The sequence below is a fragment of the Dendrobates tinctorius genome, unplaced genomic scaffold, assembly GCF_039654945.1.
Source record: "Dendrobates tinctorius isolate UK_male_01 unplaced genomic scaffold, ASM3965494v1 ptg000015l, whole genome shotgun sequence".
NCBI classification, from domain to species: Eukaryota; Metazoa; Chordata; class Amphibia; order Anura; family Dendrobatidae; genus Dendrobates; species Dendrobates tinctorius.
Window position 1 is genome coordinate 41,725,302 of NW_027361683.1, and position 144,179 is coordinate 41,869,480.

A 144,179-nucleotide genomic window follows, 5' to 3' on the forward strand; every position below is an offset into this window, starting at 1 on the left:
CCCTCTGGTGCTAATTAAAGGAAATGCATCCTCATCACTGTATGCTTCTGTCATGAATTCAAGTTAATTTTAATCAATATATCTGGGAATAGCTTAGTTACTCACCGATAACGGTGTTTCTCAGAACCCATGACAGCACCACGGAGAGAGGGGGTCCGCCCATCAAGGACAGGAACCTACAGATAAAAAGGCGGCACCTCTCCTCCGCCCCCAGTTGGTTACAAAGCATCAGAGGGTCTCCCGGTTAGTTAACAACAAAAGTATATACATTATAATATTGCATATTATGGAGAAACCCCGTGTCTTAAAAAAAAAAAACACTTTACACACATTAACTCGTGCTCACCGCACACGTGAAAGGGGGGGGGGGGAATAGGCGGGTGCTGTCATGGGTTCCGAGAAACACCGCTATCGGTGAGTAACTAAGCTATTCTCTCTCACCCATGACAGCACCACGGAGAGAATTTCAGAGATTGGTAGCTTAGGGAGGGACCACCGCCTCAAGGACCCTTCTCCCGAAGGTCAGGTCAAACAGAGGCTAGATCTAAACGATAGCGCCTGAAAAAGGTAGAAGGTGTTGACCAGGTGACCGCCTTACAGATCTGCTCTATTGATACCTCTGATCTTTCTGCCCATGAGGTCGCCATTGCCCTTGTAGAGTGAGCTTTTAGACCCTCCGTGATGGTATTCCCACTGGATGAATACGCCAGGGCAATCGCATCCCTTATCCACCTTGCTAGGGTACTCTCGGATGCCTTGAGTCCCTTCCGAGGTCCCTAGAAACACACAAAGAGAGACCCTTCCTTCCTACACTCCTTGGTGGCCTCTAAGTACTGAACTAGGCAACTCTTCACATCTAGGGTGTGAAATTTTTCCTCTCCCCTATTCCTAGGGTTTGGGCAGAAGGAAGGACTACTTCTTGTGACCTATGGAAGTGTGTTGACACCTTAGGTAGGTATGCTAGGTCAGGTTTTAATATGACTCTATCGTCCAAGATTTTAGTGAACGGGGGTATCGCTGACAAGGCTTGAATATCGCTCACTCTGCGAGCGGATGTTAGGGCCACTAAGAGTAGTCTTTATTGACAAGGTTTTCAGGGGTGCTGACTGGATGGGCTCGAATGGGGGCCCTGTTAGGGCAGATAACACTAGGTTTAGATCCCATGATGGTAATTTCTGGGAGGTTATTGGTCTAGATCTGGCTGCGGCCCTCATAAACCGTGCTACCCAAGGGTTGCCCGCCACATCCTGGTTATAAAGGGCGCCTAGAGCCGCTACCTGTACCTTCAACGTATTAGTCGCCAGCCCCTGTTCTAACCCTTTTTGCAAGAATTCGAGAATTTTGTCGATTTGTACTCCATCCTGAACCCTTACCCCGGAGCTGGATAGAAATTTCTTCCAAGTTTCTACCAAGTTGTGATCGGTTTTCTACTCTTTTATAGCGTGGAAACCAGGTTCTCCGAGAACCCCTTCCCCCTCAGCAGTGCCCTTTCAAATTCCATCCTGTTAAATGGAGGTTCACTGCCCGAGGGTTTAACACGGGACCTTGGGACAGAAGGTTCGGGGAGATCTGGTAGAACCCAGGGGTCGGTTATTGACAAAATCCTCAGCCAGGAAAACCAAGTTCTTTTTGGCCAAAACGGGGCTATCAATATCATTCGTGCCCTGTCTGACTTTCCTTATTACTGCCGGGATGAGAATGGGTGGCAGGAAGGCCCTGTGTCCACGGAAGCATAAACACATCCAGGGTCTGGGAATTCCCCCTGGGGTCTAGGGAACAAAATGCTTCCACTTTTTTGGTTTTGTGGTCGGCAAACAAATACACTCACTGGCCACTTTATTAGGTACACCTGTCCAACTGTGTGTTAAGACTTAATTTCTAATCAGCCAATCACATGGCGGCAACTCAGTGCATTTAGGCATGTAGACATGGTCAAGACAATCTCCTGCAGTTCAAACCGAGCATCAGTATGGGGAAGAAAGGTGATTTGAGTGCCTTTGAACGTGGCATGATTGTTGGTGCCAGAAGGGCTGGTCTGAGTATTTCAGAAACTGCTGATCTACTGGGATTTTCACGCACAACCATCTCTAGGGTTTACAGAGAATGGTCCGAAAAAGAAAAAAAATCCAGTGAGCGGCAGTTCTGTGGCCGGAAATGCCATGTTGATGCCAGAGGTCAGAGGAGAATGGGCAGACTGGTTCGAGCTGATAGAAAGGCAACAGTGACTCAAATTGCCACCCGTTACAACCAAGGTAGGCAGAAGAGCATCTCTGAACGCACAGTGCGTCGAACTTTGAGGCAGATGGGCTACAGCAGCAGAAGACCACACTGGGTACCACTCCTCTCAGCTAAGAACAGGAAACTGAGGCTACAATTTGCACAAGCTCATCGAAATTGGACAGTAGAAGATTGGAAAAACGTTGCCTGGTCTGATGAGTCTCGATTTCTGCTGCGACATTCGGATGGTAGGGTCAGAATTTGGCGTAAACAACATGAAAGCATGGATCCATCCTGCCTTGTATCAACGGTTCAGGCTGGTGGTGGTGGTGTCATGGTGTGGGGAATTTTTTCTGGGCACTCTTTGGGCCCCTTGGTACCAATTGAGCATCGTTGCAACGCCACAGCCTACCTGAGTATTGTTGCTGACCATGTCCATCCCTTTATGACCACAATATACCCAACATCTGATGGCTACTTTCAGCAGGATAATGCGCCATGTCATAAAGCTCGAATCATCTCAGATTGGTTTCTTGAACATGACAATGAGTTTACTGTACTCAAATGGCCTCCTCAGTCACCAGATCTCAATCCAATAGAGCATCTTTGGGATGTGGTGGAACGGGAGATTCGCATCAGGGATGTGCAGCCGACAAATCTGCGCCAACTGTGTGATGCCATCATGTCAATATGGTCCAAAATCTCTGAGGAATGCTTCCAGCACCTTGTTGAATCTCTGCCACGAAGAATTGAGGCAGTTCTGAAGGCAAAAGGGGGTCCAACCCCTTACTAGCATGGTGTACCTAATAAAGTGGCCAGTGAGTGTATATGTCTGGGGTCCCCCACATTTTTACGATCTTCCAAAAAATGGACTGTTTTAGAACTCACTCCCCTTGATGTAGCTGGGTGCGACTTAGAAAGTCTGCTGTCTGGTTCTCTACTCCCCGTATGTGTAGTGCAGATAGGGATAGGTTTTCCTCGGCTAGCGTGAATATTTCGGAGGATGTGTTCATTAGTATTTGGGATCTGGTTCCCCCCTGATGATTTATGTAGGCCACCATCACCCGATTCTCCGAAAATATTTGGACAGGATGGCCCCTTAATATCGGTAGATAGTGTTTTAAGGCGTAGCCTACTGCCAACAGTTCCTTTTGGTTCGAGGAGGCTTTTAGTTCCTGACCTCCCCATTCCCCCTGAGCCACCCAGTTGCTCATGTGTGCTCCCCATCCCTTGGGACTGGCGTCCGTGGTGATTATGTGTGTGATATTTATCACCCAGGGAATCCCTTTGGACAGGTTGTCTCTGTTCCCCCACCAAGCTAGGGAACGAATAGTTTTGGAGTTTAGTGTGACGTGACCTTCCTAGTGACCTCCTAATGCTAACTGGTTGGCCAATACATCCCATTGGAGATCTCTCGTATGTAGCTAGGCCCACTGGACCGCAGGCAGGCGGAGAGGGACCCTAATAGAGACATTGCTTTTCTTAGCATCATGGAAGGGTTCTGTGTCGCTCTTGCTACCATCTGAGCGATCCTCTCTTTTTTGTGATCTGGTAGGTATCACTCCTGGGTGTTTGAGTCCAGAGTCAGGCCTAGGAATTCCTGGACTTTTCTGGGCTCCAGCCTTGATTTTTTTCAGGTTCAGGAGCCAGCCGAGGTTTTGTAGAGTGGACATCACTCTGTCCCTCTGTTCCCTGCATCTTTGGGCCGAGTTGCTCGCTATTAAAAAGTCATCCAGATAAGGAACTATTAGAACATCTTGTTCTCTTAGGTAAGCCATCATCTCTGCTACCAGTTTCGTGAAGATTCGCGGAGCTATCGAAATCCCAAATGGCAAGGCTCTGTACTGAAACTCCCTTACTTTACCTCCTATGGAGACCGCCAGTCTGAGGTATTCTCGGGAGTCTTGGTGGATGGGGACGTGATAGTACGCGCCGCTGAGGTCTAATACTACCATGAAGCAATGTGGAAAGAGAATTTAGATGGTCGACTTGATCGACTCCATTTTGAATTTCTCGTTTTTGACATAGTCGTTTAGCCTCTTTAGATTTATAATTGTCCGGAAGGTACCGTCCGGTTTGGCTACCAGAAAGAGAGGCAAGTAGAACCCTCTGCCTTTCTCCCATGGGGGAACCTCCTGGAGGACCCTTTTGCTCAATAGGCTTATGACCTCCTTTTCGAGGGCTTCCTGTTCCGACGCTGATGATCTTAGTGGGGTCACTATATATTTTTGAGGTGGGAGAGAGAGTATTCTTAACCCCGATCCTATCAGATTTAGTAACCACGGGTTGTTCGATATTTTCCTCCAGGCTGGGAGAAAAAAGCTTAGCCTCCCTCCCACCCTGGGCAAACAGTCACTTGGAGGGTTTCTTGTCTCGGGACGAGTTACCAAAGAAGAACCCCCTGCCTCTCCCCTTCTGTCGTCCCATTTCTGTTCGCTTGGGGGTCTCCTCTGAAAAAATTTTTTGTTCCGAAAGGACCTTTTAAAGTCTGTGGGGCCTAAATTTGGGAATCCCTTCTTTCTGTCCCCCGCCTTTTCGAGGATGTCATCCAAAGTCTCTCCAAAAAGGAATTTTCCTTCACAAGGGATGGCACAGTTTCATCTTGGTTTGTAAATCCCCAGACCAACATTTAAGCCACAGCTTTCTTCGGGCTGCGTTTGATAGGGCTGCCGTTTTGGATGACCTTACCGAATCAGCTGATGAGTCGGCTAAGAAGGCCGCCGCTCCCCTTATCACTGGAATGGATTCCAGGATCTTTTCCCTGGGTGTACCTTCCCTTAGCTGTTTCTCTAATCAGTCCACCCACACCATGAGGACTCTGGAGGTACAAGTTGCCGCTATTGCTGGCCTAAGATTTACTTCTGCTGATTCCCAAGTGCCCTTGAGGAAAGTATCAGCTTTTTTGTCTAATGGGTCCCTTAACTACCCATATCCTCGAAAGGGAGCGCAAATTTTTTGGAGGCTTTGGCGACCGCCACGTCTAACTTCGGGGCTCTTTCCCAAGATGTGGACACCTCCTCATCGAATGGGTATTTTCTTTTAAGAGAGGGAACCGTGGAGTTCTTCCTATCTGGTCTCTCCCATTCTTTTTTTTATCAGGCCCTGTACATTTTCGTTCAGGGGAAATACTCTGCGCCTCTTTTGGCCTAGTCCCCCGAACATTATGTCCTGGACTGATCTATCTGGCCGAGGGTCTGCTACTCCCATGGTAGACCTTACTGCCTTTACTAGCATGTCTACCTCATCCAGAGGAAAGTAATGCCGACCTTGTTTCCTCATCTGAGGATGACGCGTCGGTGTCTGAGGAATGTGATTTGACTTACCCTGACGTCGAGGCCTCGGACTGGGAGACTACTATTGTGTCCCTTTTTCTTCACCTTCCTTTGTGTTTTAGGGAAGAAAGGGCACTTTGAAACTCCGAACGGATTACCGCTCTTAGATCCGAGGCGTAATCCGGGGTTTCCTCGCAAAGAACTTCCTGTATGCAGGAATCGCAGAGCTTTTTATCCCAAGCTGGTGGTAGCGGTCTGCTACAGGTGGGGCATTCCCGTTTTTGTTTTTTCTTTCTTCTTTCCCTAAGGGAAAGAAGTCTATTTAAAAGGGGGGACATTCACGTAGATCACTTACCCCGTTGTGCGCGGATGCAGGTACCGGTTCGGGAGGTGGATTCGGATCCCTCACGGGCTGATCCACGGAAGGTGACTTGCTCCTCGCAGACGACTTGCTCCGCTGCGTGGAGTGGCTACCGGACCGATCCTTGGCGTCCTTTTCTCGGCGATGGTGGTGTTGCCTGTGCTGCTGCATTGGCTGCTCCTCGTGCTGGTCGCTGTCCTTCATACTTACAGGACGCTTCCAGCAAGGAGTAATTGCAGCGCTCTTTTAAATTTTCCCGGCCGTGACGTCACTTCCTCTCCCAGCCTGCACCACTCTGTGCCCCGGGGAGCGCGCAATGCGCATGCGCCGACCTCAGGGACCCAGAAGTCATCTCCATTTCCGGGGGCAGCGCCATATTGGTACACCTCTGTACCGCGCGCTGCCCCCGTGTGTACCAGCGTCCCAACCAGCCCCATCTCCTCTCCGGAGAGGCGGCTCGGTCCTCCCCACCCGCTCACTCTGTACAGCCCCTCGGCTACAGCGGTGGCGGCTTCAGGCACCGACTTCGCCGCGGCAGGGGCCTCCCCGCTGCCGGTGTACCGGACGAGTCGGCCCTGGACTCCTCTTCCCAGGTAAGCCGCTGCCGCTGGTTCCTCGGGTCACACGTCAAGGACAGGAACTCAACTGGGGGCGGAGGAGAGGTGCCGCATTATCTGTAGGTTCCTGTCCTTGATGGGCGGACCCCCTCTCTCCGTGGTGCTGTCATAGGTGAGAGAGAATAATAACTTCTACAATTGGATGTGGTTAAAAAAATGCTCCTGTGCTGAGAATCTTATAAATGTGCCCCTGCTGTGTAATGCCTGTGTCTTACCGTGCTGGGACAGCAAAAGAGTATACAGACATTACAGCTGATTCTTTTAGTGAGGTAAAACATTTCCCTGCCTGTTTTTAAGCAATGGTTTACCTCAAAGAAGGAATCAGCTGTGATCAGCTGCTGTCCTCTGTATCCTCTCTTTTGTGTCCTCCCCTGCCCAGGAGCTGTGGTATGATCAGACCATGTTCCTGTACAGTCAGACACAGCCATTACACAGTACACAGCAGGGGCACATTTATAAGATTATCTCAGCACACATCCAATTGTGTAAGTTATTTATTATTCCAAGATGTATTTATTAAAATGTACTTTGTTTATGGGAAAACCCCTTGAAAGGGAATCTGTCACGCGGCATATATTACCCAAACTGCCAGCAGCACTGGGAAGATCTTTGGGAAAGACCTTTAAGGTATATTTTCTCTGGGCAGAATGAGCTGCTTGACAAGTTCCCTTTAAGCTCAGGAAACTGCAAAAGAGCGAGATTATTAGAAAGATGGAAACACAAGTGCAGCAAGCATGACGATGTCGAGTAGAAATGTGTGGACTGATCCAAGGAGGATCGACTTAAAGGTAATCTGTCACCACATTTTAGCCCTATAAGCTGCGGCCACCTCCATCAGGGGCTAATCTGCAGCATTCTGTAATGCGGTAGATAAGACCCCGATGTATCCTGAAAGATAAATAAAATACGATAGATTATACTCACCGGGGGGTGGAGTTGGGTGTCGCGGTCCGGCGCCTCCAATCTTCATTGCTTTTCCCTCGGCTCCTGTGCAGGCATACTTTATCTGCTTGATCAGTGATATACTACAGCAACAGAACCTTAACCCCTTAATGACCAGGCCAAATTTTTTAAATCTGACCAGTGTCACTTTATGTGGTAATAACTCTGGAACACTTCTTTGTGACATATTGTACTACTGTGCAGGCGCTGCCTACTTGGTGGAGACAAATTTTCTTTTTCCTCTAGCAAAACGGCGCATGCTCAGTAGCATCTATCGGATCGCCTGAATGCCATTTCTCATTGGAAGTATTTGCTATTATTACCGTATATACTCGTGTATAATCTGAGATTTTCAGCACATTTTTTATGCTGAAAAAGCCCCTCCCCGCTTATACACGAGTCATTGCCGGCGGAGGAGCAGAAGACATCCTACTCACCCTCCTGGCGTCATCGCTGCATATCACTCCCTGCATCTCAGTCTGGGCGATGGCATCTCTCTCCCTTGTCTTCCTTCCAGTCTTGAACAGTCACGTGGCACTGCTCATTAAAGCAATGAATATGCACTCGTCTCCACTCCCATAGGCGTGGAGCGCATATTCATTACTTTAATGAGCGGTAACACATGACCGCTCAGCATTGGAAGGAAGACAGATGTCAGCATCAGAGTTCTCAGTGTCCCTCAGGTGTATTGAGGGTTGTCTTCCACTCATCCTCCTTAATTTGAATGAGATTATATGCACCCCTGAGATCCAATTTAGAAAACCATTTTGCTTCTACAATCTGGTTAAAGAGGTCCGGGAAGAAAAGGAGAGGATATGGATCTCAGTCCGTGATCCAATTAAGTTCACCAAAATCAATTTTCTTGACAAAAAAAACCCCAATGCAACAGGAGACGAAGAAGGTCTGATAGAGCCCTTTGCCAGACTTTTAGCGATATACCATATATACTCGAGTATAAGCCGAGGTTTTCAGCCCATTTTTTAGGCTGAAAGTGCCCCTCTCGGCTTATACTCGAGTCATTGTCCCAGGGGGTAGGTGAGGGAGGGGGAGCGCAGGAGTTGGTGGCAGTCAGATCATACTCACCCCCTCCTGGTGCGGTAACTCACCCCCTCCTGGTGCAGTCTCTGCACTTACCTGCTTCTCAGATGGTCTCCGGAACCGCAGCTCTTACTGTGTTCAGCGGTCACGTCTACCACTCATTAAAGTAATGAATAAGCACGCGTCTCCACTCCCATAGACATGGAGCACATATTCATTACTTTAATGAGCAGTACCACGTGACCGCTCAGCACTGGAAGGAAGACAGGAAGAGAGATGCCGTCGCCCGAGATGTAGGGACTGATATGCAGCGCCAGGAGGGTGAGTAGGACTGGGGAGGATGAGCCATGCAATATTCACCTGTCCCCGTTCCACTGCTGCACTGTCTTCCGCGTCCTCTGGCTGTGACGTTCAGGTCAGAGGGCGCGATGACGTGTTTAGTGCGTGCCCTCTGCCTTAACAGTCACTGCAGAGAGACGGAAGACACAGCGGCGCACGGCGGTTGAACGGGGACAGGTGAATATCGCAAGTGCCGGGGGCCTGAGCCAGCGGCGACAATGGCATCTGGCCTCCATAGCGCGCCAGTGTTCCCGCCTGCTCAGGACACCAACACCTGGTCCCCAGCGATGAGAGGGGAGTATGTGATTTTTTTTTTTTTAGTCGCAGCAGCATTATATGGGGCATATTTTAATATGGAGCATCTTATGGGGCCATCAACCTTTATGGAGCATTATGGGCATATTTTAATATGTAGCATCTTATGAGGCCCATCATGAACTTTATGGAGCATTATATGGGGCGTATTTTGTATGGCACATTTTATAGGGCCCATCATGAACTGTATGGAGCTTTATATGGGGCTCCTGATTCAATACGGATATTCAAAAAATTTAACCTACTGATGTCTCAATTAATTTTACTTTTATTGGTATCTATTTTTATTTTTGAAATTTACCAGCAGCTGCTGCATTTCCCACCCTAGGGTTATACTAGAGTCAAAAAGTTTGCCCAGTTTTTTGTGGCAAAATTAGGGTCCTCGGCTTATACTCGATTATATACAGTACTATTATTTTTACACCTACTACAATAAAAGTTCTAAAATAATTCTTGGAATGGTTTTTTTACATGACAAAAACAGCATATTAACAGGGGTGTTTAGACTTTTTATATCCATTGTATATATAGCTACCTCAGTGTCTACTACATGATTGTTATATACAGCAGCCTCAATGTCTGAGGCTATACAGCAACTTCAGTATCTCTTATGTGATGTAGACAGCAGCTTCAGTGTCTCCTATGTTGTTATATGTTTATGGCACCGTCAGTACAACCTGTGATATATATACGGCACCCTCAGTGTCTCCTTTGTGATGTAAATACACAGCAGACTGTGTGTGTGTGTATAAATATATATACAGTGCACAGTACCACATCTCCCTTCGTGTTCAAGGAAAGGCGGCAATGGACATGGTGAGGGTCAGTATTGGTGTTTATTATGTTCTATGTCTGCAAACCTATGGGCAAATAAAAGTAAATCCTTGATAACCTCCTTAATGGGGTCATCTAAAGTTTTGGCATTATCTTCCATTCATGGGATAGGGAATAACTTCCCTATTGCTGAGGGTCTGACTGCCGGCACCCACACAAATTCCGACAACTGTTGTGAATAGAGCTGTGGTTGATTGTATATATACACACATATCAAATCTCTGCAAATCTCTTCACTGGCTTCCATTCCCTCAGCATATCCAGTTCAAATACTAATACTGACCTACAAGGCCATTTATAACCTGTCTCCTCCATATGTCTCTGAACTAATCTCCCGATACCTTCCCTCACGTAATCTCTGGTCATCCCAAGACCTCCTTCTCTCCTCCACTTATTCGTTCCTCACCTAACCGCCTCCAAGACTTCTCCCGAATAGCCCCCATCCTCTGGAATTCGTTGCCCCAACATGTCCGACTATCAACCACATTCGGATCCTTCAGACGGAACCTGAAAACCCACCTCTTCAAGAAAGCCTACAGCCTGCAATGACCCCGCTGCCTCCTCATCACTACCGGAGAGATCACCTCAACCAACACCGAAACTGCTGCAACCCATCAACCTACTGTCTCCTTCCCCACCATCCTGTAGCATGTAAGCCTGAAAGGGCAGGGTCCTCTCCCCTCTGTATCAGTCTGTCATTGTAAGTTTGTCGACTGTGATATCTGTAATTTGTATGTAACCCCTTATGTACAGCACCATGGAATCAATGGTGGAATATAAATAAATAATTAATGGGGCAGCTCTCATCACCGTTTTTTTCCTCAGCCGTATTCTACGTGCAAGTGAAACCGCAGCATTCTGCGATTGTCACCGACACATAGAGTCTCGGCTCACTCGCACCCAGATAAGCCTATGGGTGCAAGTGAGAAAATGCACATCACTCGGATATCATCCGAGTGATGTGTGATATACTCCGGCCCCGGCAATGGAGGAGCTAGAGAAATTAGTTTCTCCACCTTCTCTGCAGCTGTGCTCCGAACCTTTCTGTGCGAGAGGCTCGGAGCACAGACGCATGGCACTCGGCTCCTGCTCGCAGCAGAGCAGGAGCCGAGAGTCACTAGCATATCGCATCCAATTCTCTCGTTTCAGATGCCATACGCTAGTCTGACGCCAGCGCTAGCAAGGAAAAAGACATTGGCAAAGTACTGATAGACTCACACCAACAAAAATAAGCCCTCCAAGTGAGATGGTAGACTTGCAATGAAGATTGCTTCTGGGCTCTAATCATAGTTTGGAGGAGTGATTTAGACAGTCCTGCCACCCTCAAAATCACAGCTTAAACACTCATGCCGTTAGTCTGAGCAACTATAAATTTGAATGGAAGAATAGACGCTGGGACAGAAGGTACAAGCAGTCTGGAATAGTCCATGGAACATCCGCCAGGAGAGTGATAACCTCAGAATATTAGGCACTTTGAGGCCAGCCTAGAGCAAAAAAATGACTGGAACACACTCTGCCCAATTTTCTTGGAAAAGTCTGGGTAGAAGCGGTAGAGGTGGAAAGAGCCAAGGAAGTGGTCCCCAACATTTTTGAGCTTGAGCGCCACATTCAGTTTGAGAGAGGATTGCAAGCCACATTTAGGTATGAGTCACAAGCCGCACCCAGCTCCCGCCAGGCCGCCACCCAGCTTTTCCGCAGAAATCACACTGAGGCAGTAAACAAAGATCCAAAGGTTTCCACAATACAGTATTCTGACATCAATCACTCCCACATCACTGTTGCATCCAGTTTCAAGCATCTCCTCTGATAGTAACTATCATCCGGTCTCCATCTTACTATACTTAAGTTTTCTCCAAACCTCCAAAGTCAGAATATGTAGTCAGATGTGCCCTTTTGTGCTGGGCTACTCACAAAATTCACCATCTGGAGACCTGCTGTTCATAGTTGTTCGCTAAACCCGATGCTAATGCATCAAGCTGGAAGGCAGCTTCAAGTCACACATCATGGGCCCTCGAGCCACAGGCTGAGGTAAGGCACAGAGTACTGGGACCAAAGCATTTGCAGGGAGTCAACTGTGATTGCCTGAGGGTCTCGGCACCTTTGTAGTTTAGATTGAATAGCAATAGATCGAGATACGGTGCACCCAACCACCGACAATCCTGTCCGAACACCTTCAGGTGAAGAACCCACTCTCCTGCAGGTAGTTGTTGGCGACTTAAAGAGTCTGCCTTCGCCTCACTTCTTCTATCTATTAAGGTCCCTCCCAATTATGGTACCAGCCAGAATGTTTACTCATTTACACTCTATGATGTCCAAGTTTCTTTGGCTAGGAAAATAACCCAGAATTGCGCAGTAACTTATGTTCCGTCATAGAAAAGACGGGGATTTATCCCTCCGTAATTTTACACTTTATTACAAGTCGGCACAGATTGCTCAGTTAATAAGTACATGTTCATATCCCAATAGTCCGAGATGGGTTATTCTGGAATCATTTCTCTCTAAAACAATTTTCTTTATCAGGCCTAAGGTGGACCACAGACTGACTTCCACAGGGGTTAATGAATGTGGCTCCTTTTACAGTCCACTCGTTGCTTCTTTGGAGGAAAGTCCGGTTTAAATATAACTTACAATCAAGCCCTTCTCCCCTGACAGCTATGTTACAAAACCCCATGTTCCCGCCAGGCTTTGAGTCACAATTTTTTTCTTGGTGGAAGCCAAAAGGTATTCATATACTTAAACATTTGTGTTCCACATTTAATATCTTACTTGACAGACAGGAATTTGTTAAAAAATTTGAACCTCCAGTTAGGGAGGTAATGCGATTGAACCAGATCTTCCACTTTGCAAAGCAGATCCTCCAGAGTAGTACTACTATCAGCGCAATGAGTTTTGAAAAAAGTCTAAATGACCCTTTGGGCAGGGGAACGATCTCATTGATCTACTATGCTATAAATTCTCCACAAGATGATAAAAAATTGAAGTATATGTTACAATGGGAGGAGGATCTGGGGTTTGAACAGTCAATTGATGAATGGTATCATAGCTGTGACACCCTATCGAAAGGTAGTCACCAGACACTAGCTTCTTCCGGGGGCGAGCTAATGCGAAACGCGTGTTGGGGTGGAGGAGGTCACGCCATTTGGAGTCACCGCGGTCCTGCCTATTGAGGTATTCCAGCGTTCAGGTCCCCTGTATATTTATTTACCCCCTGTATACCGTTTCAAGATTCTTATTTCACATATATGGTTACATATACTTTATTGTGGGTATATAGAGAGGGATTTATATGTTTTCTATATATGGGGCGCATGTATAAATGATACTAACACAATATGATTGGATGATTTTCCCCTTTTTGTGGCATAATACTTTTACTGTTATTTGGAGGGACTGATTGGCAGCCTCAATAAGTGTATTATTTCAAAAGGACCTTATATACCAAGTTTTGATGACGGTGTATATTATGGTATTGTCTACCTCCTGCTGGGCATTTTTGTTATTTTAAATTTATATTTAAATTATATTAATAAATATTGTTTTTAAGGGAATTATGCTGGATCTCTTCTCTCGGTCACTTGATGATGTAAATCCGTAGCCTGCTGCTGTAGTTACATTGGAGAAAGTAGCACCTCCCTACACAATGGTCCGAATATCAGCCATCAATGAAGAGGAGCACTACCATCACCCAAAAGACCGGAGTCACACTTGAAACCAGGAAAGACAGCATTCGAGAAGTATTTCAATACATTTGCAGTGTTTCTCATAAATAATTAAGACAATGTACACACGTGGTCAAAATTGTTGGTACCCCTCGTTTAATGACAGAAAAACCCACAATGGTCACTGAAATAACTTGAATCTGACAAAAGTAATAATAAATCAAAAATCTATGAAAATGAACAAATGAAAGTCAGACATTGCTTTTCAACCATGCTTCCACAGAATTTTTTTAAAAAAAGTAAAACTCATGAAATAGGCCTGGACAGAAATGACAGTACCCCTGAAAATAATGTGACAAAAGGGACATGTTAAATCAAGATAAGTCTACTAATTAGCATCACAGGTGTCTACAAACTTGGAATCAGTGAGTGGGCCTGTATAGAGGGCTACAGATACTCGCTGTGCTGTTTGGTGACATTGTGTATTTCACACTAAACATGAACCAGAGGAAGCGAAGGAAAGGGTTGTCTCAGGAGATTAAAAAGAAAACCACCATGGTTACTTACCGGTAGCCGGTTTTTCCGGAACCCATGACAGCACCACCTGAAAGAGAGATCCGCCCCGCCAGGACAGGAACCTACTGAGATATAAGGGGTGGTACCTCTCCCCCGCTTCAGTTGGGTTACAGAGCATTGAGAGGACTTCCCAGTTAAGTTACATGTTAATCCAACACCACATCATATAAAGCACCCTGCTAATTGTGCACACCCATACGGTGAAAAAGGGGGGGAATATACTGGTGCTGTCATGGGTTCCGGAAAAATCGGCTACCAGTAAGTAACCAGGGTGGTTTTCCCTTCACCCATGACAGCACCACCTGAGAGACTTTTGGAGACTTCGAAACCCCTAGGGAGGGACCACCGCTTGCAGCACCCTTCTACCAAAGGTTAAGTCAGCAGAGGAGGATAGATTTAATCTATAGTGCTTAAAGAAGGTTGAAGGTGAGGCTCAGGTAGCGGCCTTACAAATCTGTTCAATCGATACCTCTGCCTTTTCAGCCCAGGAGGTTGCCACGGTTCTGGTGGAATGAGCCTTGATGCCGTCAGGAATCGGGATACCACTAGCTGAGCAGGCTACACTAATGGCCTCCCTAATCCATATAGCAATAGTCCCTTTTGAAACCCCATAGCCTTTCCTGGCACCCTGAAAAGCTATGAATAGGGACTGGGACCTCCTCCACTGGCTGGTGACATATGTATTCTAGCAGGGCTCTCTTAACGTCCAAACTATGGAACTTTTCTTCCCCTGGATTCTTTGGATCACAGAAGGATGGGAGAATAATCTCTTGACCTCGATGGAAATCTGACGCTACCTTAGGCAGATAAGCGGGGGTCTGTCCTTAACACCACCCCGTCTTGAAAAACTTGTGTATAGGGTGGATTTACTGAGAGAGCCTGCAGGTTGCTTATTCTACGGGCTGAAGTAGTCTCTTGCTAGGGCCGCTTTACATATGGCGCAGTCCCTATTATTTTTCTTGCTTCCTGCTTTTTTGGGCCTTTCCTACGGGGTCAAACATAGACAGAGAAACCCTATTAACAAAATGCTAGCATTCACGAAGATCACTCACAACCCAAAATCAAGGTTACCGGACTCGGAGGCTGCGTCGGAGCACGTGACCTGTGCTCTTTGGACCTTGAGGAGTCCCCCGACCTGCGGCCGTGGCGACTGCTGCTTGAACGGCTTCCATGTTTTCTGCCAGAGGGCTGTGAGGGAGGCAGGGACACTGAACACTCCTGTTCTGACTCCATCTTGCACCGCTCGTTCTGCCGCTGCTTCCTCCTTTTAAATGACGCGTCTCCGTCCTGGTGAGCGTCTCCCCCTCCCCCTGCGACCGCCGGCCGGCGTCACACCCGGCGCCATTATACCGTCGCCTTTTGCTGACGTCAGCCGGCGCACCCAGAATCCCTAGCGCCGCTGACGTCAGCGGCCGGAAGAAGCCAGCGTCTCTCCCCTGCCACGGGGATTGAGATGCGGCGTGCGCGAGGGAAGGGCGGCGCGAGGGAAGGGCGGCGAGGTGGGGGCTCCCCGGAGCCACCGAGGATCCCACCTGCGCCCACACGAACCCGGAACCCTGGAGGGCCTGGGGACTGTGCCTCCAGCACCCGACGGCCGGCGCTACAGGTAAGATACCTGTTCTTCCCACGCCGGGACGGGGTTCTTTTTTTTATTCCTTTGCCCATGACAGGCACGGCCGACCGTGGGGTTCCTTCCAGGACAGGAACCCAAAGTGAAGCGGGGGAGAGGTGCCGCCCCTTATATCTCAGTAGGTTCCTGTCCTGGCGGGGTGGATCCCCTCTCTCAGGTTGTGCTGTCATGGGTGAAGGGAAAATTATAGACAAACATTTTAAAGGTAAAAGTTATAAGACTATCTCCAAGCAGCTTGATGTTCCTGTGACTACAGTTGCACATATTATTCAGAAATTTAAGCTCCATGGGACTGTAGCCAAGTTCCCTGGACGTGGCCGCAGGAGGAAAATTGATGACAAATCAAAGAGAAAGATAATACGAATGGTAACGAAATAGCACAGAATTTTAGATAACTAGAGGAGGAAGACCTGTGAGGACTCAGACGTCAAGGTTAGATTTCAGAAAGGCAGATTTTAAGGGATTCAGAAAGAGAATTGGAGGGATCCAATGGCTGGATATCCTTAAAGACAAAAATGTCCAGGAAGGATGGGAAATCTTGAAAAATGAAATTCTCAAAGCACAATTGTTAACAATTCCGAAAAGAGGGAAGAATAGGAAGCATTTAAGGAAGCCAGGATGGATGAACACAGAACTTAAGCACATGCTAAAAAGGAAGAAAAAAATGTTTATAAAATGGAAAGAGGGAGGCATATCTAAAGAAGAATATAATGCTGTCTGCAGAACCTGCAGGGCACAAATCAGATTAGCTAAAGCTGACAATGAATTGAGGCTTGCAAGAGATGTCAAAAGCAATAATAAAGGATTTTGGGGATATATCAAAAGTAAAAGAAAAGTCAAAGATGCTATAGGATTTTTACAGGATGAAAATGATGAAATGGTAAGACAGGATGTTGAGAAGGCCGAACTTTTAAATTCCTATTTTGCATCTGTTTTCTCTCAGAAAGGAAATGTAACATCAACTGTTCTTCACTGTCCTATTAAGGGAATAGAAGAATCCAGGATATCTATAAACAGAAAGATAGTAAGGAAACACTTAGCTAACCTAAATGAATTCAAGTCTCCAGGTCCAGATGAATTACACCCAAGAGTACTGAAGGAGATAGCTGAAGAAATTTTTGAACCCCTCTCCAAAATCTTTGAAAATTCTTGGAGAACAGAAGTCCCAGAAGACTGGAGAAGAGCAAATGTTGTTCCTATCTTCAAAAAGGGGAAGAAGGTGGACCCAGGCAACTATAGGCCGGTGAGTCTGACTTCTATACCAGGAAAGATCTTTGAACAAATTATTAAACATGTATGTCAGTACCTGGATAAGAATGAAGTGATTAAACAGTCAGCATGGGTTTGTATCTAATAAGTCATGTCAGACTAACTTAATTTCCTTCTATGACGGAATCACTGATTGGGTGGATCAAGGAAATGCTGTAGATATAGTATATCTTGACTTCAGCAAAGCATTTGACAAAGTATCTCATACAATCCTTATTGAAAAAATGACTAAGTATGGAATGGACAAGGCAACTGTTAGGTGGATTCATAACTGGCTTAGTGATCGGACCCAAAGAGTGGTCGTAAATGGCTGCACATCCAGTTGGAAGAATGTCTCAAGTGGGGTACCACAGGGCTCTGTCCTGGGCCCTGTATTGTTCAACATCTTTATCAACGATTTAGATGAAGGAATTGAGGGTAAACAGATTAAATTTGCTGATGACACAAAGCTAGGGGGGATAGCTAATACTAGAGAAGAGAGAGAGGATTCAAAAAAATATAAATAAACTGGAGAAGTGGGCAGCAACTAACAGAATGGTTTTAAATGCAAAGTACTACATCTGGGCAATAAAAATGAAAAAAGCATATACAGAATGGGAGAAATAGGCCTAAGCAACAGCACATGTGAAAAAGACTTGGGTATACTAATAGATCATAGACTGAATATGAGTCAACAGTGTGATGCAGCAGCAAAAAAGGCAAATGCAATTCTAGGATGTATTAACAGAAGCATACAGTCTAGATCACGTGAAGTCATTATTGCCCTCTACTCCTCTTTGGTCAGACCTCATCTGGAATATTGTGTCCAGTTTTGGGCACCACATTTAAAAAAAGACATCAACAAACTGGAGCAAGTTCAGAAAAGAGCAACCAGAATGGTGACCGGTCTGCAAACCCTGTCTTATGAGGAAAGATTGCAGTATTTGGGATTGTTTAGTTTGCAAAAGAGAAGACTGAGAGGAGACTTAATAGCTGTCTACAAATATCTAAAGGGCTGTCACATTGTAGAAGGATCAACTTTATTCTCATTTGCACAAGGAAAGACTAGAAGCAATGGGATGAAACTGAATGGGAGGAGACACAGATATTAGAAAAATCTTTTTGACAGTTAGAGTGATCAATGAGTGGAACAAGCTGCCACGAGAAGTGGTTAGTTCTCCTTCAATGGAAGTCTTCAAACAGAGGCTGGACAGACATCTGACTGGGATGATTTAGCGAATCCTGCTTTGAGCAGGGGGTTGGACCAGATGGCCCAGGAGGTCCCTTCCAACTCTACGATTCTATGATTTTATCTAAACAGATAAAAGGTGAACTTCAATCTTAAGGAACATAGTGTCAGTTTGCACCATCCATCGTTGTAACAGCCAAAGTATACTTCATCAGAGACGACCAAAGAGGACACCATTGTTTAAAAAAAATCATAAAAAAGCCAGAATGGAACTTGCCAAACTACATGTTGACAAGCCACAAAGCTTCTGGGAGAATGTCCTATGGACAGATGAGATAAAAATGGAACTTTTTGCAAGGCACATCAGCTCTCTATGTTCACAGATGAAAAAATGATGCCTATCAAGAAAAGAACACTGTCCCTACTGTGAAACATGGAGGAGGCTCTGTTAGGTTCTGGGACTGCTTTTGCTGCATCTGGCACAGGGTGTCTAGAATCTGTGCAGGGTACAATGAAATCTCAAGACTATCAAGGGATTCTAGAGAGAAATGTGCTGCCCAGTGTCAAAGCTTGGTCTCAGTCGCAGGCCATGGATCTTGCAACAGGCTAATGATTCAAAACATACAGCTATAAACAACCAAGAATGACTAAGAGGAAAATATTGGACTATTCTGAAGTGGCCTTCTTTGAGCCCTGACCTAAATAATAATAATAATAATAATAAATTTTATTTTTATAGCGCCGACATATTCCGCAGCACTTTACATTTCAGAGGGGATTTGTACAGACAATAGACATTATAGCATAACAATAATCACATACAGTAGATTATAACAAATAACAAGAGGAAAGAGGGCCCTGCTCGCAAGCTTACAGTCTATGAGGAAAGAGGTAGACACGAAAGGTGGGTGGTAACAGTTGCCCTGATTGTATGGACCAGCCATAATGTTAGGTGTGTGACAGTACAGACACAGAGGGCTAATGGATGCATAAAGCATGTGGGAGAATGATGCGGGGAACCTGGTTATGGTAAAACTTTTGGCTCTGCCACACAGGGATAGATTAGGTTAATGTGTTGAGGTGGTAGGCCAGTCTGAATAAATGCGTTTTCAGGACACGCTTAAAATTGTGGGGATTGGGGACTAATCGTATTGACCTGGGAAGTGCATTCCAAAGAATTGGCGCGGCACGTGTAAAGTCTTGGAGACGGGAGTGGGAGGTTCTGACTATTGAGGATGCTAACCTCAGGTCATCAGCAGAACGGAGGGCGCGGGTAGGGTGGTATACTGAAACAAGGGAGGAGATGTAGGGTGGTGCTGAGCCATGGAGGGCTTTGTGAGTGAGGGTAATAAGTTTATACTGAATTCTGGAGTTGATGGGTAGCCAGTGGAATGACTGGCACAAGGTAGAGGCATCGGTGTAACGATTGGTGAGGAATATGATCCTGGCTGCAGCATTCAAGACAGATTGGAGAGGGGAGAGTTTGGTAAGAGGGAGACCGATTAGAAGAGAGTTACAATAGTCGAGACGAGAATGAATAAGAGAAACAGTAAGAGTTTTTGCAGAGTCAAAGGTAAGAAAAGTTCGAATTCTAGAAATGTTTTTGAGGTGCAGATGACAAGAGCGAGCCAGTGATCGAATGTGGGGGGCAAAGGAAAGCTCGGAATCAAGTATGACCCCAAGACAGCGGGCCTGTTGCTGGGGAGTAATAGTGGAACCACACACAGAAATGGCAATGTCGGGTATAGGTACATTATATTACAATCCTATTGAGCATCTTTGGAAAGAGCTGAAACATGCGGTTTGGAAAAGGCATCCTTCAAACAACTGGGGCAATTTGCTTTTGTGAAATGGGCCAAAATACCTGTCGAGAGGTGCAGAAGTCTCATTGACAGTTACAGGAATCATTTGATTGAAGTTATTGCCTCAAAAGGTTGTACAACAAAATATTAAGCTAAGGGTACTATCACGTCTGTCCAGGTCTATTTCATGAGTTTTATTTTTTTTAAATTATGTGGAAGCATGGTTGAAAAGCAATTTCTGACTTTCATTTGTTCATTTTCATAGATTTCTGATTACTTTTGTCAGATTCAAGCTACTTCTGTCACCATTGGGGGTTTTCTGTCATTAAACGAGGGGTACCAACAATTTTGACCATGTGTGTAGGATAAAAAAAAATTGCTGAGACTTCTTCTGTAACCAGTTTATGACCGTAAAATTCCCCAACCTTCCTGGCCAGGCACACATCCGAGTTTTATCGTACATGCTTTTTCACAGTTTCTAAGAAAAAAAAAAAATTCTCGTTCGGTTATTCAAATTATTTTTGCCCTTCTTTTTTGCAATACATGGGTCTTAATTTGTGTCCTTTTTTATATTCCTTTCTTTTGGTGATATAGGGGAAAAAAGTAAAGCAAAAAAGGAAAATTTATTTTTTACTCACTTATACAGCAACATTAATTCCACAGTGCTATATATCACAGTATGTCTCTGCAAGTGTCTATTTTTTTTTTTTTAACTAAATAGGATTGCTAATTTTTTTTTTTTTACTTTTATTACTCTTTTTGTATAAGTTATTTCTATATACTGGACATATTTTTTTTAGTAGGGTGGGGCTAGAAATAATTATTCAGACTGGCATAGGCGCTTTTTTTTAAATTTGTGCTTCTTTTTCTATTTTATTTTTTAAACTTATTTTTTCATGTATATTACAGACTGTGACCCCTTTCCCCATGAGGTCTAAAAAGACCTTTGGGGGCATTTTACCATATTCCTTTTATTACTTATTTCTCTTAACTGGGGCTGGGAGAATAGTCTCAGTTAAAGCCCCGTCACACATAGCAACGCACCAGCGATCCCGACAACGATATTACCTTGTCAGGATTGCTGGTGTGTCGCTACATGATCGCTGGTGAGCTGCCAAACAGGCAGCTTCACCAGCGATGCGCACCAGCGACACGTGGGTAACAAGCGACGCACGTTGCTTAGTTACCCACTGTGTACCTTAGTTACCAGCAAGCTGATGCAGGGAGCTGGTAACCAAGGTACACATCGGGTTTCTAAGCGGCGCGCGGCACTTAGAAACCCGATGTGTACCTTGGTCACCAGCTCCCTGCACCAGCACGCTGGTTACTAAGGTACACATCGGGTTTCTAAGCGCTGCGCACTACTTAGAAACCCGATGTTTACCTTAGTTACCAGCGGCAGCTCGCTGATCTCCCCGCAGCGATGCGTGCTGGCCAGCGGGAGACAAGTGATCAAAATGTCCTGGCCATTCCAGGATGATCAGCGATACCCGGCAGGGGGGCCGGTCACTGATAGGTGTCACACACAGCGATCTCGGTGGTGAGATCGCTGTTGCGTCACAAAACTTGTGACTCAGCAGCAAGCGAGATCGCTATGTGTGACGGGGGCTTTACATGGGAATTTCAGCCTCCTGCCTGCGTAATAGAGCCGATTTGTTTTCCTTGGATCCAGCAGTTCCTGCTCCATCCCTACACCCAATAATCACTTGTTCACTGGCACCCTTGAAATTGTTCCAGAAAATGAAGTATTTCTCCCAGAAAATTATTGCAATTACACATTTTGTTATACATAGGATTATTTCCTGTGTGTATTGGAACAAAAACTATAAAACAGAGGAAAAAAAGCAAATTGGACATAAAAAAAAAAAAATGGGCCGGACATATTTGTTGGTATCTTTCCAAAACTGTGGGTAAACAATTTTGTTTCAAGCAAGTGATGCTCGTTCAAACTCACCTGTGGCAAGTAACATGTTCTCAGCAATTGGAAAATCAAACTAGTGTGCCACACTATGCTTGGAGAACAGAAAGAGAAGAGAATTGTCTTAGGACCGGAGAATCAAAATTGTTGAAGATTTAGGGTAAGTGCACATGTAGTTTTTAGGTTGTGCGGAATTTGTTGGAAAATCCGCAGGTAAATCTGCAGGACAAAAGTCCTGCGGTTTATCTGCGGATTAGCCTGCGGTTTCACACCTCATAATGATAAGGTGTGAAACCGCAGCGGAAACCACACAAAGAATTGACATGCTGCGGATTGTAACCCGCGGAAAAATCCGCAGTATGTGCACTGTGGTTTTTTTTCCCATAGGAAATAAAGGTACTGTACAACGCAGCAGAATCTGCTGCGGACCGGCAGAGCCAAAACCACTGCGGATCCGCAGCAGAATCTGCAGAGTGTGCACATACCCTAACAATCTCAAGGTTACAAGTCCATCTGCAGAGATAATGGTGTTCCTTTGTCCACGGTGCACAACATAATCAAGAAGTTAACAATCCATGGCACTGTGGATAATTTACCTGGTTGACAGAGGAAAAATTGATAAAAACGCAGGATAGTCCAGATGGTTGATAGGCAGCTCCAAAAAAAAGTTACAAATATGTTCAAGGTGTCTGCAGGCTCAGGGTGCATCAGTGTCAGCGTGATTGGTCAACATTTGAATGAAATGCTATGACAGAAAACCCAGAAGGACCTCACTGCTGATACAGAGACTGTAGAAAGCTAGACTGCAGTTTGCCAAAATGTAAGTGAGTAAGCCAAAATCCTTCTGGGAAAGCACCTTGTTGACAGATGAAACCAAGACAGAGCTATTTGGTAAAGCACATCATTCTACCATTTACTGAAAATAAAATACAAAGAAAAAAAAAAAACAGTACCTGCAGTCCAATATATTGGAGATTCAAATATGTTTTGGAGTTATGCTGCCTCTGGCACTGGGTGCCTTGATCGTGTGCAACCAAATATTAAGTTGAGGGTGCCAACAAATTCGTTCGGCCCATTTTTGGATTTTGCATGAAATTATGTCGAATCTGCCTTTATTTTCCCAGTTTTTTTGTGTTGTTTCAATAAACACAAAGGAAATAAACATCTATAACAAAACACGTGTAATTGCAGTAATTTTCTGGGAGAAATACTTTTTCTGGAAAAATTTCAAGGGTGCAAACGTTTTCTGCCATGACTAATATAAAAATACAGTGAAGGAAATAATTATTTGATCCCTTGCTGATTTTGTAAGTTTGCCCCATACCAAAGACCTGAACAGTCTATAATTTTAAGGTTAGGTTAATTTTAACATTGAGCGATAGAATATCAAAAGTAAAATCCAGAAAATCACATTGTACAAATTATATAAATTTGCATTTTGCAGTGAGAAAGAAGTATTTGATCCCCCACCAACCATAAAGAGTTGTGGCTCCTACAGTACCAGTTCGATGCGCCTAATCAATTGGTTACCTGCATTAAAGACAGCTGTTTTACATAGTTACCTTTATAAAAGACTCCTGTCCACAGACTCTAACCTCTACAACATGGGCAAAATCAAAGAGCTTTCTAAGGATGTCAGGGACAAGATCATAGACCTGCACAAAGCTGGAACAGGCTACAAAACCATACGTACAACACTGGGTGAGAAGGAGACAACTGTTGGTGCAATAGTAAGAAAATGGAAGAAATACAAAATGACTGTCAATCAACATCAATCTGGGGCACTATGCAAAATCTCACCTCGTGGGGTATCCTTGATCATGAGGAAGGTGAGAGATGAGCCTAAAACTACATGGTGGAAGTTAATGAACTCAAGGCAGCTGGGACCACAGTCACCAAGAAAACCATTGGTAACACATTACGTCGTAATGGTTTAAAATCCCGCAGTGCCCGCAAGGTCCTACTGCTCGAGAAGGCACATGTGCAAGCTCGTCTGAAGTTTGCAAATGAACCCCTGGATGATTCTGTGAGTGATTGAGAGAAGGTGCTCTGGTTAGATGAGCCAAAAATTGAGCTCTTTGACATTAACTCAACTCGCTATGTTTGGAGGAAGAGAAATGCTATGACTGAAAGAACACAGTCCCCACTGTTAAGCATGGAGGTGGAAACATTATGTTTTGGGCGTGTTTCTCTGCTAAGGGCACAGGACTACTTCACCGCATCAATGGGAGAATGGATGGAGCCATGTACCGTAAAAGCCTGAGTGACAACCTCCTTCCCTCTGCCAGGACTTTAAAAATGGGTCGTGGCTGGCTCTTCCCGCAAGACAATGACCCAAAACATATAGCCAAGGCAACAAAAGAGTGGCTCAAAAAGAAGCACATTAAGGTCATGGCGTGGCCTAGCCTGTCTCCAGACCTTAATCCCACAGAAAACTTATGGAGGGAGTTGAAGCTCCGAGTTGCCAAGTAACAGCCTCAAAATCTTAATGATTTAGAGATGATCTGCAAAGAGGAGTGGACCAAAATTCCTCCTGACATGTGTGCAAAACTCATCATCAACTACAAAAACCGTCTGACTGCTGTGCTTGCCAACAAGAGTTTTGTCACCAAGTATTAAGTCTTGTTTGCCAGAAGGATCAAATACTTATTTCTCCCTGCAAAAGGCAAATAAATTTATATAATTTATACAAATGTGATTTTCTGGATTTTATTTTTTATAGTCTCTCTCTCAATGTCAAAATTAACCTACCCTTAAAATTATAGACTGTTCATGTCTGTCAGTGGGCAAACTTACAAAATCAGAAAGGGATTAATTTCCTTCACTGTATATATATATACATACATACATACATACATACACACACACACACACACACACATACATACATTACATATATATATATATATATATATATATATATATACACATATATACACACACACACAGCTTTAGAGCTGTGGATATAGAGGTCGAGAAGTAAACTGTCCAAATAAACCAAGTTTATCTCCTCTCTGGGAAGTCTGGCAACCTCGGACAGCCGGCTTCCCACCCCCACAGCTGCATAACTTTGTGCAAGCTGGTTACAATGCACTGATTTCAGAACATCAGTGCAGAGTAATGTGTGGACTGAGGGGATGTTTATGGTCTATAGGCAGTTATAAGTAGTTGACCATACATGAAGTATGTATATTTTTATTATGTGTCTCAAATATTACAAATTAGTGATATACTAGAATACACTAAGACACAAAATTTAGTGCTGCTAACCAATCTGATATTCTAGTCTGTTAAATGAGAAAAAAAATTGAAAAGATACAGTTAAACAATACAATGTAAGAAGTTAAACTATAAAATAAACAGGCTTAATGAAGAAAACATGTACATAGGTCATGATATATGGAGAATTCATTGTTAAATATAGTGTAAAGGTTTATTTCATACATAGGACAACTCCAAATTCTACAAATAAATGTTCAATCTCTGGTTCAAGACCATATAACCCCCCCAAAAAACCACACAAAACACATTACAGTAGTTTTACAGAGTTCTTATTAAACAGTATACAAGTGAATATAATTTGATATGTATAAAAGCAGGTTATAAAGAGAAGGACATGGAAGTACAAAGGATGATGACATTTTTTTCTTTTGGCACAGAGTCTGCATGTCACTTCTATTAAGGCACTTAAGATCTCCATATCATCAGGCAACGCAGTAGTTTGCTGCTTCTTGAGTGTTATCTACAGTATGTACTTGAGGTGCAGAAATTGAATACACAGTTTATAGGCATATATTTTGCATAGACTAAGATTTAAAGAATAGATTAAGTTGTTCTCTAGATACATTATAATAACAAAATTACACATAATTATTAGGTTTAGATTTTCTCTGATTATCTCAGGTTGTTCTCCAGTGACCCAGACAGTTTATCACAATAAACTACTCATAAGGGCATATATTCCCCACCGAGTCTGATACAAACACAAAAATACAATAACAAACCGTATAAGATATATATAGTATATATGCATAGAATAGTACCCCGCCTGCCCTAACACTAAATATAGCAGGTTACATGGAAATCCTTGACACCTTCATCTGCATTGTAAAACAGGTTTTTCATTTTAACTGCACTAAGCTTTCAGAATTTCACACATTATGGCAATCATATTAGGAGAAATCTAGCAATATTTGATCATAAATTCACTTCCACAAATGGCCATTTCTTAACTGTTAAAAGGTTACTTAAGATTAAATTGAAGGCACAGATTTATCAAAATTCATCTAAAAATCTTAACATTTTGCCATCAAGTACAAATATGCATTCAAACTAAGGAATGTTCACACGTGAAGGACTGAATACCGGTACCCTACTCACTGTCCAGATGTGGCCCAAAAAAAAAAAAAAATAAGATTGTCATAAGCAGACATGAAAATACTCCTATTTCACCAAAACCTAATTTCTGTAGCCCAAAATAAAGCTGGAGCATTATCTTTATGAGAAACTAGCAATTGTTAACACTGTAGATGAAGATTAGATTTTTTATTTCTTATTTAAAGAAAAAATCTCATCAAAAGTTTTATTCCATAATCTGTCCTAATTACGTAATAGTGTGTGAGGATATTAATTACTTACCGACTTCCACATGACCCCTTTGCAAGCTCACACATAGTCTTCTGTGTGCGGTGGTGCTGCTTCTTCAGCAGCATACGTGTATGAGACTAGGAAAGAGGATCCATACATTGAACTAGCTCCTCAGTGAGCCAGCTAGCCAGCCAGATTTCAGCTATGAGGGCCAGAGTGGTGCTGGAAATCAGGGAAGTCAGCAATTGGTAAGCATTTTAATACACTTACCATTACATAGATAATTAGAAGGGATTACAGAATAAAGCAGACTCCACACGAGTGTACAAAAAAAAAAAAAAAATATCCGATTTTCATCCAGAAAAATAAGCATGATTTTTCTTCTGTATTTTCATCCATATATGACATCCTTATACAATCCATATAGCATGTTATGTTATATCAGCAGTGAAGAAAATTTACAAGACCAAATACCATTTCCTATGGTAAGAAGTGCAACGTATTCATAAAAACTGCATGCTATACAGTTGATAAGTATGAGATTTGATTTTTTTTGTTTTTGCTCGCCTGTAGACTTGACTAGGCGTTTCAGTCGAAATACAGAAGAGATTAGTGCATGCTGCGATTTTCTGTGTGGCCATTCAGTCCACATAAAAAGACGACATCTGGGCTGCTCAACTGATTAACATTGGTCCTAGTGCTGTCTATTTTATCAATGGACAACACTCATAGAAAATACGCTTGTGTGAATGTAGCCCAAGTGTAAGAGCCATACGTTTTGGCAAAGTAACAGATTAACTCTGTAGATTAGGAAAAAAGTCACACAATCCAAAATATTGTTCCAAAGAATGCCCATAGGTAAGATTAATGTTAAGTGTTCTCTTACATGTAAGAACATCATATTGATACCTGCCTTTTGACACACTGCAGAAAGATCTCTTGGCAGTGAAAAATCTCCATAACACTGATCCCACAAACCTATTCCCACCAATTTTGGCACTTTTAGTCAGACCAATCATCTTCATCAAATTCTGAAGAGTCATCTTCCGAGTCACTGTACTCCACTGCTATACGACGAGACAAGATGGTAGCCACGTCATTACCACCAACATCTCGCTTCTCATGCTCCAGCTGTTCCTCCACCTTGCGGAGCTGGAATCCTGAAGAAAAGAAAAAGAACGAAAAAAAAAAGTCAAAACTAGTTTAAAACCAGAATCTTTAAACCAGATTTGACAGTAGACTTTTATTTCTACTTTGTACTTTATTGGTTATCAAGTGAAATCCCGGAGCCTCTGCAAACCTAAGCCAGTAGTCATAATCCTCTTGTGGGACACAGCTCTTAGATATTAACATTCACGAGACATAAAAATATATGTAAATTTTAAGCTTAACCATCCACCCTCTCCCGCAGAAAAAAACCCAAAACCCATAAACCTAAAAATAAAAATACATGGCAATAATGCAAAAGGGTACCTTTACAATAGAACTGAATAATTCAACATGTCTTAATTGTTTATTTGATGGTGTATTGGGAACTGGTAAAACTCTTCATACAATGCAAAACAGCAAGAGATAATGAATGCAAGAAAATAAATAATGAGGTGAACAAATACCTTGACGAATTGCAGACAGGAGATCGCTCCGAACATCGCTCACTGGTGGCAGGGAAGATTTGGGCTTGGAGGGCTGAATCAGAGAATCTCCATCTTGAGGAGAAAAGAATAGAGGTGGAGGAGGGCCAAGAGGTGGTGGGCCTGGCGGAGGGGGAGGTGGCGGGGGAGGAGGGGGACCTCCTGCAGGAGGAGCGGGAGGAGGAACAGGAGAGACAGCTGTATAATCTGGAGGAGGGGGAGGAGCAGGAAAGCCAGGAGCAGGAGGGCATGCTGGAGGCGAGGGGGGTGGAAGGTAAGTGGTTTCTGGGAATATACTAGCTGGTGGTGGTGGTGGTGGTGGAGGCGAAAAACTGGGTCGTCCTCCATTAGGAGGGCCAGATGGAGATGTTAGGGGTGGGTGGACTGGGCTAATAAGACTTGACCGATTGGAGTTTCCAGGTGAACTAAACAAGAAAATGGAAGAAGAAAAAAAACAACAAAACTTATCATTAGTGTTTTTCAGCAATCTTCCTAACTACATGAAACTGCCTGATTTCTGATGAGCTGGGGGAATGAAGGGTTCGGTTGCCAGTGGGTTTTCATTTTTCCACGACATTGAAGGAAATACGATGCAGTATGTAAACGAGACAGGCCTCTAAAAGGAAGAGCGCAGTTTGTACTATCCACAGCAGTATTTACCACTATAGACATTGTTATGAAAAAGGTGAAAGGGAATAATGCAAATGGTGAAATTCACACTGACATCCGCAACATAAATGCATTGGAACGTACCCTATAAGTAAGGCTGTGTCTCATTTACTATAAAAATAATACCAGTAGAACTTACCCACAATAACCGTTTTTTTCCACTACTGCAACTGTTGGCATATCAATCATAATATTATGACATAATTTGTTATTTGGTGGGCATCCAACTACTGGGACCCTCCATGATCATCAGAATAAATTACCTAGACCTAGTTAAATGCTATATCTCCTTTACAAATTTCCCCCTAAAAATCACTGCTCCAGTCCATAACTTTGCTACATACTACATTCCAGCCTAATTAATTTGGCAACCATTGATTTCCACATCAATTGGGCTGTAGGGCTATACAAAGTGATCAAACACTCTACTGCTATGAAAAGATTTACTTTACTAGAAATCTTCAATCACAAATTTCTTGTGATGAATGGTCTAAATTTTGTACATTGGCAATACGGTCATTTTCTAACATGCCTCAAAGATATACCAGAAAATTACTTTTAGCTTTTATGTAAATAGCCCTGAGACACATCCAAGATTACCATTATAGAATACAACACACATCTATCCTTCATTCACTTTCAAATTTTATGTTATTGATCTTTTCACCTAATTTCCATGGGAGGAGGAGGCAAAGCGTCACCAGAAGGTAGAGTTGGGCTAGGCATGTCATCACTTGGTGGTGGAGGAGGGTAATGGTTTATTTCTCCCATATCCACAGGGCTAACAGAACCATTGTGAGTTACTTGGACCCTTAAAAATACAAAAACAGTATGTTTTATGCAAGTTTTGGATCACTATTGCATTGCACAGTCTATGAAGATAATTCCAGTCTGCAAACTTAAATCTTGCTTTCTATACTTCTAAATCAAGATAACCATACCCAGAAAGTTGACTTTTTACATCCACAAATTCTTGACCCATCTTTAATTTATCCCACTCATCTTTCCGTGTGCGAATCTTTCGCGGATTAACATTGCCGCGGTTGGGATTATCTTTCTTTTCTTTCTAAAAAAAATAAAAAAAATAAAAAATGACCGAGCCAATTTTGACCTTAATGACCATGCAAACATTTTTAAATCAGTGTTACTTGGTTACAACTCTGGAACGCTTCAACTGATCCCACGGATTCTGAGATTTTTTTGTGACATATTGTACTTCATGATAGTGGTAACATTTCTTCGATATGACTTGCGTTTACTTGTGAAAATATCGGAAATTTGGCGAAATTTTGAAAATTTCCCAATTTTCAAACTTTTAATTTTAAGCCCTTAAATCAGAGTTATGTCACACAAAATAGTTAATAAATAACATTTCCCACATGTCTACTTTACATAAGTATAATTTTTTAAACATTTTTTTTTGGTAGGACGTTATAAGACTTAAAAGCTGATCAGCAATTTCTGATTTTTCCAACAACCTTTACAAAACCATTTTTTTGGGGGACCACACCACATTTGAAGTGACTTTGAGGCGCCTATATAATGGAAAATACTCAAAAGTGACACCATTCTAAAAACTGCTCCCCTCAAAACCACATTCAAGAAGTTTATTAACCATTACGGTTCTTCACAGTAACTAAAGCAATGTGGAAGGAAAAAATGAACATTTAACTTTTTTTCACAAAATTTTTACTTTAATGTCAAACTTTTTTATTTTCACAAGGGCAACCGAGAAAATGGACCCCATAATTTGTTGTACATTTCCTACTTAGTACGCCGCTATCCCATATGCAGGGGAATACTACTATTTGGGCGCACGGCAGGGCTCGGAAGGGAAGGAGCACCGTTTGTGACTTTTTGAATGCAAAACAGTCTGGAATCAAGAGCGGACGCCATGTCGCGTTTGGAAAGCCCCCGATGTGCCTAAACAGTGGAAACCCCCTACAAGTGATGACATTTTGGAAACTAGACCCCTTCAAGGAACTTATCTAGATGTGTGTTGAGCACCTTGAACGCCCAGGTGCTTCACAAATCTGTAAAAAAAAAAAAAAAAAAAAAAAAAAATTTTACCCACAAAAATGTACTTTTAGCCCCAATTTTTTTTATTTTCACAAGGGTAACAGGAGGAAATGGACCCTAAAATTAGCTGTACATTTTCTACCGAGTACGCAGATATCCCAAATGTGGGGGAATACTACTATTGGAGTGCACGGTAGATCTCGGAAAGGAGGGCGTGACATTTTGGAACACATACTTTGACGGAATGGTCTGTGGGCGTCATGTCGCGTTTGCAGAGCCAATGATGTGCATAAACAGTAAAATCACAACAAAAGTGACCCCATTTTCAAAAATACACTCATCAAGGATTTTATCCAGTGGTATAGTGAGCATTTTATACTCACAAGTACTACACAGAATTTGATAACATTAGGTCGTCATATTGAAAATATTCATTTTTTCAGGAAAATGTTTTAGCCCCAAATTTGTAATTTTCACAATGGGTAATAGGAGAAAACAGACACCATAATTTGTTGCGAAATTTGTCCCGAACGCGACCATACCCAATATGTGGTCAAAAACGTCTGCTTGGGTACATGGCAGGGCTAGGAAAGGATAGAGCGCTATTTGCTTGGGATAGATTGCAAATGCCATGTCGCATTTGAAGAGCCTCTAACATGTGAAAACACCAGAAACCCCCCACAAGTGACCCCAATTTGAAAATTAGACCCCCTCAAGGAATTCATCTAGGGGTGGAATGAGTATTTTGAACCTATAGATGCCTCACAGAATTTTATAAAATTGAGACGTGGAAATATGACATTTTAGTGGTAAAAATGTAATCTTTGTATTTGCTGCAAATTTGTCAGATACATAAGGATTAATAGGTGAAACCAGACCCCACAATTTATTGAGGAATTTCTGTCGAACGCGATGCTGCCCCATATGTGGTCAGAAATTACTGGAAGGCCACACGTCAGGGCTGAGAAGGAAGGAGCGCTATTTGGCTTGTGGAGCACAGATTTTTCTAGAATAGTTTATGGGCGACCTTTGCGGAGGCCTGAAAGTGCCAGAACAGCAGGAAAACCCCAAAAGTGACCCCATTATAGAAACTGCATCTCTAAATGAATTCTACGGCTGCAATGACTATTTTGTAATGTCCATGCCAGGCTTTTTTCTGGAGAATTTCAAATCTGGCAGTGTAATGGTCATACATTGTGTCCCCATATTGTGTAGAGCCCCCATTTATTGTGGGACCCCCATACATTGTGCCCAGCTTGTGCTTCTGGCGATACGCACCCGTAAATTAACCCCTTCATGACCCAGCCTATTTTGACCTTAATGACCTGGCCATTTTTTGCAATTCTGACCAATGTCCCTTTATGAGGTAATAACTCAGGAACGCTTCAACGCATCCTAGCGATTCCGAGATTGTTTTTTCGTGACATATTGGGCTTCGTGATAGTGGTATATTTAGGTCAATAATTTTTGCGTTTATTTGTGAAAAAAATGGAAATTTGGCAAAAATTTTGAAAATTTTGCAATTTTCAAATTTTGAATTTTTATTCTGTTAAACCAGAGAGTTATGTGACACAAAATAGTTAATAAATAACATTTCCCACATGTCTACTTTACATCAGCACAATTTTGGAAACAACATTTTTTTTCGTTAGGAAGTTATAAGGGTTAAAAGTTGACCAGCAATTTCTCATTTTTACAACAAAATTTACAAAACCATTTTTTTTAGGGACCACCTCACATTTGAAGTCACTTTGAGGGGTCTATATGGCAGAAAATACCCAAAAGTGTCACCATTCTAAAAACTGCACCCCTCAAGCTACTCAAAACTATATTCAAGAAGATTATTAACCCTTCAGGTGCTTCACAGGAACTAAAGCAACATGGAATGAAAAAATGGACATTTTAATTTTTCCAACCAAAATTTTATTTTAGCATCAGTTTTTTCATTTTCACATGGGTAACAGGATAAAATGTATCCTAAAATTTGTTGGGCAATTTCTCTGAGTACACTGATACCTCATATGTGGTCATAAACCACTGTTTGGGCGCACGGCAGGGCTCAGAAGGCAAGGAGCGCCATTTTACTTTTTGAATGTAAAATATGCTTGAATGTTTAGCGGTTGCCATGTCTTGTTTTAAGAGTACCTGTGTGCCTAAACATTGGAGCTCCCCAACAAGTGAGCCCATTTTGGAAACTAGACCCTCCAAAGAACTTATCTAGATGCATAGTATGCACTTTGAACCCCCAGGTGCTTCACAAATTGATCTGTAAAAAAAAAAAGTACTTTTTTTTTTTCACAAAAATTTTATTTGGCCTCAGTTTTTTCATTTTCACATGGGCAACAGGATAAAATGGATCCTAAAATTTGTTGGGCAATTTCTCCTGAGTACATCAATATCTCATATGTGGTCATAAACCACTGTTTGGGCGCACCGCAAGGCCCGGAAGGGAAGGAGCGCCATGTGACTTTTTGATTGGAAAATTAGCTCCAATCGTTAGCGGACACCATGTCGCATTTGGAGAGCCCCTGTGTGCCTAAATATTGGAGCTCCCCCACAAGTGACCCCATTTTGGAAACTAGACCCCCGAAGGAACTTATCTAGATGTGTGGTGAGCACTTTGAACCCCCAAGTGCTTCACAGAAGTTTATAACGCAGAGCAGTGAAAATAAAAAAATAATTTTTTTTCCTCAAAAATGATTTTTTAGCCCGCTATTTTTTATTTTCCCAAGGGTAACAGGATAAATTGGACCCCAAAAGTTGTTGTCCAGTTTGTCCTGAGTACACTGGTACCCCATATGTGGGGGAAAACCACTGTTTGAGCGCACGGCATGACTCAGAAGGGAAGGAGCGTCATTTGACTTTTTGAATGGAAAATTAGCTCCAATCGTTAGCGGACACCATGTTGTGTTTGCAGAGCCCCTGTGTGCGTAAACTTTGGAGCTCCCCCACAAATGACCCCATTTTGGAAACTAGACCCCCTAAGGAACTTATCTAGATGCATAGTGAGCACTTTGAACCCCCAGGTGCTACACAGAAGTTTATAACGCAGAGCCGTTAAAATAAAAATATATTTTTTTTCCCTCAAAAAATAAATTTTTAGCCTGTTATTTTTTATTTTCACAAAGGTAACAGGATAAATTGGACCCCAAAAGTTGTTGTCCAGCTTGTCCTGAGTACGCTGGTACCACATATGTGGGGGGGACCACTGTTTGGGCACACGTTGGGGCTCAGAAGGGAAGTAGTGACGTTTTGAAATGCCGACTTGATGGAATGGTCTGTGGGCGTCATGTTATGTTTGCAGAGCCCCTGATGTACCTAAACAGTGGAAACCCCCCACAAATGACCCCATTTTGGAAACTAGATCACCCAAGAAACTAATATAGATGTGTGGTGAGCACGTTGAACCCCCAAGTGCTTCACAGAAGTTTATAACGCAGAGCCGTGAAAATAAAAAAATATTTTTTTTTCCTCAAAAAATTATTTTTAGCCCACTATTTTTTATTTTCACAAGGGTAACAGGATAAATTGGACCCCAAAAGTTGTTGTCCAGTTTGTCCTGAGTACGCTGGTACCCCATATATGGGGGGGGACCACTGTTCGGGGACACGTTGGGGCTCGGAATGGAAGTAGTGACGTTTTGAAATGCCGACTTGATGGAATGGTCTGTGGGCGTCATGTTACGTTTGCAGAGCCCCTGATGTACCTAAACAGTGGAAACCCCCCACAAGTGACCCCATTTTGGAAACTAGACCCCCCAAGGAACTTATCTAGATGTGTGGTGAGCACGTTGACCCCCCAAGTGCTTCACAGAAGTTTATAACGCAGAACCGTGAAAATAAAAAATCTTTTTTTTCCACAAAAATAATTATTTTAGCCCCCATTTTTTTATTTTCCCAAGGGTAACAGGAGAAATTAGACCCCTAAAATTGTTGTGCAATTTTTCCTGAGTACCCTGATACCCCATAAGTGGGGGTACACCACTGTTTGGGCACACGTCGGGGCTCGAAATGGAGGGAGCACCGTTTGACTTTTTGAACGCAAAATTGGCTGGAATAAATGGTGGCTCCATGTCGCGTTTGGAGAGCCCCTGATGTGCCTAAACAGTGGAAACCCCTCAATTCTATCTCCAACCCTAACGCCAACACACCCCTAACCCTAATCCCAACCCTAATCATAACCCTAACCACAACCCTAATCCCAACACACCCCTAACGAAATCCCAACTCTAACCCTAACCACAAGCCTAACCGTAATCCCAACCCCAACCCTAATCCCAATTCCAACCCTAATCCTAAATTCAACCCTAACCCTAAATTCAACCCTAACCCTTAGTCCAACCCTAACCCTTAGTCCAACCCTAACCCTTAGTCCAACCCTAACCCTTAGTCCAACCCTAACCCTTAGTCCAACCCTAACCCCTAGTCCAACCCTAACCCCTAGTCCAACCCTAACCCCTAGTCCAACCCTAACCCCTAGTCCAACCCTAACCCCTAGTCCAACCCTAACCCTTAGTCCAGCCCTAACCCTAGCCCTAACCCTAGCCCTAACCCTAGCCCTGGACCTAACCCTAATGGAAAAAAAAAAAAAAAAAATTATTATTTGTACCTACCTATGGGGGTGATAAAGGGGGCGGTGATTTACTTTTTATTTATTTTGATCACTATGAAAGTTTATCATAGTGATCAAAATAAATGAATGAATCTGCAGCGTTGCAGATTCGATTCGGCGCACTGCGCATGCGCCCGCCATCTTGCAAGATGGCGGCGCCCATGACGCTGGACGGCAGGACACCGGGACGGATAGCGGGAGATCGGAGGCACAAAGGAGGGTGAGGGGGTGATCGGAGGGTGAGAGGGGATGATCGGAGGGCTGGGGGGGCGGAGAGAAGGCGGGGGGGCAGATCATGACGGCGGCTGAAATCGGTGCCGTCAGAAGGTGGCGGCAGCCGATCGGTGCCGTCAGTCGGTGTGGGGGGGGTCTGGTCTCGGTGTCCAGCCATGTCCGATGCTATTTCAGCATCGGCCATGGCTGGATTGTAATATTTCACCAATTTTCATTGGTGAAATATTACAATCGCTCTGATTGGCAGTTTCACTTTTAACAGCCAATCAGAGCGATCGTAGGCACGTGGGGGCTAAGCCACACCCCCAGGTGTTAACTCTGAAGGGTCCTTTGTGTGCGGGTCGGGTGACCTTTCAGTGACCCCGGTCACCCGACCCGCAGGGGGGCTATTTATAGCATGACGCCTACGTAGGCGTCATAGGTCGTTTGGGCACTGCTTTTCATGACGCCTACGTAGGCGTCATAGGTCGTGAAGGGGTTAAGTGCCTTCTCTCCATTACAATAATGCCAAATATGTGGCCGTTTACTGTGGTTTAGGCACAGTGGGGCTCATAAGGAGGAGGCATTTGTTTTTGCGAGAGCAAAATTTACTGGCTTTTACTTGAGGGGGTGGGAACCATGTCGATTTTCCAGAGTCTTTGTTCGACCAGTAACGCAAGAACCCCCTATAGTTCCAGTGACAGATGACGAACCTGTATGGGTTTTGTTCAGGATAAATGAGGGATTTTTTGGTAATATTTTGGGGTCATTAAAATTTTTTGATCACTTTCAGTTTAAGGCAGGGAGCACATTCTTCTATTCTACGCTGATCACTTACGTTGAGGTTTCCGTGTAAATCCCACAAAAATGCAATTCAGACGAAACCCCCAATGGAACCATCCACCATGAGGCAGATGGAGACACCGTTTGGCGCCTGCTCCGGTGCGATCCATCTTTTTATGCTGCGCAGATCTGTGGTCGTCCACACTTGTGCGCTAAAAAGACGTCTAAAATTATGGAACACTGCCGGAACACAGACCACTCCAAAGTAACTTGTTCCATCCAAGGTTTTGTCTGAATCGCTGATTTGAAGAATTGACACTGAAACCACGGCGTAAGTGCTCTGCGAAGAGCGTGGGATAAATGTGAGCTGAGCCTTATTACGATTTTTGGAGGTAGAATGAAGAAATAGACAGTAGCACAAGAATAGATCTTATTTTTATTTTTGCGCAGTTCACCGTGCCATTTAAGAGATGAGGATTTATTCTTCGGGTCGGTGTGATTACAGCGATACCATACCAAATTTATATGTTTTTTTTAGGTTTTGCTGCTATTACACTGAAACAGCACAGAAACAGGACTTAAAAATCCTCCAATAATAGATAACCGCAAAAGAGCAAAGAGTTTTACCCGTCCAGGCCTCCAGACAAATGCACTTTAGGTTTTGCTGATATTTCACAGTAAAAATGCTTTTCTATAAAAAGTATTTTTTGTCGCCACATTCTGAGAAATGTAACTTTTATTTTTTGGTGAACAGAGCTGTGTGAGGGCTTATTTTTTGCGGGACGTGGTGCAGATTATTTTTATACCATTTTGGGGCACATAATATTTCGTGATCGCTTTTTATTCAGATTTGTCAAACACAGAATAATCAAAACCAAGCAATTCAGTTATTGTGTTTATTTTATTTTTTATGCACCATTCATCATGCATTAAAAGTGATAAGACTGATTTATTCGTTGGGTCAGTACGATTACAGCGATACCAGATTTATATCGTTTTTTTTTTTTTTTTAAACTTTGCTATTTTTACAGACTAAAAACATTAGAGGGTTCAGCTGTGCCTGCTCCCACCCCAACAGCGCCGTTTCACAAAAAGTGCTTCTTCTTTGGGGTGTCTGCAGTGAAGCACTTTTAAGGTATAACTTTATATTGTTATCTCTCACTTTGCATTATGGCCTATAATACCGTATTTTTCGGACTATAAGACGCACTGGACCATAAGACGCACCCCAATTTTCAGTAGGAAAATAGGGAAAAAAAAATAATGTGTCAAATGGGGGTCCGTCTTACAGTCCGAATTCAGCTTACCTGGGAAGGGATCACAGGGGTCATTCAGTGGTCCAGGCTCGTGCGGTGGCGGCTCTGTGCTTGGGCAGGTTGGTTGTGCTGGGGCAGGTTGGTTGTGCTGGGGCAGCTGCGCTGGGGTAGGGACAGCTGTGCTGGGGCAGCTGTGCTGGGGCAGCTGCGCTGGGGTAGGGACAGCTGTGCTGGGGCAGCTGTGCTGGGGCAGCTGCGCTGGGGCAGCAGTGCTGAGGCAGGGGCAGCTGCGCTGAGGCAGGGGCAGCTGTGCTGGGGCTGGGGCAGTTGCGCTGGGGCAGCAGTGCTGAGGCAGGGGCAGCAGTGCTGGGGCTGGGGCAGCAGTGCTGGGGCTGGGGCAGCAGTGCTGGGGCTGGGGCAGCTGCGCTGGGGCTGGGGCAGCTGTGCTGAGGCAGGGGCAGCTGTGCTGGGGCAGGGGCAGCAGTGCTGGGGCAGGGGCAGCAGTGCTGGGGCAGGGGCAGCAGTGCTGGGGCAGGGGCAGCAGTGCTGGGGCAGCTGTGCTGGGGCAGGGGCAGGGGCAGCAGTGCTGGGGCAGCTGTGCTGGGGCAGGGGCAGCAGGGCTCTGCGGTGGTGGCAGCGGGCTGTGCTCCGGTGCAGGGGCCGCGGCTCCGCCGGCATTTCTTCGCAGCCCGGAGGCCCCCGCAGTTCCCTTGCTGGCCGCCGCCATGTTGCGGTGGCCTCCGGGAGCATGGATGCCGGAAAGATGGCCGCCGGTCCGGGGACGGCGTATGCGCGGGATCAGATCTCGTCCCGAAATCTCGGGGGACGAGATTCAAATCTCGGCAACGAGATCTCGTCCCCCAAGATCTCGGGACGAGATCTGAAGCTGCGCATGCGCCGTCCCCGGACCGGCGGCCATCTTCCCGGCGTCCATGCTCCCGGAGGCCACTGCAACATGGCGGCGGCCAGCAAGGGAACTGCGGGGGCCTCCGGGCTGCGAAGAAATGCCGGCGGAGCTGCGGCCCCTGCACCGGAGCACAGCCCGCTGCAACCACCGCACCGCAGAGCGCCGCCCACTGCCACCACCGCACCGCAGAGCCCCGCCCGCTGCCACCAGCCACCAGGTTAGTACCGTGTATTGCGATCAAAAGACGCACTCCCCACTTTCCCCCAAAAAATTTTTTGGGAAAAAAGTGTGTCTTATGGTCGGAAAAATACGGTATATCATTTTGTGCTAAAGCACTTTATGGGTATACTTTCATATTGTTTATTTTTTCATGGCCCATGGCAAATATGCATTGATCACAATATTTGAACTCAAATCATATGACTTCGTGCTGAAGCACTACATAGTTATATCATTACACTGTTTTTTCCACTCTTTTTAATGGCTCTTGGCAATATGTGATATTTCAGTTTTTCTTTAATAAATTTGCAAAATTTTCTACATTTCTGTGTTTTTTTTCAGTCAAGATGGGGTGCAGAGTGTACATTAATGAGAACAAAATGAACTTTTTTGGATTTACCAAATGTCTGCAATGAAACAAAGAGTGAAAAATTTAAAGGGGACTGAATACTTTCTGTACCCACTGTATGTAGCAAAATGCAGCTTCCCTTGCAATGACAGCCAAGTACTGGAGAAACTTAAACACATTCAACTTTAAACACGAACATATGACTAGCAAGATAGCTCTCCAAAGTGTTGTCAATAAAGAACTTGAGAACAGCATTACTGAAAATGTGACAGCTTCTCACCCTATGTTTACGCTTTTCTTTCATGATATCCTTAGTGTCTTGCAACATCTTCTCCCTCCACAGGTCAAAGAAATATGAGGAATCAGTATAAAACTTCAATGCCTCCTTCCCATCGTCCCTGTAAGAAAAATGAAGCAATGTTTAAAGCGAACTGGTTACCAGTTTTGGCCGATAAGTTACAGCCTCCAGCTTTCAGGGCTGAAAGCATTCTATACTGCTGTATTATAAGCCCCCAATCCGACCTGAAAAAGAAGAAAAATAACTTTTATTATACTCCCCTGCAGAACGGTTTGGTCAAAGAGCTGTCGATGTTCTTGGTCCGGCACCTCCCATCTTCTTGGTTTGTGTGGACGACGTCTCCATACGTCATCCACAGAAGTCTCCTCGGCATCGCGCTCCTGCGCAGGCGTACTTCTCTGTCCTGTTGAGGGCAGAGCAAAGCACTGCAGTACGGAGGCGCCAGAAAAGGTCAGACAGGTCTGGATCATGAACACTGCAGTACTTTGCACTGCCCTCAACATAACAGAAGCACGCCTGCGCAGGAGCGCGATGCCGAGGAGACTTCTGTGGATGACGTATGGAGGCGTCATCCAAAGCACTGCAGTACGCAGGCGCCAGGAAAGGTCAGAAAGGTCTGGATCATGAACACTGCAGTACTTTGCACTGCCCTCAACATAACAGAGAAGCACGCCTGCGCAGGAGCGCGATGCCGAGGAGACTTCTGTGGATGACGTATGGAGGAGTCATCCAAAGCACTGCAGTACGCAGGCGCCAGGAAAGGTCAGAGAGGTCCAGATCATGAACACTGCAGTACTTTGCACTGCCCTCAACATAACAGAGACGCACGCCTGCGCAGGAGCGCGATGCCGAGGAGACTTCTGTGGATGACGTATGGAGGCGTCCTCCACACGAACCAAGATGCGTTGGGTTTTACCAGAAGCGACACAAGACAGACTGGACCGCCCCAGAGGAGAGTGTAAAAAAGTTATTTTTCAGTTCTTCCAGGTCGGGTTGGGGGATTATATATGTCATTATAGAATGTAGCATATCAGCCCTGAAAGGTGGTGGCCGCATCTCATATCAGCCAAACCTAGTGAACGGTTCACTGTAAAGATAGAGCACATATTTTAGAAGATTAGTTTTTGTTGCTGTTTTTTTTTTTTTTTTTCTTAAACAAAACAAACACACCTACATACCTGTAGGGAGAAAGTATGTTGAGTGGTGGTGGCTTGTCACATGTGATATATGTTTCATAAACAGAAATAGATAGAGAGTCACGTACAAACAGTTGCTGATCTTGCAAGGTATTACTGTGGAATGCTTTTCTTTTGTTTATATCTTGCAAAGACACTGCGGGAGAAACAAGAAAATTTGAATAGCCATATTAAACACAAGGTTATATCAAACACTGGTGGTAGTACTGACATACTATGCATTTTAAACTAGGTATCAACATATGTACGCATGTAGATACTAGAAGAGTAAGGACTGCTGGAAAGAAGAATACAGCTTTCACATTGGAGTCTCGTATATTCGCCATGTGATGGCTTTTTAAACTACTTGCCTTCTTCTTCTTTAGGATCCAGCTGGGTCACTTTGACCTGTAGCTTCTCCACTCTCTCACCTAGCGTTCCTACACGCTGCGCAAACAGACTCGCTTCGGTGAACAACTCTCCAAATATGTCCTCAGCATAACGGCCTGCAAGAAATAAAATAATTTAGTAGGTTGGCAAAAATACAAAAGAAATTTAAAGTAACCCAATCAAGCAATGCAAGATAAATGTGTCGCAAAGATATTGGACATCTCGGTATACTTATATATTACAGATGCAACTTTCTGTAAACCATATAGCTGTATAGATAGTTCTCCTCAAAGAGGAAGTTCTCAAAGAGGAAGTTCTGCTCAGCTGACATCTTGTAAGGCATAAAATCATGGACCTCACCCTTGAGGCAGGCATCTGAGAGAAGAGTTCTGCTTTCACGGTTGTTGAAAATTTTACACTCCAATTCCAAAATCACAATTTTTACAATGCAACATTGCTCCAGAAACAAGAAAAAAAACACAACCCCCGTTACTTACTAAGGCTTCCTAGCTGGCGAATGACATTAGAGAGTGAAATGTTTGTCATACATTCCAATTCACTTCGGACATTGGGAAGCTTTTGCCGGCACACATGGCGCGGCTCAATGCAGCGGGCAACCAACGGCATTCTGGTAAAATAAAGAAAGTCACCAATTAGTACAATGGTCAGTCATACTTTCTTCTTCAACAGCATCCATGCACACACTTTCCAAACATCATAATATAACGTCAATCAGGAAGATACCTTGATATTAAGAATGAATGGCACATTAATAACCGTGGTACGTGTACAGTTTCTGATGCGCCCTTCGATTCATAAGTACTTCTTCATTTCCATTCACACAGCGCAGCAGAAAGTCTGTAACTGCCCTGATACACATGTACACTAGTAACTACAAAGGTTTATATATATTGAGTTCTGCTCCAGGGCTTTAACATAATAGAGCAGAGTTGTATATATACGGAAAGATGAAATCAAACATTCTTTAGATGTAGCTCAGTATATGTCAGATAAGTTGAAAAAATAAAAAAGACTGATGGAGCTGTAGCCAGCACTAGCACGCACTTGTACAAATGGACTCTGAGTGATTAGCTGGAGGTCTCCTTGGTAACAAACGTTCTGCGCAGACTTGTGGATCACACACGAGGTGTGGTGATTATAATTAACCATTATTTATACCGCACACCAGCTCTTCATAATTCCTGCCCTCACTGGGGTTCACCATTTACAAGGAAACCTGCCACCATGAAATTTCAGTCCAGTCTACAGGCACCAGGTTATAAAGCAGGGGGAACCAAGTAGTTTGCACTATAATTTTGTAAGAAAAGATCGAGTATAAGGCCTGTTTCACACGTCCTGATATTTCCAGCATTGGGAAAAAAACAGTACTGGGGATATCTGAGTGTGCAATACTTGTGGCACACACTTAGCAACCATGTGCCGGATGAGTAAGGCTGTGTTCACACACAGTGCTTTTTTAGCGGTTTTCACTATAAAACCGCTAAAAATAAGCTTCCCAGTCATTTCTATTCATTTTGCACTTTTTCTGCACATTGATGTTTTTTTACCACAAAAAACACATCATGGTAAAAAACGCAGCATGCTCATTAATTTTTTCTGCTACGTGTGCACTTAGCCTAACACATGCATCAGCGCCTGAGAAGCAGCGATACAGTTAGTAGTTGTCACAGGCGACTGAGGGCTGCTATCTTTATGCTGGGGGGGTCAATATCCATGGCACCTTACCATCTTGAGACTACTAGCCCCTAGCCGTCTGCTTTAGCAAGGCTGGTTGTCAAAAATGGGGGGGTACCCCACGCCAGTTTTTTTTTTTTTAACTATTTAAATAATTACAAAATAAAAAAAAAAAACCAGTGTGGGACCTATTCTTGATAACCAGCCTCGCTGATGCGGACAGCTGGAGGATGTAGCCCCCAGCTGTGAGTTATGCCTGGCTGGCTATCAAAAATACAGGGGAACCCACGCCATTTTTTAAATTTAGTTACTTATTTATAGGCAGATGATGAATACTCCCATCAGCCGCCACCTGCTCTCACTGTTGTTAGCGGCAGCAGATGCAGGCTGATTGGAGTAATTGTCTCATCAGCTGCCGCCTGCTATCAATACAACACATCATTCTCCCCTGCTCACACTGATAGCCGGCAGAAAAGGAGAGAATGATGAGAGCAGTCTTCAGCACTGGGAACAGCATTTACTGTATCGCTGATTCCCAAGTTGAGGTACATGTCACATGGATGACATCCCAGTGTGTCATCCATGTGCACGTGTGAGGGCCGTTTTGCGGCCCGTGGTGCTGTTAAAAAACGGACATGTCAGCGTATTTTGCCCACGGACACATGGTCTTTGGAAAGACTGGAATCCAGATAACTAAAAATATTGTTTTCTATTGATAATATTGTTTTCATGCTTACCAACTCTAAAATAACAATAAAGAAAACTTTGCTCATTCACCACAGATCCAGCTCTGCCTGTCCACTCCTGCTCACTGGTATATGTTGACGGGTGATGTCACTGAGCTAAGCGGTCTTGAGACGACTACCATAGCATCACTGCTGAGCCACTGATTGTCTGCACTGGTCAAATGTACTGTATTTGTGACAATACTACTACTCCCATCAACAAAGGCCAACGATATAGTCAGCAAGGATCGCTGCAACTGCGGTAGTGTCATAGGTCTATGGTGCCGCTTTGTTTAGGTGCCTCCGGAGGCCCACGGTGGGTCCATGAACCACACAACATGACACACAGATGCGCGAGGGAAACATCAAACAGAATAGTTGTGCTGCAACCCAGTTTTGTTTCCCTGCAAAATCTAGTGATTGTTTAATAATTAGGAAAGTGGCTAAAATTGCCACTTTTTTACCACATTGCTGCCACTCTTTTTAGTCTTAGGCTTCATTCAAAATATCCACGCTTCACATATGTGCTGCATCTGCGATTCACGGACAAAACACGTACCCATTCAAATATACACTGCTCAAAAGAATAAAGGGAACACTTAAATAACAGAACTCCAAGTAAATCAAACTTCTGTGAAATCAAACTGACCACTTAGGAAGCAACACTGATTGACAATCAGTTTCACATACTGTTGTGCAAATGGAATAGACAACAGATGGAAATTATCGGCAATTATCAAGACACACTCAATAAAGGAGTGGTTCTGCAGGTGGGAACCACAGACCACATCTCAGTACCAATGCTTTCTGGCTGATGTTTTGGTCACTTTTGAATGTTGGTTGTGCTTTCACACTCGTGGTAGCATGAGACGGACTCTATAACCCACAGAAGTTGCTCAGATAGTGCGGCTCATCCAGGATGGCACATCAATGCGAGCTGTGGCAAGAAGGTTTGCTGTGCCTGTCAGCATAGTGTCTAGAGGTTGGAGGCGCTACCAGGAAACTGGCCAGTATACCAGGAGATGTGGAGGGGGCCGTAGGAGGGCAACAAGCCAGCAGCGGGACTGCTACCTCAGCCTTCGTGCAAGGAGGAACAGGAGGAGCACTGTGAGAGCCCTGCAAAATGACCTCCAGCAGGCCACAAATGTGCATGTGTCTGCACAAACCGACTCCATGAGGATGGTTTGAGTGCCGACGTCCACAGATGGGGGTTGTGCTCACAGCCCAACACCGTGCAGGACGCTTGGCATTTGCCACAGAACTCCAGGATTGGCAAATTCGCCACTGGCCCCCTATGCTCGTCACAGATGAAAGCAGGTTCACACTGAGCACATGTGACAGACGTGACAGAGCCTGGAGATGCCGTGGAGAGCGATCTGCTGCCTGCAATATCCTTCAGCATGACCGGTTTGGCAGTGGGTCAGTAATGGTGTGGGGTGGCATTTCTTTGGAGGGCCGCACAGCCCTCCATGTGCTTGCCAGAGGTAGCCTGACTGCCATTAGGTACCGGGATGAGATCCTCAGATCCCTTGTGAGACCATATGCTGGTGCGGTTGGCCCTGGGTTCCTCCTAATGCAGGACAGTGCCAGACCTCATGAGGCTGGAGTGTGTCAGCAGTTCTTGCAAGATGAAGGCAGTGAAGTATGGACTGGCCCGCCCATTCCCCAGACCTGAATCCGATTGAACACATCTGGGACATCATGTCTCTCTCCATCCACCAACGTCAAGTTGCACCACAGACTGTCCAGGAGTTGGCAGATGCTTTAGTCGAGGTCTAGGAGGAGATCCCCCATGACAACATCAGCCAACTCATAAGGAGCATGCCCAGGTGTCGTAGGTAGGTCAAACAGGCACGTGAGGCCACACACACTACTGAGCATCATTTCCTTATCTTGAGGCATTTCCACTGAAGTTGGATCATCCTGTAATTTGATTTTCCACTTTGATTTTGAGTATCCTTCCAAATCCAGACCTACATGGGATATTAATTTTGATCTACATTGATCAATTTTATGTTTTCTTGTTCTCAACGCATGCCACTATATAATAAAGATTCGCAGCTGCGATATTTCATTCAGTAATATCTGATGTGGTATCTTAGTGTTCCCTTTATTTTTTTGAGCAGTGTATAATGCTGCTCATGTTCACATGTCTGTTTTGAAATGGTTTTCTTGTGCATGATTTGTTCAAAAGAAATATCAAATAAACTTGGTCACAGTAACAGACCAGTCATACATAAAAGGTTACAGTCAGGTTCATGATTTGTGATTATTCACATTAAAATGACGCACGTTTGTCTTTAACAGTGCAAAAATAAAATTTTAGATTTTATATTCTAATAGTCGCAAATGATGAATTCCGCTAAACATCTGGATAATTAAAACAACGTCCATTTTTTTTCATGCATTCTGTATGTGTTCTTTCCTTATTCATTCGAATTAGTAGTTAGTGTTTATCTTGGACTTTTTTTTTTTTACTACAGGCCTAAAAACTACAAAGCAGGTGTCCGCTACCTACCTGCCTGTTGCACCCAGCTTCGATCTCTGCCAACAGTCCACAGACCGTTCCTGCCAGAGAAGTGACTTTTCTTCCCCTCTGCTCTGTTAATAGCGAGTGAGTGCTGACTTTTCCACTGTTTAGGCACATTAAGGGCTCTCCGAACGCAACATGGCGCCCGATCTCAATTCCAGCCAATTCTGTGTTGAAAAAGTCAAACGGCGCTCCATCCCTTGCAAGCTCTGCCGTGTGCTGAAAAAGTGGTTTACCACCACATATGGGGTATCGGCGTATTCAGGAGAAATTGTACAACAAATTTTGTGGTTGATTTTCTCTTTTAACACTTGTGAAAATAAAAAAAATTGGTTCTGAAGTAAATTTTTTGCAAAAAAAAGTTAAATGTTAATTTTTTCCTTCCACATTGCTTTAGTTCCTGTGAAGCACTTAAAGGGTTAATAAACTTCTTGAATGTGGTTGAGCACCTTGAGGGGTCCAGTTTTTAGAATGGTGCCACTTTTGGGTATTTTCTGTCAAGGACTTTAAATATGATGTGGTCCCTAAAAAAAATGGTTTTGTAAATTTTGTTGTAAAAATGAGAAATCGCTTGTCAACTTTTAACCCTTATAACTTCCTAACAAAAAAAAATTTTGCTTCAAAAATTGTGCTGATGTAAAGTAGACATGTGGGAAATGTTATTTATTAAGAAATTTGTGTGACACATCTCTCTGATTTAAGGGCATAAAAATTTAAAGTTTTAAAAATTGCAAAATTTTCACCATATTGCCGTTTTTTTCATAAACACAAGACTTATCGAAGAAATTTTACCGCTAACATGAAGTACAATATGTCACTAAAAAACAATCTCAGAATCAGCGGCATCCATTAAAGCGTTCCAGAGTTATAACCTCATAAAGGGACAGTGGTCAGAATTGTAAAAATTGGCCTGGTCATTAACCCCTTCCTGACATCAGACGTACTATCCCGTCCATGGGCCCCGGGCCCCTATGCCCATGGACGGGATAGTACGTCTACCGCGATCAGCGGCGCCCACGTGGTGAGCGCAGCTGATCGCGGCCGGATGTCAGCTGATTATCACAGCTGACACCCGGCACTATGTGTCAGGGGCGGTCACGGACCGCCCCCCGACACGTTAACCCCTTGCACACCGCGATCAAACATGATCGCGGTGTACCGGGGGTTTAAGGGAAGCATCGGCAGGGAGGGGGCTCCTTCCGTGCTTCCCTGAGCCCCCCACGGCAGCGCAATGTGCAGCGCTGCTGCCGGGGGCTCCTTTCCTGCAGGCCCCCGAATCCAAGATGGCGACGGGGGCCTGCAGGAAGCTGGCTTCCTCAGTGCCTGCAAAGCGCAGGCATGAGGAAGCCTTGTGCACTGCCTGTGACAGATCGCTGATCTGTCACAGTGATCTGTGATGTAACAGATCAGCGATCTGTCACAGAACAGTGATGTCCCACCTGGGACTATTTAATAAAGTAAAAACAAAAATTAAAAAAAAGTGTTAAAATAATTTTTTAAAAAAATCGCCTAATAAATTAAAAAAAAAAAAAAATATTCCCCCAAATAAATCCATTTTTTGAAAATAAAAAAAAAACAATAAAAGTACACATATTAGGTATTGCCGCGTCCGTAACGACCCGCCCTATAAAACTGTCCCATTAGTTAACGCCTTTAGCGAACCCCTTAAAAAATAAAAAACGAAGCAAAAAATAATGATTTATTATCATACCGCCAAACAAAAAGTGTAATAACGCGCGATCAAAAAGACGCATATAAATATCCATGGTACCGCTGAAAACGTCATCTTGTCCCGCAAAAAACGAGCCGCCACACAGCATCATCAGCGAAAAAATAAATAAGTTATAGCTCGCAGAATAAAGCGATGCAAAAATAATTATTTTTTATATAAAATAGTTTTCATTGCATAAAACCGACAAAACATAAAAAAACGACCTAAATGAGGTATCGCTGTAACCGTACTGACGTGAAGAATAAAACCTCTTTATCAATTTTACCGCACGCGGAACGGTGTAAACACACCCCCCCAAAAGAAATTCATGAAACGCTGGTTTTTGTTCATTCTGCGTCCCAAAAATCGGAATAAAAAGCGATCAAAAAATGTCACGTGCCCGAAAATGGTACCAATAAAAAGTCAACTCGTCCCGCAAAAAATAAGACCTCACATGACTCAGTGGGTCAAAATACGGAAAAATTATAGCTCTCAATATGTGGTGATGCAAAAACTATTTTTACAATAAAAAGCGTCTTTTAGCGTGCGACAGCCACCAAACATAAATAGTAAATCAAACCCCCCGTTATCACCCCCTTAGTTAGGGAAAAATAATAAAATAAAAAAAATGTATTTATTTCCATTTTTCCAGTAGGGTTAGGGTTAGGGCTAGGGTTAGGGTAGGGATAGGGCTAGGATTAGGGTTAGGGGTGTGTTGGGGTTCGGGTTGGAGTTAGAATTGGAGGTTTCCACTGTTTGGGCACATCAGGGGCTCTCCAAATGCAACATGGCATCTGATTTCAATTCCAGCCAATTCTGAGTTGAAAAAGTCAAATGGTGCTCCTTCCCTTCCAAGCTCTGACATGCGCCCAAACAGTGTTTTACCCCCACATGTAGGGTATCAGCCTACTCAGGACAAATTGCAAAACAATTTTTGGGGTCCAGTTTCTCCTGTTACCCTTAGGAAAATAAAAAATTGGGGGCAAAAATATCATTTTTGTGGAAAAAAATGATTTTTTTTATTTTCACGTCCGAGCGTTATAAACTTCTGTGAAGCACTTAGGGGTTCAAAGTGCTCACCACACATCTAGATAAGTTCCGTGGGGGGTCTAGTGTCCAAAATGGGGTCACTTGTGGGAAGTTTCAATAGTTTAGGTACATCAGGGGCTCTCCAAACGCACATGACACCCGCAGACCATTCCATCAAAGTCTGCATTTAAAAACGTCACTGCTTCCCTTCCGAGCCCCGACGTGTGTCCATACAGTAGTTTTCTCCCACATATGGGGTGTCAGCGTACTCAGGACAAATTGGACAACAACTTTTGGGGTCTAATTTCTCCTGTTACCCTTGGGAAAATGAAAAAATTGGGGACTAATTGATCATGTTTGTGGAAAAAATACGATTTTTTTATTTTCATGCCCGGGCATTATAAACTTCTGTGAAGCCCTTGGGGGTTCAAAGTGCTCACCTCACATCTAGATAAGTTCCTTAGGGGGGTCTAGTTTTCAAAATGGGGTCATTTGTGGGGGGGTTTCCACTGTTTAGGTACATTAGGGGCTCTCCAAAGGCAACATGACACCCGCAGACCATTCCATCAAAGTCTGCATTCCAAAACGTCACTACTTCCCTTCCGAGCCCTGACGTGTGTCCATACAGTAGTTTTCTCCCACATATGGGGCGTCAGCGTACTCAGGACAAATTGGACAACAACTTTTGGGGTTCAATTTCTCCTGTTACCCTTGGGAAAATAAAAAAATTGGGGACTAAAAGATCATGTTTGTGGAAAAAATACGAATTTTTTATTTTCACGCCCGGGCGTTATAAACTTCTGTGAAGCACTGGGGGGTTAAAAGTGCTCACCACACATCTAGATAAGTTCCTTGGGGGGTCTAGTTTCCAAAATAATGTCATTTGTGGGGGGGTTTCCACTGTTTAGGTACATCAGGGGTTTTCCAATCGCGACATGATGTCCGATCTCAATTCCAGCCAAAAAGGTCAAATGGCGCTGCTTCCCTTCCGAGCTCTGCCATGCGCCCAAATAGTGGTTTACCCCCACATGTGGGGTATCAGCGTACTCAGGACAAATTGCACAATAACTTTTAGGGTCCTGTTACCCTTGGGAAAATAAAAATTGGGGTGAAAAGATCATTTTTGTGGAAAAAATATGATTTTTTAATTGTACCGCTGTACGTTATAAACTTCTGTAAAGCCCTTATGGGTTCAAAGTTCTCACCACATATCTAGATAAGTTCCTTGGGGGGGGTCTAGTTTCCAAAATGGGGTCACTTGTAGGGGGTTTCCACTGTTTAGGTACATCAGGGACTCTCCAAACGTGACATGGCGTCCGATCTGAATTCCAGACAATTTTGCACTGAAAAAGTCAAACGGCGCTCCTTCCATTCTGAGCTCTGCCATGCGCCGAAACAGTCGTCCCCCCCCACATATCAGGTATCAGCGTACTCAGGACAAATTGCACAATAACTTTTGCAGTCCAATTTCTCCTGTTACCCTTGGTAAAATAAAAAAAATTGAACCTGAAGTATTTTTTTTGTGAAAAAAAGTTAGATGTTCATTTTTTTTTAAATATTCAAAAAAATTCCTGTGACGCACCTAAAGGGTTAATAAACTTCTTGAATGTGGTTTTGAGCACCTTAAGGGGTGCAGTTTTTAGAATGGTGTCACTTTTGGGTATTTTCTATCATATACACCCCTCAAAGTGGCTTCAAATGTGATGTGGTCCGTAAAAATAAAATGGTGTTGTAAAAATGAGAAATCGCTGGTCAACTTTTAACCCTTATAACTTCCTAACAAAAAAAAATTTTGGTTCCAAAATTGTGCTGATGTAAAGTAAACATGTGGGAAATGTTAGTTATCAAGTTTTTTGGGTGCCGTATCTCTGTGATTTAAGGGCATCAAAATTCAAAGTTGGAAAATTGCAAAATTTTCAAAATTTTCGCCAAATTTCCGCTTTTCTCACAAATAAACGCAAGTTATTTGAATGAAATTTTACCACTAACATGAAGTACAATATGTCACGAGAAAACAATGTCAGAATCACCGGGATCCATGGAAGCGTTCCAGAGTTATGACCTCATAAAGGTACAGTGGTCAGAATTGTAAAAATTGGCCCGGTCATGAACGTGCAAACCACCCTTGGGGGTGAAGGGGTTAAGCTGCAAACTGGCTCTGTCGCTAAGGGGTTAATGAGACACTACTCTTAAACCTTCAGGTTAGTAAATGTAAACACTGAGCTGCAAGAGCTTAAAAAGGATGCATGGTTTTATTTTTTTCCTAAATCAACATTAAAAATGACGGTAAGATACTTTGTAATATATCTTAGTAGCTTATTTCTCCTCCAGGACTGATCTTTCAGTCTCAAAATTCTAAATACACAGGTAACATTTGTCTTCTGTGAATACAGAAACCCCACTAACAGAGACAGGAGACGACAGTTGGTGTTTATAAAGTTCAATAGAGAAATGTGACTGTGGTTTCAGGAGAGCTCTCAGCAGAATGTCTGTAATCCGCCTCTCGCTCCAACCTTCTTCTTCCTCCTGCCATTGCCAGTCTTGGTAACGAGAAAATCTGCCTGTACCAGTAAGCGGAGAGTGAAACATCTCTCCGGGATGGGGAAGCAGATTTCTCTGCACATGCGCGACTACAGTCGTCTCAGCTCTGCGCTTAGTCTCCTGGGACTGCTCCTCCTACCACAATCCGTTACTTTTTGATGAGGGTCCGACGTTGTCGACCGAATCGTTAAAAATAACTCATTGCATTGCCATATTAAAACTGTCACTACTTCATCGCATATCCTGAGTGCCGAGTTTTTTTCTTTTCTGTTTTTTTTCGGACTGGATCCCTACTCGGGCACCATCTCTCGCAGAGTGACATACAGTACCATGTATTCTATACTAGAGCCATTTGTGCCACATAATGCTACTATGCCAATGTAGACTACAATAGCAACATGATTGTATGTTCATACAAGGCACACACTAATCCAGAGATGGTTTGCACCTGTCTATTCAGTACTGATCACATCTGAGGTAGAGAGAAAGAGCGAGAAGGGTTGAGTAGAAGCAGAATGTTCTGGAGCTCTGCGGATAGACAGGATGTAATGCCAGAGAGGCGGGAGGAACGGAGTCTCTGCCGGACATCCTTAATTAGCAATTCCCAGCATGCACTGTTAGCCACAAGGCTTACTAATCGGCTGTATACACGGCAACCTGTGCTGTATAAATGGCATGCCAAAGTCTGTGTCTAGCCTCCACATACTAGAAACCACTGCTTGAAGGAGAACAGACATTTAGGGTTACGATCCCACTACCCCAAATCAATATTTGTTCCTATTATCTACAAAAAAAACACGCTGGCGCTAAAGAAAAGGAATAGATTTGTGGATTTGTGAATAGATGGTGGAACTTTGTGGGTTTTATTCATTATTGATATACTTGGGCTCTTTCAAAACTGTTACTAGCCATCATACACACACCTTCTGCATAGCTAGGACGTGTGTCATACATCACACACGTATACATCACACACACAATTATACAGCACACACGTATACACATACAAACATGTATACATCACACACACACGTATACAGCACACACGTATACACACACACAAACATGTATGTGTTGACTCAGTGGTTAGCGCTGCACCAAGAACAACATCTGCAAGGAGTTTGTATGTTCTCCCCGTGTTTGCGTGGGTTTCCTCCCACATTCCAAAGACATACTGATAGGGGGAATTTAGATTGTGAGCCCCATTGGGGACAGTGATGATATTGTGTGCAAACTGTAAAGCGCTGCTGAATATGTTAGCGCTATATAAAAATAAAGATTATTATTATACATCATAAACACACGTATACATCACACACGTATACACATACAAACATGTATACATCACACACACAATTATACATCACACACGTATACACATACAAACATGTATACATCATACACACACGGATACATCACACACGTATACACATACAAACATGTATACATCACACACACAATTATACATCACACACGTATACACATACAAACATGTATACATCACACACACAATTATACATCACACACGTATACACATACAAACATGTATACATCACACACACAATTATACATCACACACGTATACACATACAAACATGTATACATCATACACACACGGATACATCACACACGTATACACATACAAACATGTATACATCATACACACACGGATACATCACACACGTATACACATACAAACATGTATACACCATACACACACGGATACATCACACATGCAACGAGGTGCAAAACACAGGTTCACTTGGCACATACTGTTCCTATTCACTTTAGCACATAAACTAAATTAAAACTAATCTGAAATTCTGCATTTCCTGCACAGAAGGTTTGGAAGCTTTTTATGGTGCAGGATAAAGACTGGTAATTTGTCTCATAAAGGGTAGATTGCTCCAGTATTCAGCAGAGACCTGACACTCGGACTTTACCATATATGCACATAAAGTCAGATTTCTCTTTCCAAGCTGCTCAGCTGGATGGCAGACAGAGGGCATGCTTAGGGCAGGCAGCAATCATCTCATACATGGACACACAGGGTAAATGTTCAGTGCTGCAATGTATGGGCCTAACAGCTTGCAAAGCCTCATCTGACTTGGCCATAAATAGGCCAGGAAGAACACACATGCACTCACATACATGTTCTTTTCAAGAATAATGTCATTCTATTTACTGTCAGCATCTGGCTCTTAACCGCAGGAGGAGTCACTACAGCCCCCCACTCCAAGGGCCAGAGCTGGCCTGATCATGCAGGCGGAGGCTGCGGGCCCTAGAGGGATTAGCAGAGAGACAGAGAGCTGCCAAGAGATCCAGGTGTGAAGGCTGGCACTCCCCTTCTCCACATCTCATTGGTTCCAGCTCTGAGCCTGCAGCCAGATACTGCAGCTGTAACCCCTTCATCACTGCAATCACTGTGACACTGAACGTTTCCTTGCGCAAACACCACTCTTCTAATATTCACTGTACAATTACAGCTGCCAAACATTGGAGGCACAGACTATACAGTTCAGCTAGAAAACTGCAGTCTAACAGGGCATTTACATGTGGCAGTCTTGGGCCATACATTAAAAAGCTGTGTGCCCCGTTGCGTTTTTTTTAAGCGTTTGAGCAGGATCAGACACTTCAGAAACGCTTAAAATAAGCATCCCATTAATTTTAATGCATTTGGGCCTTTTTGTGCCAATTGATGCGTTTTTTTCCCGCAGAGGAAACGGCGGCTAAAAATGCATAATGCTCATTTTCCACTTCAGTTCGCGTTTTTAGCCGTTTCCGATGAGTCCTGAAGATGCGCGGAAAAAAACGCACTTTTTTGCGCAAAAAAACGCGTGAAAAAAAAGCATTTTCTGGGAAGAAGTCCGGTTTGGTATCAGTTTTAAACCGCTAACGTGGGCACATAGCCTAACACTGCAATTTAAGGTAAAGCTACTGCTAGCTGTGAATGCTCCCTAAGGCTGGGATCACACATGCGAGAAACACGGCTGAGTCTCACATGTTAATACCCGGCACTGCCGCCAGCACTCGGGAGCGGAGTGTGCGGCCGCATAGCAATACATGGAGCCACACGCTCCGCTCCTGAGAGCCGGCAATTAATATGCATATTCCTCGCATGTGTGATCCCAGCCTTAAGGCCCTGTTACACATAATGATGTCCCAGCGATCTCACCAATGATCCGACATGGATGGGATAGCTGGGACACCGTTAGACAGCCCCTTCAGCGATCAGGACCAGCGAGCAAGCTGGTTTCCAATGTGAACAGCGGGTATCTAAGAGCCGCACCGCTCTTGGATACCCGCTGTTTACCCTGGAAACCAGCGTCGCTGGTCTCTCGCTGCCACACGCAGTGATGTGCGCTAGCCAGCGGGAGACCAATGATCAAAAAATGGCCCAGGACGATGGAGCGTGATCAGTGATATCCGGCAGGGGGGCCAGTTGCTGATCCATGTCACGCACAGCGATCTCGCTGGTGAGATCGCTGTGTGTGATGGGGCCTTTAGAGTTCTTATTGTGAGATTGCATAACTTCATATTTAGCTGGAACCTTTCTTACATTGGAGGCTTATTGAGTAAACGTTTGCGATCATTGCTCATGAGATAGTTTGTTTCTTGGTTATCAGGATTACTTCCAATGCACAGCTTGTTGGTGTTTTACCACCTGTGTAAACAGGCGTCCACTGGTCATGACCACTGAGACAGGAATGGACGAAAACATACAGTGTACTGTAACCCGGTGAGACGTGGCTGGTCCCCAGCAATGAAGCGATTAGTCCCCAATCCCCACAATTTTAAGCGTGCCCTGAAAACGCATTTATTCAGACTGGCCTACCGCCTCAACACATTAACCTAATCTATCCCTGTGTGGCACAGCCAAAAGTTTTACCATAACCAGGTTCCCTGCATCATGTTCCCACATGCTTTATGCATCCATTAGCCCTCTGCGTCTGTACTGTTACACACTTAACATTATGGCTGGTCCATACAATCAGGGCAATTGTTACCACCCACCTTTCCTGTCTACCTCTTTCCTCATAGACTGTAAGCTTGCGAGCAGGGCCCTCATTCCTCTTGGTATCTGTTATAATCTATGTGATTATTGTTATGCTGTAATGTCTATAGTCTGTACAAATCCCCTCTGAAATGTAAAGTGCTGCGGAATATGTCGGCACTATAGAATTAAAAATGTATTATTATTATAATAAGGTAGTCATATATTTATCATCCTTCTATACAGTGGAGGACATACAGTAAGTATTTGACACACTGCCGATTTTGCAAGTTTTCCCACCTGCAAAGAATGGATAGGTCTGTAATTTTTATTGTAGGTACACTTCAATTGTGAGAGACAACCAAAAAAAAAAAAAAAAAAAAAAAAAATGCAGAAAACCAAACTGTATGATTTTTATATAATTTGAATTTTTGTGCATGAAATAAGTAATGGATTCAATAGAAAAACAGAACTCAATATTTGGTACAGAAACCTTTGTTCGCCATTACAGAGGTCAGATGTTTCACAGAATGTCAATGTTACAGTTGGAAGGGACCTCAAGGGTCATTGTAATGATAATGTAAAACATGATGGACGATTCATTCACACACTGAACTCTCCTATGCCAGTGGTGAGGGCTTGACCCCCCCTTCCTTTCCTTAGCCTGTCACAGCTGCATCTTTTTCTCCCTCTGCCTGACTGTAATGTGAGACTCCAGTGTGAGCTCCTTCCCCCCCTCCCCTCCCCTCCCAGCCTGGGCGCGCACACACACGCATTCAGTCTAACATGAATTACCAGGGACTGGCTTCCCGCCTGACAGCAGGGGGGGGCCTCTTGGTCTCCAAAATGTGCTAAGCTACTCTCATAGACAATAATGAGAATCCAATCACTTGGTCACAGAACGCCGCCAGATTACCGTATAATAGAAATATGAAAATGACATATTGGGACGTGCTTCGATCGGGCTTCACTACAGTAGTTCTTGCTAAATTATAGCACCAACAGAACCAGAGAAATGGATTTCTCCTTAACAGAGAGGAATAGACAGCTAGTGTTTACAAAGCTAATTTAAATATAAGATGAATGATGGTTCTGCCGATATATTCTGCTAGGTTCTCCAGCCCAGATATGATGGTTATAAGTTTTCAGAACCCAAATCTGTTCTTTGAGAAAGGGGAGGACTGTCACAAGCCAGCCCCTTTAGTGATGTCACAAGCCCAAAAGGTATTTTCCCCTACCCCTCTCATTCTAGCCTGGGATGCCATAGCAATAAAATCTCAAATGAATGGTAACGTTTGGCTCCTCCTCCCAGCGTGCTTCCGCCCGAAAGCGCTAATGATATCCCATGTTAAAAAATAAATTACATCACTCACTGCAAAACCAGTTATTAACTGTCCAAGCGGAATAATCAGTCCATCCTCTTTAGGCTGTGTTCACACACAGGGTTTTTTTTAGCTGTTTTTACCGCGGTTTTCACTATAAAACCGCTATAAAACTGTAAAAAATAAGCTTCCCAGTCATTTCTATGCATTTTGCACTTTTTGTTCACATTGATGCATTTTTTACCACGAAAAAAACGCATCGCGGTAAAAAAACGCAGCATGCTCATTAATTTTGTGGATTTTTCCGCGGTTTTGGCTTCTTCCATGCGGTTTGAAACCGCTGCGGAAAAAAAAGCATCAAAACCGCTCAAAAAATGCACAAATACCGCCGCGGAAAAATAGGTGCGGTTTCTGGGAAGGGATTCAGGTTTTTGAGCAGAAATTTTCTGCAACGTGTGCACTTAGCCTAAAATTTCTAGGATCATGCAGGACCTTTAGTACAGATGATTCACAATGATCCACCCAAAATTACCTTTGTTTAGCTGAGTCACTGTTCACACCATACACGGTATTGCCACTTCAAAGTACGGCAGAGAATAGTGCTTCTCCTGCTCTGCTTATGTGAACCCGGATGGTTGTGCCTTTCCTGATATCGATAGGAGCAATGTTGATAAAAGTCAGTAGAAAAGGACGGGTAGTTAAAATGTTCACCTCTGATATAATCCAAAGTAGCGGTGATGTTCTGGCCGGTAACAATCGCCCTGCTTGCCGACGCTATACCGCCAGTCAGAAGCGGATGATGCGCCGGGAATATGGCTTGAGCAGGCAAGGTGCAGGACGTTGCGTGACGTCACAGTAACGTGATAAGTCACGTGATCGGCTTAAGGAAAGCTGACAGGACCAAACTAACAATCCTATGAGTTTCGGAAGCTTCCTGCTTCCTTCATCAGTGATGGTCCATGTTATCGAGGTGGCACTTACAGTATATACCCAGCGCACATTTCAAAAAATCCTATGTATTAAAAGCAAATAATTCAATTTCGCTATTTAACCCATTCGGTATGAGTGTTCATTTTGAATATCCATTCACTTTCCTCTCTTGACATTTGCTCAATGAAATTGCCTTTCCTCCAGCTTTTTTTTAACTATTTTAATGCCAGTTACCGTAATATTCCTAATAGAGCCCCCATGATGTGTCAAAAAATGGTTTGAGAGGGGATGGCCAGTAAAATTATTAGCGATATTTCGAAGGTGCTCAGCAATTCTTACACGCATTGCATGAATAGTTCTTCCAATGTACAGCTTCCCACATGGGCATGTAATCCCATAAATAACTCCTTTGGTTTCATAATTAATAAAATCAGTAATTCTGTTCTCAATATCTTTATTAGTGATCATCATTTGTTTTTTCGTGCCCAGTTTTTTACAGGGTCCACATTTTTTACATGGGAAGAAGCCACTTGGAACATTTAATTCACCACTGTTTTTCCTTTTTAAAGTTCTTGGGATTGAAGGGGCAATCATGTTACCAAGATTGTTCGCCTTTCGGAACACAAATCTAGGGTGCGTAGGCAATAGTTCACCAATGATCTTATCATTTTGTAGAATATTCCAATGTTCTTTTTCAATATGTAGGTTTATCTCTTTTTTAAATCCCTTTTATTTGTAGTTGCATTGTACATACTGTTATTGTCTTATATCGTGAAACCTTTTTATCTTCTGTAAACACTGCCCATCTTTTGGGAATAAACCATAAAATTTATTAGTTATGTCTCCTTGCACTGTGACGAATTCACGTGCTTATAAACTAATTACGCTACTAATTTGGGTTAGCTTCGAACCCCTCTATTAATTTTAAATATTACTAAGAGAAATCTGAAGATGGTGGCAGCGAAGTGTGTTCTGGCTAGGTGGGTAGCGCTAGCAGTGACCGAGCAGGTTTTATAAGCGGATTGTGTGGCTGCGGCCAAAGCATTTATAATTCCCTCACTGCAGCGGCCTAATAGCCAGTGCACAACAAGTAGCCCGTCCGGCGACTAATTGTCCTACCTGTAGTTCCCTGACTGACCTGAGGGTAAGGGGGCGCAGGGGAGCTGCAAGTTCCAAAATGGAACTGGAAAATGGGATAGCCATAAATCCCGACAGCTTGTAACATATTGTGGCAGTGGTGGGATAACTAAAATAAACCCCCCTGCAGGAAATTGTTAGGGCAAGACTAGGTCGCTGTTTTTTATCACATGGTGCCAGCGGTGGGATAACTAAGATAAGTCATAGCCGTGTGCGGCCAAAGGTCACACCCCCTGATCGTGACAGTCAGTTTCCAGCCCCCAGGTCAATGCAGGATTCACTAAACCATCTCAGACAGATGTCTGTCCAGCCTCTGTTTGAGGACTTCCATTGAGGGAGAACTCACCACCTCTCATGGCAGCCTGTTCCACTCACTGATCACCATCACAGTCAAAAGTTTTTTCTAATATCTAATTTGTATCTTGTCCCTTTCAGTTTCATTCCATTGCTTCTCGTGTTTCCATGTGCAAATGATAATGATGATCCCTCTACACTGTGACATCCCTTCAGATATTTGTAGACAGCTATCAATTCTTAGCCTTCTTTTTTGCAAGCTAAACAATCCCAGCTCCTTGAACAATTCCTCATAGCCTTTCCTGGTAGCTCTTCTCTGAACTTGCTCCAGTTTTTCAATGTCTTTTTTAAAATGTAGTGCCTAAAACTGGACACAGTATTCCAGAGGAGGCCTGACCAAGGAGGTAAAGAGGGGGGTAATTACTTCACTGTTCTAGACTATGCTTCTCTTAACCACTTAAGCCCCAGTCTCACAGCGATCTCGCTGCTGAGTCACAAGTTTTGTGACGTAACAGCGATCTCACCAGCGAGATTGCTGTGTGTGACAGCGATCAGCGACCGGCCCCCCTGACGGTTATCGCTGATCGCTGTTGAAACGTCTGGACATTTTTGGAGGTCGCTGGTCTCCCGCTGGCCAGCACGCATCGCTGCGTGTGACAGACGGGAGACCAGAGAGCAGGAGCTGGTAACCAAGGTACACATCGGGTTTCCAAGGGGCGCGCGGTGCCTAGAAACCCGATGTGTACCTTAGTTACCAGCGCGTTGATGCAGGGAGCTGGTAACCAAGGTACACATCGGGTTTCTAAGTGCCGCGCGCCCCTTAGAAACCCGATGTGTACCTTGGTTACCAGCTCCCTGCATCAACGCGCTGGTAATTAAGATACACTGCGGGAAACTAAGCGACATGCGTCGCTTGTTACCCGCGTGTCACTGGTCCTGATCGCTGGTGAAGCTGCCTGTTTGACAGCTCACCAGAGATCATGTAGCGACACACCAGTGATCCTGACAAGGTGATATCGTTGTCGGGATCGCTGGTGAGTGGCTGTGTGTGACGGGGCCCTTAGTGACAAAGCCAAGTTTTACAATTCTGACCATTGTCACTTTATCTGGAAATAACTTTTGAACGCTTCAACGTATCCCACTGATTGAGAAGGCATACATACTGAACTTCATAATAGTGGTAAAATTTCATTATAAGGACTTGCATTTATTTGTGAAAAAAGAATGGAAATTTTACAAACTTTGAAAATTTTGCAATTTTCGAACTTTTAAATTTTTATGCCCTTTAATTCATTGAGAAATCACACAAAATAGTTAATAAATAACATTTACCACGTCTACTTTTGGAAAAAAATTTTGTTTAGGAAGATAGAAGGGTTAAAAGTTCACCAGTGATTTCTCATTTTTCCAACATTTACAAAACCATTCTTTTAGGGACCATCTCACATTTGAAGTGACTTTGAGGGGTCAATATGACAGAAAGTACAAAAAAGTGACACCTTTCTAAAAACTGCACCCCTCAAGGTGCACAAAACCACACTCCAGAAGTTTTTTAACTCTTCATTTACTTCACATGAACTGAAGCAATATGGAAGGAAAAAATGAACATTTACCGTATTTTTCGCTTTGTAAGATGCACTTTTTTCCCCAAAAATTTTGGGGGAAAATGGGGGTGCTTCTTACAAAGAGGACATGCCTTACCATAGGCTGTGATTAGGGGGCGTCCTGATGTTACTGGCCAGTGCTGTTGGGTATCTCCGGTGCCGAGTGTGTGCCCGGTACCGCCCGGGGTTTTGCCGACATTGTGTGACAGGCCAGAGCCTCGGCATTTCCACGGTTCCTCTGTGTGCGCACGGTGGTGCCGGTAAAAAATGGCTGCTGGCGTTTGCGCAAATGGGATCTCGGGACCCAGCTTTCGAGAGATAAGATTTCAGATCTCATCTCTCGAGAGCTGGGTCCCAAGATCCCATCTGCGCAAGCGCTGGGGGCCATTTTTTACCGGCACCACCGTGTGCACACAGGGGAACCGTGGAAATGCCGGGGCTCTGACCTGTCGCACAATGTCGGCAGAGCCCCGAGCAGCGCCGGGCATACACGCAGCACCGGCCAGCAACCGCCCGACACCCAGAGAAACCCGGCAGCAGCACAAGACCCGCGCAGCAACAGCACACATCGGAGCCCCCCCTCATCCCTGAATGCGGCCTGCAGCATCACTACACGCCTGCCTCCTCCAGGAGCGGGTCTGGGACCCCGCTACACCGCAGCCACCAACCCCGGTAAGCAATAAGATGCAAGGATTATAAGATGCACTACCATTTTATTAAAAAATATTTTTTTCTTATTTTTCTCCTGAAAATTTGTGGTGCGTCTTATAATCCGGAGCGTCTTATAAAGCGAAAAATACGGTAACTTTTTTTTTTTTAAAAAAAAATTACTTTACGACCGAAACTTTCTTATTTTCACAAGGGTATCAGGAGAAAATGGACCACAAAATTTGTTGTGCAATTTCTCCTGAGTTCAAAAAACAGGCAAACAAAAATAGGCTTATTGCTGATTTTCAAAATCCAGCCACAAACACTAGATAGTCGTTCCAATGTCAGGTAGAGGGTCACAAACCTATTTGTCCCTATAGGGCCCTATATCTCTCTCCTACCTGACAGCGGAGGTTGGCACCCTCTTGATACGCAAATGGCGCCCCCGCTCCTCGGCGGCTCTCCCTAATCACCCTGTTGACTCCTATCTAAATGACATCAGCTTGGAGTACAACAGATGGCCGGGGACTAGTGTTGAGCATTCCGATACCGCAAGTATCGGGTATCGGCCGATATTAGCGGTATCGGAATTCCGATACTGACTTCCGATACTTTTGTCATATCGGATTCCGGGATCGGAATCGGAAGTTCCCATCATGCTATGAGCCTGCTTGCTTTGATTAAGCCAATGGGAATCCTCCGAAGTGTGGGCACATCCTGTTAGGCATGTAGGCAACTATTGGCATGGCTGTGATTGGCTGCCGAAATGATGTCATGATGCACTATAAAAGCCACCGCAGCCGCCATTTCTGGTCACTCTGCTGTGAATTCAGTTAGGGACAGGCTGCTGTAGAAGACTGTGAGGGACAGTTAGAAATAGCGATTCCACCAAACATCTAGTGCTTTACCCAGGCTACATAAACCACCACTGTAGCCTTCTTTGCCCTAGCAGCAGTGTTCACAGCTGTCTGCAAGGGCTGTGTGAGTGCAGCTCACGCTGTGGAGTGGGTCCTGCAGCCACGTCAGGCTGTAGGCCACTCAGTGTGATCACTGCTGCCTCATACATCTTTTATTTTTTGAGCTGCATTTTTTACATAATTTCAATCTAGTGTGCTTCCATCCGTATCCATATACGTTGGTTGCAAACACTAGTAGTAGACAGCGGAGCCTTTCTGCAGCCTTTCAGTGCTAGTGTCCACTTTGCTGCACTGTTCACGGCTGTCAGAGAGGTCTCTGACTGTGTGTGAGTGCAGCTCACGCTGAGTAGTGTGTCCTGCAGCTACGTCTGGCTGTAGGACGCTCAGCGTGCGTCAGTGCCTCACACATTTTTATTTGAGTGCAGCTCATTTTTTCTTCTATTAGTGTGCATCCATCCGTCTCCATCTACGGTGGTTGCAAACACTATATAGGAGTACACAGCGGAGCCTTTCTGCAGCCTGTCAGTGCCAGTGCCCACTTAGCTGCACTGTTGACGGCTGTCTGAGAGGTCTCTGACTGTGTCTGAGTGCAGCTCACGCTGAGTAGAGTGTCCTGCAGCTACGTCTGGTTGTAGGACGCTCAACGTGCGTCACTGCCTCACACATATTTGTCTTTGAGTGCAGCTCATTTTTTCTTCTCCTATTAGTGTGCATCCATCCGTATCCATCAACATTGGTTGGTTGCAAACACTATATAGGAGTAGATAGAGGAGCCTTTTTTTCTGGCTTGTGCCCTGCCGGCGCAGCCAGATTAGTATTACCCAATTTTTTTGGAGCCTCATCTTTTGCATTGTAGGTTACCTGCCTGCATTGTAATAGCTCCAAAAAGTTGGTGATACTATCAGTTTCAATTCTTTGTTCACATACTTTGAGTTTGTTTCCAACAAAGAAACCACAAAAAAAGTTCACCAAACACTACATTTGGAACTTGTGTAGGCCACATCAGCTCCTATTAAAGTGTAGTCCACACACACACACTTCATAAAATTAGTGTTTCTTGTACCTGTAACCAGCTGTTCAGGAATAAGCACACTAAGGCCCCCCTTTGTACTTTTCTGCCTATCTTAAGCAGTCTTGCAAGATGAAGAAGGCAGGGAGTAAGGAGTAAGGCGCGTGGGCGTGGGGTTTCAGCAGGGAGAGGACGTGGGGATTCCGCAGGGAGAGGACGTGGGGATTCTACAGGTAGAGGACGTGGGGATTCTGGGCCTGCTGCGGGCACCAGTGGATCAGCATCCCCCAGTTTTAGCAGGCAACAGTCCTTTATGCGCAGCTTTGTAGGACCTCAACGTACCCCACTGCTGCGGGAGGAACAAATTGAAGCCGTTGTCGGATGGATGGCAGCTAACGCATCGACTTCAATTACTTCCGCATCCTCTCAGGGTCAGAGCACCGAAGAGCAACCATCTGTCTCTTCACCACCTGCCAAAGTGCCCAGGCAGTCAGAGAGACATGGACCGGAGCCATCACAGTCTCTACTTCTGTTCTCCGAATCTGTTGGCTTGGAAAGAGGGGGCCAGCCAAACAGCATTCCTGAATGTGAAGAGGGAGTATGCAGTGATGTGCAACTTCTTTGTCCCTCTGAATCTGAAGAGGCGAGTGGGCCAGTGCCTATGGTCAGCACACCTCAGTACGCATCAGATGATGACGAGACTCAGTTGCCACTTTCTGGTGCGTACGGTGCTGGCGAGACAACCCCGGAGAAGCAGCTGTTTGAAGAGGGGAGGGAAGATGATGAGGTCCTTGACCCATCATGGCGTGAGGAACAGGAAGGTGGTGGGAGCAGCTCGGAGGAAGAGATTCCCCTACCGGCCAAAACAGGAGGCAGAGGGAGGGGGAAGACTTGGTTGCCTGTACCCTCCACTTCGGCACCCGTTAGGAGCATTCCTCATTCCAAAGGCAAACCGGGCGCTCACAAGAGTTGCAGTGCGTGGTCCTTTTTTGACACAGTTGCAGATGACATTTGCTTTGTCAAATGCAAGCTGTGTCATCAGAGAGTCAAAAGAGGGAGAAATGTCAGCAACCCCAATACCACAAATATGTGGAAACATGTGCGCACCAAGCACGAGTTGGAGTTGCAGAGACACCCTGAAGACGTAGGCCAACGTACAGCACCACCTACCACCTCTTCAGTTCGTGTTGGGGCCTCTTCCTCCAGCTCACACACTGCTGGTTCGGCTTCCTCACAGGATCGCCAAGGAAGAACCTCTGCCACTGTTGTCCGGAGACCCTGTCAGATTACACCCATAGCAGCACGTTCCCATCCATCACAGCCATCGGTAGCACAGGCATGGGATAAAAGGCGCCCTTACTCGGCAAACCATCCCCGAGCACAGTCTCTGAATGCTGGCATTGCCAAACTTCTGGCAGTTGAAATGCTGTCATTCAGGCTGGTGGACACTGACACCTTCCGGGACTTAATGGCATTGGCAGTCCCCCAATACAACGTGCCCAGCCGCTTTTATTTCAGCAGGCGAGCCGTCCCTGCCCTGCAGAAACATGTTGAGGGCAAAATAAAACATGCGCTACTAAACGCCGTTAGTAGCAAGGTCCACCTGACCACCGATGCGTGGACCAGTAACCATGGACAGGGACGATACCTTTCCCTCACTGCCCACTGGGTCAATGTTGTGGAGCCGGGTACGGATCTGGAGAGTGGCGCTGTACGTGTTCTTCCAACGCCACGGATTGCAGGACTCCAGTCTGTACACATAGACTCCTCCTCCTACTCAAGTTCCTCAGAAACAGCAGAGCAGGAGCCTGTTACGACCGATATGAGCACAGCCGTGGCCAAACGTCAACAGGCTGTACTCAAATTAATTTCTTTGGGGAATCGAAGCCACACAGCGCAGGAGCTCTGGAATGCTATCAAGCTGGAGAGCGATGTGTGGTTTGGGCCAGCGAATCTCCAGCCGGGCTTGGTAGTGTGTGACAATGGCCGAAATCTGGTGGCAGCTCTTGGCCTAGGCAACCTCACACACATCCCATGTCTGGCACATGTTCTTAACTTGGTCGTGCAGAGCTTTCTGAGGGACTATCCGGATCTTGATGCACTGTTGCACAAGGTCCGCATAGAGTGCGCTCACTTGCGACGTTCCAGCACGGCAAGATCGCGCCTCGCTGCTCTGCAGCGACGATTTGGCCTTCCGGAACATCGCATCATATGTGACCTACCCACCCGGTGGAATTCAACGTTACATATGTTGGAGCGGTTGTGTGAGCAGCAGGCAGCAGTCATGGAGTACCAGCTGCATCAGGCGCAAACAAGTCGCACTGTGCGCCGTTCACACTTCAGCACCATTGAGTGGGCCTCTATGAAGGACATCTGCCTCGTTTTGCGTGCCTTCGATGAATCCACGCGGATGGCGAGTGCAGATGATGCACTAGTCAGCATGACTGTCCCCCTTATCTGCCTGCTTCAACAAACACTGCAAGCACTAAGGGATGAGGTTTCGGAAGAGGTGGAGGATGAGGAGTCCCAAATGCCATCTGCTTCTGGACAGTCTGCGCTACGTGTTTCCTCACAAAGGCCTAGGCAGGGGACACTTTGTGAGGAGGATGAGGAGGAGTCGATGGAGGAGGAAGACATCTCTCCAGAGGAGGGAGGTACACAAACCTCTACTCAGTATGTACAGCGAGGGTGGGGTGATGCAGAGCAGGCCGAGGTCACGCCTCAAACAGGGGACAGCGGTTCTTTGGCAGTTGGGAGTCTGCAGCACATGGTTGATTTCATGCTGCAGTGCCTGAGAAACGACCGCCGCATCGCCCACATTCTCGTCTCGGCTGATTATTGGGTGTACACCCTCCTAGATCCTCGCTACCGGGACAGCGTACAAAGGCTCATACCAACGTTGAACCGGGAGTGTAAAATGCGGGAGTACGAAGAGTCACTGGTGCAGTCCATAATGTTTTCCATTCCACCCGACAGCATTGTTGCTAGTGCTTTAAAAAGCAGCTCTGTGCGTCGAGGCAGTGGAGGAAACTCTGCACAAAGAGGGAGCAGAGGCAGCGCCGCAGCACAAGGCAAGGCCACTATGGCCCAAATGTGGCAAAGTTTTGTGTGTCCACCACAATTGTCTACACCATCAGCGACGCCTCGAGTCAGCAGGAGGCAACGCTTCCGTCAGATGGTGTCAGACTACATGTCTTGCCCTGTCGCTGTACTCCCAGATGGCTCTTCCCCCTTCAAGTTTTGGGTCTCTAAGCTGGATACATGGCCAGAGCTTAGCCAGTATGCATTGGAGGTGCTGGCTTGCCCTGCTGCCAGTGTATTATCGGAACGTGTCTTTAGTGCCGCAGGTGGTGTACTAACAGACCGTCGCACGCGACTATCTTCCGATAATGTTGACCGGCTGACTTTTCTGAAAATGAACAAGGCCTGGATCTCCAAAGACTTTGCCATTCCTCTTACAGACTAAATTAGTGGTTGGCAACTGTATCCAGGTCTGCTGGTGTGTTCATTTTTCTACCACCTGAACTATAATCCCTGTGCTTCAACACAGCCAGTTGTCGCTCAGATGTGTCGTCTGCACAGAGAAACACACTAGCTCCTGTGTTAGTGGGGTTCAGTAATGCCAGCTGATCCCCTGCTGTGTGGACGGCAAAGTCACCAGCTCCATCAACATTCAAACCACTACTGATTTTTAACCGTGCCCAACTTAGGTCTCTGGCTCCACTGTCTCTACTATTTCCCCTGACCTCCAACCCCGCCATCTACATCTCTGAAGTGGCATCAGCACAATCTACACTTGTTCCTGTGTTCCTGTGGCTCAGTCCCATCAGTTTATCCCCTGATGTGTGTCCGGCAAGGTCTCCTGCTCTGTCCACATTCCCATAACCAGTAGTGGGAATGAGGACAGTGCTGGCGAACTTGCCGGACAAACATCAGGGGATCAACTGACGGGACTGAGCACCAGTAACACAGGAACAAGTGTAGATTGTGCTGACGCCACTTCAGAGATGTAGCTGGCGGGGTTGGAGGCCAGGGTAAATAGTAGAGACAGTGGAGCCAGAGGCCTAAGTGGAGCATGGTTAGAATCAGTAGTAGTCCACAACCTCCATAAAAACCGCTGCCCATTGGCCTCTGCATGCGGCATGCGTAATCCTGGGCTCCAACAGTGTCAGTTGGTGTTCAGAAGTGTTGTCTCCACAGAGCCAAACACATTCGTTCGAGTGTTAGTGGGTTTCAGCACTGCCAGCTGTTCCCCTGCTGTGGAGATGGCAAGTCTCCTGCTGCCTTCACCTGCCAAAAACAACAGGCCCCAGCCTGCTCCTCGCCTAATCCTGGGCTCCAACAGCGTCAGTTGGTGTTCAGAAGTGTCGTCTCCACAGAGCCAAACACATTCGTTCAAGTGTTAGTGGGTTTCAGCACTGCCAGCTGTTCCCCTGCTGTGGAGATGGCAAGTCTCCTGCTGCCTTCACCTGCCAAAAACAACAGGCCCCAGCCTGCTCCTCGCCTAATCCTGGACACCAACAGCGTCAGTTGGTGTTCAGAAGTGTCGTCTCCACAGAGCCAAACACATTCGTTCAAGTGTTAGTGGGGTTCAGCACTGCCAGCTGTTCCCCTGCTGTGGAGATGGCAAGTCTCCTGCTGCCTTCACCTGCCAAAATCCAGTAGGCCCCAGCCTGCTCCACGCCTAATCCTGGGCTCCAACAGCATCAGTTGGTGTTCAGAAGTGTCGTCTCCACAGAGCCAAACACATTCGTTCAAGTGTTAGTGGGGTTCAGCACTGCCAGCTGTTCCCCTGCTGTGGAGATGGCAAGTCTCCTGCTGCCTTCACCTGCCAAAATCCAGTAGGCCCCAGCCTGCTCCACGCCTAATCCTGGGCTCCAACAGCGTCAGTTGGTGTTCAGAAGTGTCGTCTCCACAGAGCCAAACACATCCGTTCGAGTGTTAGTGGGTTTCAGCACTGCCAGCTGTTCCCCTGCTGTGGAGATGGCAAGTCTCCTGCTGCCTTCACCTGCCAAAAACAACAGGCCCCAGCCTGCTCCTCGCCTAATCCTGGGCTCCAACAGCATCAGTTGGTGTTCAGAAGTGTTGTCTCCACAGAGCCAAACACATTCGTTCAAGTGTTAGTGGGGTTCAGCACTGCCAGCTGTTCCCCTGCTGTGGAGATGGCAAGTCTCCTGCTGCCTTCACCTGCCAAAATCCAGTAGGCCCCAGCCTGCTCCTCGCCTAATCCTGGGCTCCAACAGCGTCAGTTGGTGTTCAGAAGTGTCGTCTCCACAGAGCCAAACACATTCGTTCAAGTGTTAGTGGGGTTCAGCAATGCCAGCTGTTCCCCTGCTGTGTGGATGGCAGTCTCTCCTGCTGTCACCTCATTCAAAATACAGTAGGCCTCTGCCTACACCCTCCTATTTCCTGGGCTTCAACACAGCCAGTTGTAGTTCGGAAGTGCCATCCACACGGAAAGAGATACTTGCTCCCGTGTCTCAGTGGGGTTCAGTAACGTCAGCTGATCCCCTGCTGTGTGGATGGCAGTCTCTCCTGCTGTCACCTCATTCAAAATACAGTAGGCCTCTGCCTACACCCTCCTATTTCCTGGGCTTCAACACAGCCAGTTGTAGTTCGGAAGTGCCGTCCACACGGAAAGAGATACTTGCTCCCGTGTCTCAGTGGGGTTCAGTAACGTCAGCTGATCCCCTGCTGTGTGGATGGCAGTCTCTCCTGCTGTCACCTCATTCAAAATACAGTAAGCCTCTGCCTACACCCTCCTATTTCCTGGGCTTCAACACAGCCAGTTGTAGTTCGGAAGTGCCGTCCACACGGAAAGAGATACTTGCTCCCGTGTCTCAGTGGGGTTCAGTAACGTCAGCTGATCCCCTGCTGTGTGGATGGCAGTCTCTCCTGCTGTCACCTAATTCAAAATACAGTAGGCCTCTGCCTACACCCTCTTATTTCCTGGGCTTCAACACAGCCAGTTGTAGTTCGGAAGTGCCATCCACACGGAAAGAGATACTTGCTCCCGTGTCTCAGTGGGGTTCAGTAACGTCAGCTGATCCCCTGCTGTGTAGATGGCAAAGTCTCCTGCTGCCTACACAGTCGTACCACTACTGATTTTTAACCGTGCTCCAATTAGGCCTGTGGCTCCACTGTCTCTCGTATTTCCCCTGTTTTCCAACCCTGCCAGTTACAGCTCCGAAGTGGCGTCTGCACAATCCACACTTGTTCCTGTGTTACAGGTGTTCAGTCCGGTCAGTTAATCCCCTGATGTGTGTCCGGCAATGTCGCCTGCTCTGTCCACATTCCCATTATGGGAATGTGGACAGAGCAGGCGACATTGCCGGACACACATCAGGGGATTGCTCTGTCCACATTCCCATTATGGGAATGTGGACAGAGCAGGCGACATTGCCGGACACACATCAGGGGATTAACTGACCGGACTGAACACCTGTAACACAGGAACAAGTGTGGATTGTGCAGACGCCACTTCGGAGCTGTAACTGGCGGGGTTGGAGGACAGGGGAAATACGAAAATCAGTGAAGCCACAGGCCTAAGTGGAGCTTGGTTAAAATTAGTAGTCTACAACCGATCTTAAAATTTCTTCAATGCAGCCTCAGCCTGCTCCGTGCTTGTCCCTGGGCTTCAACACAGCCAGTTGTTGCTCGGAAGTGCCGTCTTCACAGAGTAAAACACTAGCTCCTGTGTTTGTGGGGTTCAGTAACGTCAGCTGTTCCCCTGCTGTTTTGATGGCAATCTGTCCTGCTGCCTCCCAATTGACAGCACATCAGGCCTCAGCCTGCTAAGTGCTTGTCCTGGGCTCCAACATCGCCAGTTGCTGCTCATAACTGACTTTGGCACGGGTACTCCCTCCTGCCCAGCTTGGTTCCAGCCCTGCCTGCTGTTTCCGGGAAGTGTCAATGTCAGTTTGCCACCCCAAGTTGCCATGTCGTGTTGCGGTTGGGTTAGCCGAGGCTAGGGTGCCAGCAGTTTAGGTGCTTCCTATGTGGACTGCGGGTTCTGGTAAGAAAGGCTTGTTCCATAGTGCCAGTAGGACAAGCACCCCCTGTAGGACTGTGTGATTCGGTAACTGCGGCCAGCTTGCGGCATGCCAACTTTGCTTTTCAGGGGTAACTTCTGATACCCCTCCGGGTTCCAGCACCGTCAGCTGGTTCTCGTCAGAGCCTTTGGCCTAGGTGCCTCCATCTCGGTATCCGAGTTCCGGCAACGTCTGCTGGTCCTTGGTAGTGCTTTGTAGCACAGGTACCTCCTGCTTAGTAACCGGGTTCCAGCACAGTCAGCTGGTCCTCGGTTGTGCCATTGGCTCTTATTCCTTCTGCTGCCCCTCCGGGTGCCAGCACTGTCAGCTGGTCCTCGCTATTTCCATTTGCTCTTGCAGCTTATGCTACCCCTCCGGGTTCCAGCACCGTCAGCTGGTTCTCGTCAGAGCCTTTGGCCTAGGTGCCTCCGTCTCGGTATCCGAGTTCCGGCAACGTCTGCTGGTCCTTGGTAGTGCTTTGTAGCACAGGTACCTCCTGCTTAGTAACCGGGTTCCAGCACCGTCAGCTGGTCCTCGGTTGTGCCATTGGCTCTTATTCCTTCTGCTGCCCCTCCGGGTGCCAGCACTGTCAGCTGGTCCTCGCTATTTCCATTTGCTCTTGCAGCTTATGCTACCCCTCCGGGTTCCAGCACCGTCAGCTGGTTCTCGTCAGAGCCTTTGGCCTAGGTGCCTCCATCTCGGTATCCGAGTTCCGGCAACGTCTGCTGGTCCTTGGTAGTGCTTTGTAGCACAGGTACCTCCTGCTTAGTAACCGGGTTCCAGCACCGTCAGCTGGTCCTCGGTAGTGCCATTGGCTCTTGTTCCTTCTGCTGCCCCTCCGGGTGCCAGTACCGTCAGCTGGTTCAAGAGGACAAAGAACAGGAAGACAACCACCAAGATGCAGAACAACAAGAGAGAGAAGACAAAGAAGCATAAAAAAAACAAAGCAGAAGAACATTAAGCATAAGACTAATACTCTGAGCAAATGATATTATCTTATTTATAAGCAGAAGAAGACTAAGCAGTGTATGGGGGTGAGTCCGTTCCTCCTCGTGGTGCCCCTGGAAAAGGCCTGCTGCTGCAGGCCAAACTGAACGCGGACAAATCCTGTTGTAAATCTTTTGTGACAGGCAGAACGGAAGGTGTAAACTTCTAACTTTTCTAGATAACAACTACAGGAATGCCTGACACAAACAAGAATATGATGAAGAAGAATAGGAAGAAGATGAAGAAGTTGAATATGTAGAATAATAATTGTTGAATAAGAAGAATATGAAGAATGTAAGAAAAGGAAGAAGAAGAAGAAGAATGTAAAAAAAGGAAGTAGAAGAATTTAAAAAAGGAAGAAGACTGTAAAAAAAGGAATAAGAAGAAGAATGTAAAAAAAGGAAGTAGAAGAATGTAAAAAAAGGAAGAAGAAGAAGAATGTAAAAAAAGGAAGAAGAAGAAGAATGTAAAAAAAGGAATAAGAAGAAGAAGAAGAAGAAGGTAAAAAAGGGAAGAAGAATAAGAAAGAAGAAGAAAGAAGAAGAAGACATACATGTCTGGCAAAATATAAATGAGGCTAACATAGTCAATATCTTTGTAACTCCTAACGTCTTTAAAAAAAAAGTTTAATTCCTGCTATTCCTTTTGATTGGGCTAAAACTCTATGGCTTTAATGTCTCCTCCACCTCCCACAATACATTCTACATTATTCTTAGTTGGTTTTTCTTCATGTAGAATTAACCTACAAGGAAAGAAAGGGTTTTTTTTAATTCCGATATTTTGGCCCCATTGACTTGCATTGGTTCCCGGTATCAGAATCGGCGATACCGATACTTTTTTTAAGATCGGCCGATCCATTCCGATCCGATATTTTCAAGTATCGGCTGGTATCGCTCAACTCTACCGGGGACAAAAATATAATAAATAATAACCCCATGCCACAAACCACCAAGACAAAAATGTGAGGAATAGTAACTGGAAAAAACTCTAATTTTTGGCAGATTTGTAAACATTTGCTTTCGCTCCACGTGGGCTGACCCTTACTGACCCCTACACTTCTCACCCAGAAAGAGGAAAGAGGGTGTCAGAACATACGGCCAAGGGAGACAGGGGTAATAACTTAGAATTATCCCTGAAAAGATCCCCCCCAAAGACAAAAATGTTTTAATAATAATAAAAAAAAAAAAAAAAAAAAATGTATCTGCAAACTGATGTGTACAGTGTATGGGATAATAGTGCATTAGCAAAGGCAGTTGCAAGTAAAGGGGGTAAGATATCAATCAGAACAGATACACAATCATTTAAATGTTCTTTAAGCAGCATTAATGTAAATTTCTCACATCACAAAACGCTGCTATTGCCTCTAATCCCCAACAACACATTTTTCATATTGCATCATGCCCAAAACAATGAGCCATTGATCGCTCAGGCTCAAAATTGCACTGTCCCAAAAAAAAAAAAAATCAGCAAATTAACAAATATGTAGGAACTTAGCTCATGGCCACTGAAAAATCACCTCAATATATATAGTAGGCGGGGTGATAGTACTTTGACAAAGGCAGTTTCAAATAAAGGGGGTAAGGTATCAATCAAAACAGATATACAACCATCTGAGTATTCTTAAACAGCATAATAAACATTTCTCAAATCACCAACCGCTGCTATTACCTCTAATCCCCCATAACAGCATATTTTCATATTGCTTCATGCCCAAAAACATGATACCTGCAACCAGGCATGACATCTGATGCTCGGAGGGAGCATTCATAATACATCATGGGCCTCCTGATGAACTCCTTTTACGGGAGGGAAACGCGTCGAGGCGATTTTTCATTGGCCATGAGCGAAGTTCTTACATATTTGTCAATTTTGTTGATTTAATACTTGGGGATAGTGCAATTTGAGCCGGGTGATCAATGGCTTATTGTTTTTGGGCATGAAGCAATATGAAAATATGCTGTTATGGGGGATTAGAGGTAATAGCAGCGGTTGGTGATTTGAGAAATGTTTATTATGCTGTTTAAGAATACTCAGATGGTTGTATATCTGTTTTGATTGATACCTTACCCCCTTTATTTGAAACTGCCTTTGTCAAAGTACTATCACCCCGCCTACTATATATATTGAGGTGATTTTTCAGTGGCCATGAGCTAAGTTCCTACATATTTGTTAATTTGCTGATTTTTTTTTTTTTTGGGACAGTGCAATTTTGAGCCTGAGCAATCAATGGCTCATTGTTTTGGGCATGATGCAATATGAAAAATGTGTTGTTGGGGATTAGAGGCAATAGCAGCATTTTGTGATGTGAGAAATGTACATTACTGCTGCTTAAAGAACATTTAAATGATTGTGTATCTGTTCTGATTGATATCTTACCCCCTTTACTTGCAACTGCCTTTGCTAATGCACTATTATCCCATACACTGTACACATCAGTTTGCAGATATATTTTTTTTTGTTTTGTTTTTTTTGTTATTATTAAAACATTTTTTGTCTTTGGGGGGGATCTTTTCAAGGATAATTCTAAGTTATTACCCCTGTCTCCCTTGGCCATATGTTCTGACACCCTCTTTCCTCTTTCTGGGTGAGAAGTGTAGGGGTCAGCCCACGTGGAGCGGGGGCACCAGAGTAACGTAGGGTGTAAAAGCTCCGCTGTCAGGCAGGGAGACACCTAAATAGGGTTATTTAGACCCCTTTTCCTCCCAAAGCAAATGTTTACAAATCTGCCAAAAATTAGAGTTTTTTCCAGTTACTATTCCTCACATTTTTGTCTTGGTGGTTTGTGGCATGGGGTTATTATTTATTATATTTTTGTCCCCGGCCATCTGTTGTACTCCAAGCTGATGTCATTTAGATAGGAGTCAACAGGGTGATTAGGGAGAGCCGCCGAGGAGCGGGGGCGCCATTTGCGTATCAAGAGGGTGCCAACCTCCGCTGTCAGGTAGGAGAGAGATATAGGGCCCTATAGGGACAAATAGGTTTGTGACCATCTACCTGACATTGGAACGACTATCTAGTGTTTGTGGCTGGATTTTGAAAATCAGCAATAAGCCTATTTTTGTTTGCCTGTTTTTTGAAGTTTTGAAAACTTTTTAATGATTGGTTAATAAAGTATCTTTTAAGGATTGATTTTTTTTTTTGTATATGAGCCGTTGAATAATTAATCCAGAATTATATGTATTAAGAATTTTTGTTTCGCAATTTCTCCTGAGCATGCAGATCTCATTTGTGAGGGAAATTTAGGCTATGTGCACACAATGCGTTTTCATGGCTTTTATACGTGCGGAAATGCTCCAAAAATGCAATGGAATACTAAAGCAAGGTAATGCAATGACAATCCTGAAGTGTTATGCACATGATCAGTAAATTTCCATCTGTATTTGCGTTTTATTTTCTGCAGCATGTAAATTCTTTCTGCGTTTCTGCAGTTTTTGACTCATTGACTTCAACTGTCAGTCAAATCTGCAGCAAAAATGCAGGTGTAAAAAGGTTTGCGTATATGCTGAGTATTTACTGCAGATTTGCTGCCAAAAATGCTGCGGAATTGTCAAAGGAAATGATGTCAGAAGGAGGAAGTGTGGGCGGAGAATGTGTGTGTGTGTGGGCAGAGAATATGTGTTTGTGTGTGGGCAGAGAATGTGTGTGTGTGTGTGGGCAGAGAATGTGTGTGCGTGTGTGGGCAGAGAATGTGTGTGCGTGTGGGCAGAGAATGTGTGTGCGGGTGTGTGCCCATGCAACGAACAGCCCATAGTGATTGTACTTAGGTGTCGTCTGATGCGACTACTATTCCCATCTGGCTAGATTTGCTGTCACATATAATAGAGACAGCATGGGTCTATGATGGGAGAATAGTCTCATCATCCAGTGCCCGAGTTCAATTGTAAGAAAAAAAAAAAAAATCAAAACACTGATATAATCACATAAACAAAACATACTCACCGAACACCTAATCCCCAACCCCCGCGTCTCCTGCAATCAATAATAAACCAACATATACTCCCTGTACACCGTAGTCCATTTAATACCGAGTGTCCCACGTCGATGTCACCCGGCCACTGGCGATACACTGCGGGAGTAATTACCTCCTGTCACTGTATCATTGAGCCGCCGTGAGAGTTCACTGAAGTACATCAGCTGATCAGAGCTGATGCTCTCACTTACAGCACTGCTACGTGAGAAAGTTCTCACACAGCAGTAGTGACGTGAGAGCACCGAAACGGATGAACTCCAATGAAGTCTCACGGCAGCGCAGTGATACCCTGTGGGAGAGATTACCTCCTGTCAGTGTATTGCCGAAGGCAGGGTAGAGCAGTCACAAATCCCGATGTGACTGTTCTACACATGAGATCGCCATGGGACACTCGGTATTAAATGGACTACGTCGGACAGGATAGCATTATATGTTGGTTTATTCTTTTTTGATTGCAGGAGACGAGGGCGTCGGGGGATTAGGCGTTCAGCAAGTATGGTTAATTTAGATTCAATAAAGGAGTCTGTGTGATTATTTCAAATCAAGGACTTTATCCTGGCTGTGTCTTTATTTACAACTAAAGGATTAGTAATGGATAGGTGTCTTATAGATGCCTCTCCATTACTAACCTGTGGGCTTGATGTCACCTGACAATACAAAGATGACATCAATCCCACAAATATGAACCCCACTTGCCACTGCTACAGGGCAAGTGGGAAGAGCGAGGTTAAGTGGCAAAATTGGCGCATCTACAAGATGCGCCACTTCTGGAGCAGCTGAGAGCTGATATTTTTAGCCTGGGGGGGGGAATTTTCATTTATATTTGTTTTGTGTGTGTAAATATTATAAATTTGAACATGGTATATAATGATATTATGGTCTTCAATGGAGAATGAAGAAGAAGAGGAGGTTGAACAAGGAAATGACATCAGGAGATGCAGAAACCTTACAGATATTTCTGCAAGCAAATATGCAACGTGCGTACATAGCCTGTTTGGGCACCTGGCAAGACTTGGAAGGGAGGGAGCACCATTTGAATGTAAAATTTGTTGGAATAATTAGCGTATGCCATGTCGCGTTTGGAGAGTCCCTGATGTGCCTAACCTATTAGCGACAGAGCCAATTTGGTACTTAATTACCAAGCCAATTATTACAATTCCTAACTTTAGCCGAACCCTAACCCCAATGGAAAAATGGAAATAATAAAATAAAAAAAATGTATTTATTTTTAACTAACTAATGGGGTGATAAAGGGGGGGTTTGATTTACTATTTTTTTTATTTTGATCACTGTGATAGGGTCTGGCTGGCCGATCTTGGCTGGCGCACTGCGCATGTGCCCGCCATTTTCTTCCCGGAAGAAGATGCCCAGGCAGGGAGACTTCACAGTGGGATGCAGGGACACTGGAGGTATCAGGGACCCTATTACTCTATCCTCTGATGTGCAATCACATCAGAGGAGAGAAATTAAATGGGAAAACCTGACTTTTTTTTTTTGCGGTCGCTGTTGTTCCATGAATAATGGTGATCGCAACACTGGGGTCGGTGAAAACCGACCCAAATCATGTTCTCTGGGGTTTCAGTTACCCCCGGTACCAAGACCCCGGAGAAATTCCGACTCTGGGGGGCGCAATACACTTATTTCTCAGCGCCGTTAAAAAGCGGCGCAGAGGCATAAGTACCCTTAACTGCCATCGTTAAAAGGCGTGTCGGCGGTTGTTGAGGGGTTAAACAGTGGAAACTCCCCACAAGTGACCCCATTTTGGAAACCATACCCCTCAAGAATTTTATCCAGGGGTATAGTGAGCATTTTGAACGCACAAGTAACACACAGAATTTGAAAATATTATGTTGTAATATTGAATACGTCATCATTAGGGTTGATCGAATAGCTTTGGAAAAGTGCTTATCCGAATAGCTGCATCGGTAACCTGGAGCACTCCCGATAACTAGCCCAACAAACAGGCTCTACATGCATGTGTTATGACTGTCACACAGCCGTGACACATGCAGCTGTGGCGCCAAACAGCTGATTATCGGAGCGATCCAGGTATCCAGGTTACCGAGACAGCTATTCGGTAATCACTATAGCTATTCGGATAAGGAGTTATCTGAAGCTATGCAATCAACCCTAGTTGTCGTAGGTGTTGAGCGCAAGTGCCCGCTACTTCAGTTTGCATCAGGTGCTCGGGTATACACCAAGTATCGCGAGTGCTAGAGTGACATGCTCAAGTTCCCACCCCGCATGAGTAGTAGTTGTTAGACACCCAAAAAAAAAACCACAAACACACACAAAAAAAAAAAATGCTGGGATCCGCATACCCGAACATCCGAAGCAAACTCAAGTAGCGAGCACGTGCTCTAAACACTAGCCGTCATCAATTTTACTTTAGAAAAAACCCAATTCTAACTCCAACCGCAACAGAGCCCTAACTCCAACTGCAAAGAATGTAAAAAGAAAAAATATACGGTATATATTTTTATACTTTTTATCTAAATAAGTGGGTGACATAGGGGGATTTGATTTACTAATGTTTTGCTTTGGAATGGATCACTGTGACAGGGTCGATCACAGTGATCTAAAGGAACAAATAAGAAAAATTCCCTATTGTTACAGGGTACCGTCCGGCAGATCTCAGCGGGCACACTGCGCATGAGCTTGCCATTTTTTCCCCAAGATGACGCAGAGGGTCGGGGGACAGAGCAGGAGGGGGGCCTGGGGCTGGCTTAGGTATGAGGGGGGGTGGGGGATAGGAGGACAACACTTCCCTCTCCTCTGACATGTATATCATGCCAGAAGAGAGAGAAATCATTGTAACAGCAGGAACACTTTTTTGATCTTCCATGAAGGCCATATTTGATAAGGTGTCTCTGAACAGTAGAACAATTACCACAACTCCAGAATCTGCTAAATCTTTCTGAAGGTCTTTTGCAGTCAAGTGGGGGTTCTGATATGCCTTTCTAGCAATCCTACAAGCAACTCTCAATGAAATTTTGCTTGGCCTTCCAGACCTTATCGTGACCTCCACTGTTAATGTAAACTGCTATTTCTGAATTACATATTGAACTGAGGAAAGGACAACTTGAAAACACTTTGCCATCTTCTTATAGCCTTCTCCTGCTTTGTGGGCCTCCACCATTTTCATTTTCAGAGTGCTAGGCAGCTGCTTAAAAGAACCCATGGTGGCTGTTTTTTCGCACAAGGTTGGAGGAGGCTATGTGTTTCTAAACCTGTGGTGTTATGATTGAGTCACCGAAGGAGGAAAAAACAAAAATACAAGCTAAGTCCAGAAAACCGGAGAGGTTGGTAGCTATCGGATTGGAGACCCCTGATCCTATCCACAACAACTAACAGTAGCCGTGGGGGGTTCCTACGATGCCCTAGACCCCTCGAACACAGCCGGAGAACTAAATAGGCCTAAAGAAAGAAAGGGGAAATCTAAACTGCCCCAGAGCAGACCCCAAAGCAATAGGCAGCCCCCAACATATAATGACGGTGAAGCAAGATGAAAACACTAACACAGATAGAAAGATAGGTTGAGTAAACGATGGGGCCCAAGCTAACTAAAAAGGACAGGATAGAAATGCTTCTGTCTGCAATCCGTAAAAAACCCTACCAAAAAATGTCCCAACCGTCTGATAGGAAAAACAGGCCCTGAAGTCGCTAGGACTTCAAAAAGACTATATCAGCACTCAGGTAAATTCTGAAGACAGAGAAAAGAGACAAACTGATCAGAGACAAAAATGGAACTCAGCACACCCCCGACCGGGGATGACTGAACTCCAAAAAACAAAGTAAACAAAACTAAACTAATAAGTTCAATAGCAGAGCAAAAACTTATCTTTGGAAAGCAGGAATCAAACTGGTCTCCAAGAATCCAGCAGAGAAATCACCAGCGACTTTCCTGTTACCCAGTCATCATCTACCAGATCAGGTGTTTGGTAATCAGCCTCACTACCTTCCTTCACCAGAAGAGGGAGTTCATCAGACATCGACGGTGAAGGGGAAAATGACCTCACAACACTGTGGAATCTGCATCAGCTGGCCTTTCCTAACATTGAGGGTGAACAAGCCATATCCCTTACAGGCTAATTAAGGTCTGAAACCTTGGTCAAAGTTATCTGAGCACACAAATCTCCAAAGGTGCCCAAACTTTAGCATCAGACCATTTTTATTTTTGTAATTTTTTAAATGTGAAAAAATTACAATGTGTATTACTTTTTAGGCTAAAATACAAAACAAATGTGTCATCTTTCACTTTACGTCTTTTAGAGATCATTTTATCTTCAACTTGCTTAACTGTTCACAATAACAGTAATTTTGACCAGGGGTGCCTAAACTTTTGCATGCCTACTGTAGTAACAGTTATTAAGGTTGAAGGGAGACTTTGTCCATCTAGTTCATATCCTATCCTATCCTGCCCTAACATGTTGATCAAGAGGAAGGCAAAAAAAAAACAATGTGGCAAACAGTAAGCTTCACATTGGGGAAAAAAATTCCTTCCCGACTCCACATACGGCAATCAGACTAGCTCCCTGGATCAACGCAATATTAAGGAAACTAGTGTATATACCTTGTAATATTATACTTTTCAAGAAAGGCATCCAGTCCCTTCTTAAATTTTAGTAGGGAATCACTCATTACAACATCATATGGCAGAGAGTTCCATAGTCTCACTGCTCTTACAGTAAAGAATCCACGTCTGTGAGTATGCTTAAACCTTCTTTCCTCCAGACGTAGAGGATGCTCCCTTGTCCCCGTCACAGGTCTAAGAGTAAAAAGATCATTAGAAAGGTCTTTGTACTGTCCCCGCATATATTTATACATTGTAATAAGATCACCCCTAAGCCTTCGATTCTCCAAACTAAAAAACCCCAGGTGTAATAACCTGGTATTGCAGACCCCCCAGATCCCTAATAACCTTGGTCGTTCTTCTCTGCACCCGCTCCAGTTCAGCTATGTCTTTTTTATACACCGGAGACCAGAACTGTACACAGTATTCTAAGTGTGGTCGCACTAGTGACTTATATATAGAGGTAAAATTATGCTCTCCTCACGAGCATCTATGACTCTTTTAATGCATCCCATTTTTTTTTTTTGCCTTTACAGCAGCTGCCTGACACTGGCCACTAAATGTGAGTTTGTCGTCCACCCATACACCCAGGTCTTTTTCAGTGACAGTTTTGCCCAGTGTTTTACAATTAAGCACATAATTATACATCTTGTTCGCTCTATCCATGACCTTACATTTATCCCCATTAAAGCTCATTTTGCCATTTATCAGACCAAGCTTCTAGTTTACATAAATCCTCCTGTAATATAAAATTGTCCTCCTCTGTATTGATTACCCTGCAGAGTTTAGTGTCATCTGCAAATATTGAAATTCTACTCTCTATGCCCCCTACAAGGTCATTAATAAATATGTTAAAAAGAAGCAGGCCCAAAACTGACCCCTGTGGTACCCCACTGGTAACCGTGACCCAGTCCAAGTGTGCTCCATTAATAACCACCCTTTGTTTCCTATCCCTGAGAGCCAGTTCTTAACCCACCTACACATATTTTCCCCTATCCCCACTGTTCTCATTTTATGTATCAACCTTTTGTGTGGCACCGTATCAAAAGCTTTTGAAAAGTCCATGTACACCAGGTCCACTGCATTCCCTTGGTCCAGTCCGGAACTTACCTCTTCATAAAAGCTTATCAGATTAGTCTGACAGGAACGGTCCCTTGTAAACCCATGTTGATATTGGGTCATGAGGTTATTCTTCTCCAGATACTCCAGTATAGTATCTCTTAGAAAACCCTCCAGGATTTTACCCACAGTTGAGGTTAAACTTACTGGCCTATAATTTCCAAGTTCAGTTTTTGTCCCCTTTTTGAATATTGGCACCACATTTGCTATACGCCAGTCCTGTGGTACAAACCCTGTTATTATGGAATCTTTAAAGATTAAAAATAATGGTCTATGACTGTGCTTAATTCCTGCAGTACTCGGGGGTGTATCCCATCCGGGCATGGGGATTTGTCAATTTTAGTGATTTTTAGACGCCGCGGTACTTCCTGCTGGGTTAAGCAGGTGACATTTAATGGAGAATTTTTTATCCCTGATCATGTTATCCGTCATGGGATTTTCTTGTGTAAATACTGTTGAAAAAAAGTAAAAAAGTCATTTAGCATATTGGCTTTTTCCTCATCCACCATTTCACCCAGACTATTTTTAAGGGGACCAACACTATCATTTAGTTTCTTACTATTTATGTAGTTAAAGGATATTTTAGGATTATTTTTAATTTCTCTGGCAATGAGTCTCTGTCTCAATCTTTGCTGTCTTGATTTGCTTTTTACAGAAATTATTTAATCTTCTGTATTTACTTAATGCCTCATCACTACCTACTTGCTTTATTTCTCTAAATGCTTTATTTTTACCTCTTATTGCTCCCCTTACAGCTCTATTTAGCCATAGTGGTTTCCTCCTATTTCTAGCATGTTTATTCCCATACGGTATGTATTGTGCACAGGTCCTATTCAGGATGCTAATAAACGTCTCCCATTTTCTTTGTGTATTTTTATGTCTCAGGATATCGTCCCAGTTAATTGCACCAAGATCATCTCTCATCCATTGGAAATTTGCCTTCCTGAAGTTTAGTGTCCTTGTAACCCCTCTACTACACATCTTATTAAAGGATACATGAAAACGTATTATTTTGTGATCACTATTACCCAAGAGACCCCAACCCTTACATTTGATATGCGGTCTGGCCTGTTGGTTAATATTAGGTCTAGCAGTGCCCCCCCTCTTGTTGGGTCCTGAACCAGTTGTGAAAGGTAATTGTCTCTCATAGTTGTCAAAAACCTATTACCTTTGCTGGAACTGCAGGTTTCGGTTCCCCAATGTATTTCAGGGTAGTTGAAGTCCCCCATAATAATGACTTCTCCTTGAGTCGCAGCTTCATCTATTTGCTTTATGAGGATATTCTCTGTTGCTTCCATTATTTTTGGAGACTTATAACAAACCTATCAGTAATTTATTATTTTTCCCCCTCCCCTTATTTCTACCCACAGGGACTCTACATTTTCATTAGATTCATATATATTATCACGAAGGATGGGTTTTAAGGATGATTTTACATATAAACTCACGCCTCCCCCTCGCTTATTTGTACGGTCATTTCTGAACAGACTATAGCCCTGTAAATTAACCTCCCAGTCATGGCTCTCGTCCAGCCATGTCTCAGATATCCCCACCATGTCATAATTATGCTCCAACAACATTAACTCCAATTCCTCCATCTTGTTGGCGAGGCTTCTGGCATTAGTATACATGCACTTTATGTATCTCTCTGTACCTCTATGCTTTCTTAAATTATTAACTGTTCTAACCCCACCCCCCATGCCACCTCCACCCCCACTTTCATTATTTGTGCCCAGGTCTCTATATGCACTGTCTTCCCCTCCTATAAAAGGAATACCCTCCCCCCCGTCCCTAGTTTAAACACTCCTCCAACCTTCTAGCCATTTTCTCCCCCAGCACAGCTGCACCCTCCCCATTGAGGTGCAGCCCCCGTCCCTAGCGTAGAACCTGTAGCCAACTGAGAAGTCGGCCCAGTTCTGCAGGAACCCAAATCCCTCCTTCCTACACCAATTCCTGAGCCACTTATTATCCTCCCTAATCTCCCGTTGCCTCTCTGGCGTGGCACAGGAAGTATTTCCGAAAATACCACCTTGGAGGTCCTTGCTTTAAGCTTACAGCCTAATTTCCTGAAATCATCTTTAAGGACCTTCCACCTACCTCTAACTTTGTCATTTGTGCCAATGTGCACCATGACCGCTGGATCCTCACCAGCCCCTCCCAGTAATCTGTCAACCCGATCAGCGATGTGTCGACTCGAGCGCCAGGTAAGCAGCACACCGTTCGACGATCCCGGTCTTTGTAACGGATTGCCCTATCTGTTCCCCTAATAATTGAGTCTCCCACCACCAGAACCTGTCTGGCCTGCCCTGCTCTCCTATTTCCACCCTTACTGGAGCAGACACTCCTCCGGCTTTCAGAGGACATGCCTTGCTGCAGCAGTGCTACTCCTGCACTAACACTCCCCTCATCTGCCAACTTAGCAAACTTATTGGGTGTGCCAGATCAGGACTAGCCTCCCTGGTGCTCTTCCCTCTACCCCGCCTTCTGTCACCCAGCTAGCTGCTTTTTTGTCCTGTAGCTCCAACCTAGCATCCCCCCCTCATCTATCCCATTGAGCGTCTGCTCAGTGAGCAGAAGACTCCTTTCCATACTGTCTATGGATATCAGTGTTGCCAGCTGCACATTTAGATCCAGTATCTGGGCTTCCAAATGCACAACGTGCTGACATCTCGCACAGCAGTATGCACCCTCGACCGGCTGTTCAAGGATTTCATACATGTGGCAAGACGTTCACTGGATGGCATTGGCAATAGTGGAGCACATCCTAATGGGGATTGCACCAGACAATAAGATAAGCAAAAATAAATAAAAAGTATTAATAAAATATAACAGCAAATCAGTAATACCTCCCTTGGAAACTCCCTGAATCCAAAGTCACTGAATCTCAAGTCACACACTTACCACAGTTCGCACTTACACTCAGGTCACACTCAGCTCGTTCACACTCGCTCAGGCAGAAGATTTAAAAGATTTTTTTTTTTCCCTTTTACCAGTACACCAACCTGCTGCTCAATGCACTTCCAAAAGGAGTTGAGTCCCAACCAGCTGCCCCTTATAAACCCTTAATTATGAACTCCCACCCTTAATTAACCCCTTGTGAATATGGTTACACCTCAAGATTTAAATGCAATATAGTTAACCCTTAAAAACACAGATAGTAGAACAAAAGATTAACCCTGTAGAGAGAAAAAATAGGTTAAACAAGCCCCCAAACCCCCCAAAAATTGAACAGGTAGAAAGCACTCAGCAACCTACAATTCAGCAACTCACACAGGTATTTGTTATAGGTTTTCCAAACACCTCTTCACTGAATCTCAAGTCACACTCAGCTCGTTCACACTCAGCTCGTTCACACTCAGCTCGTTCACACTCAGCTCGTTCACACTCAGCTCGTTCACACTCAGCTCAGGCAGAAGATTTAAAAGATTTTTTTTTTTTTTTTTTCCCTTTTACCAGTACACCACCCTGCTGCTCAATGCTCTTCCAAAAGGTAAGACAAGTGTAACATTTCTATCACCTGTATGCCCACATTAATAGGTTATTTATGCTCCAGGGGGTGACAGATTCCCTTTAACCCCTTAACGACCGCTGATCCGCCTTTTAACGGCGGTAATCAAGGGTACTTAAACCACAGCACTGCTAATTCACGGCACTCTGGAGTAAGTAAATAGCACCCCCCCCAGTGTGGGATTTTCTCCGGGGTGTTGGCTGCAGGGAGACCGCAAAAAAAAAAAAAAGCCGCGATTTTGCATTTAATTTCTCTTTCCTGATGTGATCGCACATCAGAGGAGAGAGAAATAATGTCCCCTTTCCGCCCCCTGTATCTCCCGCTGGTCCTGGGTCCCTGCGGCTTCCTCCAGTGGACGCTGCCATCTTGGATCCGGAGAAAATGGCGGGCGAATTCGCAGTGCACCCGCTGGGAATCTGCAGGCTCCGGCTGGCAGATTCCATTCATTCATTTTGATCAGTATGATAAACTATCATAGTGATCAAAATAAAAAAAATAGTAAATAGCCCCCCGTTTATCACCCCCTTAGATAGGCAAACATAATGAAATAAAGAAAATTTTTTTTCATTTTTCCATTAGGGCTAGGGTCAGGGTTAGAATTAGGGTTAGAATTAGGGCTAGGGCGAATTAGGATTAGGGTTAGAATTAGGATCAGGGTTGGGATTAGGGTTAGCGTTGGGATTATGGTTAGGGATGTGTTGGGGTTAGGGTTGGAGCAAGAATTGAGGGGTTTCCACTATTTACCAACTTTGGGGGTCTAAATTCTCCTGTTACCCTTGGGAAAATAAAAAAATTGGGGGCAAAAAAAAAAACAAAAAAACGACTATTTTCACGGCTCTGCTTTTATTAACTTCTGTGAAGCACTTGGGGGTCCAAAGTGCTCACCACATATCTAGATAAGCTCCTTCGGGGGTCTAGTTTCCAAAATGGGGTCACTTGTGGGGGGTTTATACTGTTTAGGCACATCAGGGGCTCTGCAAACGTAACATGACGCCCACAGAAAATTCCATCAAAGTCTGCATTCCAAAATGGTGCTCCTTCCCTTCCGAGCTCTCCCATGCGCCCAAACAGTGATTCCCCCCACATATGGAGTATCAGCGTACTCAGAGCAAATTGCACAACAACTTTTGTGGTCCAATTTCTCCTGATACCCTTGATAAAACAGCGGGCTAAAAAAAATCATTTTTGAGGAAAAAAAAAGTTATTTTTTATTTTCACTGCTCTGCGTTATAAACTTCTGTGAAGCACTTGGGGGTTCAAAGTGCTCACCGCACATCTAGATAAGTTCCTTCAGGGGTCTAGTTTCCAAAATGGTGTCACTTGTGGGGTTTTTTCACTGTTTAGGCACATCAGGGGCTCTCCAAAAGCGACATGGCGTCCAATCTCAATTCCAGCCAATTCTGCATTGAAAAAGTCAAACGGTACTCCTTTCCTTCTGAGCTCTGCCGTGTGCCCAAACAGTGCTTTACCCCCACATATGGGGTATCAGCGTACTCAGGACAAATCGCACAACAACTCTGGGGGTATGATTTCTCCTGTTACCCTTGCAAAAATAAAAATTTGGGGGTGAAAAGATCATTTTTGTGGAAAAAAATTTTTTTATTTTCACGGCTCTACGTTATAAACTTCTGTGAAGCACTTGAAGGTTCAGAGTGCTCACAACACATCTAGATAAGTTCCTTAAGGGGTCTAGTTTCCAAAATTGAGTCACTTGTTGGGGGTTTCCACTGTTTAGGAACATTAGGGGCTCTCCGAACGCAACATGGCATCCGATCTCAATTACAGCCAATTCTGCGTTGAAAAAGTCAGACGGCGCTCCTTCCCTTGTGAGCTCTGCCGTGCACTGTTTTACCCCCACATATGGGGTATTCGCGTATTCAGGAGAAATTGCACAACAAATTTTGTGGTTTATTTTCTCTTTTACCACTTGTGAAAATAAAAAAATTTGGTTCTGAAGTAAATTTTTTGCAAAAAAAAGTTAAATGGTCATTTTTTCCTTCCACATTGCTTTAGTTCCTGTGAAGCACTTGAAGGGTTAATAAACTTCTTGAATGTGGTTTTGAGCACCTTGAGGGGTTTAGTTTTTAGAATGGTGTCACTTTTTGATATTTTCCATAATGTACACCCCTCAAAATGACTTTAAATATGATGTTGCTTCCCTGCATGGCTGCTTGGTCTGCTCGGTCGCTCTCTGTATTCTGTGCCCCTGCACTCTGCCCTGTTGTGACTCTCTGCACACGCTCTGTGCTGTACTCTGTCTCTTGTCCCGTGTCATGTCTCGTGCTGTCCTTCGTGCCGTGTTTGTCCTTGTTATCCTTAGACTTGTAGTACTTCCTCTGTTCTCTGCCTTAGCCTGTTTCGCCATGTCTTACCTAAGCTCTTCTTTGCCTTGTTGTTCGTCCTATGTTATGTCTAGTCTCAAGGCTCTGCCTTGACCCGGCTCTGGCCTACGCTCCGCTGCTAGACTCTGTCTATGGTGCTCTCTAGCACACTCCCTGACTAGTCTCAAGGCTCTGCCTTGACCCGGGCTCTGGGCTTCGGCCTACGTTCCGCTGCTAGCTCTGTACTCTGCTTTATGTCTCTGCTATGGTGCTCTCTAGCACACTCCCTGACTAGTCTCAAGGCTTTGCCTTGACCCGGCTCTGGGCTTCGGCCTACGCTCCACTGCTAGTTCAATGTCTCTGTACCTGGCTCTGGGCTCTAGCATACGCTCCGCTTCTCTTGTACCCGGCTCTGTGCTACTGCCTACGTTCCACTCTCTGTCCTGAACCCTGACCCTGGCGTGCCCTCTGCACACGCAGGACCTTGTCTTGAACCCTGTGTCTTGCCTCCATTTTTCGTGCGCCCTTGCACCTCTCGTTCTAGGCTTTGCCGTGCCGTCTTGCACGGGTCTCTGTCCTGTACCTTTGCCTAGCCCTGCCTTGTGGCTGCGTGCCCTCTTGCACGCGCCTGGTCATCCCGTGCCCGCCTGTTTGTGCCTCAGCCGTGCCGCTTTAGTCATGCCCGCCTGTCTGTCCCTCAGCCGTGCTCGCCGTCCAGTGCTATTGTGGTTTCCACCTGTCTGTGCCTCAGCCGTGCCGCCTCTAGTCATGCCCGCCTGTCTGTGCCTCCAGTCAGTACTGCCTGCCGGTGCCCCAGTCGTGTTTACCGTGCTCCCTTGCACTCACGCTGTTTCTCGCACTGTGCGTTTTCGTGCTACTCTTGCACAAGTCTTTTGCTATCCTTGCTCTGTCCTGAACCTTGTCTTGCTTGTACCTTGCTCTGTGCTCTGCTCTTTTGTCTTGAACCCTGACCCTGGCGTGCCCATCTGTCCTGAACTTCAAAGCCCAACGTGTTCTCTAGCACGTGTGGGACCTGCCGCTAACCATGTACCCTTGCGTGCCTCCTAGCACGGCCTAGACCATTCTTTGTACCGTGCCCCTGGCGTGCCTCTAGCACGCGCAGGACCTTGAATCTTGAATCCTGGCGGCTTTCTTAGCGCGCCCAGGACCTTGGACCTGCAACCCTGGCATGTCTCCTATACATGCACCATGCCTAGTGTGTTGAACCCTGCCTTGCACCTTGCCCTGGACCCTGGTGTGCCCCTAGCACGCACCCTGCCTTGAACTTAGCCTTGGACCCTGGCGTGTTCCCTAACAAGCACCATGTCTTGAACACTGTCATGCCTCCTTGCCTGAACCCTGGTTTGCTTGCCGGATGCCCGGATCCTGCCGAACGCCATCAGAGCTCCAGAAACTGATGACCCTGTTGATCGTTGCCTGCTGTCCAGAGTCCGACGTCATCGTGCCTTTGCCTGTACCCAGGCATGCCATCTAGCATGTACCATGCCATGGACCTTGGCGTGCCCTCACACGCACCTTGCTGTGTTTTCACGTCTTGCACCTGATGTTACCCTGAAGTATTCCTTAATGAGGATACCTTGAACTCACATCTAGTCTTGTCTTGTTTCCTGCACGTCCCTTGTCATCAGACACTCACATTGTGTCTTCCTTGAGCCGGCCGTCTGGTTCCAGCAGTCGTGGTGGCTCACCCCCTTGGTCTTGCCCCTCACACTCCCTGTATAGGGGGTGGTTCCTCACAAGGTCAGCTCGCCCTTGGTGGGTGGGTGCCACGACCCAGAGGGTCCACAAAAGAAAAAGTCGACTCAGCTGAAGCTGATTCGTCACAGCCACCTTTTGCTTTGATTACTGCTTTGTACACTCTTGGCATTCTCTTGAGGAGCTTCAAGAGGTAGTCACCGGAAGTGGGGTTGGGATCATCAGTTGTGTTGTGCAGCAGTCTGGTGGATACACAGCTGATAGTCCTACTGAATAGACTGTTAGAATTTGTATTATGGCAAGAAACAAGCAGCTAAGTAAAGAAAAACGAGTGGCCATCATTACTTTAAGAAATGAAGGTCAGTCAGTCCGAAAAATTTGGTAAACTTTGAAAGTGTCCCCAAGTGCAGTGGCAAAAACCAACAAGCGTTACAAAGAAACTGGCTCACATGAGGACTGCCCCAGGAAAGGAAGACCAGGAGTCACTTCTGCTGCGGAGGATAACTTCATCCAAGTCACCAGCCTCAGAAATCGCAGGTTAACAGCAGCTCAGATTAGAGACCAGGTCAATGCCACACAGAGTTCTAGCAGCAGACACATCTCTACAACAACTGTTAAGAGGAGACTTTGTGCAGCAGGCCTTCATGGTAAAATAGCTGCTAGGAAACCACTGCTAAGGACAGGCAACAAGCAGCAGAGACTTGTTTGGGCTAAAGAACACAAGGAATGGACATTAGACCAGTGGAAATCTGTGCTTTAGTCTGATGAGTCCAAATTTGAGATCTTTGGCTCCAACCACTGTGTCTTTGTGCGACGCAGAAAAGGTGAACGGATGGACTCTACGTGCCTGGTTCCCACCGTGAAGCATGGAGGAGGAGGTGTGATGGTGTGGGAGTGCTTTGCTGGTGACACTGTTGGGGATGCATTCAAAATTGAAGGCATACTGAACCAGCATGGCTACCACAGCATCTTGCAGCGGCATGCTATTCCATCCAGTTTGCGTTTAGTCGAACCATCATTTATTTTTCAACAGGACAATGACCCCAAACACCTCCAGGCTGTGTAAGGGCTATTTGACCAAGAAGGAGAGTGATGGGGTGCTACGCCAGATGACCTGGCCTCCACAGTCACCAGTCCTGAACCCAATCGAGATGGTATGGGGTGAGCTGGACCGCAGAGTGAAGGCAAAAGGGCTAACAAGTGCCAAGCATCTCTGGGAACTCCTTCAAGACTGTTGGAAGACCATTTCCGGTGACTACCTCTTGAAGCTCATCAAAAGAATGCCAAGAGTGTGCAAAGCAGTAATCAAAGCAAAAGGTAGATACTTTAAAGAACCTAGAATATAAGACATATTTTCAGTTGTTTCACACTTTTTTGTTAATTATAAAATTCCACATGTGTTAATTCATAGTTAGTGCCTTAAGAATGAATGTACAATTTTGATAATCATGAAAATAAAGAAAACTCTTTGAATGAGAAGGTGTGTCCAAACTTTTGGTCTGTACTGTATATTATACACAGTACATAGATACTTCGTCACCAGACGTTTATTACATGTCACCTGCTATGTTTCCTGCTCTCTATAATATAAATTATACACAGTACATACAGTGCCTTGCGAAAGTATTCAGCCCCCCTGGAACTTTTCAACCTTTTCCCACATATCATGCTTCAAACATAAAGATACCAAATGTCAATTTTTGGTGAAGAATCAACAACAAGTGGGACAAAATTGTGAAGTTGAATGAAATTTATTGGTTATTTAAACTTTTTGTGGAAATTCAAAAACTGAAAAGTGGGGCGTGCAATATTATTCGGCCCCTTTAACTAAATACTTTGTTGCGCCACCTTTTGCTACGATTAAGCTACGTGCACACGCTGCGGAATGGGGTGCGGATTTGGCTGCGCGGATTTTGTAAAATCTGCAGCTCAAAAGACCTGCGGCTTTACCTGCGGATTGCTCTGCGGTTTTTCATCTCCACAATGGAGGAGATGGCAAACCGCAGCGGAATCCGCAGAAAGAATTGACATGTCAATTCTTTCTGCGGTTTCAAAACCGCGGAAAAATCCGCACCGTCTGCACTGCGGTTTTTATTCCAATAGGGAATAAATGGTACTGTACACCGCAGCAAAAACTGCTGCGGACCCGCAGCGGCCAAATCCGCTGCGGAACCGCAGCAGAATCCGCAACGTGTGCACACACCCATACAGCTGCAAGTCGCTTGGGGTATGTCTCTATCAGTTTTGTACATCGAGAGACTGAAATTCTTGTCCATTCTTCCTTGGCAAACAGCTCGAGCTCAGTGAGGTTTGATGGAGATCGTTTGTGAACAACAGTTTTCAGCTCTTTCCACAGATTCTCGATTGGATTCAGGTCTGGACTTTGACTTGGCCACTCTAACACCTGGATACGTTTATTTGTGAACAATTCCATTGTAGATTTTGCTTTATGTTTGGGATCATTGTCTTGTTGGAAGACAAATCTCAATCCCAATCTTAGGTCTTTTGCAGACTCCAACTGGTTTTCTTCAAGAATGGGCCTGTATTTGGCTCCATCCATCTTCCCATCAATTATAACCATCTTCTCTGTCCCTGCTGAAGAAAAGCAGGCCCAAACCATGATGCTGCCACCACCATGTTTGACAGTGGGGATGGTGTGTTCAGGGTAATGAGCTGTGTTTTCTTTGCGCCAAACTTATCATTTGGCATTGTTGCCAAAAAGTTCTATTTTGGTTTCATCTGACCAGAGCACCTTCTTCCACATGTTTGGTGTGTCTCCCAGGTGGCTTGTTGCAAACTTTAACCCCTTCACTACCAAGGGTGGTTTGCACGTTAACTACCGGGCCAATTTTTACAATTCTGACCACTGTACCTTTATGAGGTAATAACTCTGAAACGCTTCAATGGATCCCGGTGATTCTGACATTGTTTTCTCGTGACATATTGTACTTCATGTTAGTGGTAAAATTTCATTCATATAACTTGCGTTTATTTGTGAGAAAAACGGAAATTTGGCGAAAATTTTGAAAATTCCGCAATTTTCCAACTTTGAATTTTTATGCCCTTAAATCACAGAGATATGGCACACAAAAAAGTTAATAAGTAACATTTGCCACATGTTTACTTTACATCAGCACAATTTTGGAACCAAAATTTTTATTTGTTAGTAAGATATAAGGGTTAAAAGTTGACCAGCGATCTCTCATTTTTGCAACACCATTTTATTTTTACGGACCACATCACATTTGAAGCCACTTTGAGGGGTCTATATGACAGAAAATACCCAAAAGTGACACCATTCTAAAAACTGCACCCCTTAAGGTGCTTAAAACCACATTCAAGGAGTTTATTAACCCTTCAGGTGCGTCACAGGAATTTTTTGAATATTTAAAAAAATAATACATATTATACACAGTACATAGATACTATGTCACCAGATGTTTATTACATGTCACCTGCTAGATTTCCTGCGCTCTATAATAAATATTATACACAGTACATAGATACTATGTCACCAGATGTTTATTACATGTCACCTGCTAGATTTCCTGAGCTCTATAATACATATTATACACAGTACATAGATACTATGCCACCAGATGTTTATTACATGTCACCTGCTAGATTTCCTGCGCTCTATAATACATATTATACACAGTACATAGATACTATGTCACCAGATGTTTAATACATGTCACCTGCTAGATTTCCTGCGCTCTATAATACATATTATACACAGTACATAGATACTATGTCACCAGATGTTTAATACATGTCACCTGCTAGATTTCCTGCGCTCTATAATACATATTATACACAGTACATAGATACTATGTCACCAGATGTTTATTACATGCCACCTGCTAGATTTCCTGCGCTCTATAATAAATATTATACACAGTACATAGATACTATGTCACCAGATGTTTAATACATGTCACCTGCTAGATTTCCTGCGCTCTATAATACATATTATACACAGTACATAGATACTATGTCACCAGATGTTTATTACATGTCACCTGCTAGATTTCCTGCTCTCTATAATACATATTATACACAGTACATAGATACTATGTCACCAGATATTTATTACATGTCACCTGCTAGGTTTCCTGCTCTCTATAATATATATTATACACAGTACATAGATACTATGTCACCTGCTAGATTTCCTGCGCTCTATAATACATATTATACACAGTACATATATACTATGTCACCAGATGATTATTACATGTCACCTGCTAGATTTCCTGCTCTCTAGAACACATATTATACACAGTACATAGGTACTATGTCACCAGATGTTTATTACATGTCACCTGCTAGATTTCCTGCTCTCTATAATACATATTATACACAGTACATAGATACTATGTCACCAGATGTTTATTACATGTCACCTGCTAGATTTCCTGCGCTCTATAATAAATATTATACACAGTACATAGATACTATGTCACCAGATGTTTATTACATGTCACCTGCTAGATTTCCTGCGCTCTATAATACATATTATACACAGTACATAGATACTATGTCACCAGATGTTTAATACATGTCACCTGCTAGATTTCCTGCGCTCTATAATACATATTATACACAGTACATAGATACTATGTCACCAGATGTTTATTACATGCCACCTGCTAGATTTCCTGCGCTCTATAATAAATATTATACACAGTACATAGATACTATGTCACCAGATGTTTAATACATGTCACCTGCTAGATTTCCTGCGCTCTATAATAAATATTATACACAGTACATAGATACTATGTCACCAGATGTTTATTACATGCCACCTGCTAGATTTCCTGCGCTCTATAATACATATTATACACAGTACATAGATACTATGTCACCTGCTAGATTTCCTGCTCTCTATAATAAATATTATACAAAGTACATAGATACTATGTCACCAGATGTTTATTACATGTCACCTGCTAGATTTCCTGCGCTCTATAATACATATTATACACAGTACATAGATACTATGTCACCTGCTAGATTTCCTGCTCTCTATAATAAATATTATGCACAGTACATAGATACTATGTCACCAGATGTTTATTACATGTCACCTGCTAGATTTCCTGCGCTCTATAATAAATATTATACACAGTACATAGATACTATGTCACCAGATGTTTATTACATGTCACCTGCTAGATTTCCTGCTCTCTATAATACATATTATATGTCACCAGATGTTTATTACATGCCACCTGCTAGATTTCCTGCGCTCTATAATACATATTATACACAGTACATAGATACTATGTCACCTGCTAGATTTCCTGCTCTCTATAATACATATTATATGTCACCAGATGTTTATTACATGCCACCTGCTAGATTTCCTGCGCTCTATAATACATATTATACACAGTACATAGATACTATGTCACCTGCTAGATTTCCTGCTCTCTATAATAAATATTATACACAGTACATAGATACTATGTCACCAGATGTTTATTACATGCCACCTGCTAGATTTCCTGCGCTCTATAATACATATTATACACAGTACATAGATACTATGTCACCAGATGTTTATTACATGCCACCTGCTAGATTTCCTGCGCTCTATAATAAATATTATACACAGTACATAGATACTATGTCACCAGATGTTTAATACATGTCACCTGCTAGATTTCCTGCTCTCAATAATAAATATTATACACAGTACATAGATACTATGTCACCAGATGTTTATTACATGCCACCTGCTAGATTTCCTGCGCTCTATAATAAATATTATACACAGTACATAGATACTATGTCACCAGATGTTTAATACATGTCACCTGCTAGATTTCCTGCGCTCTATAATAAATATTATACACAGTACATAGATACTATGTCACCAGATGTTTATTACATGCCACCTGCTAGATTTCCTGCTCTCTATAATACATATTATACACAGTACATAGATACTATGTCACCAGATGTTTATTACATGTCACCTGCTAGATTTCCTGCGCTCTATAATACATATTATACACAGTACATAGATACTATGTCACCAGATGTTTATTACATGTCACCTGCTAGAGTTCCTGCTCTCGATAATAAATATTATACACAGTACATAGATACTATGTCACCAGATGTTTATTACATGCCACCTGCTAGATTTCCTGAACTCTATAATACATATTATACACAGTATATAGATACTATGTCACCAGATGTTTATTACATGCCACCTGCTAGATTTCCTGCTCTCTATAATACATATTATACACAGTACATAGATACTATGTCACCAGATGTTTATTACATGTCACCTGCTAGATTTCCTGCTCTCTATAATACATATTATACACAGTACATAGATACTATGTCACCAGATGTTTATTACATGCCACCTGCTAGATTTCCTGCGCTCTATAATACATATTATACACAGTACATAGATACTATGTCACCAGATGTTTATTACATGCCACCTGCTAGATTTCCTGCTCTCTATAATACATATTATATGTCACCAGATGTTTATTACATGCCACCTGCTAGGTTTTCTGCTCTCTATAATACATATTATACACAGTACATAGATACTATGTCACCAGATGTTTATTACATGTCACCTGCTAGATTTCCTGCTCTCTATAATACATATTATATGTCACCAGATGTTTATTACATGCCACCTGCTAGATTTCCTGCACTCTATAATACATATTATACACAGTACATAGATACTATGTCACCAGATGTTTATTACATGTCACCTGCTAGATTTCCTGCGCTCTATAATACATATTATACACAGTACATAGATACTATGTCACCAGATGTTTATTACATGTCACCTGCTAGATTTCCTGCTCTCTATAATACATATTATACACAGTACATAGATACTATGTCACCAGATGTTTATTACATGCCACCTGCTAGATTTCCTGCTCTCTATAATACATATTATATGTCACCAGATGTTTATTACATGCCACCTGCTAGGTTTCCTGCTAGCCTCCAGATTATTATGATTAGACCTTGCCATATTCCCAGCTTGCTGACTGGCACACAAGTTGACTATGGTTACAATGTTGGTAGAGGGGTTGACACAGTTGTTAAGTCTCAGCATGTCAGTAGTTAATAACTTTTCCACTCCTAGCTCCGGTCTAATCCCATGTAATAGTCGGTAGAGCCATAAATTAACTGTTGCCGCGAACATAACTACCCCCGCCTTGCCTCACCTCAACCCCGGGGTGTTCGCTCCTTTCACCGGGGAACCAGTGAACCACAAGACAAGCAGCTAGGAGGACACCGCCCCACCAGAACCCTCCCAAGTAGCACTGTGATTGGCTAGGGTAATAAACTCTAGCCTGTTGATTGGCTGCGTCTTTCTGATCTTTGCCTGTGATTGGTACAGAATACTTCCGTTATGTTTCTGATTGGCTCGTTGCTGCTTCCTGCTCGACATTGATTGGTGATTATTGATAATGTCCTGGGTACGTTTCCAGTTACATGATAGACGCGTCACCTTTAGGTGCCCGATATACTATGTGAGACGCCATGTTTCCGAAGACGAGAATGTTCTTGGTCGCGTAATAAGAACTGTGATCCAATGACCTCCCGACCCGAACGAATAAGAAACCAACTTCAGCTTCGTCCCGACCCTCAGGACTGTATAGGAGTCATGACTCCCTGGAGCAGCTGCGGTTTTTGCTGGGGATCCGCAGCGGAGTTGGTCCTGCGAATCCGCAGCAGTTTCCATGCGGTGTACAGTACCATGTAAACCTATGGAAAACCAAATCCGCTGTGCACATGCTGCTGAAAATTCCACGCAGATTTGCTGCGGTTTATTTTCCGCAGCATGTTACTTCTTTTTTGCGGAACCGCAGCTGCAGTGTACGTTCCGGAACATACAAATCAATCAATCTCTCATCCGCACTGACAAACCGCACTAGAACCTGCATCAAATCTGCTGTACACATGCTAGGAATCCGCAGGAAAAATGCATTTGTTTTACCCTGCAGTTTCTGCCAAGAGATATGGATTCTCTGCAGAAAAAGCCGCAGACTAATCCGCAACGTGTGCACACACCCTAACAAATCACCATACAGTATGTTATCAGCAGCACATCTACAGTTTACACCCCATAGTCCTCCATATAATATCTGCCCCATAGTTCTCCATATAGTATACTCAGTCCTCCATATAGTATACTACACTCCTCATAGCCCTCCATATATTAAAATACACTGCTCAGTCCGCCATACAGTGTAATACACTCCTCATAGTTCTCCATATAGTATAATGCACTGCCATAGTCACCCATATAGTACAATTCACTTCCCATAGCATAATGCACCCCATAGTTCTTCATATAATGTATTCCCTATAGTCCTCGATACAGTATAATGCAGCCCACATATAGTATAATGCAGCCACCCAATAGAGCATAATGCAGCCACCCCACAGAGTAAAATGCAGCCACTCCACAGAATATAATGTAACCCCCATAGAATATAATGCAGCGCCAACCACCATATAGTATAATGCAGCCCCTCCATAGAATATATGGCAACCCCCTCATAGGATATAATGCAGCCCCGTATATAGTATAATGTAGCCCCTCCATAGAATACAATGTAGCCCTCATATAGTATAATGCAGCCTCCATCGAATATAATAAATATAATACAGCCCCCCCATAGAATATAATGTAGCCTCAAATAGAATATAATACAGCCCACCACCCCATAGAATATAATGAAGCCCCCCCATATTATATAACACAGCCTCCCCCTATAGGATATAATGTAAAATGTACCCCCCCATGGTATATAATACAGCCGCATAGTATATAGCCCAGCACCACATGGTATACAGCCCAGCCCACCATGGTATACAGCACAGCATGGTATATAGCCCATGTGATGGTGTGATATGCTATATGGATATCATTTTGTGTATATTGCTATTTCACTGATCTGCATAGTGTTAATCTTGATGCCTTGTATGTCTGCAGCCTGACTTTTATCTATGACTCTTGATGACCCCCTGTAGTGTCATAATCCCCCGGGCACCTTTTGTCAAGTCTGGGAGGCCTGAAAACCGGCCCCAACCTGTTTTGACTCCCTGGACATAATGAGGGGGGCTGGGGAGGATAGGGGCTGGGCAAGTCAGTTGCTGTGTGCAGAGCATGGTGTGAAGACAGGACTTCAGAGAGAAAGAAGAATATATGGAACATGTTATCACTGTCAGCTGGATTTTGGACTCTCATCTCCCTGGACATGTTATACTGTTACTGAACTGCATTCAGATTCTGGACTATCTATCCTTTGTGGGGTGGACTGAATATGGACCTTTCATATTTTTGCCTAAATAAATGTCTTGGAATTGTTCACTCTCCTCTTGCTCTGTTGATTGTGTGATAATAGAGAAGGACCCCGTGACAACTGGTGGCAGCGGTGGGATCAACAGAGCGTCACCCAATGGAGAACCACCCACAGAGTGAGTACAGAAATTGGACTGTATGCAGTTTACAGGAGAGAGCCAGAGACCTGGGCCTGAACTACCAGGGACTGACTAAAGAGGCCTTAATCGATCTACTGGTGGGCGCTAGCCCGGCCACCTCCTTCCAGATGTCTGAAGGACGAGCCCTGGAGACAGGGATCCCCATCCAGAAAAGCCAATGGTTGGTGTGGTATGAAGAAGAGATGGCGGTTCTGGGCCCCGGCGTCTCTCAGGAGTACAAGGAGGAGGCTGCCCGCCGTGCACAGCGGAGACAGGAAGCAATGGAGCTTGAAAAAGGGAGTAACGCAATGTGGAGTGTAACCCCAACAATCCGGGAGCCTGTACGGATCACCCGGACAGAGTTTAAGCCATTTGATGAGGCTTCTGGAGATGTGGAGGGGTTCTTCAAAGACTTTGAGCAGCAGTGTGCTGTGATGGAGGTGCCCCACTCTAGCTGGATGCGTTTGTTAGTGTGGCTCCTGAACGGAAGCTTGGCGGAGGCTTACCGAACCATTGATGCACTGCGGAATCAGGATTATAACATTGTAAAGCGGACTATCCTGGATTACCATGCTATCACCCCAGACTCATATAGTGCCAAGTTCCGAGACCTCCCATGCACCACGGGGGGATCGTTTAGGATGTATGCACATAAGATGTCCGAGGCATGTCGGAGATGGCTGGAAGCAGAAAACGCCTTTACTGTGGAAGATGTTATACAGGCGTTCCTTATAGAACAATTTCTTGCCAAGTGCCCTGCAGAGGTACGGGAATGGGTCCGTGAGCGCACGCCGTGTACCGTGGATAGAGCTGCAGCCCTGGCCGATGAAGCCCTTACTATCCGACCGCAATGGAGGAGGCTTCTGGACAATGAACCACGGCCTGCTCCCGTGCCCTGTCCCCCTCAGATTATATCTGCCCTTCCACCTAGTTGCAAGCCATTGACTATCACGCCTCCCAATCCTGGGCCCCAACAGTTCCGACGACGACCTGGGAGTATCACAGAGAGGAGATGTTATGTGTGTGGGAAACCTGGACATTTGCAATTTGGATGTCCCTCAAGGATTCGGAGGGAGCCCCGCGCAGCCCCACCTCGTCCAGTGCATCTGGTACACTCCATCCCGCCTGAGAAAGAGCTACCACCATCCCAACCAGAGTGGACCACCGACCATGGCACCATAGATACTCCTCCTGGAGTGTACGGACTTCGGCCTCTGTCCTTTAGCTACCCAGAGCAACGGCAACGCCACCTGCAGGATGTCTTAATTGATGGATACAAAGTGTCAGGATTTAGAGACACGGGGGCATTTCTGACTATCGCTGACACCCGTGTGGTTCGACCCGAGGCAATTCACCAGGGTGCAGGAATTCCCATTGTCTTGGCGGGGGGTGTCCGCAAATATATACAGCGAGCTTTGGTGCGTTTGGATTATGGTTTTGGAGAAAAACTGTGCTGGATTGGAGTTATGGAAGGACTTCCTGCAGATATCCTCCTTGGGAACGACATTGGGGCGTTACAGTGTCATTTTGTGGGAGCAGTCACCCGACTACAGGCCCTTCAAGCACCACAACATTCGGACCCCACTGAGGAGCAATCTGTTTGGCCAGAAGGTCCGTGGGCCTCTCACTCTTCTGAAAGAACAATTGGAGGGAGATATCGCAGACATTGGAATGCCCATCATTCTCTACGTTCTAGAGTTCAGAAATCGTCTCGCCCAGCTAGTGGCTAATGATCAACAGCAAATGGCCCAGTCCAGTCAAGAAACCTGGTATGACCGTAACGCCAGGACCCGGGAATTTATGGAAGGACATCAAGTGCTTATAATTATTGCAACCCCTGCCACTGTACAAGGAAGTATAAACGATTGCGCAATGTGGACTATAGTGAGCAGGCCAGAGGTCTGTGTAGACCTCATAGCGTGCTCACTTATTATGAGGGGGGAGAGGTTGTGATGGTGTGATATGCTATATGGATATCATTTTGTGTATATTGCATGGTGTGAAGACAGGACTTCAGAGAGAAAGAAGAATATATGGAACATGTTATCACTATCAGCTGGATTTTGGACTCTCATCTCCCTGGACATGTTATACTGTTACTGAACTGCATTCAGATTCTGGACTATCTATCCTTTGTGGGGTGGACTGAATATGGACCTTTCATATTTTTGCCTAAATAAATGTCTTGGAATTGTTCACTGTCCTCTTGCTCTGTTGATTGTGTGATACTAGAGAAGGACCCCGTGACAGCCCACCATGGCATAATACAGCCCACCATGGTATAATACAGCCCACCATGGTATACAGGCTGTATACCATGCTGGGCTGTATAATACAGCCCAGCATGGTATACAGCCCACCAAGGTATAATACAGCCCAGCATGGTATAATACAGCCCAGCATGGTATATAGCCCCCCCAGAATGGTATAATACAGCCCAGTATGGTCTAATACAGCCCAGCATGGTATATAGCCCCCCCCAGAATGGTATAATACAGCCCAGCATGGTATAATACAGCCCAGCATGGTATATAGCACCCCAGAATGGAATAATATAGCCCAGCATGGTATAATACAGCCCAGCATGGTATATAGCCCCCCAGAATGGTATAATACGGCTCAGCATGGTATATAGCCCCCCAGAATGGTATAATACAGCCCAGCATGGTATATAGCCCCCCAGAATGGTGTAACACAGCCCAGCATGGTATAATACAGCCCACCATGGTATATAGCCCCCCAGAATGGTATAATACAGCCCAGCATGGTATAATAAAGACCAGCATGGTATATAGCCCCCCAGAATGGTATAATACAGCCCAGCATGGTATATACCCCCCCCAGAATGGTATAATACAGCCCAGCACAGTATAATACAGCCCAGCATGGTATATAGCCCCCCAGAATGGTGTAATACAGCCCAGCACGGTATAATACAGCCCAGCATGGTATATAGCCCCCCCCAGAATGGTATAATACAGCCCAGCATGGTATATAGTCCCCCCAGAATGGTATAATACAGCCCAGCATGGTGTATAGCCCCCCCCAGAATGGTGTAATACAGCCCAGCATGGTATATAGCCCCCCCTGAATGGTATAATACAGCCCAGCATGGTATAATACAGCCCAGCATGGTATATAGACCCCCAGATTAGTATAATACAGCCCAGCACAGTATAATACAGCCCAACATGGTATAATACAGCCCAGCATGGTATATAGCACCCCAGAATGGAATAATACAGCCCAGCATGGTATATAGCCCCCCAGAATGGTGTAATACAGCCCAGCATGATATTTAGCCCGCCAGAATGGTATAATACGGCCTAGCATGGTATATAGCTCCCCAGAATGGTATAATACAGCCCAGCATGGTATATAGCCCCCCCAGAATGGTGTAATACAGCCCAGCATGGTATATAGCCCCCCAGAATGGTATAATACAGCCCAGCATGGTATAATAAAGACCAGCATGGTATATAGCCCCCCAGAAAGGTATAATACAGCCCAGCATGGTATAATACAGCCCAGCATGGTATATAGCCCCCCCCCAGAATGGTATAATACAGCCCAGTATGGTATAATACAGCCCAGCATGGTATATAGCCCCCCAGAATGGTATAATACAGCTCAGCATGGTATATAGCCCCCCAGAATGGTATAATACGGCCCAGCATGGTATATAGCCCCCCCAGCATGGTATTATACAGCCCAGCATGGTATATAGCCCCCCAAAATGGTGTAATACAGCCCAGCATGGTATATAGCCCCCCCCAGCATGGTATAATACCGCCGAGCATGGTATATAGTCCCTCCAGAGTGGCCCCACAGTCCAGTACTCACACTGATTTAAAAAAAAAAAAAAAACACTCCTCACCTTCTCCTCTGTGCCTGCACTGCTGGCTGCTCTTGTCTCCTCCTGCAATGTCTGGCACACAGTGAGAGTGCGATGACGTCATCGCGCCCCCGCTGTGTCCGAGGCAGAGCGGGGAATGATGGGAGAGGGAGCGTCAGCTGACGCTCTCTCCTCCATCACTGCCTCCTTCAGTGCGGTGGCGGGAGTCGGCGCTGGGGGCAGGCGGGCCCCCCTGCCTCACAGGGGCCCAATAGCGGCTGTGTGGGGGCCCCTGGAGGAGCGGGGGCCATAGGCAGCTACCTGGTCTGCCTGCCCTGCCCATAACACCGGCCCTGCAAACATAATATGCCCTGTGTTATACCACACATAGTAAGCCCTGTGTTATATACCACACGTACTATGCCCTGTGTTATACCACACATAGTATGCCCTGTGTTATTCCACACATAGTATGCCCTGTGTTATACCACATATAGTATGACCTGTGTTGTACCACACATAGTATGCCCTGTGTTATACCACACATAGTATGACCTGTGTTATACCACACATAGTATGCTCTGTGTTATACCACACGTAGTATGCCCTCTGTTATACCACACGTAGTATGCCCTGTGTTATACCACACATAGTATGCTCTGTGTTATACCACACATAGTATGACCTGCGTTATACCATACATAGTATGACCTGTGTTATACCACACATAGTATGCCCTGTGTTATACCACACATAGTATGTCCTGTGTTATACCACACATAGCGTGCCTTGTGTTATATACCACACAAAGTATGACCTGTGTTATACCACACATAGTATGCCCTGTGTTGTACCACACATAGTATGCCCTGTTATAACACACATAGCGTGCCTTGTGTTATATACCACACATAGTATGCCCTGTGTTATACCACACATAGTATGCCCTGTGTTATACCACACATAGTATGCCCTGTGTTATACCACAAATAGTATGCTCTGTGTTATACCACACATAGTATGACCTGTGTTATACCACACATAGTATGACCTGTGTTATACCACACATAGTATGCCCTGTGTTATACCACACATAGTATGCCCTGTGTTATACCACACATAGTATGCCCTGTGTTATACCACACATAGTATGACCTGTGTTATACCACACATAGTATGCCCTGTGTTATTCCACACATAGTATGTTCTGTGTTATACCACACATAGTATGACCTGTGTGGTACCACACATAGTATGACCTGTGTTATACCACACATAGTATGCCCTGTGTTATACCACACGTAGTATGCCCTCTGTTATACCACACATAGTATGCCCTGTGTTATACCACACATAGTAAGCCCTGTGTTATACCACACATAGTATGCCCTGTGTTATACCACACATAGTATGCCCTGTTATACCACACATAGCGTGCCTTGTGTTATATACCACACATACTATGTCCTGTGTTATACCACACATAGTATGTCCTGTGTTATATACCACACGTAGTAAGCCCTGTGTCATACCACACATAGTATGACCTGTGTTATATACCACACATAGTATGCCCTGTGTTATACCACACATAGTATGACCTGTGTTATACCACACATAGTATGCCCTGTTATAACACACATAGCGTGCCTTGTGTTATATACCACACATAGTATGCCCTGTGTTATACCACACATAGTATGCCCTGTGTTATACCACACATAGTATGCCCTGTGTTATACCACACATAGTATGCTCTGTGTTATACCACACATAGTATGACCTGTGTTATACCACACATAGTATGACCTGTGTTATACCACACATAGTATGCTCTGTGTTATACCACACGTAGTATGCCCTCTGTTATACCACACGTAGTATGCCCTGTGTTATACCACACATAGTATGCTCTGTGTTATACCACACATAGTATGACCTGTGTTATACCACACATAGTATGACCTGTGTTATACCACACATAGTATGCCCTGTGTTATACCACACATAGTATGTCCTGTGTTATACCACACATAGCGTGCCTTGTGTTATATGCCACACAAAGTATGACCTGTGTTATTCCACACATAGTATGCCCTGTGTTATACCACACATAGTATGTCCTGTGTTATACCACACATAGCGTGCCTTGTGTTATATGCCACACAAAGTATGACCTGTGTTATACCACACATAGTATGCCCTGTGTTGTACCACACATAGTATGCCCTGTTATAACACACATAGCGTGCCTTGTGTTATATACCACACATAGTATGCCCTGTGTTATACCACACATAGTATGCCCTGTGTTATACCACACATAGTATGCCCTGTGTTATACCACACATAGTATGCTCTGTGTTATACCACACATAGTATGACCTGTGTTATACCACACATAGTATGACCTGTGTTATACCACACATAGTATGCCCTGTGTTATACCACACATAGTATGCCCTGTGTTATACCACACGTAGTATGTCCTCTTATACCACACATAGCATGCCTTGTGTTATATACCACACGTAGTAAACCCTGTGTTATACCACACATAGTATGACCTGTGTTACTGTATATACCACACATAGTATGCCCTGTGTTATACCACACATAGTAAGCCCTGTGTTATACCACACATAGTATGACCTGTGTTATACCACACATAGTATGCCCTGTGTTATTCCAAACATAGTATGTCCTATGTTATACCACACATAGTATGACCTGTGTGGTACCACACATAGTATGACCTGTGTTATACCACACATAGTATGCCCTGTGTTATACCACACGTAGTATGCCCTCTGTTATACCACACATAGTATGCCCTGTGTTATACCACACATAGTAAGCCCTGTGTTATACCACACATATTATGCCCTGTGTTATACCACACATAGTATGCCCTGTTATACCACACATAGCGTGCCTTGTGTTATATACCACACATAGTATGTCCTGTGTTATACCACACATAGTATGTCCTGTGTTATATACCACACGTAGTAAGCCCTGTGTTATACCACACATAGTATGACCTGTGTTATATACCACACATAGTATGCCCTGTGTTATACCACACATAGTATGACCTGTGTTATACCACACATAGTATGACCTGTGTTATACCACACATAGTATGCCCTGTGTTATATACCACACATAGTATGACCTGTGTTATATACCACACATAGTATGCCCTGTTATACCACACATAGTATGCCCTGTGTTATACCACACATAGTATGCCCTGTGTTATACCACACATAGTATGACCTGTGTTATACCACACATAGTATGACCTGAGTTATACCACACATAGTATGACTTGTGTTATACCACACATAGTATGACCTGTGTTATACCACACATAGTATGCCCTGTGTTATACCACACATAGTATGCCCTGTGTTATACCACACATAGTATGCCCTGTGTTATACCACACGTAGTATGCCCTGTTATACCATACATAGCATGCCTTGTGTTATATACCACACGTAGTAAACCCTGTGTTATACCACACATAGTATGCCCTGTGTTATACCACACATAGTAAGCCCTGTGTTATACCACACATAGTATGACCTGTGTTATACCACACATAGTATGCCCTGTGTTATACCACACATAGTATGTCCTGTGTTATACCACACATAGTATGCCCTGTGTTATACCACACGTAGTATGCCCTCTGTTATACCACACATAGTATGCCCTATGTTATACCACACATAGTAAGCCCTGTGTTATACCACACATAGTATGCTCTGTGTTATGTACCACACATAGTATGCCCTGTTATACCACACATAGCGTGCCTTGTGTTATATACCACACATAGTATGTCCTGTGTTATACCACACATAGTATGTCCTGTGTTATATACCACACGTAATAAACCCTGTGTTATACCACACATAGTATGACCTGTGTTATATACCACACATAGTATGCCCTGTGTTATACCACACATAGTCTGACCTGTGTTATACCACACATAGTATGCCCTGTGTTATACCACACATAGTATGCCCTGTTATACCACATATAGCGTGCCTTGTGTTATATACCACACATAGTATGACCTGTGTTATACCACACATAGTATGCCCTGTGTTATACCACACATAGTATGCCCTGTGTTATACCACACATAGCGTGCCTTGTGTTATATACCACACATAGTATGACCTGTGTTATACCACACATAGTATGCCCTGTGTTATACCACACATAGTATGACCTGTGTTATACCACACATAGTATGACCTGTGTTATACCACACATAGTATGCCCTGTGTTATACCACACATAGTATGCCCTGTGTTATACCAGACATAGTATGCCCTTTGTTATACCACACATAGTATGCCCTGTTTTATACCACACGTAGTATGCCCTGTTATACCACACATAGCATGCCTTGTGTTATATACCACACGTAGTAAACCCTGTGTTGTACCACACATAGTATGCCCTGTGTTATACCACACATAGTATGCCCTGTGTTATACCACACGTAGTATGCCCTCTGTTATACCACACATAGTATGCCCTGTGTTATACCACACATAGTAAGCCCTGTGTTATACTACACATAGTATGCCCTGTGTTATATACCACACATAGTATGCCCTGTTATACCACACATAGCGTGCCTTGTGTTATATACCACACATGGTATGTCCTGTGTTATACCACACATAGTATGTCCTGTGTTATATACCACACGTATTAAGCCCTGTGTTATGCCACACATAGTATGACCTGTGTTATACCACACATAGTATGCCCTGTGTTATACCACACATAGTATGCCCTGTGTTATACCACACATAGTATGCCCTGTGTTATACCACACGTAGTATGCCCAGTTATATCACACATAGCATGCCTTGTGTTATATACCACACGTAGTGAACCCTGTGTTATACCACACATAGTATCACCTGTGTTACTGTATATACCACACATAGTATGCCCTGTGTTATAGCACACATAGGAAGCCCTGTGTCATACCACACATAGTATGCCCTGTTATACCACACATAGCGTGCCTTGTGTTATATACCACGCGTAGTATGTCCTGTGTTATACCTCACATAGTATTCCCTGTGTAATATACCACACATAGTATGCCCTGTTATACTACACATAGTATGCCCTGTGTTATACCACACATACTATGCCCTGTGTAATATACCACACATAGTATGCCCTGTGTTATGCCAAACATAGTACGCCCTGTGTTATACCACACATACTATGCCCTGTATTATATACCACACATAGTATTTCCTGTGTTATACCACACATAGTATGCCCTGTGTTATACCACACATACTATTCCCTGTGTTATATGCCACACATAGTATTTCCTGTGTTATACCACACATAGTATGCCCTGTGTTATACCACGCATAGCATGCCCTGTGTTATATACCACACGTAGTAAGCCCTGTGTTACACCACACATAGTATGCCCTGTGTTATACCACACGTAGTATGCCCTCTGTTATACCACACATAGTATGCCCTGTGTTATAGCACACATAGTAAGCCCTGTGTTATACCACACATAGTATGCCCTGTGTTATACCACACTTAGCGTGCCTTGTGTTATATACCACACATAGCATGTCCTGTGTTATACCACACATAGTATGTCCTGTGTTATATACCACACGTAGTAAGCCCTGTGTTATACCACACATAGTATGCCCTTTGTTATACCACACATAGTATGCCCTGTTTTATACCACACGTAGTATGCCCTGTTATACCACACATAGCATGCCTTGTGTTATATACCACACGTAGTAAACCCTGTGTTGTACCACACATAGTATGCCCTGTGTTATACCACACATAGTATGCCCTGTGTTATACCACACGTAGTATGCCCTCTGTTATACCACACATAGTATGCCCTGTGTTATACCACACATAGTAAGCCCTGTGTTATACTACACATAGTATGCCCTGTGTTATATACCACACATAGTATGCCCTGTTATACCACACATAGCGTGCCTTGTGTTATATACCACACATGGTATGTCCTGTGTTATACCACACATAGTATGTCCTGTGTTATATACCACACGTATTAAGCCCTGTGTTATGCCACACATAGTATGACCTGTGTTATACCACACATAGTATGCCCTGTGTTATACCACACATAGTATGCCCTGTGTTATACCACACATAGTATGCCCTGTGTTATACCACACGTAGTATGCCCTGTTATATCACACATAGCATGCCTTGTGTTATATACCACACGTAGTGAACCCTGTGTTATACCACACATAGTATCACCTGTGTTACTGTATATACCACACATAGTATGCCCTGTGTTATAGCACACATAGGAAGCCCTGTGTCATACCACACATAGTATGCCCTGTTATACCACACATAGCGTGCCTTGTGTTATATACCACGCGTAGTATGTCCTGTGTTATACCTCACATAGTATTCCCTGTGTAATATACCACACATAGTATGCCCTGTTATACTACACATAGTATGCCCTGTGTTATACCACACATACTATGCCCTGTGTAATATACCACACATAGTATGCCCTGTGTTATGCCAAACATAGTACGCCCTGTGTTATACCACACATACTATGCCCTGTATTATATACCACACATAGTATTTCCTGTGTTATACCACACATAGTATGCCCTGTGTTATACCACACATACTATTCCCTGTGTTATATGCCACACATAGTATTTCCTGTGTTATACCACACATAGTATGCCCTGTGTTATACCACGCATAGCATGCCCTGTGTTATATACCACACGTAGTAAGCCCTGTGTTACACCACACATAGTATGCCCTGTGTTATACCACACGTAGTATGCCCTCTGTTATACCACACATAGTATGCCCTGTGTTATAGCACACATAGTAAGCCCTGTGTTATACCACACATAGTATGCCCTGTGTTATACCACACTTAGCGTGCCTTGTGTTATATACCACACATAGCATGTCCTGTGTTATACCACACATAGTATGTCCTGTGTTATATACCACACGTAGTAAGCCCTGTGTTATACCACACATAGTATGACCTGTGTTATATACCACACATAGTATGCCCTGTGTTATACCACACATAGTATGACCTGTGTTATACCACACATAGTATGACCTGTGTTATACCACACATAGTATGCCCTGTGTTATACCACACATAGTGTGCCCTGTGTTATACCACACATAGTATGCCCTGTGTTATACCACACATAGTATGCCCTGTGTTATACCACACGTAGTATGCCCTGTTATACCACACATAGCATGCCTTGTGTTATATACCACGTAGTAAACCCTGTGTTATACCACACATAGTATGCCCTGTGTTATACCACACATAGTATGCCCTGTGTTATACCACACATAGTATGACCTGTGTTGTACCACACATAGTATGCCCTCTGTTATACCACACATAGTATGCCCTGTGTTATACCACACATAGTAAACCCTGTGTTATACCACACATAGTATGCCCTGTGTTATATACCACACATAGTATGCCCTGTGTTATACCACACATAGTATGACCTGTGTTATATACCACACATAGTATGCCCTGTGTTATACCACACATAGTATGACCTGTGTTATACCACACATAGTGTGCCTTGTGTTATATACCACACATAGTATGCCCTGTGTTATACCACACGTAGTATGCCCTGTTATACCACACATAGCATGCCTTGTGTTATATACCACACGTACTTAACCCTGTGTTATACCACACATAGTATGACCTGTGTTACTGTATATACCACACATAGTATGCCCTGTGTTATACCACACATAGGAAGCCCTGTTATACCACACATAGCGTGCCTTGTGTTATATACCACACGTAGTATGTCCTGTGTTATACCTCACATAGTATTCCCTGTGTAATATACCACACATAGTATGCCCTGTTATACCACACATAGTATGCCCTGTTATACCACACATACTATGCCCTGTGTAATATACCACTCATAGTATGCCCTGTGTTATACCACACATAGTATGCCCTGTTTTATACCACACATACTATGCCCTGTATTATATACCACACATAGTATTTCCTGTGTTATACCACACATAGTATGCCCTGTGTTATACCACACATACTATGCCCTGTATTATATACCACACATAGTAATTCCTGTGTTATACCACACATAGTATGCCCTGTGTTATACCATGCATAGCATGCCCTGTGTTATATACCACACATAGTATGCCCTGTGTTATACCACACATAGTATGCCCTGTGTTATACCACACGTAGTATGCCCTGTGCTATACCACACATAGTATGACCTGTGTTATACCACACATAGTATGACCTGTGTTATTCCACACATAGTGTACCCTGTGTTATACCACACATAGTATGCCCTGTGTTATACCACACATAGTATGCCCTGTGTTATACCACACGTAGTATGCCCTGTTATACCACACATAGCATGCCTTGTGTTATATACCACGTAGTAAACCCTGTGTTATACCACACATAGTATGCCCTGTGTTATACCACACATAGTATGCCCTGTGTTATACCACACATAGTATGACCTGTGTTGTACCACACATAGTATGCCCTCTGTTATACCACACATAGTATGCCCTGTTATACCACACATACTATGCCCTGTGTTATACCACACATAGTATGCCCTGTTTTATACCACACATACTATGCCCTGTATTATATACCACACATAGTATTTCCTGTGTTATACCACACATAGTATGCCCTGTGTTATACCACACATACTATGCCCTGTATTATATACCACATATAGTATTTGCTGTGTTATACCACACATAGTAATCCCTGTGTTATATACCACACATAGTATTTCCTGTGTTATACCAGACATAGTATGCCCTGTGTTATACCACGCATAGCATGCCCTGTGTTATATACCACACATAGTATGCCCTGTTATACCACACATAGTATGCCTTGTGTTATACCACACGTAGTATGCCCTGTTATACCACACATAGCATGCTTTGTGTTATATACCACACGTAGTAAACCCTGTGTTATACCACACATAGTATGACCTGTGTTACTGTATATACCACACATAGTATGCCCTTAAGCCCTGTGTTATACCACACATAGTATGACCTGAGTTATACCACACATAGTATGCCCTGTGTTATTCCACACATAGTATGCCCTGTGTTATACCACACATAGTAGTGCCCTGTGTTATACTACACATAGTAAGCCCTGTGTTATACCACACATAGTATGCCCTGTGTTATACCACACATAGTATGCCCTGTTATACCACACATAGCGTGCCTTTTGTTATATACCACACATAGTATGTCCTGTGTTATACCACACATAGTATGTCCTGTGCTATATACCACACGTAGTAAGCCCTGTGTTACACCACACATAGTATGACCTGTGTTATATACCACACTTAGTATGCCCTGTGTTATACCACACATAGTATGCCCTGTGTTATACTACACATAGTATGCCCTGTGTTATACCACACATAGTATGCCCTCTGTTATACCACACATAGTATGACCTGTGTTATACCACACATAGTATGCCCTCTGTTATACCACACATAGTATGACCTGTGTTATACCACACATAGTATGCCCTGTGTTATACCACACATAGTATGCCCTGTTATACCACACATAGCGTGCCTTGTGTTATATACCACACATAGTATGTCCTGTGTTATACCACACATAGTATGTCCTGTGCTATATACCACACGTAGTAAGCCCTGTGTTACACCACACATAGTATGCCCTGTGTTATACCACACGTAGTATGCCCTCTGTTATACCACACATAGTATGCCCTGTGTTATACCACACATAGTAAGCCCTGTGTTATACCACACATAGTATGCCCTGTGTTATACCACACTTAGCGTGCCTTGTGTTATATACCACACATAGCATGTCCTGTGTTATACCACACATAGTATGTCCTGTGTTATATACCACACGTAGTAAGCCCTGTGTTATACCACACATAGTATGACCTGTGTTATATACCACACATAGTATGCCCTGTGTTATACCACACATAGTATGACCTGTGTTATACCACAAATAGTATGACCTGTGTTATACCACACATAGTATGCCCTGTGTTATACCACACATAGTATGCCCTGTGTTATACCACACATAGTATGCCCTGTGTTATACCACACGTAGTATGCCCTCTGTTATACCACACATAGTATGCCCTGTGTTATACCACACATAGTAAGCCCTGTGTTATACCACACATAGTATGCCCTGTGTTATACCCCACTTAGCGTGTCTTGTGTTATATACCACACATAGTTTGTCCAGTGTTATACCACACATAGTATGTCCTGTGTTATATACCACACGTAGTAAGCCCTGTGTTATACCACACATAGTATGCCCTGTGTTATACCACACATAGTATGCCCTGTGTTATACCACACATAGTATGCCCTGTGTTATACCACACATAGTATACCCTGTGTTATACCACACATAGTATGCCCTGTGTTATACCACACATAATATGCCCTGTGTTATACCACTCATAGTATGCCCTGTGTTATTCCACACGTAGTATGCCCTGTTATACCACACATAGCATGCCTTGTGTTATATACCACACGTAGTAAACCCTGTGTTATACCACACATAGTATGACCTGTATTACTGTATATGCCACACATAGTATGCCCTGTATTATACCACACATAGTATGCCCTGTGTTATACACACATAGTATGCCCTGTGTTATACCACACGTAGTATGCCCTGTTATACCACACATAGCATGCCTTGTGTTATATACCACACATAGTAAACCCTGTGTTATACCACACATAGTATGACCTGTTATACCACACATAGCGTGCCTTGTGTTATATACCACACATAGTATGCCCTGTGTTATACCACACGTAGTATGCCCTGTTATACCACACATAGCATGCCTTGTGTTATATACCACACGTAGTAAACCCTGTGTTATACCACACATAGTATGACCTGTGTTACTGTATATACCACACATAGTATGCCCTGTGTAATACCACACATAGGAAGCCCTGTGTTATACCACACATAGTATGACCTGTTATACCACACATAGCGTGCCTTGTGTTATATACCACACATAGTATGTCTTGTGTTGTACCTCACGTAGTATGCCCTGTGTTATATACCACACGTAGTGTGCCCTGTGTTATTCCACACGTAGTAAACCCTGTGTTATACCACACATAGTATGACCTGTGTTACTGTATATACCACACATAATATGCCCTGTGTTATACCACACATAGGAAGCCCTGTGTTATACCACACATAGTATGACCTGTGTTACTGTATATACCACTCATAGTATGCCCTGTGTTATACCAGACATAGTATGCCCTGTGTTATACCACACGTAGTATGCCCTCTGTTATACCACACATAGTATGCCCTGTGTTATACCACACGTAGTATGCCCTGTTATACCACACATAGCATGCCTTGTGTTATATACCACACGTAGTAAACCCTGTGTTATACCACACACAGTATGACCTGTGTTACTGTATATACCACATATAGTATGCCCTGTGTTATACCACACATAGTATGCCCTGTGTTATACCACACATGGTATGCCCTGTGTTATACCACACGTAGTATGCCCTGTTATACCACACATAGCGTGCCTTGTGTTATATACCACACATAGTATGTCCTGTGTTATACCACACATAGTATGACTTGTGTTATATACCACACATAGTATGCCCTGTGTTATACCACACAGTATGCCCTGTGTTATACTACACATAGTATGCCCTGTGTTATACCACACATAGCGTGCCTTGTGTTATATACCACACGTAGTAAGCCCTGTGTTATACCACACATAGTATGACCTGTGTTATATACCACACATAGTATGCCCTGTGTTATACCACACATAGTATGCCCTGTGTTATACTACACATAGTATGACCTGTGTTATACCACACATAGTATGACCTGTGTTATACCACACATAGTATGACCTGTGTTATACCACACATAGTATGACCTGTGTTATACCACACATAGTATGACCTGTGTTATACCACACATAGTATGCCCTCTGTTATACCACACATAGTATGACCTGTGTTATACCACACATACTATGCCCTGTGTTATACCACACATAGTATGCCCTCTGTTATACCACACATAGTATGACCTGTGTTATACCACACATACTATGCCCTGTGTTATACCACACATAGTATGCCCTGTGTTATACCACACATAGTATACCCTGTGTTATACCACACATAGTATGCCCTGTGTTATACCACACATAGTATGCCCTGTGTTATACCACTCATAGTATGCCCTGTGTTATACCACACGTAGTATGCCCTGTTATACCACACATAGCATGCCTTGTGTTATATACCACACGTAGTAAACCCTGTGTTATACCGCACATAGTATGACCTGTATTACTGTATATACCACACATAGTATGCCCTGTGTTATACCACACATAGTATGCCCTGTGTTATACCACACATAGTATGCCCTGTGTTATACCACACGTAGTATGCCCTGTTATACCACACTTAGCATGCCTTGTGTTATATACCACACGTAGTAAACCCTGTGTTATACCACACATAGTATGACCTGTGTTACTGTATATACCACACATAGTATGCCCTGTGTTATACCACACATAGTATGCCCTGTGTTATACCACACATAGTATGCCCTGTGTTATACCACATGTAGTATGCCCTGTTATACCACACATAGCATGCCTTGTGTTATATACCACACGTAGTAAACCCTGTGTTATACCACACATAGTATTACCTGTTATACCACACATAGCGTGCCTTGTGTTATATACCACACATAGTATGCCCTGTGTTATACCACACATAGTATGCCCTGTGTTATACCACACGTAGTATGCCCTGTTATACCACACATAGCATGCCTTGTGTTATATACCACACGTAGTAAACCCTGTGTTATACCACACATAGTATGACCTGTGTTACTGTATATACCACACATAGTATGCCCTGTGTTATACCACACATAGGAAGCCCTGTGTTATACCACACATAGTATGACCTGTTATACCACACATAGCGTGCCTTGTGTTATATACCACACATAGTATGTCTTGTGTTGTACCTCACGTAGTATGCCATGTGTTATATACCACACGTAGTGTGCCCTGTGTTATTCCACACGTAGTAAACCCTGTGTTATACCACACATAGTATGACCTGTGTTACTGTATATACCACACATAGTATGCCCTGTGTTATACCACACATAGGAAGCCCTGTGTTATACCACACATATTATGACCTGTGTTACTGTATATACCACACATAGTATGCCCTGTGTTATACCACACATAGTATGCCCTGTGTTATACCACATATGGTATGCCCTGTGTTATACCACACGTAGTATGCCCTGTTATACCACACATAGCGTGCCTTGTGTTATATACCACACATAGTATGCCCTGTGTTATACCACACATAGTATGACCTGTGTTATACCACACATAGTATGCCCTGTTATACCACACATAGCGTGCCTTGTGTTATATACCACACATAGTATGCCCTGTGTTATACCACACATAGTATGCCCTTTGTTATACCACACGTAGTATGCCCTGTTATACCACATATAGCATGCCTTGTGTTATATACCACACGTAGTAAACCCTGTGTTATACCACACATAGTATGACCTGTGTTACTGTATATACCACACATAGTATGCCCTGTATTATGCCACACATAGTAAGCCCTGTGTTATACCACACATAGTATGACCTGTGTTATACCACACATAGTATGCCCTGTGTTATTCCACACATAGTATGCCCTGTGTTATACCACACGTAGTATGCCCTCTGTTATACCACACATAGTATGCCCTTTGTTATACCACACATAGTAAGCCCTGTGTTATACCACACATAGTATGCCCTGTGTTATACCACACATAGCGTGCCTTGTGTTATATACCACACATAGTATGTCCTGTGTTATACCACACATAGTATGACCTGTGTTATATACCACACATAGTAAGCCCTGTGTTATACCACACATAGTATGCCCTGTGTTATACCACACATAGTATGACCTGTGTTATATACCACACATAGTAAGCCCTGTGTTATACCACACATAGTATGCCCTGTGTTATACCACACATAGCGTGCCTTGTGTTATATACCACACGTAGTAAGCCCTGTGTTATACCACACATAGTATGACCTGTGTTATATACCACACATAGTATGCCCTGTGTTATACCACACATAGTATGCTCTGTGTTATACTACACATAGTATGACCTGTGTTATACCACACATAGTATGCCCTCTGTTATACCACACATAGTATGACCTGTGTTATACCACACATAGTATGTCCTGTGTTATACCACACATAGTATGCCCTGTGTTATACCACACATAGTATACCCTGTGTTATACCACACATAGTATGCCCTGTGTTATACCACACATAGTATGACCTGTGTTATACCACTCATAGTATGCCCTGTGTTATACCACACGTAGTATGCCCTGTTATACCACACATAGCATGCCTTGTGTTATATACCACACGTAGTAAACCCTGTGTTATACCACACATAGTATGACCTGTATTACTGTATATACCACACATAGTATGCCCTGTGTTATACCACACATAGTATGCCCTGTGTTATACCACACATAGTATGCCCTGTGTTATACCACACGTAGTATGCCCTGTTATACCACACATAGCATGCCTTGTGTTATATACCACACGTAGTAAACCCTGTGTTATACCACACATAGTATGACCTGTGTTACTGTATATACCATACATAGTATGCCCTGTGTTATACCACACATAGTATGCCCTGTGTTATACCACACATAGTATGCCTTGTGTTATACCACACGTAGTATGCCCTGTTATACCACACATAGCATGCCTTGTGTTATATACCACACGTAGTAAACCCTGTGTTATACCACACATAGTATGACCTGTTATACCACACATAGCGTGCCTTGTGTTATATACCACACATAGTATGCCGTGTTATACCACACATAGTATGCCCTGTGTTATACCACACGTAGTATGCCCTGTTATACCACACATAGCATGCCCTGTGTTATATACCACACGTAGTAAACCCTGTGTTATACCACACATAGTATGACCTGTGTTACTGTATATACCACACATAGTATGCCCTGTGTTATACCACACATAGGAAGCCCTGTGTTATACCACACATAGTATGACCTGTTATACCACACGTAGTATGCCCTGTTATACCACACATAGCGTCACTTGTGTTATATACCACACATAGTATGTCCTGTGTTATACCACACATAGTATGTCCTGTGCTATATACCACACGTAGTAAGCCCTGTGTTACACCACACATAGTATGACCTGTGTTATATACCACACTTAGTATGCCCTGTGATATAACACACATAGTATGCCCTGTGTTATACTACACATAGTATGCCCTGTGTTATACCACACATAGTATGCCCTCTGTTATACCACACATAGTATGACCTGTGTTATACCACACATAGTATGCCCTCTGTTATACCACACATAGTATGACCTGTGTTATACCACACATAGTATGCCCTGTGTTATACCACACATAGTATGCCCTGTTATACCACACATAGCGTGCCTTGTGTTATATACCACACATAGTATGTCCTGTGTTATACCACACATAGTATGTCCTGTGCTATATACCACACGTAGTAAGCCCTGTGTTACACCACACATAGTATGCCCTGTGTTATACCACACGTAGTATGCCCTCTGTTATACCACACATAGTATGCCCTGTGTTATACCACACATAGTAAGCCCTGTGTTATACCACACATAGTATGACCTGTGTTATACCACACTTAGCGTGCCTTGCGTTATATACCACACATAGTATGTCCTGTGCTATACCACACATAGTATATCCTGTGTTATATACCACACGTAGTAAGCCCTGTGTTATACCACACATAGTATGACCTGTGTTATATACCACACATAGTATGCCCTGTGTTATACCACACATAGTATGACCTGTGTTATACCACACATAGTATGACCTGTGTTATACCACACATAGTATGACCTGTGTTATACCACACATAGTATGCCCTGTGTTATACCACACATAGTATGCCCTGTGTTATACCACACATAGTATACCCTGTGTTATACCACACATAGTATGCCCTGTGTTATACCACACATAGTATGCCCTGTGTTATACCACTCATAGTATGCCCTGTGTTATACCACACGTAGTATGCCCTGTTATACCACACATAGCATGCCTTGTGTTATATACCACACGTAGTAAACCCTGTGTTATACCACACATAGTATGACCTGTATTAATGTATATGCCACACATAGTATGCCCTGTGTTATACCACACATAGTATGCCCTGTGTTATACCACACATAGTATGCCCTGTGTTATACCACACGTAGTATGCCCTGTTATACCACACATAGCATGCCTTGTGTTATATACCACACGTAGTAAACCCTGTGTTATACCACACATAGTATGACCTGTTATACCACACATAGCGTGCCTTGTGTTATATACCACACATAGTATGCCCTGTGTTATACCACACGTAGTATGCCCTGTTATACCACACATAGCATGCCTTGTGTTATTTACCACACGTAGTAAACCCTGTGTTATACCACACATAGTATGACCTGTGTTACTGTATATACCACACATAGTATGCCCTGTGTTATACCACACATAGGAAGCCCTGTGTTATACCACACATAGTATGACCTGTATTACTGTATATACCACACATAGTATGCCCTGTGTTATACCACACATAGTATGCCCTGTGTTATACCACACGTAGTATGCCCTCTGTTATACCACACATAGTATGCCCTGTGTTATACCACATGTAGTATGCCCTGTTATACCACACATAGCATGCCTTGTGTTATATACCACACGTAGTAAACCCTGTGTTATACCACACATAGTATGACCTGTGTTACTGTATATACCACACATAGTATGCCCTGTGTTATACCACACGTAGGAAGCCCTGTGTTATACCACACATAGTATGACCTGTTATACCACACGTAGTATGCCCTGTTATACCACACATAGCGTGCCTTGTGTTATATACCATACATAGTATGTCTTGTGTTGTACCTCACGTAGTATGCCCTGTGTTATATACCACACGTAGTGTGCCCTGTGTTATTCCACATGTAGTAAACCCTGTGTTATACCACACATAGTATGACCTGTGTTACTGTATATACCACACATAGTATGCCCTGTGTTATACCACACATAGGAAGCCCTGTGTTATACCACACATAGTATGACATGTGTTACTGTATATACCACACATAGTATGCCTTGTGTTATACCACACATAGTATGCCCTATGTTATACCACACATAGTATGCCCTGTGTTATACCACACGTAGTATGCCCTGTTATACCACACATAGCATGCCTTGTGTTATATACCACACGTAGTAAACCCTGTGTTATACCACACATAGTATGACCTGTGTTACTGTATATACCACACATAGTATGCCCTGTGTTATACCACACATTGTATGCCCTGTGTTATACCACACATATTATGCCCTGTGTTATACCACACGTAGTATGCCCTGTTATACCACACATAGCATGCCTTGTGTTATATACCACACGTAGTAAACCCTGTGTTATACCACACATAGTATGACCTGTGTTACTGTATATACCACACATAGTATGCCCTGTGTTATACCACACATAGTATGCCCTGTGTTATACCACACATAGTATGCCCTGTATTATACCACACGTAGTATGCCCTGTTATACCACACATAGTATGTCCTGTGTTATATACCACACGTAGTAAGCCCTGTGTTATACCACACATAGTATGACCTGTGTTATATACCACACATAGTATGCCCTGTGTTATACCACACATAGTATGCCCTGTGTTATACTACACGTAGTATGACCTGTGTTATACCACACATAGTATGACCTCTGTTATACCACACATAGTATGCCCTCTGTTATACCACACATAGTATGACCTGTGTTATACCACACATAGTATGCCCTGTGTTATACCACACATAGTATGCCCTGTGTTATACCACACATAGTATACCCTGTGTTATACCACACATAGTATGCCCTGTGTTATACCACACATAGTATGCCCTGTGTTATACCTCTCATAGTATGCCCTGTGTTATACCACACGTAGTATGCCCTGTTATACCACACATAGCATGCCTTGTGTTATATACCACACGTAGTAAACCCTGTGTTATACCACACATAGTATGACCTGTTATACCACACATAGCGTGCCTTGTGTTATATACCACACATAGTATGCCCTGTTTTATACCACACATAGTATGCCCTGTGTTATACCACACGTAGAATGCCCTGTTATACCACACATAGCATGCCTTGTGTTATATCCCACACGTAGTAAACCCTGTGTTATACCACACATAGTATGACCTGTGTTACTGTATATACCACACATAGTATGCCCTGTGTTATACCACACATAGGAAGCCCTGTGTTATACCACACATAGTATGACCTGTTATACCACACATAGCGTGCCTTGTGTTATATACCACACATAGTATGTCTTGTGTTGTACCTCACGTAGTATGCCCTGTGTTATATACCACACGTAGTGTGCCCTGTGTTATTCCACACGTAGTAAACCCTGTGTTATACCACACATAGTATGCCCTGTGTTATACCACACATAGGAAGCCCTGTGTTATACCACACATATTATGACCTGTGTTACTGTATATACCACACATAGTATGCCCTGTGTTATACCACACATAGTATGCCCTGTGTTATACCACACATAGTATGCCCTGTGTTATACCACACGTAGTATGCCCTGTTATACCACACATAGCGTGCCTTGTGTTATATACCACACATAGTATGTCCTGTGTTATACCACACATAGTATGTCCTGTGCTATATACCACACGTAGTAAGCCCTTTTCTTACACCACACATAGTATGACTTGTGTTATATACCACACATAGTATGCCCTGTGTTATACCACACAGTATGCCCTGTGTTATACTACATATAGTATGCCCTGTGTTATACCACACATAGTATGCCCTCTGTTATACCACACATAGTATGACCTGTGTTATACCACACATAGTATGCCCTCTGTTATACCACACATAGTATGACCTGTGTTATACCACACATAGTATGCCCTGTGTTATACCACACATAGTATGCCCTGTTATACCACACATAGCGTGCCTTGTGTTATATACCACACATAGTATGCCCTGTGTTATACCACACATAGTATGCCCTTTGTTATACCACACGTAGTATGCCCTGTTATACCACATATAGCATGCCTTGTGTTATATACCACACGTAGTAAACCCTGTGTTATACCACACATAGTATGACCTGTGTTACTGTATATACCACACATAGTATGCCCTGTATTATGCCACACATAGTAAGCCCTGTGTTATACCACACATAGTATGACCTGTGTTATACCACACATAGTATGCCCTGTGTTATACCACACGTAGTATGTCCTCTGTTATACCACACATAGTATGCCCTATGTTATACCACACATAGTAAGCCCTGTGTTATACCACACATAGTATGCCCTGTGTTATACCACACATAGCGTGCCTTGTGTTATATACCACACATAGTATGTCCTGTGTTATACCACACATAGTATGACCTGTGTTATATACCACACATAGTAAGCCCTGTGTTATACCACACATAGTATGCCCTGTGTTATACCACACATAGCGTGCCTTGTGTTATATACCACACGTAGTAAGCCCTGTGTTATACCACACATAGTATGACCTGTGTTATATACCACACATAGTATGCCCTGTGTTACACCACACATAGTATGCCCTGTGTTATACTACACATAGTATGACCTGTGTTATACCACACATAGTATGCCCTCTGTTATACCACACATAGCATGCCTTGTGTTATATACCACACGTAGTAAACCCTGTGTTATACCACACATAGTATGACCTGTGTTACTGTATATACCACACGTAGTAAGCCCTGTGTTATACCACACATAGTATGACCTGTGTTATATACCACACATAGTATGCCCTGTGTTACACCACACATAGTATGCCCTGTGTTATACTACACATAGTATGACCTGTGTTATACCACACATAGTATACCCTGTTATACCACACATAGCATGCCTTGTGTTATATACCACACGTAGTAAACCCTGTGTTATACCACACATAGTATGACCTGTGTTACTGTATATACCACACATAGTATGCCCTGTGTTATACCACACATAGTATGCCCTGTGTTATACCACACATAGTATGCCCTGTGTTATACCACACATAGTATGCCCTGTGTTATACCACACATAGCATGCCTTGTGTTATATACCACACGTAGTAAACCCTGTGTTATACCACACATAGTATGACCTGTTATACCACACATAGCGTGCCTTGTGTTATATACCACACATAGTATGCCCTGTTTTATACCACACATAGTATGCCCTGTGTTATACCACACGTAGAATGCCCTGTTATACCACACATAGCATGCCCTGTGCTATATACCACACGTAGTAAACCCTGTGTTATACCACACATAGTATGACCTGTGTTACTGTATATACCACACATAGTATGCCCTGTGTTATACCACACATAGGAAGCCCTGTGTTATACCACACATAGTATGACCTGTTATACCACACGTAGTATGCCCTGTTATACCACACATAGCGTGCCTTGTGTTATATACCACACATAGTATGTCTTGTGTTGTACCTCACGTAGTATGCCCTGTGTTATATACCACACGTAGTGTGCCCTGTGTTATTCCACACTTAGTAAACCCTGTGTTATACCACACATAGTATGACCTGTGTTACTGTATATACCACACATAGTATGCCCTGTGTTATACCACACATAGTATGCCCTGTGTTATACCACACATAGTATGCCCTGTGTTATACCACACATAGCATGCCTTGTGTTATATACCACACGTAGTAAACCCTGTGTTATACCACACATAGTATGACCTGTTATACCACACATAGCGTGCCTTGTGTTATATACCACACATAGTATGCCCTGTTTTATACCACACATAGTATGCCCTGTGTTATACCACACGTAGAATGCCCTGTTATACCACACATAGCATGCCCTGTGTTATATACCACACGTAGTAAACCCTGTGTTATACCACACATAGTATGACCTGTGTTACTGTATATACCACACATAGTATGCCCTGTGTTATACCACACATAGGAAGCCCTGTGTTATACCACACATAGTATGACCTGTTATACCACACGTAGTATGCCCTGTTATACCACACATAGCGTGCCTTGTGTTATATACCACACATAGTATGTCTTGTGTTGTACCTCACGTAGTATGCCCTGTGTTATATACCACACGTAGTGTGCCCTGTGTTATTCCACACTTAGTAAACCCTGTGTTATACCACACATAGTATGACCTGTGTTACTGTATATACCACACATAGTATGCCCTGTGTTATACCACACATAGGAAGCCCTGTGTTATACCACACATAGTATGACCTGTGTTACTGTATATACCACACATAGTATGCCTTGTGTTATACCACACATAGTATGCCCTGTGTTATACCACACATAGTATGCCCTGTGTTATACCACACGTAGTATGCCCTGTTATACCACACATAGCATGCCTTGTGTTATATACCACACGTAGTAAACCCTGTGTTATACCACACATAGTATGCCCTGTATTATACCACACGTAGTATGCCCTGTTATACCACACATAGCATGCCTTGTGTTATATACCACACGCAGTAAACCCTGTGTTATACCACACATAGTATGACCTGTGTTACTGTATATACCACACATAGTATGCCCTGTGTTATACCACACATAGTATGCCCTGTATTATACCACACGTAGTATGCCCTGTTATACCACACATAGCGTGCCTTGTGTTATATACCACACGTAGTAAACCCTGTGTTATACCACACATAGTATGCCCTGTATTATACCACACGTAGTATGCCCTGTTATACCACACATAGCATGCCTTGTGTTATATACCACACGTAGTAAACCCTGTGTTATACCACACATAGTATGACCTGTGTTACTGTATATACCACACATAGTATGCCCTGTGTTATACCACACATAGTATGCCCTGTGTTATACCACACGTAGTATGCCCTGTTATACCACACATAGTATGTCCTGTGTTATAGCACACATAGTAAGCCCTGTATTATACCACACGTAGTATGCCCTGTTATACCACACATAGCGTGCCTTGTGTTGTATACCACACATAGTATGTCTTGTGTTGTACCTCACGTAGTATGCCCTGTGTTATATACCACACGTAGTGTGCCCTGTGTTATTCCACACGTAGTATGCGCTGTGTTATATACCACACATAGTATGCCCTGTGTTATACCACACGTAGTATGCCCTGTTATACCACACATAGTATGTCCTGTGTTATAGCACACATAGTAAGCCCTGTATTATACCACACGTAGTATGCCCTGTTATACCACACATAGCGTGCCTTGTGTTGTATACCACACATAGTATGTCTTGTGTTGTACCTCACGTAGTATGCCCTGTGTTATATACCACACGTAGTGTGCCCTGTGTTATTCCACACGTAGTATGCGCTGTGTTATATACCACACATACAGGGGTTGGACAAAATAATGGAAACACCTGGAAGCATCAATATGGTGTAGGTCCACCTTTTGCGGCGATTACAGCCTCAATTCTCTGAGGTATGGATTCGTACAAGGTATGAATTGTTTCCAAAGGAATTGTAGCCCATTCTTCAGTTAAAACACCCTCCAGTTCTTTGAGCGACGATGGCAGCGGAAATCGACGTCTAAGGCTACTTTCACACTAGCCTTTTCTGGCGGACGTCACAATGCGTCGGCGCGACGTATCGACGGATGCGTCAAAAATAGTGAAAAACGGATGCAACGCATACAGTATTTCGACGGATCCATCGCAAATCCGCTAGACGGTTCTGTCGAATTACTGTAAGCGTTGCATCCGTTGTGTCCGTTTTTACTATCTATTTCATCCGTTTTTATGACGGATCCGTTTTCCATGCCTAAAAATGGGAGTCTCCCAAATGTGATTGGCTACTGGAAAATAGGGAAAACTATATATTGACTGTTTTTACACCCCGTCTTTGACAGGGTTTAGAGAAAATGGCAGAGATGGAAGGAGTGCTTGTGAGGATTGCGAACGTGGTTACTGATGTGATTTTTGAGACCAATCGGCTGGATATTATTGTTCGGGAGAAGGAGGTAGCAGCAAGACGGAGGATTCTTCTGCAGCGACGTCGCCGGCGATGACTATGGATGCATCCTATAAATGAACTGCGGATGACCCGGGGCGCCCATTCAACTCTCTACATGGAGTTGCGGCAGAACCCGGACAAATTTTTTAATTATGTTCGGATGAGGCAGGAGCACTTTGATTTGTTGCTGGAACAAGTTGGGGATGTCATCTGAAGGCAGGACACACGCATGAGGTTTTCCATCGCACCGGCGGAGCGGCTGATGCTGACACTGCGGTAAGCCTTATTTTTTTTTTTTTTTATTGCTCATATTTAATGTCATGTAAACATGCTTTAACCTATAGAAAACCACATCAGCAGTGAACAATTGCGTTGCATTTTCTGCAGCATGTTAATATTTTTATTGTTTGTGGCCATTCCAGTGTTTTACACATGCTCCATAATAGGAATGCACAGATGTAAAAATGCTGTTTTTAATGTGGATCCCAACAGAACAAAAATTTCCGCAGTGCCATTTATTGAAACTTTAAAAAAAAAAAAAAAAAAAAAAAAAATGTAATGTTTGAGAAACTGTGCCATTTCCCACATTGCTTGGGTGTCGTAGATGGCAAACACATCCGTATTGCTAAACCGGCACACACAGATGCACACACACAAAAGCACACAGGCTATGCAAACACACACAGATGCACAAAAGCACACAGGCAGACCAAAACACAAAGACGCACACAGACATGTACCCACACACACGCATGCACCCACAGACACACGCATGCACCCACAGACACACGCAAAAATGGCAGGAGTCCCACTGTCTGGATGCTGGCAGGCCCAAGGTTGGAGCTGGACGCTGGCAGGCTTCACAGTGGCAGGCCTCAGGTTGGAGCTGGACGCTGGCTGGTGCAGGACACTGGCAGGCCTCTGGCTGTATTCAGGTTTAGCTCTGGCTGTTTTCAGTACGTCATACAGACACAAACACATGCACACGCACACACAGACATGCACACAGACGTACGCAAAAATGGCAGTACTCACACTGGCTGGAAGGCTGTAGGGTGATGCTGGCTTCTGGCAGCACAGTCAGGCCTCTGGCTATGTTTTATAGCAGCTGGACGCTGGCTGGACGCTGGCTGGATGCAGTCTTCTGACTTCTTGCTGGCACATTTGGGGATGAAGGCCCAGGCCAGGTTTATATAGATTTGGGGGTGTCTGGTGAATTGGCTACAAAATCCTGATTCTGAGCATGCTCAGTGTAAAAAAACGTTTTGCAGCTCTGTATTCCGTCATACGACGTGTCACGATGGATCCTGCGCCCATAGGCTTTCATTCTAGCCAAGGATGCATGCAGCAGGATGCGTCGCGACACGATTTCCAGACGCAGACAAAAAACGTTACAATCAACGTTTTTTCCAGACGACTGGCCGCCAAATTCCGACACATCCGTTGCACGACGTACACGACGCGTGACAATCCGTCGCGATGCGTCGTCAATACAGGTCTATGGGAAAAAACCGCATCCTGCGGGAGATTTTGCAGGATGCGTTTTTTTCACAAAACGACACATTGTGACGTCCGCCAGAAAACACTAGTGTGAAAGTAGCCTAACTTGAATCTCTAAAATCGGTCATAAATGCTCAATAATGTTGAGGTCTGGGGATTGTGGGGGCCAGATGAGATGCTCATCTTCATTACAATGTTCCTCGTGCCATGCTTTAACAATTCTAGCTGTATGAATTGGTGCATTATCATCCTGAAAGATGGCGTTCCCCTCCGGGAACAGTGCTTGAACCATAGGATGCACTTGGTCGCCCAAAATGTCTAAATAATCTCGGCTGTTAATTCTTCCATGAAGGAATATCATTGGCCCAGCAGATCTCCACGAAATAGCACCTCAGATCATCACAGAACCTCCGCCATGTTTTACAGTTGGGAGAAGGCAGTCTTGATGGAATGCTTCTTTCGGCTGTCTCAAAACGTACACTCGGCCGGAGGTCGGAAATAGGGTAAACGATGATTCGTCTGAGAATATCACATGTTTCCACTGCTCAAGGAACCAATTCTGGAGGTTTCTACACCACTCTAAATGCTTGGAAACATTTGTCATTGAGAGCAGCGGTTTTCGAATTGCACCTTTTCCGTGGAATCCAGATTTGTGCGGCTACCGACGAACAGTTTTCGTGGAAACTGGGTTCTGTAGGTGTTCATTGAGCTCAGCAGTGATTTTCGGAGCCGTGGTCTTGCGATCCTCTCTCACAATTCGCTTTAGAGTCCGACGGTCTCTATCAGTCAACTTCGACTTTCGGCCGGACCTGTGCTTTGCTGCGGATGTTTTTCCTTCTCTTTCAAATGCAGTCATTACTTTGGAGACAGTACCTCTTGACACGCCAAGCATTCAGGCACTTTCTGTTATACTAGCGCCTGCCATACGAGCACCAACAATTTGGCCTCTTTGAAAATCCGAGAGGTGTGCCATTGGTATCAGGTTTTCATCAATGTTCTTACAATTATGCAAAACAAACCGTTAATTTACATACACATATCACAAATAATCAACTACAAAACATTACCATATGTCACGGTTTGCATGTTTATAACATGTTCGAAGATTATGATGCCAAAACTTTAGGTGTTTCTGTTATTTTGTCCAACCCCTGTAGTATGTCCTGTGTTATACCTCACATAGTATGCCCTGTGTTATATACCACACGTAGTGTGCCTTGCGTTATACCACACATAGTTTGCCCTGTTATACCTCACAAAGTATGTCCTGCCTTATACCACACGTAGTATGCCCTGTGTTATACCTCACATAGTATGCCCTGTGTTATATACCACACATAGTATGTCCTGTGTTATACCTCACATAGTATGCCCTGTGTTATATACCACACATAGTATGCCCTGCGTTATACCACACGTAGCATGCCCTGTGTTATACCACACATAGTATGTCCTGTGTTATACCACACATAGTATGTCCTGTGTTATACCACACATACTAAGCCCTGTGTTATATACCACACATAGTATGACCTGTGTTATATACCACACATAGTATGCCCTGTGTTATACCACACATAGTATGTCCTGAGTTATACCACACGTAGTATGTCCTGTGTTATACCACACATAGTATGTCCTGTGTTATACCACACATACTATGCCCTGTGTTATATACCACACATAGTATGCCCTGCGTTATACCACACGTAGCATGCCCTGTGTTATGCCACACATAGTATACCCTGTGTTATACCACACATAGTATACCCTGTGTTATACCACATGTAGCATGCCCTGTGTTATACCATACATAGTATGTCCTGTGTTATACCACACGTAGTATGCCCTGTGTTACACCATAGCAGTTTCCTGACCTATTAGGATATATCAAAATGGTGTGTGCTCAGCATCCTTTATCTGCGCAGCAAATTTCTGTTTTTACCTTACCGGTTTTTCCTCTCCTTTCCACAGCAATTTTTTATTTTTCTGTCCACATAGACATATGAGGTTTGTTTTTTTGCAGGACGAGTTGTACTTTGGAATAACACCATTCATTTTACCACAGAGTGTACTGGAAAAGGGGGGGGGGATCCAAGTGGTGGGAGATTGGGGGGAGAGGAACACAAATCTGACAGTTTTTTGGGAATTTTTTTTTTCGGCATACATTGTGTGGTAGAAATGATCTTGCAATATGACTCTGATCATCAATACGATTACGGCATACCCAACATGTCCAATTTTTATTATTTTGGTGAAAAAAAAAATCAGAAGTTTGCAAAAAATAAATTTTGGGGGATGTGTCGCTATTTTCCGAGACCAGTAACGTTTTCATTTTTCCATTGATGGAGCTTTATGATGGCTTATTTTTTGCGGGGCGAGACAAATTTTTTTCACTGAAACTATTTTGAGATAGATATAACATTTTGATTGCTTGTTACAGCATTTTTGTGGTACTGCAGCAACCAAAAAATAAAATTTTGACGTTCTTGAATTTTGTTAGTTTATGGTGTTTAAAGAGGTTTTCCACTACATTGGATAATGACCCCACCGACTTAAACCTTGTATAGAAGTATTTTTGTAAAACCCTCTTGTTGCCATGTGTGCCTGTGACCGCTCACTCGGCATCACATGACCTTGGCCACTGCTGATGTCATGTCAAGAACCAGAATGCCTTGCATCACCCAGGCGTGACCCAGTCGCGCACCCTCCTGCTTGCCTGGGCTGTGGGCGGAGTTTCACTGCATGTCACAGCCCCGTATCAAGCGCATGATTTCCCTCTCATCTGCTTTCGTTAGCTGCAAGCGCGCACTGGATTACTGGACTGTATGCATAGAAAAAGATTGATTCAGCTCACCCTTTGAATGTCTCTGAATGAAGATTGTCCTGTCCTGAATGTCCTGTCAAACGTTGTGCACCGTTTGACAGGAACGTGATCCGTGCTTGAAGAAGCACGGATCACGTTCCTGTCAAACGGTGCACAACGCAGCTTCTTGTGAAGAAAGATCCAGCTCAGAAGAAATGGTAAAAATGCAAAGCTGAGTCTAAAGGCCCTTTTACATTTAGCGATGCACCAGCGATCCGACCAGCGATCCGACCCGGTCAGGATCGCTGGTGCATCGCTAAATGATCACAAGTGAGCTTTCACACAGAAAGATCTCACAGCGATGCAGCAGCGACGCAGCGCACGATACTCACCTTTCACACACAGCGATCCTGGCGTCCTCCCGCCCGCGTCCATGAATCGCTGAAATGAAGCCGGACATTCTCGCGCGATCAGCGATAACCAGCGGGGGAGCCGGTCGGACGTAAAGGCCCTTTTACATTTAGCGATGCACCAGCGATCCGACCAGCAATCCGACCCGGTCAGGATCGCTAAATGATCGCTAGTGAGCTTGCACACAGAAAGATCTCACAGCGATGCAGCAGCGACGCAGCGCACGATACCTTTCACACACAGTGATGAAGACGTCCTCCCGCCCGCCTCCACGCTTCGCTCATCATCACAGCAGGAAGCCCCAGCAGGAAGCTGACGACGAGAAATGGAGCCGGACATTCTCGCGCGATCAGCGATAACCAGCGGGGGAGCCGGTCGGAGGTAAGTATCACACATAGCGATATCGCTAGCGATATCGCTATAACGTCACAAAATCGGTGACGTTATAGTGATATCGCTAGCGATATCGCTATGTGTAAAACCCCCTTTAGTATCACGCATAGCGATATTGCTAGCGATATCGCTATAACGTCACAAAATTGGTGACGTTATAGCGATATCGCTATGTGTAAAACCCCCTTAAGAACACCTCGAGTTGTTCGAAACGCATCCAGTCTTCCATCAGCAACCTTTCCTCTGGGTCTCCCAGTCGGGTATGTTTGATTTTATTTGGATCTGGAATAAAGCTTTGCATTTTTACCATTTCTTCTCAGCTTGATCTTTCTTCACAAGAAATTACTTGGCTGTGACATGTGGTGAAACTGCACCCACAGCTCAATGAATCAAATGGGGTGTGCCCGACTGGGTCAAGCCCGTGTTACACAAGGCATTCTGGTAGTAATTGACGTGACATCAGCGGCAGCTGCTGCTGGGGTCGCGTGATGCCAAGTGAGCGGTTAGCAATGGCGCCGATCACAGGCACAGATGACAACAATACTTCTTTACAAGGTTTAAATCGGTGGGGACATTATCCAATTTAGGGGATAACCCCTTTTAACGATCACACTTTTTTTAGTGGTCTTGAAGCTGCTATTGGCCAAATACTTGTGCTATATACAGCAATGCCACAACATTAATACCAAAAATGTCCATATAATGTCCATATAATAGCATATGGCCCTTCAGTTAACATTATAACAACCTATGTTCCGGGTTACCATTCGTTCCCCAAAAAAAGACTGAAAAGATCAATAACACAAAACACAGTGTACACCTGACCAAAACATGATAGATAGGATGAGGTAAAATACATGGTATAGAGTAAAGTCAAAGAAGGGTCAGAATTTTAACAGACAGTGTCTATAAAGCAAATGTGATGATTCCCCTTTAACATCTTAACGACTGCTGATACGCATTAAAACAGCAGTCGCTAAGGGGCCTTATTCCTTCATAAGCGTATAGCGCCGCTATGTCGCCCCTGAGGGTTCAGTCGCCACAGAGGTACTGCACCTCCTCCTGAGGTGTGGTATCCCACCATTCAGGTAAGGTGGAGACACCTGACCACACTCCAACACCTGCATCCCACACAACATAGTAGTGTAGCAAAGCACCCTTTGGTGGCTCCCTGCTTGGAACACGAAGCGTGCTGGGAGGCGGGTGGAGTTTAGTCTGCACAAAAAGAGCGGGAAGAGTTTAGGATTCAGTCAGTTTGTCACAGGAGTCTGACGAGGTCAGTCTGTGAGAGAAGATCCCCTGAGTGGGATGGATGAAGGAAGTGCTACAGCCGACCTCAGTGACCTGGGTCTGCTGGCACAGGAAAGGAACTTTTATAGAAAGCCTGACTCTCCATAAGAAGGAAAGGATTAGTACGGAACGTGAGGAGAAGAAGAGAACTAAGGATTAGGGTTAGAAGAGAACCCTTCCCAAGTTCTGATCACAAGGCCGGGGTCCGGTCCCCGAGGTTGTATGGATACTAATGGTCCTGCAGCAGACACCGGAGGAATAGAAGTTGTCACCGCTTTATTCCCACACCAGACTTGGGGGCACAACAGCATCTATAGTGAGCCGGGACTAGGTAGTAAGGAGTCCCCGATGCAGGCTACAGCTGTCTGCCGTACAAGTAGAGTTCATAGGAACATCTGACAGGAGGAACTCCAGTGTAACTCAGTACTGTGAGTACTTCACTAAAGGCGCTAAGAGGGAGACGTTCAGAAAAGGCACATATGTTGGCGGAGCGTTGGAAAGGAGTACTTCATCTTGCCTGGAGGTTGGCTGAGCTCCTGACCCGGAGGACATGGCACAGATGCGGGCTCTTGTGCCACAACAAACTGTGAATAAAGCTTTGGAACTACATGCCCTGGTGTCCTCCACTTATTCCGACGTCAACCTGCCCGGCACTGCTACATCCCCTGCGCCCGACACTACACCATCTAAGTGTCACTTCACCTACTCTGCCGTGGGACCAAAGCCCTGCCTGTGGAGGGCTATAACATCATTGCTGCACCACACCATCTGTCCCAGAGGATCTGTCTGCAGAGTCGGCTTGACACTTTAATTGCCGAACACCACAGGTGGCATCACAACTTATTCATTCTAATCATCATAAGCACACCGAACATTCCCCCCTTTTACAATGGGCGCCGTCCCAGCTGCCGTGACATCCCCCATTGAAGCTCATCGGGCCTGGTACCGAGTACCCCACAGCCCTGGGAGGGCGACCCACCGCCCCCCCTTCGGAGTCCGAGAATCTCCAGGGGCTCAACTACCAGAGATAGACCCTTGAGAACACGATCAGAGCTGGATTTTCCAGTCCCTGAAAAAGTGTGCCCACTAATGAAATAATCTCTCTCTACTGACATGATATACATGTCAGAAGAGAAAGAAATTATGTCCCCAACCTCCCCAGTACCTCGGCCATCCCATTCCTGAAAAAAATAGGGGGGGGGGGTTCGGAGCATTGCGCCCGCCGAGATCTGCTGACCGGCACCTGGCAACTACAGGTATTTTTCCTATTGGTTTCTTTTGATTACAGTGATAAACCCTATCACGGTGATCAAAAGCCAATAATTAGTAATTAGTATGTCATCCCCTTAGATTAACTTTTTTTTATTTTATATTTTTTATATATTTAATTATTTGCCATTAGGGTTAACTTAGAGTTACAGTTAGGGTTTTTCCAAAAGTAAAAAAAAATTATGACGATATGACTAGTGTTGAGCGCAAGTGTTCACTAATCGAGTCTGTATCGGGGTGCTCAGAGATATTCACCAAGTATCGTAAGTACTTGAGTTGGCTAAAAAAGGAATGTCTTGTCAACAGATCGTGTATTAAATTTTTTTATATAGGACTAGTGTATTCATATATGCAGCCCTGAGGTGTTTCCTTTTGTCTTTAGGTTACCTAAGACTGGGAAATATGCTCTAAGCATTGTGTCCATATACCTTTCTATCGGGATTCTCTTACGTTTGGGTTTACTTTTGTTAAGTGTAGTTTTTTTTATAATATGTGGCATTTCCTCTATACCCCACGTTTCAGTGTGACAGCAGGATACTCATGTTACGATCTAGGGTTAAAGGTCACTTCATGATGCTCATATACCTTTTATAATTGTTTCTGCTCACCCATCATTTTTGAATCGTGTTTTTCTGCATATTTATGACTCTTTATGCTTCTTCTAATGTATAAAATAAAGTTTACTACTTTTATAATATAAGCATAGACTCAGGTCCTCTGTTTTTTTTCACAATATATGCGAGTCGCTGCTGGCATGCAACCCTTATATATATGGTGGAAATTGTACCATAATTGGTTTATTAATCATGATTTGGAGGTTTTTCATATTATCCGCTTTCTTAAAGGGACAGTGTTACAGTGGCGGTGACCCGGTCCGTGGCCCTGGGCGTCCAATTAAAGTGGTGTATTTCCAAAGCAATAAAAAATAAAGAGTTTTTGTAATGAGTTTGTGACGCCAGCCGTGGTATCTGATCAGCAGTGACCAGAGCTGCAGTCCAGATCCGCTGGGACTGATCGTGATGCAGCAGAGTTGGTAAAGCTCTCCACAGGCAGAGCTGGGTCCCAGGGCAGATGAAAAGAGATTGAGGAATAGATGGTGATGTAGCATGGAGCAAGGGATGTAGCAGTGCTGAGAAGGTGACGCAGGAAGAATTCAAAGGACACAACAGAGTGCAGTTTCCTTTACCTTTTATGGAGCTTTGTAGGTACAGTCCAGGGTTCAAGTTGCAGTTGGTACAGAAGTTGGTCAGCCTGGAAGCAATTTGGGAATCTCTCTATACAGGTGGGTTGTGAGGTCTCCTTGCTAGCGCTATTCTGAAGTACTTGCGGTTGTAAACTCCACTCAAGTTCCTCTTTCTGTCCTTTACTTAGAACTCCACTGGCATGACAGGCAGCTGTAGCCTCCTTCAAAGACCGCGCCACTATGGTGTCTCCGGCTCACACACGTGCTGCTGTGTTGTCGAGTCTTAGTTGGGAACAGAGGATTTGTAGCCTCTATTTCTTCGGTTTCTGCTGTGGGACCTTTAGCATCCATACAGGCTCTGATTCCGCGCCCGGTTTCTGGCGCTTAAGCTTGGAGATAAGCTCTGCTATAGCTCCAATCTTCAGCTTCTCTCTCCAACATCCTCTCTCTTACCTGACTCCACACTTCAACTGAACTACTTCCTTCCTCCTCCTGACCAGAGAGCAGCTCCCCAAAAGTCGGGTTTAGAGCTCCCTCTACTGGCCTGGAGTAGAAACTGTGTTGTATGCTGGAACTACCTGATAAAGAGACCCTTTCCTTGCTTCCAGGCATGACATCACTCTCCCTAGGAGGGAGGTAAGGCCACTGTAGCGATCGTACACCTGGGGGCGCCACACGTGCATAGTGCTTGTGTATTGAACCTCATCTGTAGTCTCCTATTTTGTGGATTCAGCCTGCCGCCTCATGACTGGCATAGCTTATGTATAGAGCCTCATGGCTTGCCTCATGGTTTAGGCATTGAGCCTCATGACTCGGGCTTTGAGTCTCATGGCTTACCTCGTAGCATGGACTTTGAGCCTCATAGCTTACCCCACAGCTTGGCTTTTGAGTCTCTTGGCTCACCTCGCATCTCGGACTTTGATCCTCGTGGCTCAGGCTTTGAGCCTCATGGCTCACCTCGCTACTCGGGCTTTGAGCCTCATGACTCACCAGCAGCTCGGGCTTTGAGCCTCTTGGCTCATCTCGTGACTCGGGCTTTACGCCTCTTGGCTCACCTCGCAGCTCGGGCTTTGAGCCTCATGGCTCACCTCGCGGCTCAGGCTTTGAACCTCTTGGCTCACCTTGCGGCTTGGGCTTTGAGCCTCATGGCTCACCTCACGACTCGGGATTTGAGCCTTATGGCTCACCTCGCGGTTCGGGCTTTGAGCCTATTGGCTCACTTCCCGGCTCGGCCTTATTGCTCACTACACTGGCGTGTACACAGACCCATGGATTTGAATGTGTCTACGTGTGTAAGTGTCTCTGGTACGTGTGAAAACTGTCACCACAGGTACTGGAGACACTGATGTGTGAAGGGGACCTTAGGTAAAGAAGCCGAACAAGTATTTTAAAATTACAATAATAATACAGATCCAATAAGGGGGTTAATTAAATGATAGCATGGAATAACGTGCCCCCATACTGACTCATGTCAGAGTTTGATAGTAGCATTTAACAGGTTGACAATTGTGGGCAGAGGCAGGTCCTTTCTGTAACAGATAGCCATCACATGGTGAGCATAGGGCAGGCTCATGACCGACCTCCACACACCTGCTTCTGACTTGCGCCATACAGATACAGCGCATGTTGTGAAGGGGTTAAGTAAACTTACATGACACGGTAGACTGCACGAGCCATTGAGAACAGTGATTGGCTGTAGCTTTGATGTAATATGACAACATAATATTTTGTGCAGCCAAGACCCAAGCAGTGGTGGGAGAGGGGCCTGCGTGGACCTGGGGAGGGTGAGTATCTGTTCTGATGGTTATCTTATTTTAATTAATTTATTTTTTGCCTTTTTTTTCTTTTTAATGTTTAGTTGCAATGACTTATTTTGGTTGTCATTGACGCTGCTGTAAAAGGGGTTTGTAATTATGCACAACAAATTGTAATATTTTTAGCACTGCATTGGTATACATACATTTAATTATTTTTTTTATTTGGCTCAAATATTGAGCAAAGCATTTGTTTTTTGTAATTTTTTTTACTATTCATGTTTCAAGCTGGAGACACACTAGCGATTTAAAAATCGGTCTGATTTTGATGCAGGAGAGTCAGACTAGTGTAATGCAATTGTCATGCGAGTGTCATGCGTTTTTGTGGGAGTACAATCTGATTATTCACAACTAGCATCCGATTTACATCAGAATGCAGTGCGAATGCTATCAGACTTGCAATGTGATTTTAATATGAGCTTTTACATAGAGCGCTTCTCTGTCATTTACACATCGTTTTAAAACGAAATATTCATCAAAACATATTATATATATATACTGTATATACACTGCTCAAAAAATAAATGGAACACTCAAATAACACATCCTATATCTGAATGTATGAAATATTCTCAATTAATAATTTGTTCTGTACAAAGGTGAATGTGCTGACAACAAAATCACACAAAAATCACCAATGAAAATCAAATTTATTTACCAATGGAGGCCTAGATTTGGAGTCACACACAAAATTAAAGTGCAATGTAATGTCCTTAAAACAAGTCAAAATGATGCTCAGTATTGTGTGTGGCCTCCACGTGCCTGTATGACCTCCCTACTGTACAACACCTGGGCATGCTCCTGATGATGCAGCGGATGGTCTCCTGAGGGATCTCCTCCCAGACCTGGACTAAAGCATCTGCCAACTTCTGGACAGTCTGTGGTGCAACATGATGTTGGTGGATGGAGCGAGACATGATATTCCAGATGTGCTCAATCGATTCAGGTCTGGGGAACGGGCGGGCCAGTCTATAGCTTCAATGCCTTCATCTTGCAGGAACTGCTGACACACTCCAGCCACTTGAGGTCTGGCATTGTCTTGCATTAGGAGGAACCCAGGGCCTACCGCACCAGCATATGGTCTCACAAGGGGTCTGAAGATCTCATCTCAGTACCTAATGGCAGTCAGGCTACCTCTGGTGAGCACATGGAGGGCTGTGCAGCCCTCCAAAGAAATGCCACCCCACACCATTACTGACCCACTGCCAAGCCAGTCATGCTGAAGGATGTTGCAGGCAGCAGATCACTCTCCATGGCATCTCCAGACGACTCTGTCACAGGACGCCAGTGGCGAATTTGCCAATCCCCTGGTGTTTTGTGGCAGTTGTCAAGCATCCTGCATGGTGTTGGGCTGTGAGCACAACCCCCATCTGTGGACGCCGGGCCTTCAGACCATCCTCATGGAGTTGGTTTCTAACCGTTTGTGCAGACACATGCACATTTGTGGCCTGCTGGAGATCATTTTGCAGGGCTCTGGCAGTGCTCCTCCTGCTCCTCCTTGCACAAAGGCAGAGGTAGCGGTCCTGCTGCTGTGTTGTTGCCCTCCTACGGCCCCCTTCACATCTCCTGGTGTACTCCTGGTAGCGCCTCCAGCCTCTGGACACTACGCTGACAGATACAGCAAACCTTCTTGCCACAGCTCGGATTGATGTGCCATCTTGGATGAGCTGCACTGCTTGAGCCACTTGTGTGGGTTGTAGAGTCCGTCTCATGCTACCACGAGTGTGAAAGAACAACCAACATTCAAAAGTGACCAAAACATCAGCCAGAAAGCATTGGTACTGAGATGTGGTCTGTGGTCCGAACCTGCAGAACCACTCCTTTATTGAGTGTGTCTTGATAATTGCCAATAATTTCCATCTGTTGTCTATTCCATTTGCACAACAGCATGTGAAATTGATTGTCAATCAGCGTTGCTTCCTAAATGGATAGTTTGATTTCACAGACGTTTGATTTACTTGGGAGTTATATTCTGTTGTTTAAGTGTTCCCTTTATTTTTTTTAGCAGTATATATATATATAATATATATACTGTATATATACAGTGTATATATATATATATACTAGAGGTGTGACCGATGCTGTCGCATCGGGAGGGAAGTGTGTGTGTGTGACTACTTGTGTGTGCGTGTGTGTACATGTGTGTGCGTGTGTGTACATGTGTGTGTGTGAGTACATGTATGTGTGTATGTGTGTGTGTGAGTACATGTGTGTGTGTGCATGTGTGTACATGTGTGTTTGTGTGTGTATGTACATGTGTGTGTGTTATACCCCCCTCATTATACCCCCTCGTTACACCCCCTTCATTATACCCCCCTCATTATACCCCCTCGTTACACCCCTCTCATTATACCCCCTCGTTATACCCCTCTCACAGCCGGCAGGAAAGACTGTTTTGCGGCCTGTGTTAGAGATGGGGTGCGGCGCCACCAGAGGGCGCCTGCACCCCATCTCCTGCACAGGCCGCAAGCCGCAGTCTTTCCTGCCGGCTGTGACTGCACGGAGGTGGGTGGGCAGGCAGCGGCTGGTCCGGCGGCGTGGCCAGCAGCGGCAGGTCCAGCAGCATCAGTGGCAGTCCTTGCGGCGGTCAGCCGGCAGGAAAGACAGCGGCTTGTGGCCTGTGCTGGAGATGGGGTGCGCCGCCACCAGAGGGCGCCCGCACCCCATCTCCAGCACAGGCCGCAAGCTGCAGTCTTTCCTGCTGACTGTGACTCCACGGAGGTGGGTGTGCAGGTAGCGGCGGGTCCGGCGGTGGGTCCAGCAGCTGCGGCAGGTCCGGCGGAGGCGGGGTTCCAGTGGTGTCCCGCTGGTGGTACTATGGAAGGGCCCGGGCACTTTTCAGGTGTAGGGTACACATCAGAGCATTCTTGTCTATCAGATGGACTGTGGATCTGATTGACTGCATTTGAAATCTTTTGTACACTACCCAGGCGTTTAAGGGTTTTAAGTTTATAATGGTACGGGATTCTCCGGATGGTTTCCTGATGGCAAATAGGGACGAATAGTGGCCCGCCCTAATTTCTGCCCGGGGAACCGGAATTATCACGCCGGAGTTTGCCAGATCCATTACGTCTACCCACATCTGGGAGTCGTCTTTTATTCTGAGGTGAGAAATGGACATTTCGGGTGGAGGGTATGAAAATTCTATTTGGTAACCCTCTGCTATTGTCCTCAGCACCCACTGATCTTTCGTGATCCGAGACCACTGGGAACTGAATTCTCTGAGTTGACCCTGTTGTGAGTTCATTTTCCCCTTCGTCACTGAGGTCTGGTGAACTCCCTATTCTGGTAAAGGAAGGTAATGAGCCTGATTATCAGGCACCTGAGACTAATGAGGATGACTGGCTGAGTGGAGTCACTGACTGGATATAAGGCTGCCGACACCCTTCTGCCCTGCGGGTGATTTCTCTGTGGACTTCTAGGACACCAGTCTGATTCCTGCTTCCCTAAAGCTAAGTTTTCTGCTTTGCCTGTTTGCATTTATGTTTTGTTTTTGTTTTCCTTGCTTTTCTGGATTCTGCCATTCCCAGCTGGGATGAGCTGAATCTCCTTTTGTCAGTTGCTCTGTCTTCAGAATATTCCTGAGTACTGACATAGCTTTTTTGAAGCCTAGCGTCTTCAGGGCCTTTTTCACTGTCAGTCTGTTGGCTCTTATTTTCATAGGGTTTTTCACGGATTGCAGACAGCAGCCTTCCTGTCCTTTCCTATCTAGGTAGTTTGGGCCCCGTCTTTGCTCAGTCTATCTTTCTGTCTGTGTTAGTGTTTTCATCTTGCTTCACCGTCATTATATGTTGGGGGCTGCCTATTGCTTTGGGGTCTGCTCTGGGGCAGTTTAGATTTCCCCTTTCTTTCTTTAGGCCTATTTAATTCTCCGGCTGTGATCGAGGGGTCTAGGGCATCGTAGGAACCCCCCACGGCTACTGTTAGTTGTTGTGATAGGATCAGGAGTCTGCAATCCGATATCTGCCAACCTCTCTGGTTTTCTGGACTTAGCTAGCAGTTCTGTTTTTGCCTCCTACGGTGACTCAATCATAACAGAATCACCCGCCATACCGCAGATCCTAGGGTACTCAATAGCAGGAAAGAATTGTGTTTAAAAAAAAAAAAAAAAGTGTGTATATTCTTTCCTCTATATCTCTGAGGCCGTAGGGGGAATTTTTTTTTTTCTCTCAATGGAGATAAAGCAATTGTCTGATCGCATATTATTTCTGTTTGTCCTAAACGAGAGAAACGCTTTGCACACACGTTTTCTGTTGGTGGTGTTCAACCTAAGTTTCTTCTGGCAATTACTCTGATCTGCTCCCTGTCCACATTTTCCGCCAAGGCTTTTGTGGATTCGGGAGCAGCCCTAAACCTAATGGACTTGGATTTTGCTAAACGTTGTGGATTTCCGATGACACCTCTGCAGACGCCTATCCCTTTGAGGGGGATTGATGCTACTCCTTTGGCTAAAAATAAACCTCAGTTTTGGACCCAGGTGGTCATGCGGGTCGCCCCAGACCATCAAGAAAATTGCAGATTTTTGGTGTTGCATGGTCTGCATGATGCCGTTGTTCTGGTGTTTCCCTGGTTGCAAATTCATAATCCAGTTTTGGATTGGAAGTCTGTGTCTGTGGTGAGTTGGGGTTGTCGGTGTGCCTTTAGTGAGGCTCCGGTTTTTTCCACCTCTCCTCAGTCGCATGATGTTCCTGACTATTTGGCGGACTTTTATGATGTATTTAGTGAGAATGAGTCTGCGTCCTTGCCTCCTCATAGGAGTTATGACTTTGCTATTGAACTTAGCCCGGGGTGTAAATTTCCCAAGAGTCGGCTCTTCAATTTATCTGTACCCGAGCACGAGGCTATGCGGTCCTATATTAAGGAGGCGTTGGAGAAGGGTCATATTAGACCATCCTCTTCACCCTTAGGTGCCGGGTTTTTTTTGTGGCCAAAAAGGATGGTTCTTTAAGGCCTTGTATTGATTATCGTGCCCTCAATAAAATTACTATTAAATATCAGTATCCGTTACCCCTGATTTCGGATCTATTCTCTAGAGTTAGAGGTGCTTGCTGGTTTACCAAGCTTGACCTCAGGGGGGCGTATAATCTTATCCGCATTAAGCAGGGGGATGAATGGAAGACGGCGTTTAATACTCCGGAGGGACATTTTGAGTACCTGGTGATGCCTTTTGGGCTCACTAATGCCCCTTCTGTCTTCCAGTGCTTCATGAACGATATTTTCCGAGACTTTGTCGATAAATATTTGATTATCTATCTGGATGATATTTTGATCTTCTCCAAGGATTGGGATTCTCATGTGGAACATATTCGGACTGTGTTCCGGATCTTGAGGGAGAATTCCCTGTATGTCAAAGGATCGAAATGCCTTTTTGGAGTACAGAGGATTTCATTTTTGGGATTTATTTTGTCTCCGTCAACTATTGAAATGGACCCGGCCAAAGTACAGGCCATTTATGATTGGGTTCAGCCCACTTCTTTGAAGGCCCTCCAGAAGTTTTTGGGTTTTGCTAATTTTTATCGGAAATTTATAGCAAAATTTTCTAGTATTGCCAAGCCATTGACTGATCTGACTAAGAAGGGTGCTGATGTGTTGAATTGGTCTCTGGAGGCTGTTGCTTCCTTTCAGGAGCTGAAGCGAAGATTTACCTCCGCCCCGGTTTTGCGGCAACCTGATGTCTCACTCCCGTTCCAGGTAGAGGTGGATGCTTCTGAGATTGGTGCAGGAGTTGTTTTGTCCCAAAAGGATCCTGTAACATCTAAAATGAATCCCTGTGCTTTCTTTTCCCGAAAGTTCTCTCCATCTGAACGTAACTATGATGTGGGGAATCGGGAACTGTTGGCCATGAAATGGGCATTTGAGGAGTGGAGACATTGGTTGGAGGGAGCTAAACATCAAGTTGTGGTCCTCACTGACCACAAGAATTTGATTTACCTAGAGTCGGCTAAACGCTTGAACCCTAGACAGGCTAGGTGGGCCTTGTTTTTTACACGTTTTGATTTTGTGGTCTCTTTTCTTCCTGGAACTAAGAATGTCAAGGCAGACGCCCTCTCTAGGAGATTCTTTGCTGATTCTCCTGTGGTGACCAAGCCTGCTACCATCTTAGGCGAAGGGGTAGTTCTTTCTGCCATCTCGCCCGATTTGAGACTTGCTCTGCAAGAGTTCCAGGAGGACAAACCTGAGCGTTGTCCCAGTGGAAAGTTGTATGTTCCTGACCAGTGGAAGAAGAGAGTGATGTCTGAAGTTCATTGCTCTGCATTGGCTGGTCATCCAGGTATTTTTGGTACTAGAGATCTGGTGAGTCGCTCTTTTTGGTGGCCCACCTTGTCTCATGATGTCAGGAATTTTGTGCAGTCCTGTGGGACTTGCTCCCGGTCTAAATCTTGTTCTTGCTCTAGTGGGTTGTTGATGCTTTGCCGGTCCCCAGGAGGCCATGGACCCATATTTCAATGGATTTCATCTCTGATATGCCGGTCTCTCAAAGAATGACTGTTATTTGGGTGATTTGTGATAGGTTCTCTAAGATGGTTCATCTTGTACCACTCCCTAAGTTGCCATCTTCCTCTGAGTTGGTGCCCCTGTTTTTGCAACAGGTGGTTCGCTTGCACGGGATTCCTGAGAACATTGTATCTGACAGAGGAGTTCAGTTTGTGTCTAGATTTTGGAGGACTTTCTGTTCCAAGCTGGGAATTCAGTTGTCCTTCTCCTCTGCTTTTCACCCTCAGACCAATGGGCAGACAGAGACAACAAACCAGACCTTGGAGTCGTATTTGAGATGTTTTATTTCCGCTGGTCAGGATGATTGGGTTTCATTTTTGCCCTTGGCCGAATTTGCTTTAAATAATAGAGCTAGTTCTGCCACTTTGATGTCACCTTTTTTTTGTAACTTTGGGTTTCATCCTCGATTTTCTTCAGGGCAGGTGGAGCCTTCTGCCTGCCCAGGTGTTGACACTGTGGTGGAGAGAATGCACCAGATCTGGGACCAAGTGGTGGATAAGTTATCTCTCTCCCAGGAAAAGGCCCAGCGGTTTTTCAATCGACATAGGACCATTGGTCCCCAGTTTAAGATTGTGGTATATGGTGTGGTTATCATCAAAAAATATTGCTATGAAGGTGGCTTCTCCTAAGTTTAAGCCTAGATTTATTGGACCTTACAAGATTTTGGAGATTATTAATCCGGTCTCTTTTCGTTTGGCTCTTCCTGTCACATTTAAAATCCATAATGTGTTCCATAAGTCCTTGTTGAAGAGGTTTGTTGAACCAGTTGTTTCTGGGGTGGCACCTCCAGACCCTGTGTTGGTTGAAGGTAACATGGAATATGAGGTAGAGAAAATACTGGATTCCCGTCTGGCTAGACGGAGACTCCAGTATTTGGTTAAGTGGAAGGGTTATGGTCAGGAGGATAATTCCTGGGTCTCTGCCTCTGATATTCATGCCAAAAGATTGGTGCGTGCCTTTCATCGGGCTCACCCTGATCGCCCTGGTGGCGTGGTTGAGGGTTCGGTGACCCCTCCTCAAGGGGGAGGTACTGTTGTGAGTTCATTTTCCCCTTCGTCACTGAGGTCTGGTGAACTCCCTATTCTGGTAAAGGAAGGTAATGAGCCTGATTATCAGGCACCTGAGACTAATGAGGATGACTGGCTGAGTGGAGTCACTGACTGGATATAAGGCTGCCGACGCCCTTCTGCCCTGCGGGTGATTTCTCTGTGGACTTCTAGGACACCAGTCTGATTCCTGCTTCCCTAAAGCTAAGTTTTCTGCTTTGCCTGTTTGCATTTATGTTTTGTTTTTGTTTTCCTTGCTTTTCTGGATTCTGCCATTCCCAGCTGGGATGAGCTGAATCTCCTTTTGTCGGTTGCTCTGTCTTCAGAATATTCCTGAGTACTGACATAGCTTTTTTGAAGCCTAGCGTCTTCAGGGCCTTTTTCACTGTCAGTCTGTTGGCTCTTATTTTCATAGGGTTTTTCATGGATTGCAGACAGCAGCCTTCCTGTCCTTTCCTACCTAGGTAGTTTGGGCCCCGTCTTTGCTCAGTCTATCTTTCTGTCTGTGTTAGTGTTTTCATCTTGCTTCACCGTCATTATATGTTGGGGGCTGCCTATTGCTTTGGGGTCTGCTCTGGGGCAGTTTAGATTTCCCCTTTCTTTCTTTAGGCCTATTTAATTCTCCGGCTGTGATCGAGGGGTCTAGGGCATCGT

At 44.2% G+C, this 144,179-nt stretch overlaps 1 protein-coding gene across 1 annotated transcript; it reads right to left on the bottom strand.

Moving 5' to 3' along the window:
* Nucleotides 1-25,491: 25,491 nt before the first annotated feature.
* WASF2 (WASP family member 2) lies at nt 25,492-95,746 on the bottom strand. The gene is made up of 9 exons (XM_073564001.1): nt 95,608-95,746; nt 41,562-41,692; nt 41,046-41,180; nt 40,678-40,831; nt 39,482-39,599; nt 29,786-29,910; nt 29,512-29,655; nt 28,158-28,600; nt 25,492-27,704 (listed from the first exon to the last, which is right to left on the bottom strand). The coding sequence occupies exons 2-9, from the start codon at nt 41,689-41,691 to the stop codon at nt 27,547-27,549; spliced, it is 1,407 nt and encodes a 468-aa protein (XP_073420102.1). The 5' UTR covers nt 41,692; nt 95,608-95,746; the 3' UTR covers nt 25,492-27,546.
* Nucleotides 95,747-144,179: the final 48,433 nt, after the last annotated feature.

What these genes read in the sequence shown, in the direction of transcription:
- WASF2 (XM_073564001.1), bottom strand. Translation starts at nt 41,691, where the DNA reads ATGCCGTTGGTTGCCCGCTGCATTGAGCCGCGCCATGTGTGCCGGCAA. An exon ending in AACATACTTTCTCCCTACAG is followed by an intron (nt 39,600 to 40,677) that starts GTATGTAGGTGT and finishes TTTTTCTTACAG; the next exon opens with GGACGATGGGAAGGAGGCAT. An exon ending in GTAAAAAGTCAACTTTCTGG is followed by an intron (nt 29,656 to 29,785) that starts GTATGGTTATCT and finishes TGTATTTTTAAG; the next exon opens with GGTCCAAGTAACTCACAATG.